The sequence below is a fragment of the Gavia stellata genome, chromosome 21, assembly GCF_030936135.1.
Source record: "Gavia stellata isolate bGavSte3 chromosome 21, bGavSte3.hap2, whole genome shotgun sequence".
In the NCBI taxonomy this organism is placed as follows: Eukaryota; Metazoa; Chordata; class Aves; order Gaviiformes; family Gaviidae; genus Gavia; species Gavia stellata.
This window is the reverse complement of record NC_082614.1, coordinates 3,475,456-3,617,180: the sequence shown is the minus strand read 5'-3', so window position 1 is coordinate 3,617,180 and position 141,725 is coordinate 3,475,456. Positions and strand designations below refer to the sequence as shown.

Sequence of the window (141,725 nt, the reverse complement as noted above, 5' to 3'; positions counted from 1 at the left end):
AGTCTTGAAGGAGAGAACTAATGTGGTCTTGCCAGATAGCTCACACCCAGGTGCTGTGTCTCACTGTGTTTCTCCTGATCACACTTGAACAGCGCACAGACCTTTTCCTTCTCCTGCTCAGCTTCTGATCTAACTTAGTACTGGGAAACACTGATTTGGAGCCAGGACCAAACCCGGGGGAGGTTTGGCTTGCTTGGTTTGGGTTTGCTTTGTGTTATGGCTTTTGTCGTAGCTGTTGTGAGAGCTGCAGTCCTTGGCCACGCTCTGCTGGCCTCTGTCCTGGCAGGACCTCATGCTATGGGCATCCAGACTTTCATCACCCATGCTCGAGCCGCAAGCACGTGGGTACTAAAGGCCACAGCAGGTCCCTGCTGTGCTCCTGGAAAAGGAGACGGGCTCGGGAAAACAATCCTCTCCGTTCGCCTATCTGCATGGGAAGCATCCCCCTGTCACTTAAAACCAGCCCTGGAGCTCAGGCTGTGACATATGCTCCCTTCTCGCCTCCTCTCCCGCCTGCCTTTCATCACAGGTCCTCGCAGGAGGCCCATTAAACACTTAGCTGACCTTGGACCTCTGCCCGCGACAGCTGCCCATGAGCGCGGGCAGGAGCGTGCTTCCACCGCGCCGTGCCCGCCGGAGCTGTCACCGGTGATTTACCACGCTGCAGCCACGATGCCGAGCGCGGGGAGCCGGCACCGCTCAGACGGGGAGGGAGGGAGGGCCAGCCAGGGTGGCACGGCAATGCCACGGGGCAGTGGCAGGCTGCTCTGCGTATCTGCTGGCCAAGCCACCCCTCTTAATGCCCCTCTGGGTTCAACCCTGGGTCTTAATTTTCCAGCTGACTACACTCGTTTCTAGCGGGAGTGAGAGGGGAGATGCAGATTGAAACAGGCACAGCCTCTGGCGCTATGTCTGTGGCTGAAGGACGGATAACAACTGGGGTGGGCTATTCTTCCCCCCTCCTCATGCTGTCCTGATGGCACTAACCCTACCGTGGAGGCACTTCTTCTGGTGAAGGGGTGGCGTGTCCCAGCCACTGGCTTTTGAGTGAGGTGTGTGGACACAGCTGGGCTAGTTTTGCATCAGGAATCAGAGTGGTGCCCCTCAGACCATCGCATACACGCTGCTGGGCAGGACAGCATCCTTCGGGTATGGCGTTAAGCCCTTGCCATTTTGGTTCTTGATTTTACACCCTGGATCTGAGCCATCACCCCCCCCCATATCCTGCTCAGTCTTTCAGATTACTTGGCCTTATCTCTAAAAAACAGATTTTCCACAGCAACTTATAAAAGATCTTCCATGGTCTTTCCAGAGCCTGATGACCCCCTCCCAAGCCCCTCCTGTCCCATCTCTGGGGTTCTCTCCACTGCTGGACCAGAAAGCTCCAGAGCAGGTCCTGTCCCCAAGCTACCTCGAGTATTTCTCAGGGCTGTCCCAGGATGTTCTTTTTATCTCAAGTTTGCAATGTGAAATGCTGAGGTTTAGGCTATTCCTTGGGAGGAGAAGCAAACAAGAGCTGTCTCTGTCAGACTTTGCAGGCAGCTGGAAGAGAAGCCATATGAAAGAAGGTAAGGGTGGAAAGTCCCAAAAGGTGCTTCAGCTGCAGCACCAGCAGAACAAGGCAATGGCAAGCTGCAGAGCTGCATCCCTCTTTTCTCCCAGCTGTATTTGGGGAGAGCCTTAGGGAAAAGGGTACTGAAGCATTCCTAGCTGGACCACCCCATTCATCGCATCCCCAGAGTCAGAAAGAGAAGTCTTCACCACCCGTGCTTCTCTCAGGTCATATTTGAGAGTAATGAGGTTTTTCTGGGAGCATCGTATGATATACAGTGAACTACCAAAAGAAGGAGACATTGCTGCTCTGTGTCCCAGGGGAAATTAGTATGTATGTGGGAAAGGATGGAAAATGTAAATCTCTCTGCCAGGTGCAGGGTGGCTGCTCAGGGAACCTCTTCAAGGGATGGGAACGTTTTCCCTACAGACAAGGTATAGGCACCTGTTAAAAATTAGAGCAACCTCCCCACAGCGAACCTATTTTCCTACCCTGTAACGGTGAGCAAATGCTCTTCTGAAGCTTGGGCATCCCCTGGAACGAGCTTGCACCTTTTTACTCAACCCAGCATGTAACAATGCCCCAGGGAGACTTTTACGACCTTGTCCCCACCCCGAGAGGAGGAGAAGTCCCCAAGACTCCAGTTTCTGTCACCTGCCAGACCTCACCTTCCCCTCGTGCCTGGAGGTCAGGAACGGGTGCGGGGAGGGTGTTTTTGCAGCTGTGGTGGCTGCAGTCTGGGATTTTTTTGCACCCAGAAGATAGCCAAGCTGTGATTTTTCAGAAATAACCTTTGATTTTGAACGCATTTCTGAGCGACGCGAGGCAGTTCAAAGGCAGCTCGGCTGCAGCAGGCAGGCTTGCACCACTCCTACGGTATCTCTGTTGGACACAGCAGAACTTGGGGATGTGAAACTGAGGATCTAAAACTTGGCGTGCCTTTGAAAAATCTTCATTTGGAGACTTTGCTCAACATAGTGAGAAACAAAAAAGGATTTGGGGCTGTGCAGGGGCATGGAAGGAGCAAGATATGAAGGAGAAATGCTACTCCTGATGCTGCCAGCGCTGTCTTGATCCCTTGACTCTGAAATAAATGCCCCGATAGGTGCTGGATCGAGGCCTGCTGGCTTATTTCTCTGCTTAGCCACGGAAGCCCATCACGCTTGGCTTGGCTTGGCTTGGCAAAGAACCACCCTTCAAGGCTTTGGGGTTTTGCCTTCATTCCTACTGATGAATTTCTTGTTGTGGAAAGCTCTTCAGAACCAGATCTGCTTAAGCTGTAGCTGGGAGGTGCAGGTGGAGTGGTGGGACAGGCAGGTACGACCCAGTGTGGGAAACCTCTGCTGCGACCTCACCGTTGTCGTTGCAGAGATGGAGCGTTCTGCTCTTGGTGGCTGGTGCTGGAGAAGCATCGCTGAAGCTGCCCGGAGCCTGGGCATCTCCTGGGGGAGGCGAGGGGAGGATGGAGCCTGTGTGTGAGCAGAGAGGAGCTGGGCTGGTGCTACAGTACCCGCTGTCGGGAGCATCCTGGAGCAGGCTGAGATAACCTTTTTGCACCAGCTCCAGTACGTGGGTGCTGAGCACATCCTATGCTGGTCACCTCCTTGGCCAAGAGAAGAGCTCTCCTGGCTTTGGCTGTGCCTCTGAAGTGTGCTGCCCTGCAGAAAGAGTCCTCCTTCACCCCCCGCTTTGTATTATTATTTCCCCCTGTCTTTAAATTCATCTCCCTCCGCCATCCGGGGCTGTCCCTGCTGGAAAATTACTCTCACAAAAGCTCCCTCAGCAGTAATTACCTAAATGGGGGGAAGGGAGGGGAGATCCATTTAGAATCCACTTCATTGCGGGATTAGCTAATTAATTAACGGTTTCACTGACAACTCGAAGGGGAAGAGTGTGTTAAATAGGAAGGCTTCGGAGCTTGATTTATGTGATCTGACACCCACGGTCTCTCAGCCAACTTGCCATCCTGCCTTCCCCTGGCCGTGGGGTCCTGCTCACCATCTCTCCGGGGATGCCGCAGGGATGGTGCCTGCCCGGGGTTGCCAGAAGGCTGGGGCACGTGTGCCTGTGCGTGGGGAGACAATGCGGAGGTGGATGGGAGCGCGGGGTTATTAGCTGGCAGCTGAAGCTGGGCTTGGAGGGGGCTGTGGCCACTGAGCTGGCAGGGCCACCCATCTGCTGGCTCTGGCACAAAGAGCCGGGAAGAAGGAGGAGGACGGTTGTGCCCTGCGCTCCCCCTCCCTATCCCACCCTCTGTCGCAGGAGGAAGGAGGTCGTGCAAAGTTGGATCTGAGCCACCTCCACTTTGTCGCCCTCCGCCTCCAAGCTCTGCCCATGGCGATTGCAGCGGGTCCTTGGGTGGGTGGGTGGGGATGGGATGGGGTGCAGGGTATGTGGCCCCTGACTGTGAGTGAAGCTGCTGAGAGGCCCGGTAGCCCCAGCCGATGGATTAGTCCTCTCCTCTGCCCCAGGCTCCCTGTGCAGCCCTGGGCACGTCTCTCAGCCCCGCAGTGCCTCCCTTCTCTGCCTGTCACCCAGTGTGGTCCCTTGGCTTTGCGCCTGCAGACCTGCAAGTACCTTGGGAAGTGTCCTGGGCACCAAACCTGATTGCACGTCCCTAAACCTGCTCCTCGCAGAGCTGGCACTGGTGCTGACCCCAACCCAGTCCCCCTTCGGGGACTGATCCTCATCGCCCAGTGTCTGGGGAAGACCCCAAACGGCACCAGGGATGGGGTTGGCCAGGATGGCCGTGCAGAAGAGAGGACCAGCATGGCCCCATCCACACGTGGCCATGCCCAGCCCAATGGGGATAGGGAGCCTGGGGGATACAGGCTGCCCAGGAGAAAGCTGGCAGCGCTGCCTGGCCCAGGATACCCCACGCCACAGCTGGAATGAGTTTGTTTGTTCTCAGATGGGAGTAGCTGCCAAGTGGGCCTCCAGCAACAGGAGATTGGTGACCTCAACTTCCCCCCCTCACACAGCCTTTGCTTTGACTGTGCTCTGTCCACCTTCCCCTCTGTTTTTTTGTGGAGTTGGGGATTCCTGGAGTAGATCAGGGTTCAGGGCTTGCTCTGCCCACCACCCAAATTCAGCCCCCGCTGCCTGGTGCCTCTCACTCTCACTGGCATCTTGAGGGACAGCCAGCTGTGTATTTGGATGGGAAAAAAGAAAACTCGAGAGTTTCCAGCTGGATTTGTTAATTTGAGCCAAAGGTTAAGACGCGTATTGAAAAAACATGCTTTTTCAGGTTAATTTGCATTTGTTTGTTTGTTTGCATTCTGCAAAGACTGTAATTCCCCTTGGAGGGAACAAAACTGCCAAGTTTCACACCTTCGCTGGAGGTGAAAATTTCTCACGTTGGTTGCAAACCCACAGATTGGTTTGGGGAGAGATAGGAGGGGGGAGAGCAGCAGGGCCGGGTTTCCTTCGACTTTCATCTGCTTCTGCAGGGATAAAAGGGAAATCTTGATTAACAGTTGCACTGGAGCTGCCCAACCTTCGTGGAAAACTGGAGGGTGCCGGAGGGATGTGGTAGGGGACGAGGTGGGACATCCAGAGCGATTGCTCCCGAGCTTGGCCACGGGATGGGCATGGGGAACCTCGTGGGCAGATAGCTGGGCGCATCCCATCCTCTCTGCCCCACTGCGGTGCAGGGCTGGAGGGATGCTCCTGCCCACACCCTGCTGGCATGCGGCCCCGACCCCCCAGTGCTGCCCAAAACCTCTCGCCATTGACTTTGACAACTGTTTCAGCCACTTGAGCGCTGGAGGCAGGGAGCGGGTTAAATCTAAATAAATGTTAAATCCCAAATAAATAAATAGAGGTAGTTCTGGGGTGGGGTGCGCCCGTGTCTGGCAGGCCTGCGCTCCCCCTCTGTGTGTGTGTGTGTGTGTGTGTGTCCCCAGCACTTTGATTGCTTTTTTTGATGGCTTCTAAATAGAGGCGCCCGATCGCATCTGGGAGGAAAATGAAACAGATTTCATTTTTCACACGCGGCACAATGGCCGCGCTGACAAAAGAGGAAGGCGGCCCATTGTCCCGCTCTGCATCTTCACATCCTACCTCTGTCCCCCGAATTAACCCCTTTCACCTCCGCCTTTGTGGCGACACCACTTCGGAGCCGCCGAACAAAGGCGGCAGAAAGCCCTCGCCGTGTACTGGGGGGGGCGGGCGGCGGTAGGGGGGCAGCGGGCTGAGGCACGTTGGTGTCCCTCATCTCACTCCCCGGGGCCGGTGGTGGCTGTCCCTGTCCCCTTCCCATCAGTCACTCGCCAAGCAGGACCTTCTCCATCAGGTCCTACCTGCATCCCTGGCTGTGAGGGGTGAGGAGGGGGCATTTCTTGCCTCCACACCTCCTCTTCCACCAGGATGTGGGGTTTGCAGCAGCAGGATCAGACCCAGGGAGCAGCTTCGCCCAAGGAGCCCTGGAGCAGCGGGATGCCTTCAGCAGCGTCGTGGCCCCAGCTGTGTTGCGCAGCTGTATGGCACCCGACTCCCTGCGAGGGTCCCGCAGCACCCTGAGCTCCCCCGCTGCTCCCCAGGGCTGGGACCTGCTAGACCAAGACCCAGAGCTTTGGTGGCCCCGTTAACCACGTCCTCCTTTTGCACATTAAGGGTTCATTGGGCTTTTTTTGTTTCTTCCATAGCTTTTTATTACCAACTCCACGACGATTTGGCTTACCACGCTTAGATCCCAGCCGTGCAAAAATACAAAGCTAAGGGGGAAAAAAGAGAAAAGTGCTTTTGAGTGAAGCTCAGAAGCATTTGGGATTTGCTCAGGCCCCTTTTGATCCGAGCCTCGTGCCTTCATGGAGAGCACAGGAGGAATGGCACGGCTGCTGCAGCCAGGACCGGGTTGCACGCCAGCGTGGGGCTGCAGCATGGCTTGAACAGCGGAGTTTTAAGTCCATGGGAAAGTGATTTCAGAGATTTCAGCATTTCTTGGAGCCAGGGGAAATCTCACGATTTCTCTCCCCGGCATGTTGGTTTATGTCCTCGAGGTCTCATTTCGGGGAGGGTGCTGTATTTTGTTTCGCCTGATCGTTTTGACTCCTGCGCTCACGTCTATCTGACAAGCCATTCTGTTCAAAGATGACACCATTGCGATGAAGCCTGTGATAATTTCCTCCGTCCCTGCAATCAATGCCCTCTCGCGCAAAGGCTGCCTTCAGCTGCAGTGGTATTTTTAGATGAAAAAAAAAAAAAAAGAAATCACACCCGGAGATTTGTTTTTTCTCTTTCCGAGCTCAGTCTTCGCAAAAGGTCCCCGGCGCGCTGCGGTCAGCTGCTCAGCGTGGGGCCCCACAGCTATCTGCTAACTCTTTGGGCTTCCCCAGCTGGGATGTCCACTTGCATTTGAATAGGACAGGGGGGAAGGATCAGGCCAGGCAAATATTTTGGGGGGAATTTTGCTAGCCATGGGATTTCCTTTCCCCAACCAGAAGGTCACCATGTGCATTGCAGAGCGGACAAGGACATGGCCAGCCGATGTCCCCGGTGGTACCCAGGGCTGCGTGGTCCCTCTCTCTCTCTGCGGCTGCCTTGTACAGTTCCCAGCTGCAGCATCCCTTTAAATAGCAAGGGACTGCACTCCCACCCGGGGCCTGCAGAAGGTTAGATAAGAGAATACAAACCACAATGCTTGCCCTTTTTTTTTTTTATCTTTCCTTTTTTATTATCTTCTTATGGCTTTAGAATTATCTTCACAGACACTACATGAATTTAGTCAGGGCAGGTAAGGTCACCCACAGACACAGTTGCTCATATTTATGTATATTCACCAGGCAAAGGAGATAAATGGGAAAACAGGCGCAAAGGGGGACGGGGAGGGGAGGCAGGTGGGGGGGAGGACGGGATGCATTGACCCCAGGGTAGGATGAGGAGGGGCAGCAAGTGGGCATGGGCATCGGGGCCGTGACTAAGCTGGGGTTGAGCAAGGAGGCTGCCCGACATGGCGTGTGATGGAAGGGGAGCTGGGCAACAACTGGGGAGGTGAAGGGCAGCACCTGGGCAATGGCAAGGCTTTTTCTCGTGCTGTGGTGTTAGAGCCTGCGAGGGGAGGGTGGGCAGGATTTCCTGCAAGGCTGGTGGAAAATTACCCTGGAAAGTCTTGGGGTTTTGGTCAAGACCTATCTTCTGCATGTCTGTGACCATAGGAGTCAAGTCAGCAACCTCATGGGTGGGTCATAAAGCAGGTCTCAGCTCGGTCAGACTTTGATAGCTCACTTAAGACACCAAAAAGTTAGGCGAGATGATTCTTACTCCTGGTCCTCGGCACAGAAGGCAGTGCCGTGATGGGTGATGTGTCTGGGCTCCGGCTTCCAGGTCAGATGACATTATGGAGCGGTGGAGATGACCGCATCATGGAGAGATGGGGATAACCATGCCATGGCAAGGCAGGTACCCTGTGACCTCACGCTGGCTGTGGCTGGAAGGTGGGTCATGGCAGAAGGATGTGAGCAGTGGTGAGCTCCAGTGCTTGGTCAAGGTCTGGCTACAGGGAGCACAGAGCTGGAGCTGATGGTTGGAGTGCTGCTCCAGGCTGAATCGTGGTAGAGCCGGGGCATGGGAACCTCGAGCTGGGGTTCTACAGGTGGTGAGATCTAGCTGGGCACCCTCCCCAGGGATGTGGGGATGGTATACTGGGGGCTGCTGCAGCCTGGGAACCAGCTGGGATGGAGCGAGCACAGGGCCAGCTGGAATTTCCTTCCTCCTGAACTGTGCCTTGTGTTTCCCAGGGGCACGGAGCAGCTCCGTCTCCCTGCTGCCCTACACAGGGCAGGTGGGGGACCTCAGAGGTGGCAGAGCTCCTGCAGCAATGGGTCCCCTTCCTTGGGAAGCTCCGTCACTGCTGGGTGTGCAGGAGAGAGCACCTCCAACCCCAGCAGTTGCAACCTCCAGCACCCAGCAATTGCAACCTCGTGTGTGGCAGAAGGGACCTCACGCACATGGGCAGGGTGACAGATGACATTTGCGGCACCTACCCACACGAGCCTTTTAATTGCGAGCCGTGGGCTCACCCACCCCTGGCGTCCATCCCAAGGGCTGAGCATTGCCGGCAAAACTTCCCACGGACTCTAAGGAGGCGTTGGGCCAGTTGTCAAAGAAATGTAGAGATAAAGGTGATTTTGCAAAGGTCTCTTTCCCTTGTAGAGACCTGGGTGGGAGGGGAGGTACAGGGCAGGGACAGAGGGCCGGTGGCCGGGGCTGAGCAGCAAACCGTTAATGGCAGGAGCCTTTCTGGGAAGCTGTGTACTGGAGCAGAGTGTGATGCTATTTCAAGGAAAATATATAATACACCTAAAGAAATTGTACAGAAATTGCAAACAAAGCATGCACAGGGGGATATAAAATACCAAGTACAAGGGCACCCACCGATTATAACTTGATTTAAAACCACTTAATTCACTAAATAATAAATGCAGATTTACCAGAGGTGTCAGGACTAAAAGCATGCCTAACAATGCGTTTATTTAATAACTGTTTGCTCTCAATGTCAGGGCACTGTGTCTAGAAAATACATGCAGCAAATGAAAGGCTGTGATTTTTTTTTTCTTTTTCCCAAGGCCTAGTATATCTAGGGGGAAAAAAAAAATCAAGAAAGAGAAGTCAGAAATGATCCAGCCAAAATGAAACCTGGCTTCTCTTTACCTAGGGAAATAGGAAACCCCGATGGGAAGCGGGAGGCAGAACAAATCCACCAAGCGTGCTAATTCTCTGCTGGTGTATGAAGACGCAAAGGAAGGAGAAAGAGGCGCTGGTTTAACCGAAGCCTTCCTAAGTGAGCATCAGCCAAGGGAAACGGTCGCAGAAACGGCTCCTCGCTTCACAGATGGGAAGATGATTTGTAATATCGGATCAGATGCGTTTTTACCCAGGAAAACTGAAGGAGCAGCACGCTCTGCTGATGACTTGTAGCTGCTGTTGAGGTGGTGTGAAGTTAAACAAGTGCTGGGTTGGACTGGTTCGTGCCCTGCGGTGTTTTGAGGAGTAATTTTTACTGGTCTGGGGGACCACGGGCTTTTATTTGCTCTGCACTGGCAAGATTTGGACTGCCACCTACCAGGATTTGGGGAAACCAGGAGAACTGGGGGGTTGGGGTTGACCTAGCAGAGTGTTTCACCAACGCACCCAAGCTGAAGGAAGGTCTCAGGGACTTTGGGGGCTTCCACGTGGGGAAGACCCACACTATCAGTGATGTCCTAGGCTCTGGGTTTCTAGTCATTAGACAAGAATAGGGATCATTCCACCTATTCCATGATTTTTCACCTCAGTGTGATGGGGTGCTGAGCCCAGGTCCTTGGAGAAATGTACAGACAAGATTCTACCACCTGCCAACCTGTAGTTTAGCCCCTAGAAAATAATAAAAGGCCAAGAAGACCTTGTTCAGGAAGACCTGTCTTCTGCAAAGTTTGCTGAGAGGCATTTGCTTGACCTTCACATCAACGCATCTTAGTAAAATCAAAGTAAACCACCATGACCATCACCGAGAGAAGCTCATTTCAACCATTATTTTCCCTCTAGTTGGAACCAAGCATCCATGAATATTTTGAAGTCTTTGAACCTGACCAGGAGGTGAACCAAAATGTTCAGCCCTGCTGATGGCCCCACATGGGGATATGCTCAGCAAAGGGGTGATTTCCCCCCAGGACCCTCCTCCTGGCCTCTTCCCCCTTGCCTTCTGCTCCATGCCCAGCCCTGCTCAGCAAGGAGTAGGAAATTCAGGCTCATCACCTTCCACATCCTCCTTTTTTGGTCTTTATATATAAACTTGGTTGCTGTCCCCACTGCCACCGTGCTGGTGAACGTGAGCTGCTCCTTGCCCAGGTCATCTTCCCCCAGGTCTAGTGTTGTGTCTCTCCGGGGTTCACACAGGGCAATTTTCAACAGCTCCCCAAGTTTCCCAAGCACTTACTGTGCAAGTTGATGTTGCCAAGGGTGTCAGGCTTCGTAAAAATAGCCCCGTGGTGAAATTAGCAGGTGGTGCCCACTTCTGCAGGCAAAACATGAAGGACCTGGCAGGGCTGTTACGGGACTGGCAAGTGTGAGTCAGGGGGTGACTCTGCTTTGCTGATCTGAAGTGGGCTCAGCATTGAACTAGGCTGTGCCAGGGCAGAATTATTAATGACTATATTAATTATAATAATGAATGCTCCTGTATATTAATGAATTCTCCAGTAGTCTTTGAAAAGTCTAAGGCTGGTTTGTTGTTTACCCCATGAGATATTCCATGTGCAGGGCGTGCGTCTCCAAGGCCATCTTTGCCCCTTGCTTTGGGAAAAACAGCACATGCGAAAGCTTTGTTCCCCATAGCACCTTTCTGCTGAGTGCGGTGTTGACATAAAACTTCAGGGCTGGATGCAACTCTGTTGTGCAAATGCTGAAGCGGGGGGACCGGTCCCTCAAGGCGCAGAGGAGCTGTGAATGAGCCGACCCAGTGGGATGCTTTGCTGTGTGACCCTCCGGCTCTGCCCCGCTCTGTCTCCAGTGATGCTGGCGGGATACGGCATGACAGGATAAGCGGAGACGCCTTGCTTTTAAGTGGCTAAAGCCAAGGAAAATGAATCTCTAAAGTCAAATCTTAACATGGCAGTGCTCCCTGGCCGCACATGGGTTTCTCCAGGCCCACCCTTTTCCTTCCTGCAGAAACGCTGCTCCAACGGAGCTGGCAGCGTTCACTCTGCTCCCAGCACTCCCGAGCGCTGCAGATTTGGCTGGGGGGCACGGGGGTCCAGGACATCCCTTGCCGATGCCCCCCCAGCATGTCCATCACCCCGGGGAGCTGCCCCTTCTCCAATGAGGACAGCCCCTGCCCTCTGTGAGGGCATCAGCCCTCTCCAGCCGCAGCGGTGGGGTTCGGGGAGAGGAAAGAGAAGGCCACGTTTCTTTCCGCTCTTTCTTAGTGATGCACATCCCTGAAAAGCCGGTTATCTTCCCCAAATCCTGCGCCTGTCAGGGCAGCGACGCACAAAGAGCCCCCAACCCCTTCCAGCGCCGCATCCAACCCACGGCGGAGGTCTCTGCTGGGCTCCTCTTCCTTATCCCCCCCCACCTCCCCCACCACTGTCTCCCAGCCTTATCTTCTGTTGTCTTCTTGTGGAAGAAGAGATAAAAGTAATTCTTATGGATGCTCCTCCAGCGAAGGCTTGCCTCCTTCACCCCTCGCCTCCCCCAGCATCTCCCTGCTCCGTCCAGATAAAGGGTGAGGACCAAGCACATGTCATTTTCTTTGTGCAAAATCAATATTCAGCAAAGTTTATCTGTCCGACATAGCAGGAAGCGCTAATTTCATCCGCGTCAATTACTTTGATGAACGCTCATACTGTTCAGGGTGCGAGAACAAGATAAAAGAATTACTGAAATAAAAAGCATACACCCTCAAACGCCCCCTCCCCTCCCCTTTCTGCTCTCCCCCACCCCAAATCGCCCCTCCCGAGGTCTTGTGTTGCAGAGCGGGGTTGGAGGCAGCCGCCAAAGCCATGGAGCAAGAGTCCGGGATGCCAGCGGAGATGCCCGGGCAGCGCATGCAGCCTGCCTCTACAAGAACAAGCCTAGTTTGGGTGAAAAAAGCAATGGTTTGGGTTGGGTGAGAAGTCAGAGCCCCCCCGCTCTGGGTACACGGGTATTGCTCGGCAGCAGGCACAACACGCAGGGGCTTGCGTGTTCGCACGTGGCTTCTTTTGACGTGCAGAGTGGAGGTTATGGGCACGTCCAAGGTTTTCCGACACGCTGCTTTCCCTGGTGACGGTCTCAAGGCAGAGAGCAGCAAGGTGCCCGCAAGCCTCGTCATGCCCGGCTGGACCCGAGCACGGTGACAAAAATGCCAGGGCAAGTGACAAGGCAGATTGGATGGTTGGATGGATGGCAGCCCAAATCAAGGCTTGAAGATCCACCTGGAGAGGGTGAAAGCTGTTGCTCAGATTACCCAGGACAAAAACCGCCTCTGATGCTGCCGCAGATGAGAAATGACCCCCGAGGAGTAAGACGAGTCCCTTCTGCCCAAAGCCACTGGCTCCTCTGGCCACTGCCTCAGCCTCTGCGCATGAAATGGTGCGTAACAATTTTACAGTGCTGCAACCGCAGAACTGAATAAGCAGATCTCAGGGCCCAAGCCTTTAATTAACCAGGCTTGATTTTCCAGCAGGGCTGAACACACACCCACACTGTCAGCATGACAGTGTGGTCCAGAACTCAGAGACATCGGCTCTCGCCCTCCTCTGCCAAACCTGCCTGCTCATGCCTGCAGGTGCCAGCCTGGCCCTGCCACTTGTGTCCCCAAACCCGGGGTGGAAGGAGGGGTTGAGCTCTGGTACCCCTCAGGCTCAGGGCTCAGTCCTTGGAGGATGAGGTGGTTGGTTTTTTCTTAGTTTCTAGAAACTCATCCCATTAGCGCTGGGCGTCGTTGGACCTCCGCAGCAAGCCCCCTTCTCCTTCCATCCCAAGCTCAGTGGGAATGGTTCCCGGTCGAGCAGAGCATGATCCCCCAGCTCCACCTGCTCGGCATCCCTGTCAGGTACATGTACAAATGGCTCTTTCAAATATCCCTGATGCTGTCCATCCCAGGCAATTTGTCAGCCTGGCGCTCCCCTGCCAGCCCTTGGGGGCACGGAGCAGCGTGCGCTCTGCCATGGGGGGCCTGGGAGGGATGGGGGTTTTCCATCTGGATGCCTCAGGTTGCTGTCTCGGGAGACAAAAGCTGGCTCAGCTCTGAGTAAAGTCTCATCCTCAGTTAGAGCTGCCTGGTTTTGGCCTGTTTTCTTTTAGGAGACATCACCCTCCTTGCCCGGAGCAGCCGGCCCAAGCAGGCAGACCTTGCCCCACCGGGCAATCTGGCAGCAAAGCCTCCCCCTGATGAAGTACCCCACAAGCCTAAAGCGAATAAAAGCCAGGATGGCAGGGGGGTTCTGCTCCAAAATCACTGCGCTCTACAAAGCCTTGATATACATTAAGTCATGTGAGGCATAAAGAGATCCTAGAAAATCCCAAGTGCCCGGGGTTGGATGAGGGTGGACCCACGAGGGACAGGCTGGACCCAGCTCCCCATGTGCTGCAAGGGGATGGGCAGGTGCTGGCCGTGGGGGCCCCGTGGGGTGCAGCCAAGTTTGGGAGGTACCCAGAGGCGTAGGGCCATGTCCCCACTGCCAGGCCCCAGCTCCCGAAGGAGGCGGCGTTCGCAGGGGGATTGCTGATCGCCAGCCCCTGCAGGCAGGTGACCCTTTGGGCGCAAGCATTGCAAGCGGCGGAGGAAAGCGTGGCTTAAGCAGAAATACTGCACATGTGCAGGGGGCTGGGAACGTGCACTGGAGCGATTTCCACAGCTCAGCTCGGCAGCGGGAATTTGTTAAGTCACGGCAATTTGCCAGCTTGTGGTGGTGTGATCAAGAGGCTGTCCCCATTTCCTAGCCGGCTGCGCGCGTCCCCGCCATGCCAAGGCTCCCGGAGCATCGCGCTGGCACCTGCAAGTGGCAGGATTGCCCCTCGCCCGCACCGTGGGGCATTTCTAGCCCTGCTCAGTGTTAAAGCAGATCTGTTTGGTCCTATCTGAGGAGCACAGGCATACCCCCAGCTCATGTGCTGGTGTGGCTGTGGTCCCCCCCACTTGCACCCTGTGCCCAGCTGGGCACAGCTCTGCCAGGTACCCACCCCGGGGAGGATGCTCCGTGCTGGGGCAGGTGGGGGAGGCCCCCAAATGAGGCTTTCGGGGAGCGATCTGAACTGGGTGGCGTCTCAGAAGCAGAGGGACGGTACCTGGGCTGGCAAGGGCCGGGGAAGCCCTGGCTCACCTGGCTGGCAGCCGGGCACCCCTCTGCGCGGGGGGGGGACACTGGGGGTGCCTCTCTCTCCACTGGCTACAGGGGGAGCCAAGACATCGAGCTAAGCCGAGATGCGCATTTTATCCATGGATGGAGATAGGCAATGCGTATGGCGAGGATGTGCTCCCACCGGGACCTGCTGACGGGTTTGGGGCCAGCTGGGGCAAAGCTGCCAAATCCACACGATTTTTTTTGCGGGTGAAGCTGGAAGTGCAGCATCTCAGCGTTTCGGGGGGCGTCTCCATCGCGGCAGATGTCTCCATCTCTTCACCCTTGCAGGAGCGGGTAACCCAGCCAGGTGCTCGCCCGTGCTGCCCCAGCCCACCTTTCGCCCCTGTGTCCTGCAGTGAGGAGTTCCCCACCGCCGCAGGAGGATGTCCCTGTCCCCAGCTCTTGCTGCCTGGGCGTATTCAGCACAGGAGCAGGATCGCTGGTGACAGCGAGTGGTCCCAAAGTCACCTGTGGAGTGGCCAGAGGAAATAAGACCCAGATGTGGGGCAGGATCCTGACCTCCTGTCCCCCCCCGACCACCCTCATCATCCCCCAGCCCGACCCAGCGGGTCTCCTTGATGTCGTACCAAGCACCCACGTGTTTTGTGCAGCAAAAAGAGACCCAAAAGGGATGAACTGAACTAAGAACGTGTTGCAAAAATGACAAAGTCCTTACAACCAACACAAATACTGCAGGATGCCGTCCTCGCACGAAAAGCAACCAACAACCAGAGGCAAACAGAGAAGCCGCAGCCTTAAAAAGTGCCCAGTGGAGAATGATTTAATTTTGGAGATCATTTCCAGTCATGTAATTATTTGCTTATTGGGTTTTTTTTTTTGATCTTTCTTAAATTAGACGTTGTTAATGGCACTTCAAGTGTCTTACCACAAGTGCCAAATAAAAAAAGTCTAATTAGTAATACTTTGTTTGGGGAGAACAACCCTTTTCCGTTATTATTTGGAACAAGCAGACTTGGGCTGTGAGTGTATGTGAGTGTGTGTGCGAGAGGGAGAGACCAACCTGCCAGCCGAATTATGTAACTAAATATTTCAAAGCGTCTGTCAGGGCACAAGGCTCTGATTTAAGCCTGTGCATGAGCGTGGGCTTAGCTTTAATCGGGGCTGTCCGGGTGCTGGGACCTGCCCGAGCTCGGTGCCGATGTGTCCCCAAAAACACTTCACCACCCCAACGGGGTGAGGAGGGATGGGGCTGAGCCGGCTTGAGACGAAGCCCCGCCGAGGAGGGAGGCGTCGGGGCAGGATACGTCCCCTCGGCTCCGAGCCTGCCCCATCCCCCGGCCCCCCGCTCCCTCCCTGCTCTCTCCTGGAGAACACAAAGCTGAGACTTGGATTATCTTCATTTCCATATGGAGAGCGATGTAAGCCCGTTCAATGCATGGCCGGTCATTTTGTTCACAACTTTACAGCAAGCGGGAGCAAAACCCACTGGGGAAATCAACTATTCAGCTCCTCTCACCTTGTGTGCACACGCGTGGCTCAGGCAATGCCGGAGCCTGCTTAAAACGGAGCTGCCTCCCTGGGCTGGCTCTGACCACCCTCCAGCTCTTGGTGCTTTTTTTGGGTTGAGCTCCACGCTGGGAAAGCCACCTGGGCCCCGGTGGGGGACAGATACCAGCGCCCGGGGACAGCGTTTCCCAGCGAGGGGTGGCATCACCCCGGGATGCTGCTGCCCTCCGTGCCCCTTGGCCGCATCCTGGCCCAGGGCAGACCCAGGCCCCTGTGTCCCCCTCCATGGCCTGGCAGCTTCTCCTCGCCTGTCCCCACTGGTGTCCCCTGCCATCTCCCTGCGATGTCCCCGCTCCTCCTGACCTGCAGCCCCCTCTGCCGTTCACCGCTCCCGCCTCGCCCCAGCCGCATCCCGCAGGATGCATCCCGCAGGGAGCACGTGCCCCCACCCTGCACCGCACCTCTCCGGCAGCCCTGGGTGCTCCTGGGTGCTGTCGCCGCACTGTCCCCACTTTTTCTTGGGGGATGGAGCGCTGGGACCAGCATCCCTCTCGCAGAGCCGGCGGCATTGGCACACCCGGCACAGAGCTGCTCCTTTCTTGGGCCCATGGTGTGAGGAGGGGAATCAAAAGAGCCAAATTCCAAAGAACTCAACCCAAAACGCCGCTCCCCTCGCCGCCTTGTCCTCTTTGTGGAAAGGAGGCGAGCTCAGGCAGCCGGGACGGGCTGGGCCATTGGGCAGCCCCTGCCCGGCCGCAGGGATGCTGGGGGCACAAATGGGGCGCTGCGGGGAGGCCGTGCCTCCCTGTCCCCCCGTCTCCGGGGCAGACCCCAGTCTGGCTCAGGACATTGTCCCTGGTCCCTGGCATGAAGCCCTCGGGCGTCTTGGCCACAGAGGGTTTGGGGTTCCAGCCCCCGAGGCCAGTCCCTAGGGACACCGGGAGGGGTGTTTGCTGGCTGGGTGAGGAGCCTTGACATTTCCCTGCCACAAAATTTTATTAGGGGCTCATTAATGGCTGGGGGATAATTGTGTGTGCTTCGGGGGCAGGTGGGGACCCCCGCCGCAGTGTGCCCAGCCGTGCTGGGCTATCCCCAGCCCCTCTCTGCTTCCCTCTTGCTGCCCTTGAAACCACGCTCCCCTCCCGGGGTTTTCACTTGTCTTGGTCACCAAGTTTCACCCCAAATTGGAGCGTGAACCCCCTCCAGGCTGATTGCCAAGCCGGCTGTCGGAAGGGGTGAAGCTGGCGATGGGTGCGTCGCCCCTTCCAGCTCTGTTCGCCGTGGAGGCCGTGGGCTCGGAGGCACGAGGCTGCTGCGACGCCAGCGCACGCAGAGAGCTCGCAGGAGCGTGGCGGAACACCATGCCCCCCCCAGCAGCCGAGGGCAGCAGCAGCAGCCCGGGCCCCCCAAAAGCCGGGGCCCCCCCAGCAGGGAGAAAAGCAAACCCCCCCCGGCAGCGCGGCGCAGCCCTTTGCATCTGTCGGTGAGCGGAGCCCCCCGGGCCCGCCCCGCCGGCGGCAGATGGCGGGAGGAGGCGGCGGGAGCCGGGAGCGGCTGGAAGCGCCGCCCGCAGCTGCTCCGCACGGCCCCGCAGCGCCCCGGGCCCGCCCGGCCGGGCCCGACCGCCGCCCCGGGAGCGCTGCCGCCGCCGCCGCCTTTTTCCCCTTCCTTGTTTTTTCCTTCGTCTTTTTCCTGCTCTTCTCCTTCTTCTTTTTCCTTCGTCTTCTTTTTCCTTTTTTCTTCTTTTCCCCCTTCTTTTCCCCTTCTTTTTTCCCTTCTCTTTTCTTCTTTTTTCTGCTTTTCCCTTTTTTCTTCTTCTTTTCCCTCCTTTTTTCCTTCTTTTTTTAAATTCTTTTTCCTTTCTTCGTTTTCCTTCTTCTTTTTCCCTTCTTTTTTCCCTTCTTTTTTCTTCTTTTTTCTTCTTTTTCCCTTTTTTCTTCCTCTTTTCCCTCCTTTTTTCTTTCTTTTTTTAAATTCTTTTTCCTTTCTTCGTTTTCCTTCTTCTTTTTTCCTTCTTTTTTTCCTTCTTCTTTCTCCTTCTCTTTTTGTCTCCTTTTTTCCTTCTTTTCCTGTCTTCTTTTTCCTTCTTCTTTTTCCTTCTTCTTTTTTCCCCTTTCTTCTTCTTTTTTTCTTCTTCTTTCCCCTACTTGTTTCCTTCTTCTTAAAATTATTTTTCCTTCTTCGTTTTCCTTCTTTTTTTTCCATATTTTTTGTTCTTTTTCCTTCTTTTTTGTCTTCTTTTTTCCTTCTTTTCCCATCTTCTTTTTCCTTCTTCTTTTTCCTTCTTCTTTTTCCTTCTTCTTTTTTCCTTCTTTTTTCTTCTTCTTTTTTTCCTTCTTTTTTCTTCTTCTTTTTTCTTCTTTTTCTGTCTTATTTTTCCTTCTTTTTTCCTTCTTTTTTCTTCTTCTTTTTCCTTCTTTTTTCCTTCTTTTTTCTTCTTCTTTTTCCTTCTTTTTCCTTCTTCTTTTTTTCCTTCTTTTTTCTTCTTTTTTCTTCTTTTTCTGTCTTATTTTTCCTTCTTTTTTCCTTCTTTTTTCTTCTTCTTTTTCCTTCTTTTTTCCTTCTTTTTTCTTCTTCTTTTTCCTTCTTTTTCCTTCTTCTTTTTTCCTTCTTTTTTCTTCTTCTTTTTTCTTCTTTTTCTGTCTTATTTTTCTTTCTTGTTTCCTTCTTTTTTCTTCTTCTTTTTCCTTCTTTTTTCTTCTTCTTTTTTCTTCTTCTTTTTCCTTCTTTTTCTGTCTTCTTTTTCCTTCTTCTTTTTTCCTTCTTTTTTCTTCTTTTTCCTTCTTTTTCCATCTTCTTTTTCCTTCTTCTTTTTTCCCTTCTTTTTTCCCTTCTTTTTTCCCCCTTCTTTTCTTATTCTTCTTATTTTTTCCCTCCTCCTTTTTTTTTTTTTTCTTTCCTTTCCCATCCCTTTGCCCACTCCCCCTTCCACGCTGCTCTCCCCTGGTGTCAATGCGGCACGGGTGATAGGACACGGTGATAGATCTGCCTCGGCCACACTCTACAATAGCTCTCAGACAGTCTATTAGTCAGCAATTGTCTGCCAGGCAGCCTGGCCTGGCCCGTGTGCCGCAGCTGATAATGGCAAAGAACAAAGATGGCAGCTGCTTTGTAGAGGAACAGATTTGTGGCAAATCGAGATAAAATAAAGAGGAAGGAGAAAGGAGTGTAAGGAAAAAAACCACCATATAAAAAGGGGAAAAGGAGGGAAGAGGAGAAAGCAGTGGGGGCCGGGGAGGGAGGAGGAAGGATGCTGCGTGCGAGCTGTCAGGCTGCAGGAGCATCGCTGCGCTCTGATCTGGTGCGGTTACGGGGAGGGAGAGAAGGAAAAACACCACGGGAGAAATAGAAAGGCAGGCGTACATGAAAAAAAAAAAAATCATTTTTCAGGCTTCTGGTGTCAGAGGTGGAGATAAGCACAGACACGGAGGCTATCAGGCGGCGGGGCTGGGGGACAATGCCTCCGGCTGTGTATCTGGGGGGGGGGGTGTCCCCACGAGGAGTGGGGCGATGCTCGGGCAGCAAGGATGGCAGCATGTGGGGCACACCGGTGCTGCTTTTGCTTCCCAGTGTCCGTGCCCTGCCAAGGCAGTGGGGGCAGCCCCAGCAGCACTTGGCCCCTTTTGGGTACGGAGAGACGGGGTTTAGCCCAGCTAGGGAGGTCACCGTCCCACCAAGCATCCCTCCTGCGGGGTGGGATGCAGGAGGGTAACCCAGCACTGACGCGGGGGCAAAGGGAGCTGGGGATTCCTAGGGACTGCTTTACAGAGCTCCAGCTGGGGGGAGAACAGAGATGGGGCTGAGAGCGACTCGTATTTGCTTTCCTGGCTCCTGAGGGTTTGCATGCAGGGGTTTGCACGCAGGGCTTTGCATGCAGGAATTGCACGCAAGGGTTTGCACGCAGGAATTGCATGGAAAGGTTTGCGGGCAGGAGTTTGCATGCACAAGTTCACATACATGCAAGGGTTTGCACGCAGAAGTTTGCGTGCAGGAATTTGCACACACCGATTTGCACGTAAAGGTTTACGTGTAGGAGTTTGCACGCCCAAGTTTGCACACACGTGGAGTTTGCACGCCGGCATCTGCCAAGCCAACTTTGCTGAGACACCCTACAGCCGTCGCAACGGCTCTGAGCTCCTCCGGGAGCTGGCAATTGTTCCTCTCCCTCTCAAATTTGGCCCCTGGGTGTGAGACTAAGGGAAACGCAGGGTCCGGTGGAGGTGATGGACGGTGGCTTGAGGCTGTCCTGGCTCTGCCACCAGCGAGGGGTGGCTGACCCCAGGGACCACAGTTGCACCTGCAATGCTCAAGGACTGTTGCTTATCATTCTGAGCAAAGGGGGGATCAAAATCAATTACAAAAAAGGAATTAAAAGGTGGATGTTATAATTAAAATCTGATTTTTTCTGAAGCTGGACTTTTTAAATTTAAATGAATTGCATTTTCCCTTAAAAACTTAATTGAATTAAAATTAAAGTTAACATTATGGTAAACCTATGTTAAAACCTAACTTTAGTCTTATCTATTCACATTTAAATTGAATATATATATACACACAATTTTATATACATATATAAAAAGATAGCTGTACATATTTGCTGTTGAAGTTTTAAAGAAAGTTCCATTACCGAACCACCAAAATTCAGCTGCTAAGTACTTAAACCCCGAACTGCCGGAGTGGTTCTTGCTAATGGCATCCTATGTGCAAAGATAGTTTTTATTGCATTTTGGTTTCCCTAAGTGGCGCAGCCCAAAGACTGGTTTGTCCAAGTTGGGAGAGTAATTAGAAGGTTGAAGGCAGGAAAACGTGGTTTTGTGTTCCCACTTCTGCAGGATAAACCCATGGGAGAGGTGAAGTTTGCGGGGGGGGCAATTGGTTCAGGTCCCTCACTGGAGACAGCACCTCCAGTCTTCCAAGAGCCTATTTAAAACAGAAAACTGACGTTTAGGAAATGCAAGACCTTTTTTCTTATGTATTCAGCTTATTTAAGGTTTTGTTAACATATTAAAAAAAATTGTAAAGTCCTATGTTTGTAGATGTTTAACTGAGTTAAGGTTCCCATCTAACTAGTGCTCGATATGACAGAAAAGTCACTAATCGCCCATGTGATCCCTTCCGCTGTCCTGGTTTGGGGGGGAACCCCGGGGCTCGCCAGGCGCAGCCGTCGCGGTGCCGGTGGGAGCCCAGGGGAGCGATGCCCTGTGTGGGGTGGACCCATCGGGGCGATACGAGGGTGCGCACAGCCAGGTAACTGCATTGACCCATCCCAGTGCCAAGGGATGCTGCATTTCCCCATCCCGCTGGCTTTCCCAGCATCCCAGCCTGGTGACGAAAGCTCCCTCCATGCCTTAGACATCATCCCCGGAGCATCCTGAGGTGCCGTTTCGGATGGAGCCCGGTCATTCCCGCGTTAGCTGGAGGGAGTAGCCGGGTCGCTGCCTCTGGGGCTGCTGATGCGGGGCATGGACCGGGCGATGTGAAAGTCCCTGGCTAAGGGCGGCATCGTGCTTGCCCATCGTCTCCAAGCCCCCGGCTAATGGCAGCATCACTCTCGCCCATCTCCTTCCCTCCCGCCTCGTCCCTGCTTTGTCCCGGGAGCCTCCCCCAGGGCCCGGCTCCGGGGTTAGTTCAAGTCTAGCCTATTTAGATAACCTTCTGGTGGGTCTATAGAGAGCCGAATATCCCCGCTGGAGGATCTCACTACAAATGAGCCAATCCGCCTAATCTCCTTATCGTTGTAGGCCTCAGCCTCAGGGCCCGGTTATCTATATGGATAAAAGAAAAGGGACACTGCACAGCACCTATCCCAGCAGAGACCCCTCCCCTTTAATCCTGCCAGGGTTGTTTCTCCCTTTATCCCCCTATTGCAAATCCCCAGCGAGAAGCCCCCGGCCCCCCCCGCCCCACTCCCCTCCCTTCACGCCTGAGCAGGGAGGCAGAAAGGATGCGAGAGGGCTGAGCAGCACCGGGATGCTCTTATCACCAACACCTGGAGTGGGAAAGCGGGGCTGGGGGACACAAATCCCCCCTGGCCCCGGCCGGGAGGGAGGCTTAGAGGGGCTGGGGGCTGCTCCCGTGCCCCTCCGGAGCTCCCCGCCTGATAAGTACCTTAATCATGCAGGGCCAGGAGTCCCCCGGGGTGCGGGCTAAGCTCTGCGCATTCCTGCCGCACACAATTAGGGCTCTTTCTCCCTCCCTCTTCACATTTTTCCCCTCGCTTTCATTCCTGCCCTCCACCTTTTCACCTTTGCGTTAGCCCCCTCTCCCCCGCTTGGCCCCCAACGCACCCCCCCACCCCATCCCCATTTCGGTCCAAGCCCCCTTTTTCCTCCCCCCTTCTCAGATTTCCCTCTTTATCAATTTTTTTTGTCCCCCTCCACCCTTTCCCCTCTCCTTCCCCCATCCCATCTTCTCCACCCTGTTCACAGCCGTCCAGCCCTCGCTCCGCTTTCCCCTTTTTCCCTCTCCGTTTGCTCTTTGCCAGCCTGTTCTCCATCCCTCAGTCTGCCTCTAATTTCTGATTAATATGTTCTTAGCCAAGGAAAAGGGAGAGCGAGAGAGAGAAAGAGAGCGGGAGAGAAAAGAAGGAATCTTCTAAATAAATCATTTAGTCATGTGAGGAGCTAATCTCCAAGTGACGGCCTGTGTTTATCTAGTTTTTAGCAGTGCATGTTAAATAGTGATATGGGACTAATTTTTTTTTCCGCTGGAGCTGCTGTGAAGGGATTTTTAACTTCATTTCCCAGAAAGAAAAATGGTGAAAGCAGAGATAAGGCCCCCGAGCAGCTCTGCCCCTGAACCGTTAGCCAGCACAATTAAACAAGCCGCTGCAGAAAGGGCAGCAGAGCCCAGGTTGCCAATTACTGACGCCTTCCCCCGCCCCACGCCAGGCACCGGCTTGCTGGGGTAAGCATCCCTGGGACCCCCTGGACCACCTCTCGCCCCTCCAGCATCCCTCTCTTGCAGAGGTCCTGCTGCCCTCTGCCACCTGCCCGCTGCCTGGCCTTGGTCTTGTCACTTAGCACGTGCTTCTGCTCCCCTGGGGCTTCTGCAGGACCTGGTGGCATCTCCAAGAGGGTTTGGGGCCAGCTGGGGTTGGGTTGGGTTGGGTTGGGTTGGGTAAGAGGCCGGTTTGGTGAAGGAAACGTTTTGCAATGAAGCAGGCAAATATTTCCCTTGGAAAATGACCAAACCCAAATATTTTCACTTTTCTGAGGAAAAATATTTCTTTTTCGCTCTGCACTGGACCCTTTGACAAATCTGTCCTGAATTTTGAGCTCTTTCTGGATCCTCCCCCTCCAGACGTGAGCATACATAGTATTTTTTTAACATATATATTATTCCCGGAGTATTTTTTCACCTTTTCTAGTTACTTCACCTCCTGGCTTGCTGAACAGGGTCGCAACATCTTGCTGCAGTCACCTGCAAACCCCTCACCCTTTGGCTCATTTTCCGGAGAGCCAAAATTGGTCTGGTTTGGTCCCACCTCCCTCCTTCCAGCAAGTGGTCCCTCTCCCACCCTCACCCTGACACATGGCAAACCCTTCCCATTTTCCTACACCCTTTTGGAGGAAAAAGTGGACAGGTTGGGGATGCTCGGGTGACTATTTCTCTCTGCTACAGGTAACGGAGGGAGGCGGCAGCGAACCCTCCAGGGCAGGGAGTAGGGGCATGGTTGGGAAGATAAATAGTGGGGAAAGGAGGATGGAAGCCATCGCTGCAGCTCAACTTCTTGAAGAAGACCTCTCCTCTTTGCAAAAGCTTCTCCAGATGTTCTCCAGCTCCTGAAATCCATCCACTGCCCAAGAAGCTGGAGGAAAGTATTAAAAATAAAAAAAAAAAAATCATCATTTTTAATGTTCCAGGCAGCTCCCATCCTAAGGGGTTTTCCCTGGAGCCCAGGAAAACCCCTGGGAGCCGCCCGGACCTTCTCCCTGGACCACGTCGGAGCCTCCCGGGTTGGGTGGATAATGAGTGGGCAGGAGAGGCAGCTAATTTCCGCCGAGAGCTTGGAGGGGGAGCCCGCAAGCGATTGCAATTAAGCCCTGAGCATTAAAAACACGGTAATAAGGGGCTACGTTGAGGGGAGGCAGAGCGGTAATTTAAATGATAGCCAGCTCAAATATGGAACGTCTAAATGTTCTCTCAGAGAGATTTATATGTGCGCGGGCCTACCTCGCTCATTTATTTCGTTAACTAGCTCCTTATTGGTATATCTGCCCGCTCTGGCTGGGGAAAGACGGGCGTGAGGAGGGATTCCCACCCTTTGGGCGGGAAGCATCCCTGTGTGTGCATCCTGCTGAGCCCTGAAAACTCGGTGCACCCCACTAAGGGCTGGGCAATGCTTTCCTTCCACTTCCCACATGGGGAAACTGAGGAAGGGGGACGCTGAGCAATTTGCTCCCCCCACCCCGCCCCGCGATGTGTCTGCAGCTCATTGATGCAACCGGAGCCCAAAATGTTCGAGTGGTGATGGAGGGGTTTGGGTCTGGGAGGGTCCCGGCGCGGAGAGGGTCTGTGGACAGATGTCCGCAGATGTGGCCTCGCCGGTGAGACGGGCTGCCCTGCCTTTGTCTGCAGCCAACAGCTTCCCACCCTGGGAATCAATTAAAAAAAAAAGCCGGATTTGTCCAAGAGGTAAGAAAATAGGAAGGGTTTATGATGCGTCGGGGTGAGGGTGGGAGTGGGACCACTTGCTGGAAGGAGGGACATGGGACCAAACCGGAATAATTTTGCTGCTCCGGAAAATGAGCCAAAGGGTGGAGGGTTTGCAAGTGACTGCAGCAAGATGTTGCAACCCTGGGAAGGTGTAACCGTTCAGCGAGCCAGGAGGTGAAGTAATGAGAACAGGTGAAAATCCTTGGGACAGCAAACCCTCCTCATCCTCCTGCGGCAGGGACAGCGGGCTAGCGGGAAGGATGGTCCCCCAAAACCCTGAAATGGGAATATTTTGCAGGGAAAGAAAAGTGCCGGTGCCAAAATCCTCCCTTGCCTCGCTGGCTCATCCCACCTTCGGGAGGGTGGTGGTGTGGGGACCCCTTCCCTCCCGGCCCCCCACCGCCCCCCGGCTGCTCCCCCTCCGGAGCATCCCTCGGGCAGGCGGCTGGGAACAGCTGTCGGAGAGCTGAGATCTAATGGCTGCCTGGAGAGCAGTTAGTGGATAATTAATATTTGCAGCACAGAGCTGTGATTGCTCTACATCTTCCTCCTGACAGCGGCACGGGGAGGGAGCCCGCGCCGGCCGGGCTGGGAGAGATCGCAAGCCCAGGGCTCAGTGCCCGGCCGGTGAGCAGGGAGCTCGACCGGTCCCGTCACTCAAAATACTTGGCGATCCTTAACCATGCATGGGAGAGGGATCCTAAGAAGTCCCTGGATGCAGAAAAAGGTCATCAAGACATGGGTGAGGCTGCCAGGGCTTGGCCCCTCCATCCCATGGCAGCACCAGTGCCCGAGCAACCCTCAGACGTGCCCTGGAGAACCCCCTCGGTGAGCTCTGTGGGTGTGAAAACACCCCTCCTCTTCGCTCACTTATTTTTTGTCTTTGCAGAAAGGGCAAAAAATGTAAGTAGAAAAGTGCCTCTGAGCTCCCTTGCAAAAAAAATTGCCTAGTTCTCTTCCCTGCCCTGTGGGTGGGCAGGACAGGGATGCTCTGTGCACCCAAAAGCCTTGGAGGGAGGGGGGGGATAGGAGAAACGGGGACCCCCACCGCCACCCACGCCTCTGCACAACGCTCCTCTTGCAACGCCACGCCAGAGCTTGGCTGAGCAGCTGCTAGAGGAGATGAAAAACCCCTCGGAGCAGGCCCTGGGTTTTTATCCAGCCCTAGGCAGGCTGGCGCTGGGCAAGCCCTATCCCCGGGGAGGGGGCAGGACCACTTGCATCTTGGGGAGAGCACCCCAGAAACAGCAAAGCCCATCACCCAGACAAGAAGAGGCCGTCAGTGCCCGGGGCTCTGCTGGGCTCTCCTGCCCGGCACGGGGAAGGGCGATGGGAGACCGAGGTCCACAAAATCAGGAGCGACGCAGGAGGGGGTCCCTGGCCCTGAGCAGGGGGATGAGCAGACGTTGCACGAAGCCATTGGGGCGATGCTCCAAAGCAATGGAGCACATTTGGGAAGGAATACCCTCCCGAGCGCTCGGCCGCGGCCAGCTGAGCTCTGCCTGCCTTCGGGCAGCCCCAGCCAGGCTTTGACCTTGGGCTGAGCTCATGGCGGAGCCCGGAGCGCTCCTGCTTGCCAGCCGGCTGCCACATCCCCTCCCAGGCTCCGAGGAGCAGGGAGGCACCAGCCCGTGGTCCAGCCAAGCCACGGCTCCGGGCAGCCCCATCCCAGCCACCAAACCTCCCCGGGCGGAGCAGCATCCTGACCACAGAGCCCTCAAACCCACCCTGAAAAAAGAGAGGAGAGGGAAAAGAAGGAATAAAAGCCTCCATGCAGCAGGCAGGGACTCTGTTATCCTTCTTTATTAGCATTGTTTTCCTAGGTTTTGTTGGCAAGGAGCAAATCCAGCCGTCTCTGGCTGTGAGTGGGTTTGCTGCAGCTCGCGGCATGCAGTTAATTCCCTGAACTGTTTAATTTAACAGCCTCTGAGCGTGCAGACAGAACACTGTCACTTGGCTCTTCCGAGAGCGGCCTCGGGACCCAGCCAATAAAGGAAAAGCGCAAATACTGTACTTGGGAGAGGCTCAAATCCCGCTCGATCCCCACTCCCTCTGCCGGCAGCGGCTCCCGGGGCTGCAAAACCCCACCCGGGGCGGCCAAGCAAGACGAAGCGTGCGGGGACCAAGCCAGAGCGAGCCCAGTGCTCTTGAGGGGTGCTTGGCGAGGGGCATCCCCCTTGGCTGAGCCCATTGCCGGCTGTTTTCAGGGGCTGGGAGGGGAAAGACGGCCAGCGCAGCGTACACCATCCCCATCCCCATCCCATGCCTTCATCCCTCCCCAAATGCCAGTGGAGGGTTTGTTCTCAGCATTACCATCAGTGGCTTCGCACGGGTGTCTCTGTACCTCAGTTTCCCCATTGGCATGGCACAATAGCATTGCTTCTCGGCCACGCTGTGAGATGGATAAAACTATTAGTATTCAGCTGCTGCAGGGATGAAGGCCAAGAAACGCCCATCACTGAGGTCTCCCCCGGGATATGGGTCGCCTTTTCCATAGGGGCAGTGTTGTTACCAAGGGATTGCCCAAGGAGTGGGCACAGTGGTAATTAACGGTGGCTAATTGCAGACTCATGGGCTCTCTGCAACATCAACAGAGGGAGCAAACCCACCAAGGCGGAAGGTGGAACATGCTGAGGAAGAGGAGCTGAGAAAGAAGAGGAGCCCAGAAAGAGGAGCCTTATTCTTTGCTCTGCCACAGCCTGCCCACATGGCCTTGGCCCTGTCCCTTCATCCAGCCCCTCCCGGTTTCCAGCCCTGACCCCTCGGTACTGGGATGGGCCAGGTTGGGGGTTACAGGCACCGTTCTGCCTATCACTGCCTTTTTGGGGGTTCATATGAAAAATTACCATCTCAAAATAACCGTTTTGTAACTGCCTCTCATCCCCCCCCACGTCAAGATAATAAAACTAAACCATCGGCATTGAACACCCCCCCCCCAACCCCCATATCACCACTTGGGGAAAAAGGGACCATTTTCAAAATGATTACTTCCCAGCAGAAGCCCCAAAGTCTAGAAAATTCCTGCCAACATTTCCTATTGATTAAAAAAAAAAGAGCAGGAATTTGGCTGCCAAGAAAAATCCCCGGATTCAGTGTAAGCACCGAAATGTGCGCCCCCCCCCCCCCCCCCCCCCCACTGGAGCTGGCACAGCCACGCAGGGGCTGTCCCCAGGGCCATGCAGGGGCTGTCCCCAGGGACACACTGCAGCAACCTCAGAGGATGTGCAACGTTGGATTTCTTGGCTGGGGGGGTTTTGCCGGGGGGGGCGGGCAGAGGGATGCTGTTCTCCCTGTGACCCCTCTGCTCACCGGCTTTTGGGGCTGGGAACTGTGGACCTGTCACGAGTTGGGCAGGTCTCAGCATCGCCCAGAAGCTGCTGCACCATTAGGTAGGTGAATGAATTAAAACAAGCGGAGGAGGATGAAGCTGGAGGGGCCGGAGGGGAGAGCACAGCAGCCCCTCAACCGAGCAAACCCCCCCCGCTCCCTTGCACGAGGATTTGGGGGTTGTGTCTCCTCGCTGGCAGCAGGTGACATGGGGCACAAAGAGCCGCATCGGGCTCCAATGCCTGGAAGGATGCAGGAGGATGCGGGAAGTGTTTCAAAACCCAGTCCCAGCCTTGGTTGGGGGGGAAAGGGAGAGCAAACCCTCGCGCTGGGGCTCTGGGATGGGGGGCAGCACCTTGCGTTACACCAACACCCTACTGACGTGTGGGCCACCGGGATGCAGAGGGACAACGTGATGCTTCGGGATAACATCCAACCCGGTCTCACCTCCAGACCCATCCCCTGCCTTTCCTTTCAGGAGACAGGATGGGAGCAGGGGGCTCCGGGTGTCCCCCACCCCAGCCCCACACCCAGGGACCCCCTGACCCTGTGGCTTCCCGTGGCCCACTCTGGGGCCGAACAAGTGGAAAATCAGGCTTCTTGTGCCATCGCTCCCCGGATTAAAAAATCCTATAAATAGCAGAGTGGCTGCGAGCGGCACCACCCCACCCCACCGCCTGCGAGGGGGCTGTTTCGGCTCCGGCTTGATCCCCCCCGCCTCTGGTATTATCCTTCCAATTTCTGCCGCAAACCCCGGAGTGCCTGGGCTTGCACACGCGGGAGTTCACACCTAGAGAACAGAGCCTTATCTCGGCGCTGTGTGCAGGACAAGGCTGTTTTACTCCTCCCTCCATAACCCTCTTAGACTTAATCCCGTCTTTAATGCCGCTTGGAAGGGGGCTTTGAACGGCTGTGCAGCCTAACTGGCTCTGACCTCTCCGGCTGCTCTCTCATGCCCATTTGGAGAACTCCGACTTTCAAAGAGATAACAGAAGCCCGGTAAATCCTCGCTGGGAAGCTAAAGCGATTGTCACACTTAGGGGAAGTTTACTCAGAAAGCAAACTTAGAGCAGCTTCCCGGCCCCGGCGGAGCGGCGGCGGGGGGGTCCCTGCGGTGGGAGGCGCCGAGCGGCTTTTGGTGATGCCGGTCCCTGTTTTAGTTATTTCAATAAGGGCTTGGGACGAAGCGGTTAAAGGATGCTATCCCATGGCCTTCATCCGCCTTGGTGCTCCCAGCTCTCTGAACCCATCTGTGATGCTCTCCCGCCCGCAATGCAGCACCTCGCAGCTTCCCCCCCTCCCCGCCCCCAAAATAATGCGGCTGCGGGCTCTGAAGCACCCCGCTGTCGTCCACCCCGCTAATTGCACCGCTTTCCTCCGTACCGCGATGCAGGAGCAGCCGTCCCGGTGCCCATCCCGGGGCGAACCCCCTCTCCGTGCAGCCCCGCGAGGTCCCCGGCAGCCCCGGGAATCGACACCTTTCTGTTCCGCTTTAAATTAATCAAACCCAGAGTCCCTATATTAATACTGTGGTGGGAATTAAAATCATGCAACGCATTAAAGATGTAATTTAAAATTAATAACTCATAATTATTTATCATGGCGTATCAGCGGGGCTATGAATTTTCTCTTCTCACCCAGCATTCATTTCCTTCCCTTCCCTCCTTCTTGCGCCTCTAATAGCTGCCGGACCATTATGAATATCTGCAAGTGATTTTTTGGAGATGCTGAGCTTAAGATATAACATGCTTAATTTTTTATTCCCCTCCACCCCCAAGTATTTCTCAGGGCGGATGGGAGGAGAAAGGCGTCGCCGTGCTGAGGAGAAGGTGGATGCCGAGCCTGGGGGTGCTGCTAAATGCCTAAATGAGGGTGCAGGTTTTCCCACGTGCTGACGGCTTCAGAAGAGCCAGCCGGTCCCTCCCTTCACACCCAGCCGTGCTCGGCCACCGCGGCTGCGGAAAACCCGGGAAAGGCCTCGGGAACGGCGAGGGGTTTCCATCTCCATCCTGCTTCGGATAAACGTGGGACCACCGGGAGCTTCCCGCTGCCCTTCCCCACCAGTGCTTCAGGAAGAAACATCACCATGAAGGGCAAGATGGATGCATCCCTGATGGCCGTCCTCCAACGTGCTCTTGTTCCCCCAGCAGCCGAGGGGGGCAACTCGGCCATTTTATAAGGAAAACGCGGAGAAACCGGCGGTGAAATCGAGGGGGGAGGAGGAGAGTGAAGCTCAGCATCCCTCCCAACACCACTCAGGTCCTGCACTCCCCCGCCTCCGTCAGCGAGCCGTGCCGATGGAGGGAATCAAATCCCAAACAGCGGCTGGTGAAAGCTGGCAGGAGGGAAAAAAAAAAGAGGCAAGAGCAGCTCTGTCTCTTTAAAAATAAATAAATAGATAAAGACTGAAAAAATGCAATAAGTATATGCAAATGTGTTGAGCCGAACATCGCTGTCTGTGAAACAGATGAGGGAGAAAGTGCTTGAAGCTAGAGAGGAATGAGGCAGCCAGCGCTGACCTCGGGGTTAATAATTTTTACTTCTCCATCTCATTCCCTCCATAAAAAAAAAAATACAAGGGGGGAGGGAGGGGAGAGGCGGCGCGGGAGGGAAGGGCTGGGGAGCCGTGCCGGCAAGGGGAGCCGGAGATGCCCGGAGCCGGTCCCACCCGTGGCAGCACCCATGGGTGGGAGCTGGAGGGGCTGGGGAGGGGGGGCGAGAGGGGCTGATGCGGCGTGGGGCTGAGCGCCGGTGCTGAGCGAGTGGTTTGCAGGAGGCATCTCCCGAGGAGGCGTGAAAAGCATCGGAGATGAAGGCGCAACACCCAGGCTCCAGCTCTCCTCCAGGTGGGAATGAAACATCCCATTAAATACTCCCAATATTGTGACTTCGGCGAAGCCGCCGCGTCCCACGTGGGTTAGTGCAGCCTTGCCAGGACGACGGCAGGGAAACGCCGCAGCATCACCCAACGCAACGCTTTAATGAGCTGGCGAAACCTCTGCTGGGAAATGTCTCTTTTCCCTCAAATCAACGGTTATTGATGGAAAAACCCATCCAATGCCAAATTTCCACCAGCTTCGGCATCCTGCATCCCGTACCCTGCAGTGCCTGCTGGAATCTCGCGTGCTGCACCCAAAGGTGGCCAAAGTGGATGTGCCAAAGTGGATGCACCAAAGCAGAAAAAGCCTTGGCGTATTTATGTGTGAAAATATTTCTTAGCCCCCCCGGTATTCCGAAAACAACTGATCATCCAGTTTGGGTGTTTTCTAAACGAAGCCTTAAATTTTGCTGCCATAAATGAGGAAAGACGAGGCCGTAGCGCAGTGCCCGAGATGGTGCTGCCGCATTTGCTGACCTCCACCGGCTGAGTGCCTTAACCAAAGCAACCTTGCCAGTTTCTTTCCAACCCAGCTTGGTTTTTAGCTACAAAAACCACAGAATTCCTCCCTGGGTGAGGGTGGATTCCCCATGTTATTATCTCTAAGCTCGGTGGGTGTGCAGGGCTGTCCGGTAATCAGCACGTCTCCAGGCATTTGGAAGCACGCACTGATTTTTCTTGCTTTTCCCCTGTTACATACTACCCTGCTCCCCATATAATGAATTAAAGGAAAGGCACTTTCATAACCCAAATAAACCCCAAAACCTCACCTGCTGCTGTAGACAAGGGTGGGAAACCCGTCACCGGAGCAAACCCCATGGCCCTCCACCCGCAGCCCCCCCAAACACATCTCCCCTCCTTGCACTGCAGGGCAGACCCTGCGGGAAGGCTGAGCCCGGCGGGGCTGGGGCATGCCCGGGGTCTTGCTGGCTTTTGTGGGTTCTCCCAAAGCTTGAGCCATCGGGATGGTAAAACCCAAGCCTTCTCCTTCCCTGCAGTGCTCCCCACGTCCTGCATCCCCGTTAATCCCCCTGGGATGGGACAATGGGAGGGAGGGGAGGCCCCATGGCGTGCCAGTGGCAGGGGCAGCCTTTGCCCGCCTTCATCCCCGCGGGAGCTGGCGCTGCCCAGGGAGGATCGCAGGTCTCGGTGGCTGCTGAGGAGCTGCGGAGAGGAACCCAGCTCCGCTCAGCCTTCCTCCGGCCATCCTCGCGGGCAAGCCCCAGGAGCTGCCTTTTATCAAGGGGGCGTCTCGGTGGAAGGATGGAGCCCAAACCCTCCTGAGCCGGGCTGCCTGCGCAGCCAAAATCAGCTGCAGGGCCAGAGCCTTGGCAGGAAAGACGATGCTTGGCTCTCACCTGGCCGTCCCCTGCCTCTGCAGCCCCCCGCCAGCCTTGTCACTCCCAGCCCTCCTCTCCTGTCTGCCAAGGGCAGCATCCTCACTGCAACCTGGCAGCCTGTGCAAGCCTGCATCCCGCCCTGCATCCCGCCCTGCGTCCTTCCCCACATCCCTCCCTGCATCCCCGAGCACCCCCTCCCCAGGCACCCCCACACTCCACCAACTCGCATCCTCCCAAATCTCGCCCTGATCCAGACCAACACCGTCGCAGCCCACTCCCCCCCACCCCACCATTCCCGCCCCGCTCGGCTGAGCCCGTGACCCTGCGACCATCACCGAGGCGTCGCGCCAGCGATGCTCGGGGCCACGCCGAGGAAGCGCCTTCTCCACCCCCGCGCTCGGGCGCTAAATGGAAGCGGCAGATCGATCCTGAGTGTGCCAAACTGACACGGAGGCTCATTAGGGGTTAGTTTTCATCCTCCTGCTCCCTGGCAGCCTTCACATTATCCCATAAAATTTATTTACTATTTCATGAATACATAAGCAGCAGGCAAACGCCGGCTTTTTATATATTTACACTGTATATATTTCACGGGAGAGTTATGTATGTCTCTGAGGCAGAGTGGAGGGAGCGAGAGGGGAGCAGGAGCAGAAGGAGAAAGCAGCTGTGAGGGAAGGAGGAAAGAAAGCCGTGGGGGAGGACGGGGATGGAGCATGCTCAGCCACCGCCAGCGCGGGGTGGGAGAGGTGGCATGAGGCGGGGAGCAGCTCGGAGCATACTTCACCCCGTGTACCCACCTGGAAGCCCCCCTGCAGCTGGGGAGCCCCAGGATTTGGGGATGGCTGCAGGAGTCGGGGTGCAGCGTCCAGGCTGGTGGTGGGGTCCGCGGGGGTTTGGGGAGCGGAGTGTTAGGGAGTGCGAGCTCAGAGCGCGGGGAGGACTTGGACGTTGTGGTTGTGTGATGCCAGGGCACCTTTGGGGACCCCCCGGGCACAAGCCAGGTGCAGCCAGCCCCCCCCTCAGCCCCAAAACCCCATTTACCCCAGCAACGGAGCAGGACTCACACTTGTGTCTACCGTGCAACATCACCCCAGAGCGATTCCCAAGCTGACCCTGAGGCCACGGTGAGGGGCTCATGCCTGCACTGGGATCCATCACACAAAAGCCCTGCAGCTGCCTGAGGGCCAGGCCAGCAGCTGCCACCTCAGGTACTGTCCCCCAGCCCGCTGGCACTGGGGACAGGCACAGCTTCTGCCCCACGCCCCGAGCTGCGGCAAGGCAGCGCTGGACTGATGGGCTGGAGTTGACTTCAACAGCTGGCTCCCCTCTACCGCTCTCACCTTTGCCAAACTTGAGAAAACATGACCTAAACACCCTCCCTATTCAGAAATCACTTAATTTCAAGTGTATTCAAGTCACATGGCTGTGAAGTCGATCACGGTTTGCGTTTTGGGGCAAAGAGGAGAAGGGAGAAACAGCAAACAGGGGACTTAATACATAAAGCTTCAACTTGGCAACACTATATATTTCTTTAAAATCCAGCTGTGATGTTTCTATTAACCCCACAAATTGCAAGAGGATAAACTGCAATCATCTCATTTGTTGTTCCCTCATTTGCTCCACTTTCAGCCTGGCCAGAGGAGGAAGATCCATCACTCTCCCCACATGGTTCGGGGCAGGTTGGCTTGGTGGTGCTCAGCTATCGGGATGCTCAGGTTGCCAGCACCACAGAAAAACAGTTCAGAAAAGGGGAAATAACCAATAACTTTTTTTTTTTTTTAGCCTGAAGTTGGTCGATTTAACCTCTAAGGAATAAACTTGGAGGAGCCCGGCTGCATTAATTGCTATTCCTAAGCCAGCTGTAATGTGTGGGTATGGATTTATATGGTGCAGGGAAAGCTCAAGGCCACAGCAGCATGTGTGTCGGCACCCATCCCACTCCAGGGATGGTTTCCAGCTGCAAACCCCATCCTGTCTCCCCTGAAACACGGCCTGATCACCCCCACAGCCCAGCCGGGAGCCGCAGTTCAGGACTACTCCATGCTCCCAGTAGAGATCTCGCCCCGGTTCCCATCACACACAGGACCAGGAGACCACAGCTCCCCACAGAAGGCAGAGCACTACCTGGCTGCCTCCATCCCAGCAGGATGGGATGCGGGGGATTTAGAGCCAAAGCGAGGAAAGCTCTAAGGGCACAACGCAATAGGTGGGATCCACACAACCGCCTTCCCGGTGGCACAAAATTCACTTTGACGCTCACTGCAAGAGAAGAGCCAGGTCTTCCAGCTGCAGGAGCGGTGGCCACCCATCCCCAGCATCGATGACAGCTCAGCTTATCCTAGTTTTATTTGGTGAAGGCATCAAAGGGTCTTCTCCTTCCACCCACCTGCTTGCCCCCCCAAAGGCACGGGAAGCACCCCATTTTAAGGCCTCTCTACCACATTCAGTGAAGGCAGAAGTTCAGTCAATGGGCTCAGAAGGGGACAGAGGGAAGGGGACAGACCCCATCCCTTGGGAACCCAGCTAGAGAAGAGTAAAGATCCCCATTGCCAGCGTGAATGTAAGGAGGAGGGAAAAAAAAAAAGAAAAAACCTGATGGTGTTCATTTTAACTGTTCAGCCACTTGTAGCCTGATGCCATTAGAGAAAATAAATAGACAAGAGCCACTCGAATGGTACGTGCAAAGAGGAGATGGGAACAGAGACAAAACAAGTGCTGGAAGACAGAAGGAGGCACTATGGCTTTGAAGAGCAGCGAAGAGCCCGAGCGATACTGCTGCCTCCTCAGCTGCCTGCCAGCCCTGAGCCCCCCGCGCCCGCGGGGCTCTGCAAAGTTGGCAGCCGCCGCCTTAAAACAGCCCTTTAAAAGGCTGCGTGGGACGAAGCCGCTCTCCGCGTTGCCTCTGCCCAGCCTCCGTCCATCCGTCCACCTGTGCCCTGCACGGACACGTCACCCTTGTCACCTTCTGGCTGCTATGGCAGGGAGGGAAGGAGGCAGAGCTCAGGGCCGGATCTTGCTGCTACCAAAGCATCCCTGAGCTCTCCCCACTTGCTGGGTGCGTGATGGATGAGGGGGGGCTGACACAGCCAGCACCATCTCTGCAAACGCCGCTCGATACCTCCTAGAGCGCAGCCATTTATACACTGTGATAGATGCGGCTATCAAGGAGGAGCGGCCGTGGCTCCAGCAAGGCTCCTGCCACCCCCTCCCTTCGCTGGGAAGGGGTGTAAATTTGGCAAAACAGCTTCACTAACCTTTAGTTGTTTATTATACCTTCCCGAAGCCTCTGCAACCACGCCGGCGGCTGCAGCCCTGTGCTGGGGACACTGGCCCCAGCATGACCTCAGCCCCCTGAGCACGGGGAAAACCAGTTGCGAGATGCTCAGGGGTATTCCTCAGCTGGAGGAGGGCTAGGAAGCGTAGACCAGTATCAAAGCATGGCTATCCAAACACGCCTTGCCACAAATGGGGGTTTTTTTTTTGGAGGTCTCCTGTGCCCCTGGCACAACCAAGCGGCCAGAACCCGCCCTGTGCCACCCCTCCAGGTCCCCATCACCTATGGCAGAGGGGCAGCAGGATCAGTGCCTGGCAGATAGCAGGGCTCCAAGTGATCTTCCCGCAGATCCGGCTTAAAAAAAAATAAATCAGTGTTTGGTCACAGCTCCTTATGCCACTATGAGATGTGGGACCACACACACCCCCAGCCCCCCAAAACACCCCAATCTTACACCTCCTCGCACACAGCAGTCTCAGCAGGACCTGACAGCTCTGCTGCAGAGGCAGCAGCAACACAGAGCCATCTCCCGGTTTCCCACGGGGAAATGAAGGTATTTCTTCTCTCAAGCTGAGAGACAATTGCATAAATGGGTTTTCTTTGCAAGACACCACTTTCTTCCTCCTCTCCACCCTGTATCACTCTCCGCCCAGCCCACTGCATCCCTAGCTCAATCACTCCAATATTGTGTGATGCTCTTCAAGCACCGACTAGCCCAGACCTCGGCTCCCACACTAAATATTCATGAGTGGGGGAAATGGGGCAAAAAAGCACACAGCTGGACCAGCAAAGAGCCCAACCAGGGCTGCAGCAGTGGGAGAAAGGGAGAAAAGGGAAAAAAAGCAGAGGAATTGCAGCGAGGACACAGTGCTGGAGGGTCAGAGCAAGCAACGTGAGGTGAGGGTGGGGAAAGCCCCATCTGAACTGGCTGAGGCTGCTGCTGGCAAGGGGCGATGGAAGAGAACTGGCCCCATCTGCTCCCCGTGTCACACCGTCCCTCCTCCTGGTGCTCTCTGGCAGGCATGTGCTCCTGACAGGCTGCAGAGGTATCGATGCCATTTGCCTCTGCCCTGGAGGCTTTTTGGTGATGGAAGATGCCTCCATTAATACAAGGGAAAGCAGCAAATGTCTGAGACAAAAAAAAAAATATCAGGATGGTTTGGGAGATTGATGCGAGAGCTCCTGTCGCTTTACTACTGGGGATGTGGAAAGGGTTAACCACAGGTCCACGCAGCGCTTTGGGAAATGGGCATCCGAGGAAAGGAGCAGAAGAGCTTCATGAAACCAGTCCTGCACCTGCCCAGGAGAGCAGCCAGCAAAAGGAGCGATGCTGTGAAGCCCCTTTGCTTGGTTCCCCAATCATCCTGGGCATCCCGGTGTCCAGCACCACCTCCCTCCCTGCCATCAGTCATTTCTGCACCGCTGCTCCCAGAGCCGTGGCGGCGAGGAGCCGAACAAAGGGGGAAGATGGCTGTTCCTCCTCCCAGAGACATCATGGGTGAGAAGGAGCAAAGCCCCGGCAGGAGGACACGGGCTCCGGTGCTTTGCAAGCCCAAGTGGACGTGGTCCAGGGAGATGCAGGCACTGCCAGCCGCCGGCTCCAGCAGCAACACCGGCTCTCCGTGCTTTGATCAAAGCCTTCCTGGAAGCAGAGCTGGGACCTCTCATCTCCTGCACGGGTGGTTTGCAGAGTGGGGGACAGCAGAGCCACTTCCCGCAGGCACTGCCATGCCTGGCTGTGGCAGGAGCGGGTGTTATAATCCAGCAAACCCTCACCCACGATATCCCCATCGGGCTCCAACGCTGCTCCCTCCACAGATGCCCACTCCCCCCTGCAAAGCAAGCCGGGGGCTGCCCCTTCGCTAACCCTCCAGGTCCTCTCCCCAGCACTCGTGCTGGATTCAGCCCCACTGCGTCTAAGCAGAGGGGATTCCCCAAGATACAAACTTCAGAGGAGCCGTGGCACTGGGAAAGCCACACCATCTTAAAGCAGCTACACCAGCGTAACAGCATCACCCCACAGCCGTCTGCGGCAATTGCCACAGACCAGGCTTTCCCAAGGCCAGACCATCCCACCCAGCAGCTCCCCTTCCCAAAGTCAAGAGTTCTGTGTTAAAACCAAGCCGCCGACCTCTCCGGTTATTTTCCCCTTGGGAAAACCCTCTCTGCAGCCAGCCCAGCCTTAGCAGGCACTTCAAACACTAGCTGAGCTGCAAACGCAGCTTTTCCCCCGCCCTGCACCCATGTTACAGGTGAGGAAAGAGGGGAGCGGCTGGTGCCACAGGGCAGAGGGAGGTGGCAAAGGCCACCTCGCCCCGTCCTTGTCCCCAGCCCCAGGTGGTCTTTCCCATGGAGGGAGGCACCACACCTGGGTGGGTGTTTTAAATATCAAACTGAAGACCTAAAAGGAAATTTAAAAAATATTCCCTGGATTGCTGAAGTGGCTCCTGGGACACTCCTGCCAGAACATGAATATTTGCCAAAAATCATTTGTCTTTAATCAGACGCAGCAATATATTTAGTTTTATGTCCGTTCTGTATCTATCTTTATCATCTTGGGCCACTTTAGCTCAGAAACTTGCTCCTCAATGCTCTGCCAGGGACCAGCACCCCAGGAGGATGCAGGAGCTGGTGCAGGTGGTACCCCAGGGAAGCGTCCCCAGGGACCCTGTGCCGCAGGGACAGGGTGACCCCTGAAAGCAAGGTGCTGCAGGAGAAGACAACAGAGAGATTTGTCAAGTGACTCAAAGCTTGGTGGTAGATCCATTGGAGAAGGTGTTTAACTTCTGATCTGAACCAAAACAAGTTACTTTTTCCTCCTGGCCCCATCTAGAAGTAACCGTTTCTGCAAGGGGAGTTCCCAGGGAAAGCTGGAGGCTTGCAAGCCTGGCATCGGGGACCAGAAAGCACATCTTCCCTGGAGGATTTCTTCCCAAATTCCTGTAGGTAGATCGCTGCTTTTTGGGCAATGGCTCACTTGAGGAAAACACAACCGAGAGCTTTAGCTGGCGACCAAAGCCACTTCTGACACATTTGCCATGCCGTCCCTTGGGGACGCGGGTTGAAGTCCTCCCCATCAGCACAGGGACCTGCTCAGCTCCAGGACGCCCGACAGCCGGGGGGGCTGCAAACTCCAGAGGAGAGCCTGGGCTGCACCAGCATGTGGGGGAGCTGGGGAAGCAACACACCTTCCCCTGCTGAGGGGGTCTCGTGTCCTGTGGGGGGAACGAGAAGGGTCTCAGGCCTGCATGAGCTCCTCGCCATCAGGCAGGCTGAGGGATGGGGAGAGCCCCGGGCACAAGGTTTGTGATGTGCCACCGCAGCGCAAGATGAGGCCTCCAAGGGAAATGGGACAGGAGCTAGGCTAGAAACCTGCCATTGCAAATATTTTCATGAAGGAGGGTGAATGCTGCGGGAGGAGCTGTCTAAAGCAGCCTGGAGATGCTCTAGCAGGGCAGAGCATGACATGAGACCATGTGCATGTCGCTGACTCTCTCCTGCCTCTCTGCCCCACCAGGTTTCACAGCCCACTGTGTAGGATGGAGAGCAGGAGATTGCATAAAAGCAGGGAGACACTGCGGCTTGTGTCCCTTGGCTGGGGGCACAGCCCTGCTCCAGCAAACCACCCCGTGGTTCGGTTACACAGGGCAGGTGGGCTTCCGGGAGAATGCAGAAGAGCATCCCTGTGTCACAGAACATCCCTGGCCGGTGCTGGCCACCGCATCCACTGCGGGACCTCTGGCACCAGGGCAGGAGCCTGCCTGTCCCCCAGCAAGGGGCTGTGGCTTGTCCTCCCCAGCCAGCCTGGCTCCAGGGGAAAGGCAGAAAGCAAAATGCCCCCTGTATTATTTGGGGAGGGCTGGGGGGGGCAAAGTAACCTGCACCAGCACTAACAAAAGAGGCAGGAGAAATTACCATAATGAGGAGCTCCAGTGGCATGATTGAAATACTGCCATTAACTGAGTCCCATTCAGCTGCAGGGCAAGCTGCCTGTCATTAACCCTTATTCACCGCCCAGCCAAGGGGTTTGATTTGGAGGGAGGGGAGAGGGGGGATGTTTCCAAACACTGTCGAGGGGAATCTCAAGATTTAAGTGTCAGGCTGCTTCCCCAGGGAGGATTGATGGGTGACTCTTGCCCCCGCGCAGAGGGGGGAGCAGCTCTCCACGCAGCGCATCGGCAGCCGGCTCAGCACGAGCCGGCAGACCTGCGCAGGACACGGTGGCAAGAGGACTTCAGGGTACAGTGCATTTAGGACTGCTGTGCCACTGTGCCAGCTGAGCACTAACAGCTCAGGACATAGGTGAGAGGCAGCAGGGTAAGCGATATCAGTGACAAAAGGGACTTCTTCCCAAAGTGGGGAAGCGGCCTGGGGACTGCAGCCATAGGAGAGCATCGAAAGAGGCTTTGCAATGGGAGCCTGCAGCACTTTGAGTTGGCCCTGCACCCTTCACCAAGCTGCTAGGCTGCTGAGAAGGGTCATCGCCTCTCTTGGGTCCCTCGTGCCTGGTCCCGCTCCCGGTGAGGGCTTGCTTAACCAGCGCTGAGCAGCACGTGGCCGACCACAGCAGGGTGGTGGGGATGCACGAGGCATTTCTGAGACTACAGAGCACCAGGATAGTCCCCAACGGGGGAGCAGGGCCCGAGCATGCTATTCGGCAGCCAGTCCCTATTAAAACACCCCCAGGCCCCACAAGCCTCCCAGGGCTGGACATCAGCAAAGCCCATTCCAGAGCCCTGCACATCTCCACCTGGGCGATCCAAGAGGACAGCCAGCCGGGTGCCCGGTGCCAGTCACAGCTACCCTATTGCAAACCCAATCAATCCAGTGTTAATTTAAAAAGCAACACGTTTGTCCAACCTCCCTCCTCCAGCCGACAGCTTCGGCGTGCTCAGACCAGCCTGCCAAAGCCAGCAAAGCCCCAGCGAGCGAAGGGCAGGCGCTGGGCTCCTGCACACCAGAACATCAGCTTTTCTGCTGACCACCTCCACGACCAGGTTTGGAGACCTGCAGCAGCTCTAACCCAGCGTGCACGGGGTGACACAGGCACAGAGAGCTGCGGGAGACCTTCCCCACACGGCAGGCACGGACCTGCCCATGACAAGCCCGTTCCTGCATCGGGTTTGCACTGTTCGTGTGTGCCAATTAAAGGGGTCTCACTGGCAGCACTCAGCTGGGGCCCAGAGCCGGCCCCGCACGGCATCTCCTGCCTACGTGCCTCCCAGCATCACCCGCTTGCAAAGCCAAACCAGCTCCTCTCCCCGAGGAGGGGGTGCACAAATCCCAGAGGATGGGCTGGAGGAAAACAATCCAGCCCCAACAGCCCCTCGGTGCCAGAGCCCTCCGGACCCCCGCCAGAGCCTCGGCCGGCACCCGGGTGCCTCTGCTGCCATCCCCCCCGCCCCAGGCTTCCTCCCAGAAGATGCTCCGAAGCTGAGCGAAGCACCTATTCATTAAAATAACGCTCCAGCCCAGCGAGGAACAGCACTGCTCTGCCCCTTGGGCACTCAGGGAAGCAAGCAGGGATCTTGCCCAGGGAGTTTCTAGCTTCCAAACCCCATTTCATTTGCAGATGCAGAGCTATGAGAGGGGGAGGACTCCAGCTGACCGGGTTTCTTGTGGTCCTCCTCCAACCCACCTGAACCCACCCAGCTACGCTGGCTCTGCAGCTATATGCAAGCACAGGACCAGTGATTTTGCTGCTGGCAAAGTTCCCAGCTTGCTCCTGTAGTTTGGGGAACAGCCCAAACACCGCACTGCCCGGATGAGAGCCCCGTGGGCACAGACCCCATGACCGCTGTGCTGCTCATCTAAGGAATACCTCAACACTGACTACAGTATTTACCAAATAAGCCTGAGAACCCAACAACACAATGCAATGCCACAGGCTTTGCTGGAGGCACCACAGATGTACACCAGTGATTTTATAATCAGGGTGAGGCCCACCAAAACCACCCAGAGGCATCAAGGAGCATCGCCGAGCCACCAAGCCGAGCCCTGAGCATCCCTCACCCTGGCTCACACCGCCAAGAAACCCACAGATCCGAGACCTGATTCACTCTGTGACATTTCTCTTCCTACCCAGTTCATCCTGCAGACGTTCAGAGAGTCCGTGTGAGATGAGAGAAAGACCATCAGAAGATGGAAAGCCTACACCAAAGCTCAGCGCTTGCGTGCAAGCCCCAGCGCTCCCCTCAGTTGAACTCTTAGCCCAAACTGATGAGCAACTGTAGTTCAATTTACGGGGTGATCACAACCAAGAAACAAAACTTGGAGTTAGAATATTCATGACCAATCCGCACGCTTAAAGCAGGCAGGAAAGGTTTGTTGAATACATTCAGATAATTAATACATATGAGAACATTGCAATTCCCTCTTTGCTGGTCCACAAACAGAAAGAAGCTAAATTCATTAGATTAATATTTGTTGAGACTTATTAGTTTAGCTTTAATTTCATGATCAGATGGCATTTTCAGGAAGTTGAAAGGCAAGCTCTAAAGATTCATTGAACCTAAACCATGGCATTAAAAAGCAAGCAATTTAAAAATTTTCCGAGAAGAAAGCCTGTGCCCAGTTGCTGGTTTGCTTTTAACACCGTTCTCCCACCAACGGGGAAATCAGCCGCTTTCCTTCCTTACCCAATCTCAAGGCTCAGGCTTGTTAATGTTAAAGCAAATAAACGGCTCCTCCAGCTGACTCACAGCGGGATGCTTGGTGGAGGGAGTCAGTGCTGGACCCCTCCCTGAGGTGAGCTGGTGAAGCACCTCAGCCGGGCTAAGGGTGATGGAGCTCCCACGCTCGGCTGATGGAGCATTTCCCAGCCTTGGTCAGTCTACACCACTTGACCTAGCAACTGCCATTCAAGAAGTCCCCACCCAATGCAACCAGACCATCTCCTGCAGGTAGATAACGAGAGCAAGGCAGCACAGGAGCCTTCTCCAGGGAGTCACCCTTCCTGAAATGGGGTTGCCTCCTGGTTTTGATGGTGGCAGAGAAGCACACCACTCACACAACCTCAGAAGAAGGTCCAGACGCTTTTAAGTCATCTTCTAACTGAACTGGATGAGCAAGACTTAGCTGATCTGAGTGGCATCCTCGGTGGCCGAGGACCAGAGTGAACCACAACCCCTTTGCACCAGGAGACAGCAGCGAAGCAAAGACCTTGCACCCAAGTTGAGACTTTCTTGCATTTCATTACCACCACCTGGAGACCTCATTCAATAAATCCAGTAACTGCAGTTTCAGCATGACAGGAATATAAACCATGGCTGCCGACCCCGCCTCAATCTTGGCTGTTCTATTCATGAAGTCTTCCAAGCCCCTGGACCCAGGCAAAACATTTCATCATGAGGAAGACTTTGTACAGCAAAGAGGACTTCACTGCATGCATCAAGGAGCTGGAAAGAGCAAGAAATGCCCAGTGTACAGTTGTCCAGCACGATTCCTGCCCCAAACAGCTCCTCTAAACAGGGCTGGATGGCGGAGACCCTACCTGGGCCACGGTCTGCAGGTGGTGGGGAGAACCTGGACCCATCCCTGAAGGCAACCTGGGCCCATCTCTCCTGGGAAGGGCACTCCACTTGGAGGTAATCCCATTCTTCATTCCTAGCTCCTTAAGGAAACTTTTAGGGAGGCAGAATTGATTCTGAAGTGTTATTATCTTAATTAGAGCACATATTTGCCACCACTGAAAAAGCCAAGGGCCAGGTTCTCAGCTGGTGGAAGCCATGGGAGGATCTCGGTGCCTTCACGCCAGCTGGGAAAAACCCCAAATCTCAGGTGATGCTGTGGCTGTCGAGATGCCAGCTACCTTCCCAGGGCTTGGCTGCAGCATCCTCCTTCCCTACCGCGTTTGCTTTGGCCTCAAGCTCCCGCTTCACCCGGCTGGAAAGGTCAGCACCGGCCCCCGGCAGAGGGGAGGGCAGGAGTAATCCCCCCCCAGGCGACCCCTCGCCCCGGTCCCCGCGCTGCCCGGGGCCGACGCGCGCCCAGCCAGCTGCTGGGTGGCTGACCCCCGCGGGTCCCTGCGCTGACAAAAGGCCTATCTTCTCTCCGCCTAAATGATTTAAATTCTAATCAAACATCATTTATAGCACATCTCGGAGCCGTCTCCCGGGAGCTGGTCCCACGTGAGCCGTTGCCAGGGCAACCGGGGGGTCTCATTTCAGAAATGTCAGATTGCATTATTGTCTTCACACTTCTCTGATAACCCGGTGTCTCTCCCTCTCCCGCCACCCCTCCTCACATGCCAGCCTTCTCCCCCCTCGCCTCCCTGCTCCCCGAAGGAAATCGCCGGCTCCGTTTCATTCCTTGCCCTGCCAGCACCACCCTCCCGACACGGGGTCCCCTTTGGGCGCTGTTGCCTGGGCCGGTGTGATGTTATTTTTGATGGAGAGGAAGAGGAGGGCTTGGTTTGTGTTGACTGTGCTAGTGTGGAGGGATAGATGGCCCCATCGTCCCCCCACACCGCTGCATCCCTTGTCTTGGCATGGTGGTACCTGGCACGCCAGGGTGCCGTGGGGCTGTACAGGGCTATGTGCTGCCTTCCAAAAAATAAGGGGACAAGGCGGACAGAGTTCAGAGGAAGCTTTTGTGTCTGCCCAGGTGAGCCCCACTTTCCCGTAGCCTTCGAAGGGGACCTTCCCTCCTGAAAGCATCTCCCAGCACATCTAAAGCAGGTTGTCCTACAGGGTCCTGCACCGCAGAAGGACACCACAGCTTCTCCTGCCAGGGCTCCACAGCCTGCCCCACGGCAGGGGTGAGCACTGGGGCCCATGGACACCTTCTGGAGCATGGCTGCTCCTCCACCCCACGGTGTTCCCCTTGGAGAGGCTCACCTTGATGGTGGCAGCTCAAAGCCATCGCCCTGTGCTGCAAGAGCTGCCTATGGGTCTGTTGGAGGAAAACAAGCAGCACATGGAGGAAGAGCACCTCTGCACAGAGAAACTTGTGGCGTAAGGTACCTACCAGCTTCCCCCCCAGTTAGGCTGGCCCATGAGAGGGGCTCCTGAGCCAGCTCCAGACCCACAGCTCCACAGCCAGGTTCTCCCAACCAGCCCTACTTCCAGCAAAGCTACAGAGCCCAGGTCAACTCTCTTGCTTCGCTACTGCCTTGTAAAATGGTGTACAAGAACCACTTAATATTAAGATCTACAAGCTGCCCAACCCCCATGCCCCTTGCACAGTACCAAAGGGGAGCAGGTTGAAGCAGTCGGACATCATCAAATCATCAGGCAGCTTTCACTAAGGTCACAACCATGTCAAGCCAGGAACCCATCTGACACAGCCAGGTAAAACAACCACCAAAAGGCAAGGAGAACAGTCACCAGAAAAAGAGCACTGACACCTCACACACAAAGCCTTCAGCCCCATGGGCAGAAAGACCCCACCTCTCTCCAACTCAGCACCTTCTCCTTGACGTGGTGGTCACTCCACTTGCTCTCCTTGCTGCCATCATAGCCAGGACATGTTGCTTCTCCTTGGAGCACCAACAACCCGACTGAGCCCCAGGAGACTATATAAGTTTCAGGTGCTCCTCATTCCTACATCATCTGAGGGCATTACCAACCCATTGCAGCCAGCTGTGCTGCTTTGGCTCTCCTCCAAGCTGTGTCTACCAGCGAGATCCACCTCCACCTCCACCCATGCCCACAGAGGTCCTTCCCACCAGCTCCCAAAGGCCAGGCTGGTCATTGACACCATGGTCGGCTGATGAACCTTTAGGGAGGTCTTGCACACCTCTGAGCTGAGCCGGGTCCAACGCAGCCGTGGTTTTGTCACATGCTAACAAGGATTGCCTGCTGAGCTGCTGGGAATTTGATCCTGGGGGAAAACAGGCCTGTTTCCGCAACCCTGGGAAGGGTTTGGCCAGGACCCAGCGATGGTCCAATGACCCCAGGGCAAAACCGGGGTGTTTTTATGATTATTCTGCCGCAACTTAGGGGCGCTGGGGAGGATAAGCTGTACCCGGCGGTTGGGTTTCAGGCTCCTACAGGAGCCGATGTGACCACACGTGCTGTGCCTGCCCATCTCTCACACCGTCCCAGAAGTCCCAATTCCCCTATTTTTAACCCCGTTTCCCTGCATCCCACTGGAAGGTGACAGGGGACAGCCCCAAAGAGCTGGTGCCATCCCTGCGGTCCCTGGGTGCCGTCGCAAGCCCACGTGCACTGTCCCACATCCCTCCCTCCATCCCTCCCTCTCTCCATCCATCTGCCGGGTGTCTCGGCTGCCTGATAAACCCCTAATGAACCTCCCAACACTGCCTCTTCCCAAAGAATAAACCAGCCCTGGCCCAGGCGGTTAATATTTAACTGAATAAGGGCCATAAATATGGAAAATGGGACTTTTAATTAAATAAGCAGCTTTTAAAAGGGCCCTTGGGCCGAGGAGGCTTTTGTTTAAATATGATTGATTTGACATGTCCTTTCCCTCCCGCTTTCTCTCGCTCTCTCCCTCTCCTGCTCGGTGCAGGGACGGGAAGCAGGCTGGAGCATCGCGGTCCTGCTGCGGGACGTGCCGCCCTGCCTGCACCCAGCCAAGCTGCCTGCTCCCCTGCCTGCTCCCCAAAAACCTGGCTGTGGCATCAAGACGAAGGTTTGGGAGCGTGGGAGCAGCCAGGTGGGTACCCAGACAGGGACAGCCCTGCAGCTCATGGCAGCTCATCACATTTTTGAGATCTGAATTGGAGCAGAAGGTTTCCCCCGGCTGCTGAGCCGTCCGTACCCACCCCAGCCGGTGATACCCTGCCTTGCACCCCCCGGGGCAGAATCTGGCCTCTCCCATCCCCACGACTACCTGGTTTTCCCCATGTAGGGCACAGCGGGTCCCTTACAGAGGGGATGGAGGGGAAACTGAGGCAGGGAGCAGGTCAGCGGCACAGCCAGGGGAAGGGACTTCGCCCAGTGCTTCAGGGCCAGATTCCTCCCCCCCAGATTTCAGCACACACACACAGAGGCTTCAACTACAAACGTGCAGTAAAAACAGGTTTTAATAGCTTTGCTGTTCTTTGACATTTGGGTTTTACTCGCTGTAGCAAGCGGCACTAATTACTTCTTAGTTACCCAGGCGTCGCAGTGCGACCGGAGCAAGGGGTTTATGGAGTGCCACGGGCTGCCGGCGGGCACTGAGACATTTCCAGGCCTGGGAAGACCCTGGGGAGGTGTTGGGGTGCAAGTGGGCCTGCCCCGACTGGCAGCGTCACCCCACGCAGCAGGCAGCTGCCCGGGGCTGAACCGCCGGCGGTGACCCACCATGTCCCCCCCAAACGCTGGGAACGTCTCCGGGCCGCCAGACTTGGCTCTTTAAGAAACAGGAGTGGGGTGAAACAATGGGAGGCTGAAGGTCAGAAATTATTGGGAAAAGACGGGAAGACTGGGAAAAGGACCAAGCAGGATCGTCGCTACACCACGGTATAAACCAGAGCAGCGCCCACATCTGCAAGAGAGGATGCAGCATCTGTCCCCGGCACGACCGGGGCACAGAGAAGCTGGAAAAGGCACCGGGAGCAGAAAGGATGTCCCCAAAAGTGAACGGCCTTGGGGTGAGGGACGATTACAGACTCTCGGCTGGTTTGCTCTGCATATTTTCCACCAGTGGTTCTCTCCCATCCATCCCCCGTTGATGCCGTGGGCCTCAGGCTCCCTTCGCTCAGTGCAGCCGTGGCAGGTTTCAGCCGAGAGAGCACACAGTTAATTATCTCCGCAAACAACTCGGGGGAAGCAAAGTATTCCCTGGGCCTGTTGCTTCCATGGGATTTCACAGGCAAAGATGCGGAGATGGGGGGAAAAAAAAAGAGAGCGCTAACTTGGAAAAGAGCAGGTTAGGCTTCACGTTGCTTCTGGGTGTCCTTGGGCATGACAATGTCCATCCATAAGGTGCCCAGAAGGCCGGTGTCCTCAGTCTGGGGTCAGACTGCGCCGCTGGTGGGACCTTCTCCCCCAGAAACCACAGTGAAAACCCCTCAAATTAGTTGGTGAGATCGCAAACACTTGAGGCAACCACAGCTTCTCCCTGGGTCTAAGCATCCCCAATGGAGACACAACCCATGGATGGTGCCCGGGTCCAAAGTCTGCTCAGTGCTGGGGTCACCAGAGGTCTTTGGGAGCAGGCAGGACTAGTGTCCATCGGCGGTGGCACAGGGAGAGCCGCTCGCCCCGTGGGTCCCTTCCAGGTACCACGGTGTAACTCCGGGTCCTCTGCGACACACAAAACCCGGTGCAAAAAGACGGGCTTCTGGTTTCAGTTTGCTCGTAGATAAACAGAACCTTCTGTCTTAACCTCACGCTTTCAGCAGGTCACACCTCCCCATGGCATCTAGTCTGGGTTCCCCGTCTCAGATATCTGTCATCCCCCCGCCAGCATCCCTCCTGGAGAACAGCCTTCTCCTGAGCTGCCTTCCATCCACAGTGACGTACCCTAATTCTTCATACACATCACTAAACATCTTGTGTTTTCCCTTTAAAGCACGCAGGGCACTACCTAGGTGAGTTAGCGAGGAGCGCACGCTGCACCCCTCCCATGGCACAGTGCAGAACAGCTCCTCTCCTCCAAAGCATCCTCAGGCAGCTCCAGCTTTGGGGCGGCCTCTCTAAGACATTGCAGAGTCCTAATTTTTCTCCCCCTGAAACCCAGGCACGCCTCAGCCCCAGTGCACAGCTTTTGAACAGTGAAACATCAGTGAATCCTGGTGTTCCCTTGATTCTTGGGGCCTAAAATCACCTTCTCCAAGCCCTTCCCCTCTGGGTGTCAGTGCTGCCTTCCTGCTGGGAGGACAAGGGACATTTCTGGAAGGGACAGCTCAGGAGATGGAGCCAGGGGACAGACCCCCTCCTTGGGCAGGGTTTTCCTGGCTCTGCCCCTCTCCTGCTAGAGCCAGCCGAGGATCTTTTCCTTTTAATGCCTGAACAACCTGTTTGAAAAGCAGAGCCCACACCTTTCAGAGCTGGCTCCCAGTTAGAGGAGATGGGAGAGATCTATGGTCCACATTTGGGTCAGAGAGGGGTGTCCTGGATGTCCCCGAGCCACTGAGTCCATCACATGTGGTCCCCTGCTGCAGCTGCCGGCATGAAACTCGGCACTCGGTCCTCAGCAGCACAAGGGCATCGCTCATCCGAGTCCCGCTGATCTCTGCGGATGCTGCGGATGCCGAGGGGTCCCAAGAAATCCCACCCCAAACCGCAGCCGAAACACCAGCCCAGACCAACTGAAGTGCTCAGCCCCGACAGAATTGGCAGCATTTTTTGGATTCAGGCTCAAATTAATGTGAGAATAAAAATCCTGACACACAACCTGGAGAGATGCATCACCCCGGGAGGTCTGATGCCACAAGCGGATCTGACCACAGGGCTGCTCCTGGGGACACGAGGCAAAAGGCAGAGCTCACCACGGTGGTGCAGAGATAGAGATTTTTTTTTTTTAAAGGTATGCGGTTCTCAAAAAGGAAAAAAAAAAGGGAAAAAAAAAGGCCCTGTGTTTGCAGCCAACACGTGTAATCTGTTGCAGCCCTTGTCAGACAAAACAGTTTTGCCGTAAGACAGCGATTCCCAGAGGGGAAAGGGGCGAAGTGAAAATACTTTATCAGCTGCGTACATATGTAAAGCGGTACCCTGGTTGAAAAGCAAAGCCTCTTTCCCTTTGAAAGCCGGGAAGGGAGAGACGGGAGGCGACTGCCTGAGAGCGGGGACAGAAATGACACAGGCACAAAGCCGAGCGCAGCAAACCCCAGGCCTCCCTCCTAAAATAGGCTTATCTCCCTATCAGACCAAAATAACTACCTAGCTGTGGCGGATATGTATTAAAACAAACAAAGCCAAACAAACCTTAGATGTGACTCAGTTTGGAAAAGTCTTCAAATATATGCGTGGTTTTTAATGTACAGAAATTATCATTTAATTCAGACATTAAGAGCAGGTTCTGCCAGAGTCCCTGGGGTCAGCGGGGGAAGTGTCCATCTCCCCAAATTTCTGTGCCACCAGGTTGGGCGGTTTCTGAGACGGGAGTCACGTTCCCGCCTGGATTTAAGAGGAGATCCTTGGCCAGGAGCCGTCGGCAGACAAGGGCTCTTCCTCCTGCTCCGAATTCAAGGTCTGTTTAACAGGCTTGGGAAAGCCAAGACCTGGACGCGTGGCATAAATCAGCCCTCGGGTTCACGGGATGAGTGGACTCCACTGGCAACAAGTGTGCTGGCTGCTGAGTCCCCAGCGGAGGCTTCTCCCTCTCCATCCATCAGCGAGAGACCTGAGAAGATGGAAAAAAATAATTAATGCCACATAGCAGCTCCCTGCCACCGCTGGTGAGACAGCGAGGGGGACTTGAGCACGCTGCTGCCGGGCTCAGGGCGAGGGGGACACGAAGTGACCGGCTCCATCCTGGGCACGGCCGGCTCCTCCAGCGGGATGGAGAGCCCAGGGAGGGGATGAGATGCTGGGGCGCTTCCTGTGAATACGGATGCAGACAGGCAGGAGGAAGGTAAGAAACGGGATGGGGGGAGGAAGCGGAGAAAAGAAAGGCAAGAAAAAGGAGAAGAAAGGGAAGGAGAAGAGGCGGCGGGGGGAGAGGGAAGGAGCACGCGCATGTGCCCATCTGGGCGATGCATCACATTGAAATTGTCCCGCATTAAAAATTCACCAGCCAGTGAATTTTCAAGGGATTTGTAGTAATTAGATGACAAAATGCTGGCAAATCTCAGGCTTGCCAAAGATGTTACTCAGGGGTCAAAGACTCGACACTTTTGGCTGGGTAATTTGTAAGTGTCAATCACACTCAGCCATCAGAGAGAAAGGAGAGATCTAACGGCTGAATCCTAACGAAGTCCAAGGCTCCTGCCTGCCGTCAACCTGCCTGCCGTCACTCCCCTCCCACCTCCCGCAGCCGCGCTCGCTGCCGGGCGCGCGGGGCTCCAGGCACGCCAGCTGAAACACAAGAGTGGGGTGGGTGGGTTTGGGTTGGTTTTTTTTTTTTAAATTTAAAAAAAAACCTTCCCAGTTTGCATTTTTCAGCCCCAGTTTCTGGTGGGAGGAGCGCCTGCTCTGGTTTGCAGCTGCCCAGGGGTGATGTGCCCGTCCCGTTTAACGTGCCGCAGGGGTAGGATGGTGAGCTGTGACCCCTTCCTCTGACACGTGCTTAAAATTGCTCCTGGGACAGTCCATTCTCCTGTTTCCCGGGGCTTTCTTAGCCCAGGCTGGTGCACTGGTCTGGGTTTGGCCAAAAATGAAATTAAAACAGCTCCTGCCTGCAATCTGCCTGTTTCTGCCTCCCCATCAGGTGTTACGGAGCCTTCGGAGCCACCAGCACCACACCTCTGCCTGGCTCGGCTCTGTTGAAATAACCTGGGTTAATTTAGACACGGGTGGGATGCTCCCAGCCCCGGTGGGTGGTGGGGGCAGCTGAGGGGGCAGCCGTGCCACCGGAGCAGCTGGAGGGGGGATCCCACTTCGGGATGAGCCGGCAGCGGCAGCTCATGCCACACACCCGGCTGCAGCCTGGGGGAGAAAAGAAATTAAAAGGTTTTCTACTTACACAGGGTACAGCCCCATGGGGATGGCTGCCTGGAGACTAGTGCATGGCTGGGACAGAGATCCCTCGTGGCGCTTTGGGTGAAGCTTTATTTTGCATTTTGTGGTGTGATTTCCAAGCTGATGAGTAGAAAACCTTTGGACTTTGGTCCAGGGGCAGCACCCAAGCACCTCTCCAGCCCCATCAGCAACGGCTGCTAACACGAGCTACGCTTAACTCCAAAAAGATTTTAGGTCACCAAATGTGGGAGAGGCAGGAGCATGATTTCCTCTCCATCTCTCGTGGCTTATAAAGCTGTCATTACACCTGCTAAATCCCACCTCCAGTTTTGGGCCATAAGAGATGGTTTCAGCTGTAGGGAAGGGATGGAGGGATGCGTGGGGGGTCCCCGGCCACCAGCTCTGCGGTGCTGCGGCTGCTGGGGCATCGAGAGCATCCGTCATACCCAAGGGAAAAACACTCTGCACACCCCAAACCCACTTTCCAACGCGCTTAAATAAGTCAAGACACAGGGGTAAAAAAAAAAAAAAGAGGTTGGTTTGGTCCATGCCACCCAGCGTGCTAAATTTTCTGAGCGTCCTCAATCCAGCGGCACAGGGAGGGGAGAGGTGGGGGGGGGGAGCGGAAGGGCAGGAGGAAAATCGCCTTTGGCCAGAGTTGCTACAGTTTATTTCGAATCCATTGCGATTCCTTGCTGTAGGACGGCGGGACTGTAATATCTGGTATCTCAGCCAAGCGGCAGCGTGGTGCTCTCCAGCCATTGCGCTGCCCTATATAAGGGAGCTAAGGGGACTGTAAAAGTGGCTGTAGGTTTCTCCGCAATTTAAAAAGTCATTTAGCAGCTGCAAAACACCGCCTGGCAACAGCCGGCCCTCGGAGGGGCATCCTGCCTTCAGCGACTCATCAGCTGCATTTTAAGCTTCTATTCTACGTATTTAAATAGCCTGAATCACAGACCGAGATCTGCAGAGGTGCTTTTCCATTTCTTACTTTATCTTAACTTTATCTAACACCATCTTAAGATACTGCTAGAGGAACATTTGTTGGGAAGCAGCAGCTGATGTGCGGCAGGGAAGGACTCTGTGACCTCCCGAGCGCCCGTTGCTGCTGCTCCGGCCGGTGTCCGGCACTTGGGAGCCGTTCCCCGTGAGCAGGGGTGCCCGTGGGGCAGCACCTCCTCTGTCAGAGCCTGCTGCCGGCAGATGAAGACCGACAGCCCACCTCGCTGCGCCTGAACGCAGCTCCCACCGCTGCCTCGCTCGCTCTCACAGGAGAAAATTAACCAGCAGACAACGCAAAATCTGACTTTTAGTTGAGTGAACACAAAGAAAACCCTTTTTCCCCCCAGATCACCTCTTCTGACACAGGCCACAGACCTCCCTCTTACTTTCCTACTCTTATTCCCCTTGACAGGTAGCACCGTGTGCAATCACTCTCCCAGCAGCTTTGCTAAGTCCCGAGCTGGGGATGTCACACGTGGGGACATGATGACACCGGATCGTACCCTCCGATCCACGTGGGCTGCGGGGCAGGAGCGCTGGCAGGACGCACGGGCCAGGCATGCTAATGCCCATCAGCCCAGCGCCGTCCCGGGGCCGGAAGAGAGAGCCGAGTCTGGTTACGTGGCACTAATTACGGACTGTGGAACGTAGGGATCCGTGCTCCTGCAAGTCCAAACCTGGCCGCCGCCGCCCCGCGGCAGGGGAGGTCGGACGCCGTCCCTTCTCCGCGATCGTCCCCCATCGCTGCTCTCCAGTCTCCCCGCTCTCGCGCTGGCATCGCTTTCCGTATTTCACCAATTCAGGTCACACCGTGCACACACCCGCCTCAGCCAACGTCTGTTGATATTCTCTCTGCCTCTCTTCCTAGCTCCAGTTTGGGGTGAAAGCCTCCCTTATTAGCCAATTTGGATACCTATTTACTGTGAATTACTGAGCCTGATTATTATTCATGAATGGCTAAGTCTGAAATCTCAAGCCCTGCCATGCGATTTCTCTCCCTCTCCAATGCATATATTTAGGGAAAACAGGAGGCAGCGTGTCTCAGTCACACGCAGCCGCGCTCCGGGGAAAGGAAAACTGCACACTGCCTCCTCGCCCTCCTGTTTTATTTCCCGGCGAGGAAGGTGGTGGTGGAAGCTGGGAGGTGGTGGTGCCGAACTCTGGTTACAGTACGGCCTGGGGTAAGATTCAGACATGCTGTAATATTAAGGAGAAGCTCGTGCTCCCCAAACCTCAAGCAAATCTTCAGCCAGCATCCCAGTCAACCACCCCCACGGGCAGCTGCAGCCGGGGTGACGCCAGTTTGCTGCTGCCCCTCCATGATGGGGTCCAGCTACCAGGAGTCACCTTGGCTGGGGCTGAGCCCGGCTGATCCGTGCCAATCGGTTACCCAGCAGCGACTCATCCGATCCCTTAGACACAGTTAGAATATTTTAATGCTGGCTGCAGGGAAAGTAAAGGAGGTTTCCACGTGAGGTGGGGAAACGATGGGGCAGCAGCAGCGGCATCCCTTGGCTAATCCTACGGCAGGGGAGAAGCAAACGGGGTTTGCAGTCGCGAGGGGCTGGTGGAAGGAGGAAAGGAGACAATTAGGAGCTGAAGAAAAGCAAGCCCCGACTGCCGGTTAAAACAGGAGTCTGCAGCACACCTGCACGCTCGGCAGGGAGCCGGGCTGCTCCCGGCAGGGATGCGGGAATGGGCACGGCGCACAGCTGCTTCCACCTGTAGGTCTGCACTGTGCTTTGCAAATGGGGAAACCGAGGCAGGGAGGGAAGGTCTCCGCGGGAGAGCATCGCTGCCAGCAGCACGCCTGCCTCGGCGCTGCTTCTTCCATCTCAAGGGAGCAGCAACGGATGCACTGGTTTTTTAAAAGCCCAAACCTCTCCTGCCACATCTTGCCCAGGAAGACAACTTCGAGCACATACAGCCTTAGTGCCTCTGCGAGCAGACAAGCAAAGCTGCTAGAGTTGCCGGGGAGAAGGGGATGGCTGCCAATGCCAACAGGCAGAAAGAAATGTTTGAGATCCCAGAACTCCTGCCCGGAGCTGGCAGTTGCCTGCAGCGCAGGGGCTGCAAAGCAGCAAGCATGACACCAGGGGATGCGAGCTCTTCCTCCAGCCCTGGCAAAGGGCTGGTGAATGGCATCTCTGGTGCCTGCTGCGAAGAGACAGGCTTGCTTGGCCCTTCAGCGCTTCCCAGAGCCCCGCTCCGTGGGGCACACCTGGGAGGAAGACTTTGGAAAGGCAGGACGGGACTAAAGAGCTAAGAAGAGCAGAGCAGGATGCTACCTGCCTGTCCATGCCTGCACCGCGTTCCCTGCCTCCTCCCGTGGGACAGTGAGGAAAACAACACAGATCGTGGTCAAGAGTTTTCCACTTTGAGCAATCAAAGAGGGAACTGGCACACAGCCCAGCTCTGAGAGCAGCGGGAATCATCGCTCAGCGGAGACACCCAGCCCTGGAAGCGGAGGGACTCACGGCACCCAGCAAAACCGGGGCCCGTTGGATATTCTCTCTGCCTTGACTTGCTTGCTGTCCCCTTAAATAGATAACAGCCCACACAGGCCTCTGGCAACAGGCAGCAATAAAGTAAAGCTAGTTTTACATTAAAACCCGTTAACCCTCTAATTCAGTAAAAAGGCTGCATTTGAATAATATCCTAATCCAATTCCAGAGCCGCCCCAGGGAAGGGGATATGGCAGGTGCCCAGGGAACAGCCGCAGCCGTCACGGCTCCCGCTGCTCTCCAGCTCTCCAGGGTCTCACCCCGGCCAAAACCATCACAACCCGGCCGAAACGGGCTTCAACCTGGGGGCCGCAGACGCCCCTGGGGACCCTGCACCGTAGCCCAGGGATTGCAGAAGACAGGACTGAGCGTAAACTACTGGTTTCAGTTCTCCGATGGGGAGAGCCCCTGCCTTGCACGAGTCCAGAGAGACTCCCCAGAGCTTATCTGCCAGAGCCCAAAATAAGCCGTGCAGCCCCCAGGACGGTTGTTATCTCCAGCTCTTGCCCGCAGAGCGATGGGTGATGACTCGGCCAGGGGCAGAAGCTTGGAGCGGGCTGCTCATCCTCTCTGCCATCAGCACAGTCTGGATACAACGCACCCACCCCAAAAAGGACACCCAGAGCAAATGAGCATCGCACCCTAAAAGGGCCTACATCTCCCCAGGGAGCACAGGGCAGCCAAGGGGTGACCGGCGCACACGGTGACACCAGCCCTGCGGTGTCAAGAGAAAGCAAAAAGAGGGGGCCAGGGCTACAGCTCATCATAGCCTAATTACAACAATTAGCGTGTGATCATTTGTTATAGATACCACCTTTCTGAATAATAGTTACCGCTAAAAGAAACGATTCTCACTCCTGAACAAAATAAGCGTATTGCGATGGTGTTCAGCTGCAGAAGTACCGCTGGGGTTAAGCACCGGTGGGAGACTATTTCCCAGGTTTAACTATGCGGACAGTTAAGAGAGTTTGCATTATTTTATCATTAGGATTGTTTCAGATCGGGGGAAAAAAAAAAAGGCAGTGGGGAGCGATGAATTTCCTGCAGACCTACTTAGGCATTCCTTTTAATTCAGGGTAATTAGCAGGTATGTGCTCGTTTTCAGAAAATTCCTGTTAAACCCGTTGTAATTTTAGGGGTGCAATGTGTGGGATTCTCAACATGTAACAAAGAAGTCGAGTATTTGCTTGCGGAGTAGGAATTAACTCAAACGGTTCTCCAGAGCTGCGATCAGCACTTTCATAATTAATGTACGGGCATATATATCTGTATACACATACACAGCCCCCCCCGCACACATCAAACAGATTTCCTTGATACCAAATTGCCTGAAAAATTAACCAAAGTCAAACTGCTCAGCAAGATAAGTATCATTAAGGGAAAAAGAAAATCTTCATTATGTTTGAAGGTGCGGGGGAAAAAAAAAAACCCTCATGAATGTTTTCTAGCCTGTTTCCAGACCGGGAAATAACATGTTTTAAAACATATCAAAGGGTTAAATTAATTTTCATTAAAATTTAAATTTGAGAAGGCTCCCTCTCTTCTTTCCTCCCTCCTCCCCCTTTGAACGTTTGACTGGCAACCATTTCATATTTCAATCTCGGCAGAACAAATTGAATTAGATGTTGAAACCAAACTCTGCTCTGTTCTCTAAAGCCTACATGCTCTGCTTGCGCTAATCCTTTTCGTCGCTGCTGCAGACCTCAGAGACGCTCAGCAAGAAACCTGCCCCGCTACAAAAGACAATGAAGGGAGAGGGGGAAAAAAAAAACAACCAGGAAAAAAACCCCAGGAAAAACCAACCCCAACCTGCAACCCTGCAAAGCTTCGCTTAAATCATCAGCTGGGTGACACATGTGCCTGGAAGGGACCCTGCCTGGCTCCTCCGTCCTCTGTGCTGGCCATCGGCCGCGTTGAGTGCTGCCAGTTGGTCCTTCACCCCTGGGATGCTAAAGCCCCGTTTCTCCCTGGTGACCCCTGCGCTGAGCCACAGCAGCACCACCGAGGGGTCCTGCTGCTGGCACCTCCCGTGCCAGCACAGACGGCAAAGGCAGTGGGGAGCAGTGGAGGGAGTGGGGATGGGAGTGCCGCTGAGCAATGCCGAGCTAAAAAAGGAAAAAAGAAGATATTTCCAGCCTCCCTGGTGAGCTCGTCACCATTTTGGCTGACCCTCTTTGACAGCGCTGCTCCGACACCCGTGCCTCAGTTTACCCACCCATTCACCGACGGGGGACCGGCACAGCGTATTACAGTTCTGGGCGCTGAGCAGTAACACTCAGCTTCCTCCCCAGGGACTGCACGAAGAGCCAGGGACCTGGGGAGCCTCAAGCCTGCCGTGTCGAGCCCCAGACCCTGTGGGAGGACTGATTTTGGGAGGAGGTTTGCAGAAGAGCTGGGACGGGCTTGCACAGGGCTTGCTTGGGCTCTGAACAACACTGCACGTCCTGTCCCTCCTGCACTGCTCCATCCCTCCCCACCTCCACCCCTCCCCAGCTCCATCCTCGGGCTGGCTGCTGGAGAAGGTGTTAACAGCACGTACGTCTGGAGGCATCCTTAAATCAGAGCTGCTCCAAGGGAACAAATGTTATCTCGAGGCCTCCGCACTTACTGCAGACAACACTGCATGAAGCAGTCAGTTATTTAACCCAACTCGGATTATTCCTGCGGTCACGTAAGCACCTTCCCTTTCATCAGCAGGGCCCCGGCACTGTGCTCGTGCCCGGCGCTTGCAGCGGCCCGGGAAGGCAGACGTATTAGCAGGGTTATTGGTCGACTCCAGGCCCAGATGTGCTCACTATCCAGGCGGCCGGCGGTGTGGTGGGCTGAACAAAAGTCTGGTAATAAGTAAGGTTATGAGCATCCCACTGCTAGGTGTATTGGGTACCGCCTCGCAGCAACAGGCAGATATCGCCGAGAGGAAAACAGCCTCTCCGGCAGTAATGTGCATCACGCACACAAACACACTCCAGTGAGTGCGGGGCAGCTTCCCGGCGCTGGTACACGGAGGACAGCCCTGGCTTCCCCCCGGCGCGGTGGGCTCAGCGCCTCTTTGGATGCAACTATCGCACAGCCCTAGCAGCACCCTAAAAACCAGGGGCCCCTTAGGCCACTTGGGTGAGGTTTAGGAACCGGTGTCATTTCTGTGGCTGTAAAAATGGGAACCAGACCATGTCAAAATCATTCCCTTGGCGGTGTTGAGCAAACACAGCCTTACTGGAGAAAGCGCCGCAGGGACTTTCTCCCCAGCACGAAGGATCCGTCAACCCAGCGCCCCTAGCCACCTCCCCGCGGGCAGCACACCGGAGCGACGCGCTTGTCTCTCTCGGCCCTGTGTGAGTTTCTCAGCACAGGACAGGGTTTCATCACTGTGGAGGTGTGCGGCGAGTCCCTCCGTGGATGGAAAAGGGGGGCAGAGTGCAGTTCAAAGGGACCTAGAAGCCTCCCTGGTGTTTTTATCGCACTTCTCTGGATGCTGTGGCTGGTAAACAGGTTTCCTACCAGCAATCCAGGGTTTTCACTGCGGCCACAAACACACGCAAAGGAGATTCATGAGCCTGTCTCACCTCTCTTGAACCCACGCAGGGTTTGCTAGGTGGTCTCAAAAGGAGGTGGGGGGCTGGCTGAACTGCATGGTGTTTGACCACAGGGAACTATTTATTCCTGGCTCCCTCCTGCCAACCTCTGCCACCCTGTGCTCTCCAGCCTCGAGAGGTGCTACTCCAAGAAGACACACGCCAAGGAGGAGGGATGCCAGCCAGCACTCGAGATGCCACGAACTAGACCTTGGGGTGTATGGTGGCTGGGGAGGGAGCGAAGCTGTAGAGGCCACGGGTGCTGGCTGGGAAAAAGCGTTTCCTAACTATCTGTTTCACAGTGGCAGCTGAAGGTTGGTCTCCAAACAGGCACTTTTTTTTTTGGCAGCCCATCTGTTCTCCCCCAACCAGAGCGAGGGCCAATTCGCGACTCGACAGCGATTTCTGCTGCAACAGCAGAAAGCAGACACACTGGGGAGCACACAGAAACACAAGCAGTGCATGCTCTTGGTTCAACAGGGAGCCTAAACTGAGCCCAAATCTGCGCTGTACCCCCTGAGACCACAGCTAAGAGCCTGCGGGATGACAGGGAGGACAGGCAGCGGGTAGGACCCCAGCTCGGGGGCTGCTGAGCCTTTGCAAGGCCACCTTCTCCTCCTCCTGGCACTGCCGACCCTGCGGCAGCCCAAGGCACTTTGACCTTTAGGGCCGGCTGTGCCCTGCCATGGCCCCACTGCCCCGGTACCCACCTTTCTGATGCCAGGCAGCTGCTAGATGGCCTCGTCTTTGTTGCTCTCCTCCTCTTCCAGATGCTCCAGGATTTCATTCAAAATCTCCGATCGTTTTCTCTTCTTTGGGGAGTCTGTCCAGGTCCGGGTGGTAGCGAAGGGTTGTGAGAGAAGAAGAGAAGCAAAGATTACAACCTGGGCCCAGGCACAACTGCCTCCAGCTTATCTCCTGCTACTTCCAGCCCCCCTCACCCCCTTCCCGGGTAAAGCCCCTCAACTATCATTTACTTCTCCTCACCAGCCAGGCCCTGGCAGGGCACCGTGGCTGGAGGTCTGACTCCATACCTACCACCCGTGCTTTACTTCACAGGCTTTGCTGGAAGCAAACGGCCCCAGCGTCCAAACAGGCTCATTGGTGATGCAGACCCTTCCCGTTGACCCCAATTCACCCATCTGCTGTCCAAGAGTGGCCGCAACACCAACCAAGACACCGGCCTTGGTTCAACAGGCTCTTGGCAGGACACAGACCGACCAACATCCTTGCTGAGACATAAGATCGCTGCCTGGCCCCGCAGCCCAGCCGGCATCTCCCACCTCAGCTGGCAATGGGTGAAGGCGAGAGGCTGGCCCTCCCCTGATAGCTGGGCAGGGATGTCCCTGCTTCGCTCCCCTTGTCCTGCACCAACAGCACTGTCCTGTGACCCCCCCGGCATCGTCACGCTCCCAAAACTACCGTGGGGCGCAGCCCCATGCACGCATCCCTCCCCATGGATGCTACAGCCTGCGGGAGGGTGAGAAACCCCCGGGGGCTGCCAGCACCTGAGCAAGCATCCCAACCCCGCACCAGCGCCCAGTGCCGGGGGGGGGCAAAGCCATTTGGTCCCTGTGCTGAGGTCAACGTCGGTGCTGCCTCCTCTCCACCGGGCAAGAAGTGCCCTCTCGGCAGGAGCCGCGGCGCAGCCCCCTCTCCCCCGCTCGCTCCCCAGCCAGCGGCTCTCGCTTGCGAGCAGCACATGGAGAACAGCTGTTTAAATCCTGCTTTCAGACATCAAAAGCCTCGCTGGGTTTCTCAAACAAACAAACATACCATAGGACTAAAGAAAAGGTGTAAAATAAATAAATGGAACAAGCTGTGCATTTTCTTTTAGTATTACAGCTGCTGCGGGAGATAAACAACAAGTAAATGTCACAAAACATCAATACAGAAGAAATTAACCTGACAAAAGCTCACATCCCCCCCTCCGCCTCCCCCCCAACTCCCAACAATTTTGCATTTCTGGAGTTCCCATCTAATGATTTTATTTTTCAATTAATTCCTTGACAGAGCGCCAGAACCCGCCTCCCTCCCCGCCGGGGGCTGCGGGGACAGGCAGGGCGACGGGGGTGCCGGCGGCACCCACTCCCCTCCTGGCACCCACCCTGCCGAGTTCAGGGGAGCCGAGGGAGGCCTCAGGGTGCCACCCCGGGACCCTCCAGAGGCTCTTCCCAGTTCAGTCGTTGAAAGGCATAAGGGACTACCCACCCTGAAGGAAGGTACCAGCTCAGCGGTTATCCCTGCCCTCCCAGCTCCCGCTTCCCCGGCCAGCCTCCCGCTTGGGGCTTGGAAACAGCATCCAACATAGTCTCAGCTCCCAAATCCGTAGCAGGGAAGTGTGCGTTCCCCACCTGCCACCCCTTCCCCACCAGAGCCCAACATCCCCCATGCGAGAGCCCGCACGAAGGCGACAGTGGGGGTTGCACGGCGGAGGGGATGCTGGATGTGGGATGCTGGATGTGGGATGCTGGACGCGGGGTGCTGGGTGCTAAGGGAGCATCCCTAAGCAGCGCGGTGCACCCGGGGGACCTGCCGTGGCGTGGGCAGGGGGCTGGCAGGGCAAACAGCCTCCACCGCGTGCTCCAGATTCACCGGCTCAGCCACGGAGCTGCCGGGGAGCACTGGGAGCAGCCCCCCCCATCCGCCTAACAAGGAGGAAAAAGGGGGAAAAAAAACCCCAGGAGGGTGGGGAAGCGAATTGGTTCGACTTCCGTTCTGCTGCTCCAAGCTGGTTAAGGTTTGCCTGCTAACGATCCCATTTGCTTCCTTTAAACAATAGCCAAAGCCGGCAGGGGTGGGCCGAGAGGGGGATTACCACGGGATTAGAACGTGGCAGGGTTGCGGATGCCACGCTAATCCTGCAGGGTTTTACTCTCCGGCTACGGCATGTGTTTGCATTAGTTACAGATGCTCTCTAAAAAAAAAATAAAAAAATTAAAAAAAAAAAAAAAAAGAAAGAGAAGAAAGGAGAAAAAAGGGACCCCAAAAGGCTGGGGGGTGAGGGTGAGTGTGGCGGGTCTGTAATACAGCCAAGGGGTAAAAGAAGCAACTTGGGGGTCTGTGGCCAACGGAGGAGCAACCTGGGAAAGGTGATAGGGACGGGAAAGACCCTTCCCACCCTGCCAGGGAGGGCACGAGGATCAGGTCCGGAGCGGAGCATGCCTTCCCCAGTGAACCCTGTGCTTCCTGCAAACAACTGTAAATAAGCAGGGGCGAGCCGCAGCGGGGCTCCGCCGCCTTCCACCCACCCACAGCCCCCTGCAGAGAGCGGGGGTCTTGCTGGAAACACTCTCACAACTGAAATACAAGCCAGACCCCCTCCTCACGCACCTCTCTTTCATTCGCCCGCCCCGCAAACCTCCGCATCCCCTCTTTCCGCCCCATCTTTCCTATAAAAATAACCCCCGCAAGTCATTCCTTCCCCTTCCTCCGTCTCGCACAAAATTCCCCATCTGTCAATTTAATTCTTTGATCGATGGGAAAGAGCAGGAAAAAACGGCCCAGCACAGCTGGCTTCCCAAGTTAGCCCTGGCAGGATACCGCCAGCCCCGCTGGTGACGGCTGAGTGCAATGTTTGTGAAGCGCAGAGAACACAAGTCAATAGTAATTTAGCTGGATCGGGAGCAAGTACCTTCCCCGCACGGACTGCGAGCTCCCGGGAGAGAGGGAGCGCACGCACGCTGAGGGTATCGCCGCCTTGCTCGCAAATCTTCCCCCAGCGAGGCTTGCCAGGGTGGAGCTGCACCAGCAACCGTCGCCCCGTGCCGAGCAAGCGAGGGAAGAAATGGGGGATTGGGGTATTCACAGACCTTTTGTGGGCTGCAGTTACATGAATGCGGGGACGCAGGAGACATGCAGGTCTGCACCAGGGCTCTGGATGCGACCCCGAACGCTTCCCTCCTGCGCAGGGCACAGATCCAGATCTGTCCCTCGCCCCAGGGCTGGCAAATTCAGCTGCAGGGCATGGGGATCCCTTAGTCACTGTTTTGGCGGAGCCAAAATATTCTCCCTGACGGTTTCAAAGACGTCAGTGATTCTTGATCGTCAGCATCTTGATCCAGATGCTGCTGGTGGCAGGGTTTGTGCACCCCTCGCTGCCCTGATGTAGCGTTTGCCATGACCCTGCTCCACGTTATGGGCCGGATTAGAGGCCTCAAGGCCAACCGCTGGCCAATCTTTCTGTGGCTTCTCCTTACCATCTCACAGGAGATAAGTCTTTTTATCCACAGCAGCATCAAATCCTCCCCTGTAGCTGGCCAAGCTCTCGGGCTCTCCAGCCACCTTGCAGCATCAGGCCCCACAGATTAATAACACATCGTGGGGTGCAATTAGAACTCAAAGAAAGTGGGTTTTTTTTCCTAATATAAGACCATCCTGCCTCAGGACGAAGAGAAGGTACCCTCAGAAATGAGCAAAAAGACTTAAACATCTTACAGACTGTGCTCGGAGGCAGGAGAGCAAGCGTGGGGTATCATTCCTAACAGCATTACTGAAACCATCTCTGGCAGCCGGTGACCACTTCTGGGGTCCTCCCTTTCCCCTGGAACATCACAAAGACTCAGAACAAGCCATAAAGCATGACCTGAAAACTACACGAAATGGGAAGGAAGCCTATTCCATTTTATTGCATCTATTAGACCTATTGAAAAGATGGCTCAGAAGTGGCTTGATTGCCCTGACAAACGCCTGCACGGAGAAAAGATTTAGGAGACCAGACCTCTCTTTAACCTAACAAATAACAGCAGAGTGAGACCTGGGAACTGGAAGCCAAATGTCTATAAATGGTGTCTAGAAATAAGGTGCATAATTGTAGCAGAGAGAAGTCAGCGGTAGGACATGTCTCTCACAGCCCAGGTCTAGACTTTATTTCCTTGCTAAGACAAAAAATGACAGGGCTGACACCGGAGCTGCTGGGTGAGGGGTTTTGGCCGCAGCCTGAAAGATCAAAATGGCTCTTTCAAAGCTGGAGATGCAGAAATCTGCTGCTATGGCAGTGAGACGGCACAGGATGAGCTCATTGCTCAAGTCAAACTCACCCTCAAACCCAGGGGAGTGCAGGTCACCATGCTGTCCCACTGGACCTGGGTGATAATAACCCCCCCAGGCCTTACGGCAATCTTCTCACCCTCTGTTAGCACTCTGCAGCCTCTCCTACACACAGATCCACTGCGTGCAAACTGTGGAAACACCTGTGCATCACTGTTGTGCCCACAGCAAACCAAAAACTGCATAGAAAAGAGGAAATGGAAGAAGAAAAAGAAGGAGCTTTTTCAAAATACGAAAATTCCAGTTGCATAAAACTTGGGAGAAATGTGCCTGAAAGCCCCTTGAGATGGGCAGTCTCAGTCCTTTGTCCTGTTTTAACACTCTCACCTCTTCTGGCATGTGCAAAGTCCTTGGTACGCTCCCTGGTTGCTTTTATTTCTGGGGAATAACCAGGAAAAGGGCCAGGAGCAGCAGAGGCCACACGTCAGCCTGTACCGATGGCACAGCACTGCCAACACAGCTTGATACAAACATGCGACGCAGCTACAGCAAGACCAGCCCCTCCAAAGAGCATGGGTGGCTTGTGGTGTTGGAGGTCTCCGGGTCCAAAAGGATCACAGAAGGCTTTCAGAGAAAGAAAAAAAGAGGACGACTCTCCCATGGGATGACAATGCTCATCCCTGCAAAGAAATTTAGGGCAGGAAACAAGGAATAAGCTGAGTTGGATGGTGGGATAAGACCCACCCCATCCACTGCATTCTGTCTTTTGAAGGCATCTGCCTCCACGTCCTGCTTCTCAGATGCTGCTCGCTGGGTTTGGCTTGGGGAGCCATGGGAGGACAGCAGCAGCAGTGGCTTCTGGTGGCAAAGAGCAGCTGAAAACACCCAGGACCTCGGTCTTGACTCTGTTTCCTGAGCCCTGAAGACTCAAAATTATCTTTTTTCTCCCATTCCCAGCTCGGTCCCTTCCTACCTGGAGACAAGGGACCAGAGGGGCCTGACCACTGCAGCCTGCAAAGCTATGGGAAGATCCTCACAAGTCACCCAGGCTGAGGTGGGAAAGGAAAACTCACGGGGACACCCATGAACAGCGCAGGGATGTCCGAGCTGCTCCTGTGCCTTGTGGGGAAAGGAGGAGGGAGGGGCGGAACAGATATCAGTAGGAAAAAGCAAGCTTGGTTTCTGGTCGACAGAATCCAGTCTGCATCACCAGTGAAACGAGATGCGCGGTCTCAGCTGGCTGTTCGGCAGACTGAAGGGGCGGGGAGGATTCAAGGCAGGGTGGCAATGCTGTGCGTGCTCTGTAGCCTCTCCACCCTGGCTCAATGGGGGAAAATCAGGCTCCAGCTACTCCAGGGAGGAAACGTGAAGGAGCATCCCCACGGGGGCTGAAGGCAGAGTGGTAGCTGCAGTTTCTCCCTCTTCATGGATATCACTATCGCTTTCTGCACATCCACAGCAAAAGGGACAGGGCGCAGCTCCCTCCCTTCGTCGTGGCCACCGGGTATCACTGCCAGAAACCCCGTGGTAAGCCTGCCTCGAAATCAGGAGAGGGCACTTCCCAAAGAAATATAATCCCACCCGTGAAACTCCAGCCTGCCAGTGTGGTGAGGAGAGGCTGAGACCTGGTCCCAGGCGCCAGCCAGCTCCTGGTGCCCACTACTGTGCCCCAGATGGGCTTTGTTACGGAGATCCGCTTCTGGCAGATCCCGCTCTGCCGCAGGATTAGCTCCCAGCAGTTTTGCAGTGGAGGACGTGCGTGTGCACCAGACAGGACTAAAGTCATTGGATGTTATTTCTCTCCCCTCAAGATGGGCTGGAGCGCAGTGATGACTGCCGCCTTCGATCTCATTTTCAGTCCCTAAAGATGGGGAGTGATAACCTTGCTCCTGTTTTTCAGCTAAGCCCCTGGAGCCACTGCAGCTCCAAGGCTGCATGCCTCCTGGGATGTGAAAACGCTCTTCTGCTGCTCTCCCAGAGTCCCCACCTCAGTGAGGAAGACTCCAGACAAGGGGGCTGGAGCAAATGCAGACAGAAATCAGGAAGCAAGCCGAGCCTGGGGGAAACAGGGAAGCGAGAGCTCACAGGCTCGCAGCCAGCATCTGCTGCAAGTCTGCATCCCCTCTGCTCCACACCTCTCCGGTTACATCCACCCTCAGCCGTTCTACCACCAAACTGCAGCTTCCCCAGCCTGCAATAATCAGCACTGCGCACACTGTTTCACGAACACAAGGCCAGGTCCCGCTGGAGTCAGGCTGGCTAAATAAGCGAGGCTTGCTGCTCTTCCGTCGCCTGGGATTGCAACGTGCAGCCCCAGAACTGCTTATGCCAACGCCCTGGGCGATGGGCGTGTGTGTGATGGAAAGGGGAGGCTGGGAGGGGATGCAGGAGGAAAAGCATTGATCTCCAGCTTAGCCCTCCAGCCCAGGGGAGGCCTTCCTACATAAATATTTGCCAAGCAATGCATTTGTGCCTGTCGATGGCTGTCAATAGGAGCCCTGCAGTGCTGTTATCTGCGGAGCCGTCATTCTCAGGAACCTGATCCAAACAGCCCTCTCCGCATCATAACCGATGGCCAAATTACTTGTCCTTTTTAATCTGTGCGCTGCATGCACAGAGCCTGTCCCCAGCTACGGGGAACCCTGGGGTGCAGGTGGACAGAGCAAAAGCATTGCAGCTGGCACGTGGCATCGAAGGTGCCTCAGCAATGTCAGCACATGGAGAGTTAAAACCGGCTCACATGCACACAGAGAGCTGTCAGACAAAGCCTGGCCTGGATGCCTCCTGCTTCCCCCTGCGCTTGCATCGTCAGGCTCCAGCATTTACCTGCCAGCTCTGGCAAGCCGGCAGCGGCGGGGAAAGGGCTGGTGTGGAGCGGCAGCGTGTGCCAGATGGGATGGTGCCAGCCGGGGCTGTATTGACAAGCCAGAAGGATGCTGCTACGTTACCGTGGAAATGGTCTGCCGTTTTCCGTCTCAGGGCCTCCACCGTCTCTTCCGTGTCTGCCCACTCCAAGACCAGCCTCCGGCCATACAAATGCGTGCTGTGGCACAGGGCGTTGAATGCTTTCTGCAGAATTAAGAGAAAAAAAAAATAATAAGGGAGAAAATAAAAACAGGCTCACACGAGGAAAAGCAAGGATGTCCATCCCTCTGCCCTGAATCTAAAAGGCCACCAGAGAACATCCTACTTTGAGCACTTTGCTCTGATGGGGCAGGATTCATCTCCATCAGCGGCTTTGACTCGATCATTTATCTTCTGCATACTTGCAGCAGAGCAAATAACCATCGCCATTCCTGCAGGCTGCTGCTGCTCGCTAGGGAGCAGGCTGGAATCCAGCATAGCAAGCAGCTCAAGGTTGGCTGCAGCCTTGCATCACCCTGGGACCGCACCTGAGCCGGGAAAGCTGCAGCCTGGAAAGGCTGTCGAGACTTGGGGCAGCACTAGGCGGGTTGACTGCAAACCAGGGGCCTCACGGGCAGCACAGCAGCACTGGGTCAGCACAGGCAGAGCAACTTCGTGATGTCCACCCACCCTGTTCTCTGCTGGCACGCAGTAAAGCACAGCTCAAATGTAAGTAGAGAGGTTGCTTTCTGCTCAGGGGCAACAATTCTGAAGAAACACAAGCTCGCCGAGGAAAGCTGCCTTCCTCTCGCCAACCACGAGCGGCCACGGTGGCAGCAAATGTGGCAGAGCCAGAAGCCCATGCAGAAGTGGTCTTCTCTTTTTGCCCATGGTGGTTTGCTGTGTTATTGAAATCCAGAGGTTTCCTTATTGTTACATTCTGCTTAATAACATCTGTAAAGCTATAATCTCTTGCTGACATTGAATACAAGCACGCCAGCCAGCACAGTAGCTCAGATGGCTTTCTGTATCTGTAGGCAACCAGCCAAGGCATTCAGGAAACACTGACTCCAACCAGGGAAGGCTGACTCTGTCCTCGTTTCCCACAGATTTTCAAGGAATTCAGGACAGAGGAGGATTGGGCCCAAAATGCAAATACACAAACACGCCGGTCAAATATTTTCATCCCCAGAGGCACACAAAGTGCTCCGCAGCAATGGGACACATGGCTGGGCACAGGGGTAGAGCAAAGGAGCCCAAAATGCTCTTTCGAAAACCCCAGCTAAGGCTGGGATTAAGTAGGGTTATAAGCTCTCAAACTCACAACCTGGAACAAATACGGCAGCTATAGGACCAGAGAAACACATCCCGCTGTCCAACAGGGATGTGTCCTCCCACCTGGAGGCCCCCAAAGCAGCCCTGAAGCTGTCCTGGAGAAGCCCAGACCTCCCCCCACCGAGCCCCTTGCCAAATGGCAATTCTGATCCATCGTGGTTGTCCCCAAATGTCACGTCTCTGGGCAGAGGGGTTCTTCCTACAAGGGGCTTTCGCTGCCCACGACCGCTCCTCGGCAGCCAGCACCCTGCCTGAGCCGCCGGGTTCCAAAACTCAAAAACCCCCCATTTCCAGTGCCCAGTACTCGGTAGCCAGCCTTTCCCCCTCCTTCTGACTCCCTGTCACTCACACAATTCTCATCCAACATTAAAAAGAGAAACGCAGAGCACCAGCTCCACCTGCTCCGTAGCATCGCTGAGATTCCCCACCTTCGCCAGCTCCCCGGGGCTGACCCCGGCAGGGTGGTGTGACTCCTTTTTGGGGGTGCATTCCCCTGGGAAGGGTTGCAAGCCTGGCTGGTGCTTTTGCAGCTACAGCTGTTTTATTTGCCGCTGTTGTTGTTTTAAAGGCCTGTTTTCACTTGGAACGGTAGCCAATTAGCAGAGCAATGTGTTGGCTTAAATAAACACTCGGGGGGAGGCGGCAGTAGGGAGTTGTGATGGCTGTTTACGTTGGCACAAAGAGCCATTTCCAAAGCCTAGCAAACAACTGCAGCTCTAATCGTCGGGTCTCATTTGTTAATTTATACTTTTTAATTTCTCACTTCCTGCAGCACAAGGAAGAGGAAGGTTGGAAGACGGGATACGGCCCCAGCAACCTCGCTGCGCTCCACGGCAGGTCATGGCGGAGGGCAGACTATGCCAAATGTGCCCATGATCATGGTGCAAAGTGCAGCACTTGGTGGGCTCTCATCCTTAAATCAGCTTGCTCTGCCACGTCTTCCTCGTTGCAGGATTGCTTCCACGCCCTGCGGGGCACACACAGCCGCTCCGCCCAGTCCGGAATGTGGCATCCTCTAGATTTGCGGGGTGCACTGGGAAAGATCACGGAGCAAAAGGAAAGGCAGATGCTGCCATCAAGTTGCATTGCATGAAAGAAACCCACTGGGAGAGACGCATCTGCCAGCAGCCTGGGAATACTGACTCTTCCCAGCCAAACGCGCTCCCAAAATGAGCTGCTTTGCACTGAGGATGAAACAAAGCTCAGGATGCCGGGGCACGATCACAGGGACCCTTCAGCCCACCGCTGCTCCAGCCCATGCTGGAAAGGGCGTGCTGGCACCCATAGTCCCCACGGCCCCATCTTCCCGATGGGCTCCCGGAGCTGGGGCTGCAGAAGAGAAGCTGCGCGTTTCAGGTGAAAAACACGTCAATGTCACTTCCTTTGGAAACGAGCTAAAAAATAAAACCTAGCTCTTCATTGCTCTGAGAGAAATTAAGACTTTTTCAGGGGAAACAAAGAGAAACCACCGATGATTTAAAAGACAAAGGGATGAAGGGGAGAAATGCCATCCCCATACATCCACATTGCTGGAAATCTTCCAGCGAGATGAGGAAATTTGCCACTGCTGCTATTCCAAATGAAAAGATAGGTAGGGAAAAAATGTATTTTAATTACTTGAGAAATATGAAATGCAGACAAGCAGGCTGGCTTTCAAAGAAAGTGCAGCTGGAGGCAGGATCTATTTTCGGGGTGCGGCTCCTCCACCCGAGTGTCTGCTTTCCCAGAACACCTCTTCGAAGACCAAAGCATTGAATGGCCAGAGGTTTGTTTACCTGCATCCAGACTAGGGGTAAAGAGAGGTGTGGTGTCCGTTCATCCAAGAGAGAAACCCACCGGAAAAGACCTCTAATTACGATGGCTTCGTATCATCCTACGGCTTTAAGAAAAGGGGAGCCTCCACCACACAAGGCTCGCTAGCCTTAAATGCCGAAAAAGGATTTCATTAAAGCTGCTGCATTTGGTAATACACCCACTGCCGGGTTACACCGAAAGCTGAAGAGCCCTGGCAAACCTCCTCGCAGGTCTCTTTTGCTTTCCAAATGCTTTAGGCGATGCATAAGAACCCTATGGCCTTCTCCCCCTAGAAAATAGGATGCGAGTATGCTTAAAAATGTCATTTCTGAACCCTCCTGAGTAAGATTTTGCAGAGTTTGGTTCGAGCTTAATGTCACGGCTCAGCGCGGCAGGATTTTGTCGCTAGCTCTGAGTACGCTGGGGCAGGGCTAAAGCCCAGGTGGCGGATGGAGAGGCGAACAGAGCAGGGAAAAGCAGAGAGAGGAAGGGGAGAGACCCCAAAAGCAGCATCAAAAACATTTCGGGGTTTCAGAAATGGCAATTTCAAAAATTAAGGGGTGGCTGATAAACCTACCCAAAGCTCAGGCTGCTGGGACAAGACAGACAATGCTTTGGAGCAGAGCCTGCTGCGCCAGGGTGTTGGAAAGGCAGAGATCAAGAGATCGGACCATTGCGTCCATTACCCCTGAGTGCTATGGCTCCATCCCTAAATGCTGTACTAATTTGGAGGATAGTGCTGCTGCCTATAGATTCCCCCTTGCCCTATTAAATACTCAAGCCAAAGAGCCTCCAGGCTGGAGTCATTAGAGGGACAAAGGGTCAACAACATTAGGAGATTGATAAATTTCCCTTCCTCGCAAGAACCAGTCCCAACTGAGGATGCTGTCTGCAATGCCAGCTGCACACAAGGATTTTTCCTTCTGTGTGCGTGCATTTTCAAAGGGTTGACTGTCTTTCCCGAATGGGCAATTTCTATTTGGAGACCAGATGTATTTTTATATCAACAGGGTAGAAAAGTGGAAACTTGGCTTCCAGTTAATAGTTCAAAAATAAAAACAATCCTACAATAATTCTGCACGGGGAACATCAAGAAACATGTCAAATGGTTAATGCTTCCTTAACTGGAGTTAATTTGTTATTGCCAGCGGATCAAAGTTCCCCTTCTCATCCCCTAAATTCCATGCACTCCCAGCTAGTGGTCAGCTGGCACTGGAGATGTAAAACCAAAGGCTTGCCCAGGGGGTATGCAAACTCTCTACGTGACTATTACTTTGTCCCTCTCGTTGCTGTCTTTGACATGGGTTCCTCCCCGTTCCCTGGCTTCGCACTCGTGCGCGCTGTGATCTGTTAAATGCTCGCGACATAGAAGAGAGAGGGCTGCTAATTTCATCTGATGGCGGTGTAACACTCCCAGTCGAGGTCCATCCATCACCCTGGGAGCCGTCGAACGACCCAAGAGACAGCCCCAGCTGCAGACGTCACCGTGGGAAAGCCAGGCGTGAGACTGGAGCTCTGAAGGACGAGCATCTCCATCGCTGAAGGAGAAGATTCTACCACCAGCAGCATCCCATGCCCTGCCTGGATGTCACCTCCCCTGCAGGCAAGGCTGCCTGATGATCACGGCTCGGGCGCTCGCCCCTCCCACGACAGCACCTTTTGGCAGGGCTGGCTCTCCTCAAGCGGGTGGCGGAGCATCAGGGGAGGCTGAGGGGATGAAACCCAGCCTGACGGGACAGGTCTGCCAGACACAGCACCGGGGAGTCTGGAGGGGGAGCCCCACATCTGTCCTGGCTTTGGAAAATCTCCATACGCACTCCCAGAGCAGCTGTGATTGCTCACAGAAAAAGACAAACACGGGAGGTCACAGGCTTTAAATGCCCAACAAAGCCAGCCTAACTATTCTATTACAAAAACATCATGTTTTATAAGATGCTTATAAGCGATTTCCAGATTACTACTCTGAGCAAAAACGTCATTGATAGTCACAGCTATTCAGCTCAGAGGTCTCCAGGCCCAGTCCCCTCCTCTCTCATTTCACTTAGCAATAAACTCTAAGCCAATTATGTCCGTGTTTACAATATTCAGGATCCTATTCATCAATACACAGCACATCCTTTTCCAGACGGCCAATGGAGTGTACTTGATGTGCCACTTGTGAGACAATTAAATCCCTCAAAGAGACCAGGGCGGAAAAAAAAACAGAAGAAGGAAGAAGAGTTGCTTTGCTGGAAAAGAAGAAAACCACCCTGAGCGATCTTCCGCAGGGTGGCTCGCTCCCCGCACGCTTGCCTCCCGCGGCCTCTGCGAGCTTTGGGAGCGGTGCCCGAGCAAGCGCCCTGCCCGGCTCTCTCCCCTCCCGCTGGCTGCCGACGCTCACCAGCGATAGATGGGTTTCCTACCGTTGAGATCTCTATTTGTCCAGTGCAGCTGGAATCAGCCACCGGGTCCCCAAGGGGCTGAAGAGAGATGGGATGCAGATCCTGAGCCTGTACCCTGTTTCCTCCAGAAACCAAGCAGACAAGCGGGTGCTGTCTCATTCACCCCCAAACTGAGCAGCAGTAAAGAACCAGCCAGGTCCCTGTATGCACCCTTCCATCAAACACTTAAGGTTTCCTTAGGAAAACATTAACTCAAAAACCAGGAACAAAGCCTGAACCACTCTGGTGTGAAGCAGAGGTTAAAGCAAAGCTGCCCAGAGCCGGGGTTTGAGCAGAGCCGCAGGCACAGCTCACCACGCAGGGAGGGGAACCATGCTCCTGGGGGGCTCGCTGCGCCCCATGCTGCCCAGTGAGCCAGACCCAAGGTGAGGACGAATGCTGAGCAGAAGGAAGTTTGAATTAGGATCAATACAGGACTAACAAAGAAACTCTATGTACTGTGTTATATGGGAGGTCAGACTGGAACAGATGATCTAATAGTCCCTTGTGATCCCAGATCAATGAATCCTGTCTAAAAACATAAACACAGGCTACGCTTGCTCCCCCCTCCTCTCTCCTTCATCTCTGCTCACAGTCTTGAAAATTTGGAGTCTCGGGGAGTCAGTGGAGCCACGTGGTCCCTTCTCTTCAGCAATAACATCCCTTGGCTTGAGCCCACAACCGTTTCTCTTCCAGATACTGTGCAAATCGCCAGGAGCCAGCAGCGGGGACGAAACCCATGCTGCTTCGCTGCTGGGAGTGCCCACGCAGCTTATTACAGCAGGGCCGAGGACCTTCTTCTGCCTACTGCATGAGAAACCATGCCTGGTCCAGCCTGCTCCTGAACCTCTGGCAAAGGGTAAGAGCAGAATACTATCAGACTACGGAACTCAAACATATAGGAAAACTTTTAAAAAAATAAGAGACTAGAGCATTTTGAACAGCAATCTATCCCGGCTTAAAATGCTATGGAATATTTTGCAGCATAAAGTGCGTACAGATTGCAAAAATGTCAAGATATTGGAACGATGGGTTTTGCATTTTTTTGATTAAAGCAAAATGTACTGTCCACTTGCAGGCTTCAGGAGCTCAGTTCTTGGTGCTGAGAAAGGCGTTTCCCAGGCACAGCTACCTGCTGCTGACATTTTCCATGTTGCTGTCAAATAGCCAGCACAAACGACTCTGAGAAAGCATCCTTGGCCAACCCAGCACAGCGAGATCCCCTCTTCGGACCAAGACAATGACTGTATTACAGAACTTGATCTTTGTTCTTGTGTTCAGCAAGGCAAAGCAGACACAGACCTTTCTCTCTGCTCGCCCATCCTTTTGACCAAGTCACAACTACTGCTCTTCTGTTACCCTCACTGTCTGAAAAACACCAGGGTAAGGCTGCTCACAGGGGATCTCAAAACACAAAGAGGAACTGACGAACACAGGCCTTGCGCAGTTTACAGATCAGTAAACAGCCACAATATCCAAAACTCCCCTAAAACCAAGGCAGTGGTGGTGGTGGGACATGGACTCAGGTCTCCTGATGTGTTATGTTGGGTAAAAACCATCCCTTCTCACCTTGCTTCTGGCAAACCTGAAAAATAAGCCCCTGTCCTTCTACTTTACAAGAATTTTTAGTCATTTTATCAGTTGCACCAAACTTATGCCCGTTACAGCTTAGGTTGTGGTTTCTGTCGTGTAACCTCCAGTGGTTGTGCACATGGGGGTTTTAGTCTCGGTGCAGCTTTGCTGGTGAATGGTAACAGCCTGCCCCAAATCTGGGCTACACCTCAGCGGGACAGAGCCTCCAGGCTCCCTTCCTCACCTTCTGGTCTGAGACCAGGCTGGGAGAGTGCCAGAGGGGCAGGAGAACGTGGCAGGTCTACATCTCACCTTGGCATCCTGCTTGGTGAGGAAATCCACAAACCCAAAGCCCCGGTGGGATCCCGTTCCTGCCATTTTCTTGGGCAGCCGGACAGTCTTCAGCTCTCCAAAGGTGCTGTGAATTAGAGAGGGAAAAGCAAGGACACTGTGAGATCAAGGGAAGAATCATCATTTTATCACAAACCATGGCACTACCTGTTGCAGACCCACGTTACAGGCTTGTCAGTGCTGAGGACTTGGGCGAGTGGTGTCCTGCAGCCACTCTGCTTCCCTGTAAGCTCCATATCCAAAGCACCTAGTAACAGCTAAAAACTCAGCTTGGATTTCCAGAGTCATCCATTCCGGTCACAAACCTTAACAAAGCAAAAAACTTCTTTAATAGAACTGCTATGCTTCTCCTCCCTTTAGGAGATTTGCAGAAACCAAGGACATAGCCTGTATGCCATGCCCTGTTCAGGGTGGGCAAAGAGCATCTCCACATTACCAGGAGGCAGGGCTGCTCCTGACCACCATCGAAACAGATTTATCTGCACCTTTGAAGAGGGTCTGGAACGCACAGGACACGGGCACAAGCCAGAGCACAGCCCCACAGGGACCTATTCTCTTTCCAGCATAGCTCCTCCATCCCCAGAGCCTGTTGTAGGCGCTGTGTTCGCAATGGTGTCATCCCTTTGCTCTGCGGATGCTGGGCATCATTTTTAAGACTGGATTTCCTCACTTTAACACTTCTCTTGGGTACCTGCATTTCCCATTCTGCAGCCAGCCACCCAACCTCTTTCATGAGCTAGAATAAACTGCTTTTATTTAAGCTTGCTGAATGTTTAAGGGGAAAAACAGATGGATTCAGCAGACCCAAGTCCTACACAACCACCCCCAGATCCAGCCACTGTTTCAGACAAGTTTCTGAGTGCCAACGAGACAGAAAGTCAGGAACACGGGAGAAAAAGGGGGTTCACATTTAGCTGGAGGGTGTGGGATAGGGCTGACAGCATCCACGCTCAGATACGACCCAGCAGAAACCTTGTCACAGCACGCCTGTCCCCGGAGAAGGAACTTGTCACTTGAGCACCAAAGCATGCAGCCGTCCCACCAGCCTGGACCTTGTCCAAAAAGCCTGAAAACAGACCCAAAGGCAGCGCTTGCCGGACACCCCAGAGTGCAGTACCGTCCACCGGAGAAATTCCAAGACAAAGCTGATGCTTTCTCCGCATCTGAGCTCCCGCTTCCCCTTCTCCTCCCCTCGCCTTACGCCCATTTATCAAACACATATGCACAAACTGCAGGCAATAAATATTTAATGTGGACCGGGTCTGAATAGATGTGTTATTTTATTCGAAAATCTACACAGACGTGCGCATACACAAAAGGAGCCTGGGATGCAGCAGTGCCAAAGAGCACCTGGGAATAAACACAGTAAAGGCCATAAACGCTCTCGTGAAATGATATAAGCTAAATCCTGGGAGTTAACCTGGTGCACTGGCAGCATGACCAGGCATTCATCTACCCAATTTCCTTAGGCAACGTGGTGTGTAAATGTACCATTATGAAGCCTCAAAATGAATCCGCACGTCTCCTCCTCGGCGCTTCCCTCTCTCTCTCTCTCCCTCCTGCCCCCTTCGAGCTGGTGCTACGCAAACAAACAAACAAACCCGAGCGGAGGCGAGGGAGCAGCCTCGGCCGGCGGGGATGCTCGGCTCCGGGAGCGGCAGGAGCTCCACGTGGTTTCCAGTGGCAGAAGGGTCCTCCTGCAAGGGGGTGCGGGTGACAGGGGCCCTGGGAGCTCTGCAGGTGGCCCCTCTCGCTTGCAGCATCCCTGTAGGATCTCGAATGCCCCAGTTGGGGTAAGGGAGAGGTAACTAGAGAGCTCCTGGCCCAAGGAGATGACCGTCTAGCTAGGAAAGCCAGGCAGTGGGTGGCACGGGCAGGGGAGAGCTTGCGCCAGCCTATCACTCCGTGGAAAACGTCATGGGCATTGCCTGGGGGGAGCAGAATATTTGCTACGGGAATATGAGCAGAATATTTGCTGAAAGGGAGGAGGTCTCAAACAACACTCGCTCTGTGCACTAAAACACCGAGCATCTCCCTTTGACACCGAGACCCAACACGCAGGATGGGCAAGGAGGTCCCCAGCAGGAGCAGGATGGCTATGGACCCCAGGGTCGGGGTACCAGGGGGAGGCTGTGGTGACCCACATCAGCCTGGACAGAGACAAGAGAAGCTGGCTATTCCCTCCTCCTGAGCTCAGAGCAGCTTGAGCCACCCACGCTCGGAGACACGTGGAGGCAGTGGGGACCCAATCCGGAGCGGGGCTGGCCACGGGCATCTCCCTCGGGAGAGGGCTGGGGGGAGGAAGGACAGCAGTACCCACCAGTGGCTCTCAGCGAGACAGGTCCGTCGGTGGAAGCTGCAGCGCAGGTCCCAACGGGGAGCAGGCAAAGCGAGGGGGCGAGGAAAGCCGAGGGGCTGACCCCACCGGGGCTGCGGAGTAAAACACCCTCCCCCCCACTGCGGCGCTAATGAGAAACCACAACACAGCAATTACCATCCCGGGAGCTGCGAATGAAGTGGAGAGCTCGGGCCTTTAATGTTCTCCTCTCCAGCGCCAGGCAGAGACTCACACCTCTCTTTTCCAATTATTTCCTCCAGATTTGGGGGGAAGAGAGGCAGAAGCGGAGAGAACGCAATTACCCCCTGCAGTGCCAGGCTCCCGCTACCTGGGGAAGCCAGGTGCCGCCGTGTTTGCTCCCACACCGGCTACATTGATGCTGCAGCCTCTCAGCTCCGGGACGGTTGCGCACGGATCACACCACGGCTGCCACGGGCAAAGCCGCAGGAGCGGGGACGGCAGAAGGGAAAGGGATGCAGCTCATCACCCAGGCAAAATCTGAGCAAGATGACATGGGAGGGAAGAAAGCAGCTTTTATACAGGCTGTTAAACTGCAGCTTGCCCGTAAGATCCCACCGAGCTGCTTCACAACACGTGCTTCCCCTGGGGTGGGGATGGCTGCGGAGGCGGGTGGTCTCACAGCAACTCAGACCCACTGTCGCTGCCACCTCCTTCCCCTTCCAGCACACAGCTCCGATGGGTGCAAATGGCGTGAAAAGGCAGCACGCGCCCCAGGGGTGGGGGTTCCTCTTGGAGCCATCTCCCTCCTCTCTCCGTGGTAAGCTGGACGGAGATCAGAAAGCGCTGGCACCAAACGGCGCTGCTGGCACAGAGCACAGCACCGTGCCAGGCTCCTCGCCCCAGGCACGACGGTTTACAGGGAATTCCCTGGAGTTAGCATGTGAAACCTAAGCAGTTTCTGGATTCGTACCCACCGGCATCCACATCTTTTCCATGCGCTCCCAAGCCCCTGCACCAGCTCTCAGCCACAGCACAAGCACTGAAGGACTTGGCAATTGTGGGAGCAAAACCTGGTCCTTCTTGAGACACTGACTTGTTTGCAGTCAGCCCAGCTTAACTTTGCAGAAGACTGTAACCTCCTTTCTGGCAAGTCCTGGCCCCGCCAGACCCACGTGCCCAGCCTGCAGCTGGATTGCTGGCAGGGCACCCCTGCAGCTCTTTGTGGCGCTGCACTGGACTGAGATTTCATCTGTAACATGTGCAGCCAAGGTGTGCAACAAAGAAAATGTCTTATATAAATGACCTCCCCGTGGAGCTTCTCAAAATTAATATAGGCAGTTTGGGGGAAGGGGAAAAAGCAAAGAGCAAGAACTTTGCCACGGAGGCGGTGGGTTTGCAAAGCCCCCAGCAACCTGCCCTGCACGCGGCTGCTCCGTCGCCTCTTGGTTTCCCTTCCCGCATATTCAAGAAATGCGGTGTCTAAAAGGCCGCTCTCTGAAATCCCAAGCGGGAGTCAGGGGAGGGCAGAGCCCAAGCAGAAGCATGGGTGGGTCTGGAGGGCTCAGCTCTCCCTGCCTCCCTCTGCCTGCGCTCCCCACGTGCCGCAGGCAGCTCGCCAGCCAGGCTGGCAAAATCTGTCCTCACGCCTGTGCTCGCTCTCCCAGGCTTGGCACGTTTTCACGCCGCTGGCTGGAAGGGATGACAGCCCTGAACAAACGCTGCAACTAAGATATTTCCTAAACGAGAACCTTTGTTTTGTGCCGATCCAGTACAAAGGCAGAGGGGAAACCAGTAAAAGCCCGTATTGGCGCTGGCCGAGCAACGATCCACTCGGCTGCAGAATAAAGGCAGCCACAACCCTTCCCTCAACAAGTCACCAGTCCCAAGCTCAGCAGAAACACACGACGTTCCCAGAGATGCCAGAAGAGACATTCCCTCCCTCCCACCCACAAGGGATCCAGCACTTCTACATCGCATTGCCAGGTATCAGCCGCTCTCCGGATGCTTTGGCAGCTCTTCCAGTGGTGCTGCAGCCATCCCCTCGCTTCCCTGGCTGAAGAGAGGGAAAAGAACTAGATTTCTCCTCCACGCTGTTAAGACGTACGCTGCAAGCTGGCTGCAGGTCAGAAGAACATCACTCCTTGGGACTGTAATTATATCCTTCTGGCACAGGCCAGCTGGGAGGCAAGTCCTTTGCCTGCTAATTATAGGACATTATATTGCTATTAAACAGGGCACACTCCAGCGCGGTAGACAACATACCGCTCGCTTGGCTTTGCCTGTTTACTAGAAGGTGCTTGCACACCCTTCATCAACATGGCCAAGCAGCCAGAGGACAGAGGAGGACAGGGATACAGGTGGACTCCAGAAACCCTCTTCCCTCCTCTGCCAGCACGACACGCAAATTCCCACCCTGCAGCTCCCTTCCCTTCCATCACCGCTCCCCTGCTATGGGCATAGCCCCAAATCCTCTGCACTTTCACCCCAGAATCGCCAGGCACAAGAGTGCCAGCACCATCTTCTGCTGCTGACTCCACCACCTCTTTTCACAGCTCCTCTTTTCCCATTGGGTTTTGTCGGAATTTCTGCCCCCTGCTTCCAAGTCTCTCCCCACCCTCACTCAGCCCCACCATGTCTAGGTCTGGCCCCACCACTGCCCCAGGCAGCTGTGAAAGCCGTTCCCACACGCTCATTCATGGGACAGGTACCTACAGAGCAGGGTAAACATTACTCCAGCTGGGAAGTGTCCCCTCCATCTCATCCCATTTCCTGTCTGAAATAGGAGCATTTAAACTGCCAGCTCCTCGGGACAGCCCTGGTCGTTATTTTCAAGTCCTAAACACAAAGATGTGCTCATCGTCCTTGATCTTGGGGAGCCCTCAGCTATGAGCTGATCAAGGACTCTTGGGTTGCCAAGCTCTATAGGGGAAAGCACAACTGCCACTGCGAATCCATGCGATGGTTGGAAAGACCAACTGCTGTCCACTGCCAGAAGAGCAGACCTTCTTGAAAAACAAACAAAAAAATCACCCTTAGGTCTCTCCAGACATGTACAGATGTCCCACTGCAGGGGACAGTCCTAAACCCTTGTCTCTAGTTCACCTCCTTTCAAGAAAAACAAACCAGCCATCACTACATTGGAAAGCTGGTCATGAAAACCTCTAGCAAGGCTGCCAACCTTCCCGTGGGTTGCCATCTACTGCCACCACCTCCTCCTCTCTCCCCTCCTTTCCTCTTGCTGCCTTCTCATCCCCAAGCCCTGATGCTGCTTAAATCCCTGCTTGTGACTGCTGGCAGCCCTAGGATGGAGCTCAAACGAATGAGCCAGGCAGTGTAACTGCTCATCAGAAATGGCTCCAGGCAGGGACAACGAGTCCAAAAGAGACAGAAGTCCTTCCCTTCCCTTGCTGCACAACCTCTTCGCCAGCAGCAGGCTACAGTCACACGTCAGCCCAGCAGATTTCACTCAATTGCTTTGCAATGGTCATCTTCATTTTATTATTTTTCTCCCCCTCACCCCCAAATAGGACCTTCCCTCCCCAATAAATTACCTCCCTGCCAGTCTCTGCTTCTGCGCCGATTTGCTGATTATAGTGGTGGGGGGGAAATAATAATGGTCCTTTTTCTTTCTTCCTCCTTTAGGAACGCAGGACCCTGGCAAATGGTTTTGCCCCTGGGCTGAGCCGTGGCCAGTTCCACCCCCTGCATGAGAGAGTTAATGAAATACGCAGCGGAAGGTCCCTCCCGCCTCCCGCTCCAGGACTTCAGCTGACTCCAGTACGGCTAATCCCATTACAAGAAAATAACGTGGATAATTCAAGCTAATGAAATCGTTACAAGAATGTGGACAGCCAGGGGTGGACATTCAGAGCCAATTTAACACTCCTTGGTGTTGTTATCCCCAGCACAGGAAATATCTGAAAGGAGGAAGGGAAAGGAGAGAGGGAGGAAAAAAGCCCTCCTCTCTTCTTAGCTTAAATCCTGTTAGAGAGTTCAGGAATTAATCTGCCACCTATCTCCCCTATTACCATTATCATCATCATCATCAATAACGTCGCCTCGGTAACCTCTGAAAATTAGCAAACGAATGCGCAGGAGGGCAAGGCAGAAGTGAAGCCTCCTGACACACCAAACCAAGTGTGAACTGCCGCTGCCTCCATCTCCATCTCCGGCGGCACCACGGGAGCAGGAGACGACGGGTGGAGGGACTTTGCAGCAGACCAGGTGTCCCGGTGGACCCCCAGCCCGCGGCTGCAGGGATGAAGCGATGCGGAAAAGCGGGTCCTTGCCTGCCCTGGCCCCGCTGCAAAGCTGATCCTTCATTCCTGCAGCAGCTCCTCACCTGCACCGCACAGTCTTGGTGGATAATCGAATCACCTTCAAAACCCCTATGAAAAGCCAGCGGTACACAGGAGGAGGACAGCCACGTCTGTGCCTTGTTCTTTACTACATGGATCATCAGTTTTTTCCAGCTTCCTCTCCTCTTTGCCCAGGAGCATCGTCTGTGTTTGGAGGCCTCTTGATCTGCTGCCGCAGCAAAACTAGGTTTCACTTTATGCGATTCCTGTTCTTCGGTGCCAGCCTCGTGCTGCCGGGAGAAGTGCTGCCGTCTTCTCCGAGCTCAGCTGCTTCCAAGCGACGGACCCCTTCCTGAGGCCGGTTTTCTGAGGGAGACCTGGCCACGCCGCACACGGCCTCCCAGGGCAGGTCTAAAGCCAGGCTCCCCTCTTGGCCACCCACACCGAGGGAAGCCCGGCACCAACGGCACGTGTCCGAGCTCAGCCACAGCATTTCACCACAAATTGTTCTTTTTGGCACTGAGCATTCCCAGGCAGGAGCTGCCGGTCATGCTGCGCTCATGGATGCGGTGGGGTACCTCCTCCACACCACCTAAACGAAGCACAGCTCTGTCTGCTTAGGGTCGGAGTTGTGGGAAGCCTCACCGTGACAAGATTTCAGAACTATTCAAGCCTGTATCCTCAGCTCACGTGGGATCATGAGTGTCCAAACACCTCCTGCATTTTCAGCTGGATACGGGAGGTTCCCACTTGTCCCTCTCCTGCACTGCTGGGTGACAGCACGACAGGGTCATGCAGCCCCCCCAGAGGCAGATGCCTTCCCAGGGCGCTGCGATCTCATCCCAGACAGTTTACAGCTTTGTACTCCCCGCAAAACACCTGCAATTCCTTCCCTGGAAGCTCTAACGAACTGCTTGACAGGGCAGTGAAACACCACAGTGAAGTGAAGGGGAGAGACTCCCAAGTCTCAGGGAAACTCCAAGTCTCCGCAGGAGACAGGGGCCTCTCTGAAGCAAAGCTTCTGAAATGGGAGCGCCGTTTCATGCAGTCCTGTGCAAAAGGCCCACAAAAATCAGGGATAGCATTATCAAACCAGGAGGTTCCCCGGGATGGGTGATGACCATCAGGTCCTGATGAGGCAGGAGCGAGCACTAAGAGACGCTACAGCCCTTGAGCTACTGCTAAGGAGCTCGGCAGCGATGCCGGGGAACGAAGTGGGGACCCCAGGCTCCTTGTCAGCCTCCTCTCCCCCACACAGGTGACCTTGCGATGCCGCACCTCTCCCATTTTTCCAGCTCACCGGCTGCTGTCTACCAACCTCACGCAGACATACAACGCTTCGGTCAATCCATGAAGGCAGCAGAGGGACTCATGATGTAAAAAACCCAAAACCTGCAACATGAATGTGAGCGTCTTCAGCACAAGAGAGAAAGAGAAAGCCCCACAGCAAAAGCAGCTGCAAAACTGGAAGTCCTGCAAAAGGGTGACCTGGCCTCGCAAGAAAGAGAAGTCACCTAGGGATTTCTCTTTGAGCGGAGAATCGGGGCCAGAGAAAGGTGCACGAGAAGCACGGTGCTCTGAGGGCTGTGGTGATGGGACACGTGGTGTCCAGCCTGGGTGGCCATCCCCTCCCTGCCCCACGTGGAGAGCCTCCGGTGTGTCATAGAGAGGAATTTTCCACCTTTCTGCCACTGCAGCACAAATAACACCTCTCCCCTTCTCTCAGGCTTCATTTCCAGCAGACTTGTAGGAAATCTACACCAGCCCGATTCCCACCTCACGTCCCCTGAATTCGGCTGGAAGCGACCAACGCTTTCCGAAAGCAGCCCTGCCCGTGGCAGGGGAGGGGGGAGTGGGACAAGCCCCCTGGGATGCGCCCGGCATGAACAGCACCGTTCGATGTCTCGGGGATGCTCTCTCGCAAACACGTCTAATTACATCCAGACGGCGCTTTCGGCACACCTGCCACAGCAACTGTTTATCTTGCCGACGACTTAAAGAGCATCATTTGCAAAGTTTGCTAGGAAGGAAAGCCAATTAGCATGTCGCCGGCTAGGCACAAAGATCCTCTTGCTTTATCTCCGCCGTGGCTGCTTGGCAGAGGACCCTTCGGTGCTAATTCCCTCCCGATGCTCCCCCCCACATCTCTTCGGCTCCTCCAGTTGGAAATACGCGGCCGGGCTTCCTCCCAGAAAAGACTCAAAAGCAAAGTGGGGGGGGACTGTGAAGAGAGGGGGCAGTGGTGGCGAGCCAGCCCAAGCTGCCAAACCTGCCTGTACCAGGAGATGTCGAGCGGCAGCAGGGCAGAGCCCGAGGTCCAGGGGTGAGGGGGACTGTTGCGATAAGTGTGGCAGAGCGTCTTGCAAACGAAATATGTGTTTTATTTCTTTTTTTTAAAACTGTGAATCTGGAAAGAGGCAGGCATTGTGCCTGTGGCAGGATAACGTGATGCTTTGCCACGAATACATGCCAAAAAAAAAAAAATCATCCTGGTAGACACAGCGACGTGGTCTGGGAGTGGAGGGAAGCCTGCAAGGCTCCCGCATCCCCGTCCCTGCGCCATCCTCTCAGATTCCTCTCTCCAGCCGCTGCGCTGGCCTGGCCCATCTGCCCCAGCCTGGCCTTGTGGGTCCGTTCCCCCCACCGCACCCCCTGCCCAGTCTTCGCAGCGCCTGCACCAGGCAGTCCTCACCCACCTCTCCTCCTTCATCCCCATCATCCTGCTGGTGCGGGGTTCCTCTGTCCCAGCTAAAGGCTGTGCCGGGACTCTCCTCTCTTCTACCTGCAAGTCTTCGCATCTCCTACCCCTCCTTGTCAGCTCAGTGCCCATCTCTCGCCGGGGACCACCAGCTGACTCATTTATCCATGCTGCTCACTTAAGCTCCACTGCAGTGTCTCCCTGACATGCCCCCCACGCTCCCCGGATTAAAGGCAGCGCTGGTCCCAGCTCCGGCACGTGGAGGAAGCACATGAGGTCCACCTAGAAACCAGCCCTGGAGAAGCTAGTCCGGCTTTTGGATTGCCCTTGCTCCCCATCTTTTCCACGTGCGGAAAACTAAGCAAAGTTTAGCTCTTTTTTGGGTTTATCAAATTTTGGCCCAGATCTTCAAAAGCTATTTGGATGCTCAGTATCACAAACACCTCCAGTGCCAGAGACTATACGAGCGCTTCTTCCAAGGAACTATGAATTAACCCACAAGACTCCTGCTAATATTAAACTAATATTGTGGACGGCTCACTCAGCAGCAGCCTCCCTTGGAGCTCGCAGTGAAGCAGGATGAGAAATGCGACAGCTTTGGCCCCAGACCAACATGCAGCCACAGGACCTTCCCTTTCCTCAAGACGCAAGACCAGAAGGCAGTGGCTGTTTCCCATCGCTTAAACGGCTTGTTTAAAAACGTAGCAAAACATTTTACCCCTTTTCGATTTATTTTCCTTAACAGTTGCTTATGAGGGACCTTATCAAAAGCTTTCTGAAATTCCAAGTAAATTAGTCATTAGGCAGGTTTTCAGAACAGTAATTAGGCCACTCCATGCCCCTGATGTATTATTTACCTGAGAAGATATACATAATTAGGGCTCTTCTTTATAACTGGTATTACACGCACTAAATTCTACTCCAGTCTATCGTGTAATTACGCAATTAGGCTGCATGCTAAACAGAAAAAAAACAAGCAAAAAGAAAAGAAAAAAAACCCCAGTAATTATTATTTTTTAAATCCTCCATCACCAGCACAGCAGCAGGTCTTAAAATTTTAATATCCCTCCACTTAAGTAATTTTTAAACAGGTGCTGCAACCAGGTTTGGTTTCTTAATTTTGCCGCATTTAATCCTACTTTGTGAGGTTTAACGTCGTGCGAGAGATTCGGTTCCTTAAAGAGATTTGCTTTAAAGGCTAATGTTAAAAGGGGCCTTTCCCTTCCCCGGTTGGCACAGATTTGCCGTGCCGGGGGAAGCGGCATCGCATTGTCTTGCGGCCTCCCTTCGCCGCTCCTCGGCCCCCCGCTCCTCCCAAACGATGATTATTTTTCAACAGTTTCCCGGCTTGCAGCTGGCGGCTGGCAGAGGCAGACAGGTACAGTTGCTATGGTATGACCGTCACAGTAATTTAGCCCTACAGAGCTGGCTCCCGCGCTTGAATTTAATGGGGCAGCGGGGCAAAAAAAAGGTGGGGAGCGCCGAGGGGGATGAGCACCAGCCGTCAGGTGCCTGTGGCAGGAGATGCTAATGTGCAGAAAGCCACCCAGCAGCCTCCGCGTGCCTTTCAGACAGAGGGATGGACCCAGCCGTATCCTGATTTGTTGCTGCCATCACCCTGGTCTGACTGCAAAGCGAGATCTCGGCTCTTCTGCAGGTCCCTTCCTACCTGTGCCTGCCCGTGGGGCGCTGCACAAGCAGAGTCAAGTCTGTCCTGCCTCTGTTTCCTGGTCCGTGCCGATGGAGGAGCGTGTGCCACTGGGTCTAACATAGGGCGGGGAGGTTTTTTTAATCTACCTTTTGTTACATACACCTATGTTAGAGTTGGTGAGATCAAAGAAAAACACCCAGGACTCACTGAGCATGCTGACACCTCCCGGAGAAGACACCTATGTATTATCTGCGCTTATTTCATGCTTTAAAAACACCGATGATTCCCTATTTAGTTAAAGCATGAACAGATTTGCTTCTGAAACCTGACATCTCAATGCTGAAAATTTCTAAGCCAGTTCCCAAGGGACTGGGGAAGGTGCAGAGCTGGCGCGGGGAACGCCGTAAGCTTTTGGAAGCCCCAGGTTTGAACAGCGCTGTTGCACTTGCATTGAACGCTGCAGGAGAGCTGGGGGTTCAAAGTCATCTGCTGGTCCCAAAGAGCGTGAGCTGGTGACTCAGAGGACTTAAAAATAACTGCTGTTGGACATATGTGACTGAAGAGGTCATTCAAAACCAGCAGAGAGGTTGAAAATCCCACTCTAATATTATTTAGGTTTTGCTGCTACTTCTCTTTTGCCGTCTTACAGAGGGGACCTGCACTCCCAGCCCCGGTCACCGCAGGGCTCTTGCCCCTCTGCTGCCGCGTGCCAGCCCTGCCGAGGCTCCGCCTGGGCTCTGGCGGCTCTCAGATTCTGTGATTTCACCTAACCAGTGGCTGCTTTCTTGATGTTACTGTAATTTTTTAACTATTTTTTCTAGGGGAGAGAAAAGACATTCAAGTATAGTGGAGAAAAGACCAGCTCTACCAGGACAACTGAAAGAGGACTTCTCTTGAGCCTTCCCCAGCCACCCATCACACCCACCTCCAACCCACGCCAGGACCAAACTACAGCTTCCGCTACCCCCTCCCACGGTGGCTCTCACCGGAGATGTACGAAACCACCACAGTCGTGACCCTTATATCCCAAACCCCGTGAAATCTCAACCCTTGCACAGACTTCAATGAGAGCCTCCAACGCTTTCAAAGCCTTTCGCAGAGCTTGCGCTCATAAGCCACAATTCTCCCCGCACGCAGCACCTTGCAGGACCAGGGCTTAGGAGCCACCGAGTCACCGCAGTAATCACCAGCGGGTCAGGATTTCAAAGGAACCCGCAGCTCCAACAGCACTAAGATTTGGGGATTTATCTCTCCTGGGCTCTTTTGAAAATCCTGATCAGAGTGCAGCTCTGGTCAAAAATAAGTTATGCTAAAAGTAGTGGTCACAGGAGGGCCCGCTACAAATCTCTGCTGCTCCAGGATTCTTACGAGTCAGCTCGTTTCAAAGACAAGAGGAAATTTGTACAACTAGCAAAGCAGTAAACAGAGAAGGGAGATTTAGCCATGCCTTGTGGGCCCCCAAAGGGGTACCTAAGGCATCCTTCGGAGAAAGTAACCTTGCTGTTAAGATACTGGCTGCACCAACAGTCAAAAATAAAAATAAAAATCTCAGATTCAACTGTAGAACCTCCTGCACTGAGCTGGAGAAGAATAAATATAGAAGCAATGAGATATTTATAGGCGGACAGCTATTTTAACACAGCTCTGCTTTAAAGAGAATCCTTATTTAAGTCTTGTCCCTGTAAAGCTGCAGGATGACTTAGAAAAATAACCAGATTAATTATTTTCATCAAGAGAACAGAGAAACACGTAGGGAAGATCAAATGCATGCAAATGCACTAAGAATGTGGGAGCTTGAGTGAAGTGCTTCTGTTCTGGTGACTTGAATACAATAGGGATGGTGAGATCTCCTAAGCGCAGGCTAGTCTCCAAAGGGCCCAGCCCGACCACATCTGAAGTCTGCCAGGGATCAGAACAAGGCAAAGCATTAAAAACAGGCACACATCAGCTCGTTGGCGAGGCAGGCAGGGAGCCAGCACGCCATCGTGCTCCCCTGACCAGCACCGTCCTCTCCGGAGACACGACCAACAGCAAAACATTAGGTTTTCTCATTATACTGTAAAAGCAATGTGAGCAGAGGAGTATTTCTGCACGGACTGTATTTACTCCGATAACGGTCTGATATGCCCACCCTGTTCCCAAAATTGGAGGCACGGCTGTTACCCAGGCTACGATGGTTGCTCTCTTCTTGCTCCCATCGTGCCCTGTCCTTTGGTCACCCTTTCCCCAACCTGCAACAACTACAATGCCTGCTGAAGCTCAGAGGCTACTTTATGCAGCGTGACACGTCTTTACAGGTCACTTGGAAAACTCTCAGAAGACCGGACAGGGAGCGATTGCACGGTGCAAGCATTATCTGAGCCATCATAGGATTCAATAACGACGTTTCTACTCTATCGCTGCAGAAAGCTCATCCCCCTCCACCCACTGATCTCAGAAAGCGCTTGCAAAGACTGGATGAAGAGGAGAGAGATTTGTACCACTGCAACCAGCAAAGGGCGGCAGAGCCCAGGATGGAAGTTGACGACTCCGGCTGATACACCCGCAGGACTTTCTGGGCAAAGAAAACTGCAGTGGAAGTAACTGCTTGTGGGGTTTGAGGTTTTCTAAATTTGTTCCTTATTTATGTCTTAGCATGGAAATGCATTATACATATATTATGTCTTAGCATGGAAGAGCATATTGCACCGCAGTGACAGCGCAATTGAGTTGAACGAGCAGGAGTGCGCGTGTCCACGCGCAGGGAAGCTGAAGTCCACGCTCACCAGCGCTGCCCCGGGGCCAGGCGCACGCATCCCACCGCTGCAGCAGAGGCAAATCCTCCCCGTGGGGTTGGACCTTTTCAAGGCACTGAGTGAGCCACCACCGGGCACTCACCGCCTCCTCAAGACAGGGAGATGTCCCAGAGGTGGGGACATGCCTCCCCGCACCATCCTCGCCCAGCATCTCGCTCTATCAGTATGCAAACACCAGCAGCCATAAGCCCTGCCAGTGCAACCTTGCTAATTTAATAAATGGACTTTGACGAGGCTAAGTGTCTGCTTCAGCGCTCCCCATCCCCCTGCCCCAGCCCTGCCCACCCCCTCCCAACTCAAAGCCACTTCAATAAAATAAATTAAACCGCTCAACAAAAAACACACAGCCTGAGCATTTTACAGCTCTGCTCTCCGGCAGGAGCCTGAAGAATGCAAAAGAGGGCAGAGCTGGGCAGGACAGCTCAAAGACAGCGCCGAATTCTGAGTGGGGCATCTGTGCAGCAGGATGCAAGCTCTCCCTGTCATCCCTCTTCTGCTGTCCCCCCCCCGCCCCCCGCCAAACCTTCAGAAAGGCTCATCACAACGCTCTGGGTGTTCACAATCGATTGCAGGCAAGGGCAGATGCTTGCACCTTGCTGACAGATGCCGTCAACACAGCGCGGCAGCCGCGGGCTTGCCAAGAAGGTGAATGCGAGGTAGAAATGAGGGGCTACAGAAGAGGTAGAGAAACCATGTTCTTCTCCATCTGCCAGTGATGCCTGCACTAGCCGACCTGAACGAGCTGTAATGCACGCATGGATGCTGGGAGGGGAAAAAAAAAAAAGAACAGAGGCAACGACACGTCTAAAAATAACCTGCCAGGGCCGACTGGGATCAGAAGGGCTGGAGTTTGCCCTCCCCGGAGGGGGCATTTCCAACAGCTTTTGACCGCTGGCTGCCTAGGCAGGGACACCCAGCTTGCAGGGAGCTGGAGGCAGAGCACGAACCTCATTTCTCCATGCTGCGAGGCTTCCAGGCCAGGGGCGTTGAACATAAGATCCTAATTTTTAGAGGCAAACCAGATAGGTACAGCTCTCTGAGCCGGTGCACAAGCTGCTGTGCCCATGCTGCAGTTGAGGGAGTACATGAGATGGGAGTGGGTAACGACTCCCCAAGAAGAGATGCTCTTCTTGAATCGATGCACTTGCCAAGTTACGAGCTTTCCTCTGACTCTTGCACTGATACCAAGCAACAGGGCTTGGGAAACCACCTCCTGCCATGGCTTGTCCACCTCTGAATGGCCGCAGCGTCCCACGTACCTCCTAGAAGCAACACCTCTGCAGTTTCTTTCTGCTCTAAACCCATGCTCCCATGTCAGCTACAGACTGCGACACACTTAAAGCGTTCATCCTTTCAGCCGATGATGTCCCCAAATCACCTTAGATGCTAAATCTAGTAACTTAATACTGAAGACTTCTTCCTGCTGCCAGGCAGACAATACCAACAGCACGATCACAGATCTCTCTTCTTCAAGAAGAGTGAAAACGATCTGAAAATGTAATCTTGAACGTTTTGCCTAACACCACCAGAGTATTTAACATTTCTGATGTACTCCTCTATGCACACAAGTCCAAGAGGTAAACATCCAGAGAAAATCCTACCCCCCAGAGAAAAAGCCAGGCTCAGCTTCATGATGCCTTTTCCCAGCAGCCAGTGAGATGGAAACAGGCTGGCACCTTCCAGCAAAGTGCTGGAAAAAGCCATTTCCCTAACAGATGCCTGATGTTTGCAGGAGAACTGAAGACACAGCCTTGCCACCTCTCAAACCACAGGACACGCAACAAGCAGCAGCACAGAGAGACGAATCCCATGCAGTCGCTTTAGGTGGAAGATCCCCGACACGGGAAAGAGTAAGAGCTGACGCTAAGCAGCATCACTGCGGGCTGGTCACACGCAAGACGCCAGACGACAGCCAGCTGCTAGGTGTGGTGCTTTAGCCCTGTGCAAGGAGGTTCAGAGAGCTTTCCTGCCAGCACTTGCTGCTCGTAAGGTCAATGCACCACGGAGATGCCAATGTCCCCGAGAGATGTGTCTATGTAGGAGGAGCCCGCTTTCGGTTCACACATCAGAGGGTGGCCTTTTCGAGGAAGAATGGACTTCAGAAACAAATCAGAGCCAAGAAAACACAGGCAGAGTTGATTAAAGAAATGGAGTAATGCCTAGATTCATCGATTCTCTAATGTTTAATAAGCATTAGAAAGCATCGGTAACACCCAGCACTCAGCTGTGGGTACCAGAGGCTGGCGCTGCTGCTGGCACAGGATTTGCAGCTCTCATCCTCTGCTCCTGAGGGTCCAGGGCTCTGTGGGCATGACAGCCACGGGTCTCCTCTTCCCACACAGGCAGGTAACTCCCCTCCCAAGGTCTATCGCAAAGCTTTTTAGTCTCAAATATCATGGGCCATCAGCTCTCTGCTGTGGGGAGAGAGCTGTGCTGTTTCTTTCTCAGCTCTGCAAATACAGGGAGACCAGAGCTGCTGCTGCATTTTGCCAAGTGCTGCAAGATGTGCGGCCATAGGGTATGTGATGAGAGAAAAGGGGAGGTGATCCTTTCAGCCCCAGCCCACAAATAAATACAAGGGCACACGTGGAAAAAAGCTGAGACACCTTCTAGGGATAAGAATAACAAAAATCGCTGGGGACAGAGCAGAATCCCTGCCGCCAGAGAACCTTACAGAGGGAGCGAGCTGCCAGCCGGGACGGGCTCAGGAGCACTGAGCTTGTGTGGGAGCTGTCAGAGTCCCAGCCCTACCTCGTGTGACGGTGAGAAGTCCCTGCAGAGGTGACAGCTCTGGCAGACTCAGTGAGCAAACAGCTGAAAAGGGGGAGAAACGAGAGAGGAGGCAATGGCAGCCAGGGAAGCAATCTTTGCAGGCAGAGCCAGGCTGCGCTGGTTTGCATTAAAAATAAGAAAGGGAAGTAACCGGTTAAAGACCAACTTTTAAGCAGCATCCTCGCTGCCCACAGGTAGGGCAGGGCAGGTTGGCAGCTTCGCTCCCCTCCCTCCTTCCCTCCCCAAGACTTCCCCGCTGCAGCAGACCTAATTTCATGGGGTTTTTGCACAAGCAGCGGGGTGGAAAATGATCATCAGGAGCCAGCGCATGGTGAAGCACCCCCCGTTCCCCAGATCCCCCTGCAAAGCGAGCAGCCCCAGCCTGGTCCTGCTGGGTCGGTACAGCGGCGAGGAAAGAGGCTACCAATGAGCTTTCCAAATCGCAGCCATGGTGCGGAGGGGGGGACCTGCGCTCCCCCCATCCCCGTCACCCTCCTGGATGCTGACGAGAGCGACAGCGCACTCCTGCGTGACAGCGTGAAATTAATATGACTTTGGGGGAAGTTGGCAGTGAGTAATGAGCATCTGAAATACCTTGTCTCCACCCTCTCGCCCCCCAAACTCTTTTAACCCTTCGGCAGCTAGCACAGCAGCAGGATCAAAGGGTGGGAAGAATAAGACCCGGGTTAAAGAAAAACAAAGAGGGGTCACGCAGCCCACCTGGCAACTGAATTTGCAGAGCAAGTTCTGGCACAAATCCTGACGGTGCTGGAGCATCCTGACGGTGCTCCAGGCCCAGCCCATGGAGGTGCCCAGATCAGCGCTCAGGGGTGTGGAAAAGTCATCGTTGCTGCCTTTCCAAGCGAGGCTCCACGAGGAGATGTCAAAAAAACCTGGAGGGCTGGAAGCAGACCAAGCCCGTCCTTCAAACCTCCCTGGGCAAGTCCCAGAAGACCATCCACGACGGAGACAGCCCAACGTGCCCAGACTACTGACTCGCAGCCCTTCCACTAACAAGCGGGTCTGTGAGAAGCAGAACAGAGGAGATGGCTTTCCCAGAGTCGGTTTCCCCGGTATCTATCAGAAAAAAGGTCCCATCTTCAAGGGCCTCTTACGTGAAGTCCTGAATGTCTAATAAGGGTCAATCCTGTAACACCACCTTCCTGGGAACATAAGCCTCAGGAGGTTCCTCTTATACTTACTCGCACCAAGTTCTCAAATTTAAGGTCTCCTGTCCTCTGCCAGATATCTGGAAGTGGTCAGGACACTGCTGGGGGAGGAGGAAAGGGAGGCGAAAAGACAGATGGTCAGCCCAATCCGCCTTAGCTTGGTTTCTTTGGGAAAAGCAAGGCGCGAGCAGGAGCACAGACAGAAATGCTCACGGTGCCACCGGCTGCAGAAGCCAACACGGTTCAAACACCTTTGGTGGGGGGTCTGCCCCAGGGGAGGTAAGAGGCTGTGCAACGAAAGGTCCTTAATTGTAACAATATCCCAAGGCTTAAAAATCCACTGGATTGGAAGAGGTAGAAACGCTGTAGAGGCTTGAGGTTTAAAAAAATAATAATGCAAACAGAGATGCAAATAAAGGACACAATGTCATCCTGAGGAGAAAACTGTGATTCATTAGAGGCTTGTTCAGGACCTTCTCGTGAAGCAAGACTGAAAAATACCCACACGTACATGCTAGCAAAAGACAGGAAGGTGGATGGGTCAATGTCACCGTGCAAGAACTCTAGTTAAGAAATGCAACAGAGAGAAGAATTTTAAGATCAAGAAAATAATCCTCTTGATCGCTCCTTGACTTAAAGGCTAAGACACAAGCTCAAAAATTAGTCCAGTGTCATTTCAACATTGTAGATTCTGCAACCCCCCCGGCTGCCAGCCCCCGAAGTAGCCTCAGTGGCCAAGGGACAATTTTGAAAATGAACAAGAACCTTATAATACTAATAGCCCTGAGTGGGTTATTTACAGGAGACAGCAGCTCCCATAGGCTTTGTTTCTTGCTTCCTATCGAGGGGAAAAAGCCCACACGTACACATGCACATCTGCCAGTCCCACTCAGCACAGAAAAATGGCAAAAACCCCAAAGCAAAATCCCAGAGTTGCATTTGAGTAAGACATTTCGAAAGCAGCCCCTTCCCCATCTCTCTCCGCCTCCCCAAGCCCCTCCACGCTGATGAGTCTGTGCATAAAACTAATTAAGTTCCATCGGGAGGTTCGGCTTGGTGCCCCGGTGAGAGATGCTTCGGCAGGAGTCAGAAGGAAGCAGCCTAGAAACTCCCTTCATTTGCATTGGACAACTGGACTGCGCAAAAGCAGGCAGCCGAAAACTCCTTGGCAGAGGTTTCGGGCGAGCAGAAAAGGGGACCTGTGGGTATGGAGTACGTGGAGTGCAGAAGAGGGGAAAAAAAAAATAAAAATCAAGTATTGCAATGAATATTCAAGACAGGGAAAGAGATGTTCTGAAAATTCTTCCTTCTGCTCTTGGGAAGATCCACCTTTTAAAGCAACCCTGTCAAGATAACACAGAGTTAAACGTTTCCTTATCTATGTTAAACACCTTTATGATTCAAACTGAAAAACAGTGCTGAAAACCTATTTCACTCTCCCCCGCCCCATGGCTCATTTTGGATAGTCAAATTAAAGTGGCCAGTTGCATTTCTGGTCTCTGAATATCAACCCAACATTGCTGTGTTTGGGTTTCCAGCACATAAGGAAAAGGCTTGAAGAAGGACCAAAAAAAAAAGAAAAAGTTTAATTTATGCTTTTTGAGATAGTAAGAGAAATAAACCAGCCCAGCAGATGCCTGTATTGTCATCTAGAGGTCTCAGCTCACAAGGCCGGTGCAGATACCTGCAAGATGCTGCCCAGAAAAGCACCTGCACCCTGCATTTCACTGTGCACCGCTCCCGGGCACCTGCAGTTTGGACATGGGAGCACATAAGGATTAGTAAATCCCCTGCGCTAAGCCGGGCTGTAAGGATGAACCTGGGGCAGGCTGTGCAGGAGAGCAAGGTTGCGCACTATCCAAAGGGGTTAGAAGAGTGGATGGCACGGGGTGGTCCAGGGGTCCAGCCTAAGGGGCAAGACTTAAATCTTCCAACAGCGCCCAGCAAAGCGGGAAAATGGGGTGATAATAGAGACCAAGGGCAGGAGGAGAGCCAGGTTATGTGGTGGGATCACAGGGGAGACCACAGCAGCCCAACACAACTGCACCAGCTCCTGGCTGCAGTGCTAACACCAGCTCTGAGCCTGCTGGAAGGCTGCAGGGAGGAGACACTGCCGGGGAGTCTGGAGGGCAGGGGAAATGCAATAGCAGAGAAACTCCATCCTCCCCTTGCAAATCAAAAAAAAACCACTGAAAGGCACCAGTGGGGCAGAGCTCCTCAGCCAGGAAATGGGGAGCAATCAACCAGCTTCCTAACCACGCCAAAGAAAACAAGTCCCACAAAGACATTTTTTGCAAGCGCCTTCGAATGACGTGGGCAGAGGGGGCTGACACAGCAGGCGGGCAAGAGGGGCAGAGCTGCACTGGGAGCACCAGGGTGGAAAGCTTCAATCCAGAGCAGCATCCTGCAAGCCCCCCATGCCAGACACGCTCCTCCTCAGCCGCTCAGCAGCCCGAGGCACAGACCTCGCATCCTAATTAGGAAGCTGAAATCCAGCATTAACGCAAAGCGCCACATCATCTGCTGGCATCATCGGAAGCCACTTGCATTTACATCTCCTGAGGATGTGGCCTTGAACCGGCTCACTGATGCTCCTTCCAATGCATGCAGCCCTGCAGTGCGCCAGGCGTGGGTTTGCACCATGGTTTTGGGAAGCCACCTTTAAAATGGGAACCAGACATTATTACCCCGAGGGACAGACCAAAACAGGGCAAAAGCACTGTTAGCATGGGAATCCAGCCGTGTGCTGAAGACACCAGAGAACACACATGCACCTACGCATGCGCTCGGATGCAAACCACCACCACCGGGGAAGCTGCCCAGGCTCTGCCTGTAACTCTCGGTCACTTCATGGCCTGGAGCAGGAGCTCAGCTGCTTGCCTGCAGTGGCCCGGGCTGCCCTGCTCATTTACCCATGGCCTTGTCATCTCATCCGAGTTCCACGTGCAATTAGGAAGACGTACCACATGAAGCAAGGGCTTGATACAGCCACAGCCACCAGAGACCACGCAGGTGAACTCATGTTCCCAGCTAATCACCATCACTTCCCACCCAACAGCTAGAAACCAGGCAGAGCATGTACTTTCAGCGCAGGAGAACCACGCTGCCAACCTGAAAGCATCAGCCAGCTCAAACCAGGCTTTCCCGGCCAGGCGTTCAGCCTGGAGATGACTTTGGAGATCACAAAGAAGGGCTGGTCACATTTTTAAACCACCTGTTTGTTTCCTTGAGAACACAATACAGCGATCCCACTCACCACCAAAGCAAACTCAGAGGCATCATTACTGCTGTCAGCGCTCAAATGTGTAATGAGACATGTTCCAGTTCTTGCTCCTAAAACTGTTTTTGACAGGTTTCCACCTGAACGCGTGCCTCTCAGCAAGATACATGTTCTACAGTCCTTCCGTGTGCTGGCACCAACGTCCCAATTCACAGGGGAAGCCAGAAAGCTGGGATCCAACACTAACCCTACGGACGGGTGCAGAGCGCTCACCAATGCCAGCTGCTTCCCTGGGATCTTACTGCTTGCGCAGACTCATTTTTGTGCATTCCCTTCGAGCGCAGGCTTGCAAGCACGGTACCCTGGGACAAGCAAAGGTGTGAGTATTGCCGAGGAGCTGGCAGCTCAGTTCTGCACAAATACCTTCTGGCAGGGCACAGCCCCATTACTGCCACATCTGAGCGTTTGTTTTAATACGCTTATTCTCCCAATCCTTCTCAGGAGTTGTGTACGTTCTTCGAGGCACCTAAGCCGCAATCCGTAAAGGTTGTTAAATGAGCGATCAATACTGACCTGAGTAACACGAGCAAAGAATTCAGGAAGGTATCCAGACTGGATCCCACCTCTCATCTGCAGATTGCTCCAGTACAGGATTTTGTTCATCTGACTCCACACTAAGCAACGAAGGAGGTTGCTGGGCCACAGGCACCAGACCAAGAGGCTCTTCCCTCGGCAGAAGGAGCCTCCTGGGGAGAAGGGGTGGCATGCTGCTCTGGGGAACATCTCTGTATTCACCGATAAGGGAGCAGAAACTATTTAAACCAGTAACTACACACAGGCAGGACAAGAGACATTTAGGTGGTGCTCATCACCCAAACAGCTACCACCCCCTTTTCCGAGTCCCTCAGACTGGATCTAGCTGCAGACTGACAGTTAGGCCATCTTGATAAAATGACTCAGAAATGCAGCTTGATCTGTTCATGGATATAACCCAGATGAACAGGGAATAAACCCAACAGTGGTTTCTACCGCAAGAAAGGGTCAATGATCTGCTCCTTCCACCAGCACTGTAGCCCAGCATGCCCAACGCCTGCGCATCGAGCAACTCTGCCCTGTCCCCCCTGCCCCTCAAATAATAGTCTCAATATTTTATCTTGTCAATTTAATTTTGTTTTGATTGTAAAGGGCTAAGAGCATAACAAATAGGAAGTTTTATAGTCCTATGAATCACAGTCACATTTGCAATGCACATGCCCTTAACCTAGACTCTGTAGGGTGCTGGGGGGAGTTTCCAGCTGTTGAACACCGGAGGAAGATCTGCACTTTGGCTTTTCAGAGGAGGGCACAGCACACGCTGGGGGACATCGCTCCCAGCAGACAGTAAGGAGCTAAGCAGGCGATCTGGGCAGAAGGAGACGTCTCACCTAGGACAGATCTGCTGATGTGGTCGGATGGCAGAAGGAACCAGTGCACCCATGGTTACTGGGAATCACTGAGCCTCTTCACCGTCTCCAGACTGGCCCTCCAGCATGGGCTCAGCACCTCCTGGGGCTTCTCCCCAACATCCCACCCACCAGCTTCATCTCCCCTGGCTGCAGCTGCGCAGCACGAGGAGGAGCTCACTGTGACCTCTGCAGCCCCCCCGACATTCATGGACCACCCAACTGCAGCAGGACAGGACGGAGAGAAAAATTTTAAGCAGCTAAGAGGAAGCAGCAATGGATGTCGAAACATTTCTAGCACAACATCTAGGGTTTTAAAAGCAAAAGCATCACTTGCAGAGTAACCTGACCTTAGGCTGTTCAGCAAGCTATGCTTGGGCTGTCTGCACTGAATATTCTAATTAATATTGCCCAGCACTTGCTTAACAAACTCACATGTTTATGAAGGAACTAATTTTTTCCTCCTCTGCCTTTCGGTAGCAAAGATTTCCATGGCTTCCACAGGGCAACATTACTTTGGGAAGGAGAAATTGTCTCCAGTCATGTAGACTCCATTACTGGGAGAAAGGTGTGAACAGCAAGCATGTCTGACAGACGGATTCATTATACCACCGTGTCCTTCATAATGGGAAATGAAAAGCCCATTCTGATAACTACACTTTATTATAATAGGTCAGAAGAAGTGAAAGGCATCATCTTATAAAATTAACTTCATAAAGACTGCCTTTAAAAAAAAATATCTCTGCCAGTTTATTCACCGTATCTTTCTTCAGAGATTTTTCTTCTTCTAGAAGAGACATGACTCCAAAGTCTTGTCCCACTGGCTGTCTTCACATTTACCCTCTATCAGAGGGAATAGATCTGTTTTCTCCTAATCAGTCCCAGGCACTTGTTTTGCCAGATGCAATAAATGCCATGTCTTTGTCAAGACAGAGAAAGTAGTCAGCAAAGTAGTTAAAATTAAAAGAGACACCCACCCCTGAAGGTCTTCCTAAGCAGCAGCATTACTTTATAGAAAAGTCAGAATATGGAGATAAATACACCCGATAACCCGTTCTGTGCTCTGGCATACCTTTCAATTGCTTTTTCTGCTAGCTGCTTCTTTAGTCAAACTAAAGTCCAGGGTCTCAGCTGATAATAATTTTATGATTTTATGACTTTACACAATGCGTTTGAAATCAGTTCCTACAGCTGAAAGGCAAGGGATGGCCAGACGGACATTAAAACACCTTCCACACTGACAGTGCTGACATCCCATCTCGCTCCCAATTTTGAGGGTTAGGGTCTACCGCAACTAATTGGCGGAGGAGGGCAGGAAGCGATGCTCATTGCAATTTTAGGAGAATTTAGAGATACAGACCCACCGATAAGTTCTCAGATATATTTTGCAAAGAAAAGAGGAAACAACGCCAGCCCCAAAACACGCTACTTGAGGTGCAACTCTAATAACTGCTCCTTTCAGTAGTATAAGCATCAGGTATGTCAAAGTCTAGGCAGACTTTCTACAGTATCTGTCCCTCAGGTTGCATTTAATTGGGTGGAAATCTTTTAGAAGTCTTTTTCTAAATCTAATCATTCCTCCTTTGGGGAAAATAAAACATACCTCTCCTTGAAATGTTATATGCCAACTGCAAAACAGCCTTATTTTTAATATTCATGGAAGTTGGTGCAGAAAGGGGGGCGAAGGATGGAAGGGGATGCTATGAAACAAATAGTTAATTGGAACTTCCAATGAAGGCTGCACAGATCTAATGTGATAGATTTTAAAGGAGCCTCATTTTCAGAAATTGCCAGAGCTCCAATCTGTGAAAATGTGGCTTTTCACAGATCTCCAATTCGGCTTGCCACATCTAGAGTTCCTTTTGAAAAAAAAAATCTTGCCATAAAAGCCCCCCAATTTGGTAGCAAAAATTAGCAGCCTTCATGGGATATCAATCCCTTTGTCTCTCCTCCCCTAACCGTGGCTCTTTGGAAAGAACTAAGGACCATTTGTCTTTTGTTATTTTTCCAGGTAGTAAAGATAAGAGTAGAATCTAATAAAGAACAAAAATGGGGGGAAAAAACCACACGCACAAAAGCTAAATCTTCACACCTAGCCCAAAAACAGCCCCTATAATTGAGAAGCATATCTCCCTCTGAAGAAAATAACACCTATCGGGTCTCAAAAAAAAAAAAAAGAAATAAAAAAACCCCTCCCCTGAAGGTGTGAGAGAGGCTAACACCTCCAGGAGAAGATGGCGAGACACGCTCTGAACCAGCACCGCACACCCCAGCAAAGCCATCGGGTGCGTGGTGGGAGGCGGGCAGCACCTAAGGCTCATGGAGCCCTGCACCAAGACGTTAATTTTGCAGGGGGAGGACTTCAGCTGTTAACCAGAGCAGTCGTGACTCCCATACAGAGAAAATTAAGTGCCACCTTTCTCCAGCCCAAGAATTAGAACTCGATATCCCCAAACTCCAAAATTAAAAGAAACACATTTGCTTTGAATCGCCTGCAAACTATGAACTTGGGGAAAAAAAAAAAAATCAAGTTGAATTTTACACCCACTCACAGACCTTTCCCAAGGGACTGGCTGGCCTCCCTCCTCCCAGGGGTCCACCTCACCGCCGGGAACGGGCAGGAGGAAACTCCTGGGGAACGCGGCTTCCCAAACCTGCCGGTGCTCATGACGCAGAGGACACGTGCGGTCGTGCGATGGAAGCACGCGTGTCACCAAACACTTCCAAACCACAGCGAGGTCCAGCCCGGAGGACGGCACAGAGCCTTTCCCCGTGGTTTGCAGAGATGGCTTGAAGCAGCCAGGGAAGGGCAACAGCAAGGGAAGGCACAGGCAAGACAGCCACGGTCTACCTTCAACTGCTGTAAGAACACGAACGATGGCGCAGGGCAAGTCTAAGCATTTAAGCGATGGATCCATAAACAAAGATCTTAAAAAGCATAGAGACAACCAGGGCAGGATTTCCTGAACTGCCATTACTCAGCAGCACAGGTACAGCAGCTTCCAAAATTCACTATTCAAAACACTCAACTCCCCCGTTTTGCTGTTCCAGTGTCATCAACACCTACTGCGGGTCCATTTAGAAAGGAGGATGCAGCTCCCTGACAAAGCTCAAAACATGGGAACATTTGTTTGGAGTAATATTTTTGTTATATTTGTATGTATATTTGTGTATATATTTGTATATATATTCGTTATATTTGTTATTTTGTAATATATTTGTTTGGGGTAATATATAGCCAATAAATATATTTGGAAATATTTATTTGGATAACATATATATTTGTCTGGGGTAATACATACAAACACATACATAGTGTGTGTGTATATATGGATATTTATTTATTATTTTTTCTCCTGCCCAGGCAATTGCGAAAAGAAAAAAAGCAAGCACAGAAGGAAGCAGGTTGGGAGACAACATCAGCTGCAGGGCTGGAAAGTGGCTTTTGAGCATGTGAAACAATAGAGGAGATGCTCGCCCTGCAAAGCCTCCCACCTCCGCGGGCCCGGGGCTGCTGCCCTGCGTGGCGAAGCCCGGCGGCATGGCCCGGTGGTCCCCAGGCTGGCGGTCCCTTGCTGTCCCCAGGCTGGTGGTCCCCAGCCAGCCTTTCCTGGGCAGGCTAAGAGTGCCCCCTGCAGCCATGCCGTCCGTGCCGCCTCTGCTGCCAAGCAATTGTTCGCAATTTCAAATAAATAAATAACGAAATACAAATAAGACAGGCTCCTAAATGCAGAAAGAGCTAAAAGCTCCAGAGCAAAGGCATCTGATTTAAAAGCACAAAAAAGCAATCTAGGAGGATGAAGTGTTTAGTAGCGCTCCGTCATGCCTGGTTTTAGCAGCTCTGAAGGGAAGGAGGGATGGCAGGGGTGGAGGAAGGATTGTGGGTCCCCCCCAAGCCGTTGGCTTTTGTTTTGAGGATAAAAAAACCCCACATCTCTGAATATCCTAGGTAAATGAAACCTATGTTCACGCATCGCTCCGAGAGCGCTGTCAACGGCGCACGCGGCTAGAAGCTGCATGTTCCTTGCAATATTAATCAGACTGCTCCTCTACCCCTCCTCTCCACAGCACTAAGGTGCTAGACAAGACAGGAGGAAAAAAAACCTATCAAAAGCCCCACAGTCTCTGCTGGGCTTGTCTATCCTTGTGATATACATAAGCCTCCCACCTCCTTGAACTTAACCCAGGGCCCTAGACGGCAGATCGATCTTTCTGGTTTTGTTTGCTCCAGCTTTACGAAGGTCACGTCTGTAGCCACACAGTGTTGGGTTTTAAATTAGCAGTGCCCCACGTGCTAAGAAAACTCAGCACAGTGACTTCGAAGTCCAGGTTTTTTTGCCCTGTTTCAGTAGGGCCTCTCAGGGCAGTGTTGAAGCTAAAGCGTCCAAGCCACACAGCGCAAGCAAGAAAAACCTTTTTTTGCTCTTCCATAGGGATCTTTACGTTGTGCCTACCATCACCCTTCCAGCAACGTGTGTCCAAGAGCCAAGTCACGGTCTGCGTTCAGTTAAATCCCCAGAGCTCACCCCAAAACAGTGTTGTGCAACACACAGCCTTCCTCGCCACCTTCCCCCTTGTGAGGAAACAGCCTACCAGCCATGCGGCAACCACTGTCCTTACCTGTGGTCAAGCCAGGAGAACATCACACGCTAACGAAGTAGGTAGAATCCACTGTACATAGGGAAATGCGTAGTTCCCCCCCAACAAGGAACAAATCACTGCCCCGCAGCTCCTCGCAAGGCAGTTTTCACTGCATGGTCTGGGGAGGTTTCAAAGGGTTAAGTGATTCCTCAGCTCAGTCCCTTTGGAAGGAAGCGCCACAGCCCTGACCAGAGGAAAGCGCCTGCCTTCTGCTTAGACAACCCACACGGAAAAGCCACCTCCTAACACAGTACTTCACCGCGCCCTGCAGATGTGAGCTGTCACCCTTATTGTGCAGATGGGGAAAACTGATGGGCAGAGCTGGACACCCATTCCCCCAAATTCTTTCTGCAAGCCAGCAGCGGAGCAGGGACCATGGCCTGTGTCAACGAGCAAAAGACTTTCACCCTGGGAGCAGAAAAGATGCTCTATTTTACAAAGTTTCACCTCTTTTCCAGGATGCATTACAAGGCTTAATGAGTCACGGCACAAAAGGCTGAGGATACAGAGAAAACAGACATCAGCCAGCGCACAGAAGAATGTAGGCTGGGATCCTAAAATCCCTATTCAACACTCAACACTATCCCAGGCAAGTATCACGGCTGACAAGGTATTTCTTGCCAGAGAGGGTATTACAGGCAGAATAGTCCCACATCCTTACAGACACAGGGCTGCCAACCACAGGGCAACACCCCACCGGCTATGCGAGGCACACGCAGTGAAATACTCGTGGAAAGGAAAACAAGATGTAAGCGCTCCCTCCATGATGGGAAAGAGCTACACCATCACGTGGGCAAGACAGATGGAGGAGGGATCCAGCCCAGCTAAAACCTTTCACAGCAGCTGTCTGCAGCAGCTCTGGGTGCTCCTCCCCAGGCAGGTGTGCTGAGCATCAGGAAAGCTGCTGCACGCCTTTCAGCGTTGGATATTTTTTTTCCTCTTGCCTATGTCATTTACTCGACGGGCGGGGAGATCTCCAGGCTCCACGGTGATGGGCCACCGGGTCTGACAGCTCACAGTGGCGCCAGCCAAAATGCTGGCTTGTGTGATCTGTCTCACCAGCAGAATTTCTATACTGGTATAACCTGCCAAGCCATTTATATTTACATTCAGTAAAAGGCTTGTTTACATCCACAAAGAAAACAAAACTCATAATATTAAAAATCCAATAGCAAGACCCCGTACGAAAATCACACCGGCTCCAGCCTGGAGCACACCGCAGACCCGACGGAAAGCGCTTTCCTACCTGAAGAGTTCCCTGATTTCCCTGACGGTGGCCTGGAACGGGATGTTTCGGACCAAGATCTTGGAAGTCTTCTGCTTCTTGACGGTTTGTTTCTTTCGAGACGATTTCACAGCGGGCCTATGAAGTCAACAGAAAGGGCAGGTAAGGACCACCGTGCAGCAAAACACCCATCGCATTCTGGCTCCTTCCAAATTAGGAAAGCAGAAAAATTAGCCAGCTAGCTCACATCGACATCCTCGCTGGCATCTTACTGGTGACAATGGAAGTTTCATACAGTACACCAAGAAGGAATGAATTTCAGTGATTTAAATCCTACAGCTGAAAAATCAAGCTCCCAGCTTGCTGACTGCAACCTCAGTTGAGGTCAGGCAGTGGGCCGGGACTCACATTTGCCACCAACTTCTGTTTTAACATCAAACCTTGTCCATTCGATTGTCAGGAGAACATACAAATTGATATATTAAAAAAAGTAGCTTAATGTAAGCTAATTTTGATTCTTTTTCTTACCGGCTTAGAAAATAGCAAATGACGTTTTTGAATAATTATTAATTTTTATATATTTTTTTTTTACTTCAGAATTGTACTGCATTTGAACAAGATAAGAATTTCCCTAACACAAAACACAGCAGCTTATTTCATAAAGCAAAGCATGCCGCATTGTAGGCTGGATACCTGCTGAAGGGATTTTAAAAATTGAACTGGATGAAAATGGTTTATTAAAAGAATTGAAATACAAAGTGCAGACAGGGAGCTGTCAGATTGCTTCTGGTCCCCAGGGACCAGGTTTTCAAACAGACGTTGACATTTCAGAGATACCTCCTCCAGCAGGGTTTCCAAAGTGTCTAAAGGACAGTTTTTAGGTGCCAACATTCACCTTCAAACATCTGGATTAAGTTTCAGCTTTGCACTAAAAAAGATTCTGTACTGAATAAACACCAGGAAGGAAACCCTAAAAAGTACGACTCTAACTCCAAGTAAATTCATCCACAAGTAACCATCTCCTCTGCACCCGACAGCCCAAACAAAAGAAGTTAAATCCAAATTTTTTTCAAGCAGTAAACTCCCCCCTGCATTTCTCTTGATTCGATCAGAATTGGCAGCAGAACATTATTCTTAAGCTGCTGTTCTCCCTGATGAACTAGGGCAAAACATTTCATGACCCAGAGAGTATTTGTCTTCAAGAACTCTCTAAACCCACTGGAACTTGGGCTATCAGTTGATTTGGCAATGTTGACCGACCTGTCAAAGCAGAGGTTTTAGAGGAGCCTTTTCCTTGAATGTGGAAGAAACCTCAAGTGCCTGGTTCTCACTTTGGACTCATTTTTGGGGTCCCACCACACTGCATGCTGCTTAGGGATTTTAACTGGAAAAATGTCATTTAGTGAGCGAACACCTTCGCATCAGCTATTCGTCCTTTCTTTTTTCTTTTCAAGTAAGACTGACTGAAGTGGCTCTGAGTAAAGCAAAAAGGCTGATGTGTTCAACAGTCAGAGCACTACCGATCACATCCCTCATGATGCAGGGATGCTAGGTAAGAAATTAAGACCCTACCAAGCATTACTGCAGCTTAAATGTAACCATATTACAGAGGTGAGACATAAGCTTTACCTGACAGCTCTCTCTGAGATTTTCACTTCCAGCTTATGGCCGTCTACAGAGCAGCCCTAGAAGTTAAAACAAAGAAGCAACAACAACAACAAAATAAGAAATCAAAGTCACAACACCTTCCAAGCTTCCAGGATACAAGCACAGCATTTCACATCTTGCTCTATCCCATATATTCTTCCCCTTCTCCCTGCCAAAGTTTTTCTCTGTTGAACACCACTCATGCACAGCAAGGCTTCTGATATGAGGTGGAAGACAGCGTGACTGACTGAAGCAGTAGCCAACATCCCTGATCTAGCTGTCCAACAACCCCAGCTCTGCCACTAAACTGGCAAAGATAAGTCACTTCACCGCCCTGGGCTACAGTTTCCTTTCCCTCTAGACTGCAAACTCTTCAAGGCAGTGACCGTCTTGCTATTTGTTCTGGAATGAGGCAAGGATGTCTCACTGGCCATCAGTAGCCAATACAGCAAGAATCTCTTGCTTCCTGCACCTCAAATAATTTCCTGCAGTTCAGCACTGAAAACAAGCAGCCTCTTGACAGGGCACATGACATGCAAAGGCACTATTACACTGGGATCCTGGAGCTCTGCTGCCCACTCCCTCCACAAAATACCCATTTTCCTGCTTTCTCTCTTCCCCAGGATTCCGCCTTTCAAAAGGATGGAGAATGCACATCTACCCCAAGACCACCTAGGCTGTGGAATGTGAAACAACCACCTATTGAAGGTGTAATTCATGGATTGTGGTCACTGAACGTGCACAGATTACACAGAGTAATTCCTTGACATCTGCCTAGAAAGGGATTGCTCACTGTTCTAGCAGCAGAGGGAATGATTTATTCCTTCAGAGTGCAGCCAAACCCTGTGGCATGTGTCCTGGGGAAGGCGGGAGGCTAGAAGACCCTGAAGCAATGGCAGATTCGCAGAGGGTAGAGCTGAACTCTGCAGCACTAAATACTAAGCAATATTTATTCTCATTGTGAGTAGGAGCCTGGGTCTTAGTCACCTCTGCAAAGGGATCCTTGCAGAATAAACTCATTAAATTTCAATCATAGCACATTTTCTGCCACCTCTGTATTGGATCAGCACTAGGAAACACTCTTCTGTATGAGGTCTTGTCCCTTTACACACCCTCTTTCCTCACAAACCCGGCCCATTTTAGAGGCTTCTCCATCTGCACAGTGTAACTCATAGCACTGACATCCTCAGCTACATTTTGAACCTTACAGTGCATCCAAGCCTTTGCCCACTACCTCTGGAAAGAAATCTGGACTGACAATGCTTGAGCTTACCTGGAGCCGGCGCAGGGCTTTCTGGGCGCTCTCTGGCTTCTTGTACTCTACAAATCCAAAGCCCATTGAAAGCAAAGTGCCTGTCAGAAGAGAAAGGGGACTCATTAAGCTAGCAGGAAACAGTGACAATGTTAAGATTCAGAAACAAATCAGAAGCAAGCGCTGATTGCCAAAAACTAATACCCCAGGCAAAGGGCCAGCCTGCCCGTGCCCTGACTCTGACGCTCCTCACGAGCACCCCTTACTGACTTGTTCTGAGCAAGACTCTGCTCTAGAACAGCTTGTTTTGGTGCCAATGTCAAAGAGGAGATAACCAATGCTGCATGCAAAACAGATTTTTTTGCTTTGCATAATTTCAGTGCAACCTCCTTAGATAAAACACTAAGTCCTACAAAACAGCCACTGGTCATAGTCAGGGTAAGCGATCCCTTTATGGATACAGAAACATTTGTTTATACACAGGACCACTTCCTCACGAGTGAAATGAGACCTTCATCTGGAAAATTCGCCAGCTACCCAGAAATGAGTGTGACTTTTGTTGCAGCAATATGCAGGTTGCAGTTTGGTCCCCAGAGGAGACACTTCTAACCTGCAACCCCTTCAGAAATTAATTTTGGCCAACACTTGACAAGCAGTCAGTTACTGACCACCGCTGGCAGCTGAGCATTTGAGATCTGTTTCAGTTTTGACTGCCACGTGCTGTATTCCCCCTCATCACCAAGTGCATGCCCTGTGTTTCGTCTGAGAGACAAAATGCCTTGGAGGTCTGCAAGGCGGAAAAGGAGCAACCGCTTCTATAAACCTGGGTGGGCAGCTGCCAGTTCCACACCACAGGAGACATCTATTCCACCACCCCGCACAGCATAGGTTTGCAGTACCCATGGTCACACCGTGCTTCTGAGGGACACATCGACCAGTACAAGAGCCATAGTTAAGGCTGGGTGAGGAAAGGAAAAATCCACAAGCAAAAACGTAACACCCAGTTTCCACCTTCAAAACCTCAGTGGTAGCACACTGTAGAGATCACCCCACAGTGACAGAAGGGGATCGCTTCAGTAGGCGGTATGAGATCAGCCCAGGCTCAAATGTTGTTTTCTGGTCATGAGCACAGCTGCAGCCAGACACGTGAGCAGTACTGAAGAGTTCACTTTATTTCTTTTTCTTTCAGTGGATCTGAGTTTTCAAGCATCCCATGCAAGAGGAACCCTGTTAAGGCAAAATCCCGTGAAGCTGTGCAACTCCCTAACCTAAAATCCAGAAAGAAGACAGGGCCCATCTACCCAGTGCTTGCCTTAAGCAAACTCTTCCCTATCCAACCACCCAGAAAGCAAGAGCAGTCAACACAACAGGCACAACCACTCGTCACTGCAGCCTGCTGGGTTCGAAACTGGCAGGCAGAAGGCAAACGAAGCCCACTCAGCACAGTACTCAGCCAGGCATCCTTGAAGATCCCGGCCATTATTGCGGATAAAGCATGTCGCGCGCAGGTTTAATCATCGTGGGGCACCGGTTCCTTTCAACTTGCATCCCGCTCTCTTCTGTGATCCTGGAGGAGTTGGCTCCTCTATCCTGATCTCAAGAGAAGGCCACGTCTCCACAAATCCCACAATTGAGCTTAACCTTCTAGATCAAACCCCAGGGTATTTTTGGTTGCTGCTTTCAGCCATTTCAACAGGCACACTTCTAGAAATATTAAGGATTTTGCCAACGAGAACACAAATGCTCAGCCAGATGAATGCTAAAGCAATGCTACACCTGAGCCCTCAGCAACCAGCTGAGGGAAGGAATTGAACAGCAATATCTAGAGTACCTGCTTTGTCTTTCTTCTTGGATATTGTGCAGCTCTTCACAGCTCCCACTTTGGAGAATGTCTGCAAGGAATTTGGACACGTGATTCAGTTCCCTTTGTCACAGGCTTGCAACTCAACTCGAGTGACAATGTGGCCCTCTTCCAGAGCCAGGAGCACACGCTCGCAGGCCCACCTCCCCCCAGCGCACACCTGACAAGCAGTCAGTGCAGCTGTGTCTTTTCTTATAAAACTATTTCTGTACAAATATACACCCACACAGCCTTTTAAAGAAGTCTATATGCACATTCCCAGAAATCCTCCACCACCCCTCAGAAACTGCGCAGAGACCTGGGATGGCTTTGGAGGAACACTATGGATTACAAGATGCCCTCACACCCAGGTGGGGACCTTGGGGCAGTTGACTCCTGTGATGCCCCTTGAATATGGCTCCTTCCAAAGCCATGCAGGAGGGGCTGTCCTACAGTGGCCAACCATCTGTTCAACTCCTTCATAAAACTGCAGCCAGAAGGCAGAAAAAGAAGAGGGGACAGGTCCCAGTCCTCCTCTGAACGTGTACATTTGCCCCCAGACCCAACCGGACCAGGTCCACATTAGTACCGCAGTCCCAAGAACATGGGTCCAAGATCGACTGACATTGTGCCAGCATTCTTGGGCCATGAAATGTGGCTTTGCACATGGCTACAAAAAGGGGCAGAGACGGGAGCTCCCAGTTGCTTTTCCCTATTTTGCTATTAACATCCCACACGGCTTTAGAAATACTACGATCTCTCCCAAGTGCTTTGCTGAGGTAAAGCAGCACAGACAGCTCAACATTGGTAGAAGCTTACATGAAAAGCACATCTCAGCGAAACCGTCATTTACTTATTTATTGCCTTAACACACAAAGCAGTATCACAGCTGCACAAGTGCTTGTCCCAAGGAGAAGCATTATGAGGAGTCTTAAAAGATTTCCTACTGCCTCCACCTGTCCCGAGGTGGAATTAAAGCCCATCAAAACTGTTTCAGATACACTTGTCTTAATTGACTCCTGAAACCCCAAAGCAGACATTCCCAGTCGCAGTACAATCCAGTGCTCCCTCGTCTCCCATTAGGTCATACTGGCTGCAATTTAACTCCTTTAAACATTTTATCCTCAGCACAAAAGAGGTGGAGAACAGCTTGCCCCTTGCATTCTGCAGCAGACTAGAGCCCTTTCTTCTAGCCCGTGCTGGGAGTGGGAGCTTTACTCCATCAAGCGTCTCAGTTTGGCCCTCAAACACACGCTCAAGCCCACCCTGCTTCACCTGAGCAGACTGTGCCAAGCAAAACCCAGTCCCGCCCCTCGCTTATGGCTCACCTCCTTCAGTGTGTCTTCTGTGGTGGCAAAGTTCAGGTTTTTGATGAACAAGGTACACCCAGGAATGCTTTCTTCTTCCTCCTCCTCTTCTTCCTCCTCTTCTTCCTGTGCCGCTGTTTCCTCTGAGACCTTTATAGCTGTGTCAGTGTCATCACCTGAAACAAAAAGAATAAGCCCAACTTTGTAAGATGTAACAAAGCAAAATTTGGGAGGAGTTTGCCCACTACCCGAGCTAATAGTTACTACTCCAGCAGGAACAGGCCACCTCTCTATTGGCTCTTTGTGGGCAGACATAGACTGAAACAAGCTCAACACACAGTATATGAACGTGTCCCCATGAAAACTAAAATATTGCCTATTCTTTGAGTGTAGAAACACCACAAACCTGCTTCCCCAGCACTCAGACACCTTCACATCAAACCTAGCCAGACACCTGCTGAACTAAGCAAGGGGCCCCAAACTTGCTTGAACATCTTTCCGCACTGCTCTGAAACCTGAAATCTCTTGCCAATACCTATCTGCAGAATGTGAAATAACATCCTCATCGGCATGTGAAGGAATATGGTTTGTTAAGCCCAAACACATACTGAAGGGCAATGAAGAACTGCACCCAGCACAGAGGCCATGATCTGAAAGGACTTCACTATAGCATTAACACTTCCAGAGCCATGGATTTATACTCCATGACCTGCAAACCTCACTCAGGTCAACAGCAACACACACTATTTTGTACAAATCTTGCTTTGGGATTCTGCAAAGACAAATCTATAAAAAGAAAACCAAGTAATCAAGCTGCAATTCAGCAGTCAGCGCAACAGCTTCCTCTGGGGCAAACAAGCCCCACAATGGAGCTGTGAGCGCCTGTCCACAGCTGGGAAGTTAAGAGAAACCTGGGTACCGTACAGCTGATCAATGGGCAAGTCTGCTGGTATTCGGCTGGTCTTAGCAAGGAGGGAGGCTTTGGCAACTGCACTTGGACTCTCTCCATCCATCCATTTTCCTCTCTTCCCAACTTCTAAAATGGCTTAATAATTTCTACTGTACTTAATGCAATGAAGAGGCCTCAAAGCTACTGGGCACATGCGACAGGAGAGAGGAGAGACCTGTCAGAGCCTGCGCTGAAGCGGAGACTGCAGTAGGACTAGGCCCTTAATAGACATCAGAGAATACACGCGAGCTCTTGCTCGCTCTCTCTCATCCACTAACTTACCAACGCCTTTCCTCGCTAGACCACTTGTCTTTTAGAGCAGCTTCAACCCCTACAGCACAGCTGATGCCATGCTCAGAAGGGACAAATTACACATCTCCCTTTGGCATTAACAACCCCCTCGGCAATTTTTCCAGGCTTATTCCTCCCTCATTCCTCCCCTCATACGAGGGGAACCTGCACTGGCCCAGCAGTGTGCAGAGACCCCCAGCTCTATCCCTAGAGCCAGCCGTCTTTCTCTACCTGGCTCCATCTGGCTGCCCTCCTTGCTCCCAGCACCACACAAGCCCAAGCCTTTTTGGTCAGATGGTCCGACCCTCCTTGCTCCAGCCGGCGGGGTATTTGCCAACAAAGCACAGAAAAAAACCCATCACCTTTGAAGGAGGCTTGTTTGAGGAAAGGGGAGGGAAGAGACTCAGTGAGACGGGGGCAGGATGAAGAGGTGCTTCCATCTGTGGCCGGCACAATACAACATGGCCACGTGTTGCCACCTGAAGCCCTTTTGAGAGCAAGGAGTTCACTGCACATCCCCTCCCTTTCCTCTCCCAGATCCAGATGCTGGCAGCAAAGACCATTATCAGCCCCGAGCAGCCTTCCAGGTGCTCCTGTGCTTAAAGCCCTTTATCTCCAGGTGAGGGTCTTGGTTACTGGGAGATTAAGTGCCCCCCCCCCCCCCCCACCTCCCTCTGGCTCCAGACTTCCCTGTGACCCAGGCGCAGAATGGCAGCCCGGGAAAAGGCTTTTCATCAGCTTTTCTCCCCCCTCCCAAAAGCTCAGAGTACTGAAATACCTTCTAGCAAAACAAACCTACAAAAAGCCACACTTCCTTGGCCTCCTCCTTTCCTGAAAGGTTTTAAATATAGAGGCAAGATTTAATTTTTAGAGCCCCTGGCATGGGAAACAAGAGGTTATACTCAGGGAGGGAAGGTCATGTCCTTGCAATGGGAAATCACCCAGACAAAGCATACAGTGGGGCTTGACACAAAAGCACAGAAGAAATGTGCACAGGGACCCACAACCTGTCACCAGCAAGTGAGGCACTCCATCCACTGCTGCCCAGTACTCCCGTTGTTGTGGCATGCCGGGCTGCCCAGGGGCAGGGATGGTGTTCTTGCACAATGCACAACCGCACACACGCTCCGGGGGTCAGGTCCAGCTTACAGAGAACAGCTACTGCCCTCCCGACAGCTGCTGCCGAGTCCAAAAATCTCTTCCCAGAGCTCATGTTAGCCCAGCCCAAACTGGACCTGTGTGCTGCGAGCAGCACTGCACTAACCACATCTCATCCTGGAGGCGAGGAGGGCAGGAACAGGAACGAGCACAATGCTCATGTGCTATGATCAACTAACGTACCGCAGAGCGGGTGACCCTAAGGGCTGTGCAGACGACTTCGTGAGGCTGGTTTCATCCCCGAAGGGTCAGGAATATCAGCCTTGCTGCTTTACACATAAAGGAGTGGTGAAACAACCAGAGATACCTCTGTCCCAAAGTCAAAGTTCTTACCAGGTACCAGCCTTGCTTTGCCCTCCTCTTCTGAAGCCTGAAGGGTTGTTTTTTTCTGGGGGGCCGGGCTGAAGAAGACACCCATTGGAGCCCATTCCAGATACAATGGCACAGAATGAAACTGTAAAGAGAACGCAGAAGAGATGTGAAGAGTGGAGGGCAAGGCCTGAAAAAAGAGCTCTGTTCTCAGCTTTACTTTCCTCTCACTCTGTAATGGAAAACAGCAGTGGAAAAGCAACTTCTTCAGCTGGCTAAACTCTCTTTCACCAAAGAAGACTCTGTATCCAGCCTCACGCAGGACCACAGGCTACCACGTACCGCACTCCTTGCGAAAGGTAAAAGAAACCCTCCCCGGGCCACCGAGGCTTTTCTAGATGTGTCACAGGCCCCTCCGCCAGCTTCTGCAGCTTGAGAGCCCTACTCAGCCACTGCTGCAAAAGGATGCAATGGGCACCTCCCTAAATCCAAGGGATAGAAAGCAACAGCAGTGGCTCTAGGATAACGCACTTCCCTCAAAAGTCCTCTGCATCTCACATTTGTAGCAAGCACTTTCTGCAGCTTCACAACTAGCCAAAATCCACACTCTCCAGACAGCTGCCTGCCCCTCACCACGCTCACCTTGGAGTAGGCCAGCTTGGTGAACGCCTGCTTGGCTTCAGTTGGCTCCAGGAACTCCACGATGGCCGTGATGCCTCCTTCTGGCAGCAGCACCCGGCCCAGGCTGCCGTATTTGCTGAAGACATCCTCCAGCTCTGCTACGCTCGTGCTGGCAGGGAGGTTCTTTACCAGGATCACCGTTTTACTCCGCTCACCAGCGGCCTGCCACATTCGGCGTGGGAAGAAAGGGGAGATTTGATTTAAAAAAGCAAAACCCAGTATCTTACTAACTGAAGATTTCGGATCCAACATGCCATGGTCTCACTCCATATCACACCTTTCCAGAATCCGAGAGGGCCAAGAGCCATTTAGAAAACACGTCCTATAAGATCCACATCCCAGTACAACCTCCTTGTTCCACAAATGCTCATGTATGGAGGTTTCAGCTCCAGATCCACCCTGGTATAGACACAGGACGACTCCCCTGCCTACAGCAAGCTGACCATCATACTGTAAGCCATCATACTATGTATTTCAACCATCCTGAGGGCAGTTGCATTTTCAAATGGACAGAACATTTCCTAACCCACATAAAGGTTCAATCTTGCAAGACGCTGAAGACTTAATTACTAATTTCAAAGAGAGCTGAGGATGTTAGGACTAGGCCGTCATACAGAAGAGGTAGGCCGACATTGCCGTCCCCAGCTGGGCATCTCACCTGACTGAAGGAATCCAAGCTGACTCCGTTTTCAATGAGGAACCGGCGAATTTCCTGGACCAGCTCAGTTTCTCCCAGAGCAACCCTCACTGCCACGCTGTCTTTACTTTCCTGCAAGGCAAGAACATCAGTTGACAATGTGACAAAGCTCAAAGGAGGGAAGCAAAGAGCCTGATCCAGGAAGATGCTGGACACCTGTTGTTCCTGCTGCTCTCATAAGCAGATGCAAAGGGAATTTGGCAGAGAGCTTGAAGGTAAAATGCTCCAGCTCCTCTGAAGCTGCTGCGAGTTTTGCTGTTGGAGTCAGAATGCTTCCCAAGGGAAAAATGAAGTTTCCAGGAAGGATCTGAGCTTTAGGGTGCAAATTCCCAACAACTAGTTATGCAGAAATGCAAAATTCAGTCACAGAAAAGCAGAGTGGGTGGGGGAGCTGGGAATGTGACTTTGTCTTCCAGTGACAAAGGGATTCTTAGGCTCAGACCCACCGGACTGGCTACAGCACCACCGATCTCTCAGCCTGTGTGGTATTTGTGGATACACAGAGGCTTTTGTTGCACAAAAAGACCAGGCAGGCCCTGGGCACGAGAAAACAGATAGGAAAATGATCTCCCATCCCAGCTGATCAATAACCCAACTCACATGATCCAGCACTTGGCTTTTGGAAGCGTTGTACTTCTGGGCAATAGCATCAGCCACGGCATTTGTCCCCACAAACAACGTGTTCCAGTTGTGAGAGCTGGAAAGAGAAAAAAGCCAGATCACACAGTCCCTTCTTCCACTGGTGTCTCTCTATCCAATGGTCCTGGGAAAAAACAGCTTTGAATGCCACCATTAGCAGCCAGGATGAAAAGTGAAAGAAGGGCAGAAGATCCTTAGAGATGGGTCAGGATGAGGGAGGCATGACTGGAGAGGCAACAGAAAGGCAGCAGCGCAGGCAGCTTTGCTCTTCTTCCCTAGACGAAGCTGGCCACAGCTCTGCAGTTACAGCTAGAAGTCCAGATGTTGGCTCAGAGGAACACATGGTTTTTTCAACTAGTTTCCTAAACGCACAAAGCCCGTGCGAGTAAGGCTGCATTCCTCTCCTTTCAAATTTGAAAGTATCGGCCACTTTCAAACTAATTTGTCACACAAAGATAGAGTTCCTACAAGTTTATAAAAACAGGTGGCCAAGTAAAGGAGAAAGACTTAATCGATCTGAAACCACTACCCTAAAGAATTACAGCATCAGACCAACTTTTATTAGACATCAGAGAAAAAAAACTCATACACAAGCCATTGAAAACCGTGTTTCTCTCAACTTCTGCTGCTCACTGAACTACTAGAGCTACTTGGACAGAGGAATCAAGTAGGTAAGAGATAAAGGAAACGGAGAGCTGCACAGCAAATGCTTTATTGACTTTGGTAATCTATATAGCTGCTGCAAAGACCCCACATGCACTCCTGCCACTTGGGAATTTGGCAGGTTGCGTTGTCTTGCCCTGCTACAAGACACCTCTGTACCTGGCACTGTTGGCTTTGTCCTTGGCCTCTTTCTGCTTTTTGTAGGAGGAAGACTCTTCTGCATCGGCATCTTCGATTTTTTCCTTTTTGATTGTGGATGGTAAAAGATGCATCATTCTACCCTAGAAAAAAGGAAGAAGAGGTCCAGCAGCTCTGAAATAACCCACAGAAGTTCATGAACTAAGCAGAGTGGAGGACATTTTCTAGCACCTTTCCTAGTCAAGCAGCCTAAGTGGAAGGAGGGAACCTTCCTTCCCAAAGGAGACATTACTGCAAGTCAGAGTAGCCACACAATGTGAGAGACACGGACTCAGATCTCCTTCTCCATCTCTAGCTCAGATTTTGGTACCGGCAAGGCTGTTCAAAGCAGGCTACTCTACCAAAAGCAACTGTGTTCCCATACAGCAAGGCAGAAGAGACTCAATCTTTTCAGCAAAGCACAGAAGCAAACACTTGGCCACATTACTAACAAACATTCCCACCAGCTGCAGTCCAACAGCACAGGAAAACCATCAGTCACCGTACCTGGAACACTTGCCCGTCCATTTCTGCGTAGGCCTTCACCGCATGCTCAGGGATCATATAGGTGATGAAAGCAAATCCTTTGGATTTCTTGGTCAGTCTGTCTATAGGGAAATGGATATCCGAGAGGGGTCCTGCAAAAGGCAAGGCCTTTCCGTGACAGATGTCCTCACATGGCCATCACACACTCTGAACTGGCACCTCCTGGCCAAAGCCAGGGAGAAGAGGAGCCAGGGAGCAGCTCCGAATATTGCAGAGGGTATGCAGCAAGCCACCAGCCTGCGCGAGGAGCTGCTGGCTGCAGACTGACAAGGCAGGCCCAGCAAAAGCACCCCAAGTCCAGCTGTGCACCATGTGGCAGCTCACAGGGCTTTGATATGCAACACAAATGAGGCAAGCTCTGAGCAGCTGCATTTACCTTCAGTCAGGAATAAAGATTTCGACAACCTAACCCTCTCTGCCCCCCCAGGGCAGAGACCCTAATGCCAAGACAACCTTAAATTTGTTTAATTTTGAGCTAGAAAAGGGAAGCTTCAAGCTTCCACCTGACATGCCAAACGTGAATTTGGGGTGTATCTCAGAGATTCACCTCTTATCCACAGTATCTAGAAACCTGCGTGATCAGTATTTCATGCAGCAGGTGCTTTTGGTTACCTTCTCCTCCTCCCCATCCCACTAGGACTCAGAGCCTACACTGACAGGCAGAAGCTTTTACCGTTGCATCAGAGATGTGATGAGAGGGGTGAGGGCAGATGCACACAGCAGTAAATGCTTCAAGCAAAGCAGCACGGAGCCAGCACCAGTTTCAAAGCCAAGCAGCCACACACAACCACACCGGGCAATAAAGATCATGGGAGTCGGTCCATATTCAAGAGGTGTGGGGCACAGAGCTTTGTCCGTTCACACCCAGCAAGAAAGCCTCTGTGCGTACGGAGGAAAGACGTAGCCCTGTAAGTCCCAGTCCTACAGCAAATACTTACCGTACTTGGAGAAGATCTTCTCCAAGTCCTCCTCGGTGCTCGTAAAGGGAAGATTCCTGACAAAGAGTCTCCCTGATTCAGACAAGTCCTCTTCTTCCTCATCGTCCCTCTTCCTTCTTTGCCATGGCTGGTTATCAGGTTTTGCCGTAACAGTTTCTTTTGGCGTATTCCCGCATCGGAATACTTCAATGCATCGTCCACCTAATCCACAAACACACACAGAAGCACATTAGTTGCTTCCCAAGGCCATGGGCAATCAATATCAACGCACAAAGAGCCTGGGCTTACAGCAGTGACACAAGCAACTACAATTCCACAAGCTTTGAGCAGAACTCTGCCCGATTTACAAAAAGGGAAGGTGGGGGTTGCGAGAGATCAGTCTTCATAAAAACCAGGATAACATTTGCTAGACAACTCCACAGTCTCCCTTCCTTTCAGAGAGCTCCAGCCTTTCTGCCTGTGACAAACTAATCCACAGGCTTCCAAGTAGGTATTCCCATTCTGCGTAAGATTTTTGCAAATATAATTCTAGTAGTTCCACTAAGGACTAGGCCGAGAACAGGTTTCAAACACAGGCTTACAGAATCTTTTGTACAAATCCCCTGCCCTACCCCAACCAGAGTTAAACAGTAACATTTTTATACCAAGAGCAAGACACACTTCAAGCACGTGACAAAAAACAAGGGCCAAAGAGCAACATGCACAGCTCAGTCACTTGCCAATTCTATGCTGCTCCTGACACGGCCCCTGGTTTATCCCGCGTCAGCTGAGGAAAGGAAACCACCCCCAGCATCTGCCTGGGAAAAACTAAAACAACGGGAGATACGTCCGCAGTGAACACTTAAGCAGCTGAGCACCCTGCCATCGACATCAGCCAGAACAAGAAGGAACAAACAGCCCTTACCTATGTATTCTTTCTTTCGCTTCAAGGCCCTTTGCACTTCTGCTTCACTCTTCAGGTCAACAAAGATATAACCTTGGAGGAAGGAAAGGTTCAACTGAGCATCATGTGGGGAACACACAACCACTAATTGGCTAATTAAGGGTGAATTGGGCTTTCTTTAATACGGATTCCTATAGATAAAGCATTCAGCTCCCATTGAAGTTTCAATCCAGCCTGAAAATGGCCACGTTAGACTGGACGGCTGCCTTTTAAAAGCTTATTCTCTACATGCAAACCAAAGAAGCCTGACTTAATAGCTGAAGCAGGCTTTCACAGGTGTCTCCAAGAGCAAAGAAAAAGGTGCATCCGCTGTTAGGCTATGAAAGGAAAACAGTGTATAGCAAAGTTGCCTGCCAGCTCTGAGGACCTGCTCCACACTCTTTTCTGATAGCTACAGCCTGCCAAGGAGACCCACCGCAGCTAAAGACTGCTCTGCAGCCGATATGCGCAGGTCAGCAAAGTCCCTGGGTGCTGCTGCAGCTATCCCAGAGGAAGAAACCTTTCCTTGGCATGGTTTGGGACATTTAGGAAAGTTCCAGACGCAGATCAAAGAAAAGGCTCCTGCTGCTACCCCTAAGGGAACACAGCCAACATTACTCTGCCCACGGCATCCTATGGACAGCAACTAGGGCAGGTGAGCTGCAAAGTCACAGAAAGGTCTGTAAGAATCGGGACACGAGCCAGCCATTTGGAACTGCAGATGAAAAGAGCAGAGGTGTGATTGAGAGGTCCTCTAACTCACACATCCAACTCCCCTTCCACATACACACATTACCTGTATTTTTCCCCTGGGTGCTTTTTCCTATCCGGATTGCCACTGGTTTCAGAGGCAAGAAGAATTCACGAATCTTTTGCTGCAGGAAGAATTGTAATTGTTTAAGTAAGTTCTCAGATACAGGAAGCAGCAGGTTTCAGACTTCAGGGGTTTTTAAATACACTGTAAAAACACCACGTGCAACATACATCATCTCCGCACAAAGCCAGTTCAAAAGTTTCCCCGACCACCCACACAACCCTCAAAACAACTCTGCAAGTGAAGACAGAAGCCTCTGCAAAGATCCCGCCGACTTACACGCTGAAAACACTCTTAGGCCTCCATTCTCAGCTTGGCAACAAAACTTACCTCGGTGATGTTGAAGGGGGCACCACGAAGTTTCACCGTGTATGGTGTGCCGGCTTCCGCCGAGCCGCATTGGTTCTGAACAGAAGGATGGGAGGGGAAAAAAAAAAAAAAAAAAAAATAGAAGAAGATGAGTGAAAAACAGCAGAAGTCACAGCACAACAAGCTGGTCTTGTCCAACAAGCAGAAGGCTGAAGAGTGGGAGAGAATATCAAGAGATTCTCGCAACAGCATCAGCCTGGGCAGGAGGTGCCAAATGAGGGTGCAAGGTTTGGCTGGGATAGTCAAACCCAGTCACTGAAAAATGAGTTCTGCAGCATTTCTGGCAGACAGAGATGGACACAGGAAAAACAGAAAAGCCTCTGAAAAGGGCACTAGCAGCACTTGTTTGGAAGCCTTGTCTTGGCAGAGGGTGGGGAGGAATTCAATCAGCACTAAGAAGAGATCCACCAAACTTTTTTCATCACTTTCATCCAGTGAGCCAAGAAAGCTGGCACCCAGGGTTCCCGCAGACTTCAAGCTTTCAGCTCATCCCTGCAGTGACTGACAGACACATACTATCCCATAAAGCCCCTGCTTTAGATATGACAAAAGTCGAATTCAGCTGTACCTCTGGTGTGGATCCTTTTCTCCTCTTCTCCACTGCTGACTCTTGCTGTGTCTGTTGGGCTTTTGGCTTTCCCCTTTTATCTGTGTGGCTGCCAGTGGTTTCTGCAATGCCTGAATCCTCCTCACTCTCACTTTCCTCTTCCACCTCCTCACTATCTGTTTCCTCCTCTGTACTGGATGAGGAAGAAGAATCCTTCACCACTTTAGATTTCAGGTAATCCATATCCGAGAGGTCTTTGCTGGTAGCTGCCTTCTTCCCTCCTTTCTTTGCTGTCAGAGAGGAGAGACCAGAAAAGTTTTGCACACAGATGCTGCTACTCTCTCCCCAGCCAGGTAAAAGCTGAGAACAGACACAATCACAAAAACAACCTTCCTCTCCGCTACCCTTTCCACAGGGAGGAAAGGCTTGAGAATAGCAGAGCAATTTTATCTCAGCAATTCCAGACTGACATGCCTGGATGACTATGTTTCAAAGCAACAGTTCATGTATAAAACAAATCAGAAAGAAGCTTGAGGAACTCCATTGTAGAGCATTTTTTCCTCGATTTTAACGACATGCTTCAGACAGACTCCAGAGAAGGTTTTCAATTGTTCTATTTAGTTTTGCAGGGTAAAGGACAGACAAAGCGGTTTCTTCAAAACACTCCTCCACGCCAAAGATCAGCTGATCATTTTAGTTACCCAAAGAGCGGTGAGAAGCAGCAGGGAAATGCCATTCACTCCAGAAGACCAGCATAAGGAAATACCACACAAGGACGGAGAAAGGCTCCAAAACCACGTTCATCGCTGGTGCAGGGACAGCGGAGACTAAAGACGCCAGACTGCAGCCCAGGTTTCTCAGACTTCTAAGTTATCCCACTACTCCACTAGATACAGTTTTCCCTTCAGCAGCCAAAGATACTGAACTCTGTCCGTTCCCATCAATTCTGACAGGGCCCAAGGACACACCAATGTTTCCAGAAACATCCATCAAAGGCAGACCAGTCAAGTTCACAGACATCAGCTACAGGTTACTAAATAAACAGAAACCACATCCAGCTCTGGAAATCCTGGCGATGAAAGCGGCTGCTGGCTAGGAGAGCATTTAAGAGACAGACACAGATGTTTGCCCTGTTACTTTTTCCTGGGCATTGATTTAAGGGCCCATGGAAAGCACAAATGGCATCCCCTTAATACCAGAAGCTGCATTTCCCACATTTCCCTAAATTTGTGAAAGCGTCCATACATCCACAGTGCACAAAATGAGTCTCATGCTTGAGAGACCACCTTCCTGATTAGACTGGCTCAATCTGGAGGCAGGACTGCGAGTTAGGTGCTATCAGCACACTTGCTCTCACATTCACTGAGACAAAAGACAAGCAAAGGGTGATCGTTCCTTTCGGTACCTTTAGTTTCATCCTCATCTTCAGAGGGTTCCTTCCCATCCTCCTCCTCCTCACTCAGCTCCTCAGACTCATCTGAATCAAAGTTGAGATAATCAGCCGCTGGCTTTGATTTTCCCTTCTTGGGCTCCTCTGCCAATGTGTCGTTAGCCCAAGTGGCCACCTGAGACCGTTTCTGGTGAACCACCAAGAACTCCTGGAATGTCTTATCTTCTTCCAGCTGTTGAAAAAGAAACCAAGCAGACAAGCTGTGAAGACAGACACAGAAGAGCTAGTAGTAAAGTTCTAATTCAAAGATATCATCTCATTTCCAGCAACTTAAAAAAAAAATTCCTAAGAGGGGAGTCCACTTTACACTCACAAGGTGAGCACTTCAAGTGACTAGTCTTCTCAAGATCTCTCAGTCCTACTCTTTCTTTTTTGTAATTGATGTTTAGAAAGCACTTTAAAGAAGAAAACAAAACATTAAAAAGAGAAAAAAAATGTACAAGCTAGATGTGACAAAACTCGCACATGGTTAAAAACCAGAATTGTTGAAACAGGGTTGTCCTGGATGCAGTGCTCACATGGGAGTAACTGACAATTAAAAAATTGGTCCCAGTGTTGAGATTGTTAAAATCATGGTTTGTTACAGTAAAATTGGACTGTCACAGAGCTGGTTAAATCATATGCCTTGCCTGAATTAACAGCACTGGAAGCAGTACAGAAAAGTTATTCAGCTCTTGCCCTTAATACAAGCTAGCAAGAACACAGGGATTGCAATTCAACTTCAACTCACCTCCTTTAAGTTTTCCGTTGGATCTTTCTTCTTTTTATCCTAGGAAAAGAAATTATTTTTAGAAATGCTTGGTAGAAGCACAGCCAAGATCATTTCTCAGGTAACCTAATGGTACAGGGAACATAGATCCAAAGGCAGAAAATCCCAGAACCGGGACTCCGACATCTACCGTCCCAGCTACTCTGTCCCCTTCTCCACGCACCAGGCTACCCTTCTCTCTGCCAAGCCACCAACATACGTCAGAGCCTCAAGGAACCAAGCAAGACTCACCTTCTTTGCGCTTGCAGGAGCTGCGCTTGTCGCAGGTTTCTCTGTCTGTTTTTCTGAGGCAGGGGCCTTCTGAGAGTGCTTACTCCATGCTTTGGGTTTTGAAGGGTCACCAAAAGACTTGCATAACTCAACCTGAAAAGAGTCAGATCTTTAATTAAACATATGTTCAACAGTCTGGTTCTGTAACTGCTGGATAAGCCTCACTCAGGAACTCTTCTTATAACCCTTACGGGATGGAGGGTGTGCGTGCAGGAGAAGAACAGGCAACTTCACACAGAGGTTTGTTTTAAAAGCATAGGGCTACACGTTCACTCAACGTGGGGAACGGTTTGTTGCACTCATTTAACTACAATCAAGTAAGTTGTTCTGTTTATCATGAATCACCCTCTGTCCAGAACAGCAAGATAAATGACTTCAAATGAAAAATGACCTCAAGCGCAAAAGTTCAAATATGACAGCTCAAAACCTGACACTGTTGTTCCAACCACCACTGAAATCACTGCTAGTGCACGAACACACCTGAATCAAGCACCTGCTTGAGATTCCAGCAATGAGGCCTGGCATCAGGCTTTGCTGTTTTGCTGCAGAGGCTTTAATCTCTAGGCTTGCTCAGCCCCTGGCTGCTCTCCCCTAAGACTACCAAAATCTCCAATGACAAACTTTCTTAAGAATCAAAACGAAGGTATTTTTAAAGATCAACTCACTGTGACTCTAGAGGTGTCTATGAAACTTCTGTTGAAATGCTTCAGTGCCGTTTGAGCTTCATCTTCAGACTTGTAGCCAATGAAGCCAAATTTCCGGAACTTGCCATCCTTGGTGAACTTCAAGCAACAATCGGTCAGCGTGCCAAAGGCGGCAAACAGCTTCCGAAAGCGATCTTCCTTCATCTGGGAAACGAGGAAGGGTAACAGCAAGGCAAATCAGCAATGCAATGAGAGACGTTTTGCAAAACATTTGCTATCAGAGGGCTTCCGAAGTGCTGTAGGAACCACACCGTACTGCGGGAACACCGATCAAAACCCCCACACATCAACTACCAAACTGCTTCAACTCTGCCGTGAATCCACTACACATACAGCTCTCTATCTGCAATGCCCCCACAGCTGAAGGGTGCACCTGGCTGTCAGGGAGCCCAGGGCCCCACAGCACTGACCTGCCACAATCAAACCCCAGTTCAACCACAAGCACGGTGGGACCTCGTGGGGGGACCCAGACGGCAGCGGAGCGGCACAGCGCGCACCTATGCCCAGCTCCTGGAAAAGGAGGGGAGGACAGTGGCCACAACAAGCTCCCCTCCCCTGGGGCACCCCCCCAGCTCATGCCCCGCAGTCTGCCTCCTCCCCCCAGGGCATCTCCCCGACCTCTCCTGGGGCACTCCCTGGCCAAGGTCCCCCCCCCCCGGGGTGACTCCCTGCTCTCCCACAAGGACAGCCCCCCCAGCACACCTCCACGGCCCCTTTATTCCCTTAGAACCCCTTCCCCCAGGGCATCTCCCTGCTCCCCCCACCAAGACATCTTCCTCCCCCGACCCGAGGCCCCTCTCTCCCAGATAATCTCCCCGCTCACCCCCTTCCCTCCCAGGGCCTCTCCCTACCCAGGAGCCGGCGTCCCCCCCGGGGTGTCCCCTCAGACCCATCGCTAGGCCCGGAAGGCCCCCTCCACCCCGCAGACACCGCAACCGTGCGGCGGGCTCACCCCATTGGGGAGGTTCTTCACGATAAGCCGCGACATGGCGGCGACAGAAACCGGCGACAGAAACCAGCCACCACAGCGCAAAGCCCCACCGCGCTCAGGGCCGCACACGCCGACCTGCGGGCGCCGCCATCTTGCCGCCGAGTCACGTGGGCGAAGGGAGGCAGCGCGCAGGCGCCAGAAGCGGAGCCCGGATGCTGGCAACGGCCCCCTAGCAACGGGCCCCTAGCAACGGGGCGGTTTGGCTGGAGCGGGGGACCCCGGGGGGACAACAGGGCCCATCGATGGAGCAGCAAGGGGCAGGGACCGGCGGGGCGGGGGGGGACGCGGAGGGGACTAGGGGCCCGGCCGCAGGCGGGGAGAAGCGGGGGGTCACCCCCTGTCCCCCGCCAGCCCCTGTTAGAACGCCCTCGGCGATGCTGTCCCCCCCCACGGGAGGGGACCCCGCTGCCCACCTCCGGGTTTCTCCGGGCCGTGCGGCTGCAGCCCCCCCCGGCCCGGCCCGGCCGCGCTGCTCCGCGGGGCCGGAGGAGGGAGCTCGGCGCCCGCCGCTGCCCGCTCCGCGCTGGGCAGCCCCGAGCCGGGCCCGGCCGCGCCCACGGGAACGACACCCGCGCGGGGGGTGTGGAGGAGCGGGGTTTAACGCGGGGGGAAGGCGCAGGGTGCTCTGCTGCTCTCCCACCTCAACCCCAGGCAGCAGGAGCAAGGAGGGAGGGGTAACGGCAGCGAGCAAAAGCGACTTCTCCCCAAGGAACAGCCAAGCACCCACCCAGGCTGTGGTTGCAGAAGCTCCCACGGGCGAACCAGGCCAGAAATCACGGAAGAAATATCCCTTGAGGGTCACTAACCACGGAGGGTCCTCCGCTGCCCTGAACACCCACTGCTGGAGGGAGAGTGCGGTCGGGGAAGCAGCACTATTCTCCTTCAGACATCCCCTCTCGCTCACAACCCTTCAGTCCGGCTCTGCCTGGCATACCTGAGGGGCAGCGGCCTGGGCCCCAACTCTGCCTTTACAGGGGAAGATGCTCGGGACAGCTCTCGGCTTCAGCGCAGCCCGCACTAGCCTTTCACCCAAGCTTGGCTCCACTCCTCATTTACCCCAGGGACAGCGGCTGTCTCTGCCCAGCCCGAGCCACCCTGGCACAGAGGTCTTCTACCCACAAACAGCGTTGGCATGGGCGCCATCTCCTCATGCCCCTTCAAGGTGGATCCAGCTGGCCCTGCCCAGCCCGAAGGCTCAAAGCAGCAGGGAGCACGTGGCAGCAAGCTAGTTGTCCTTAACCCAACCTCACCACTGCTACAGCCCAGTGTCCTGGTGGGATTGGGATGTAGGCTGATTAACTGGAGAGCCCAGCTAGAGCCCACACTCTACCCCAGGTGAGCAGCAAGAAAAAACACTTGCATTTTCCAGGAAAGGAGAACTGGGGCAACAGCCAGGCTCAGTGCACAGGAGAGGGTGGGATGCTGCCAGGACTGCTGTCTGGTGCCCCGCTCAAAGGGAAAAGGCACAGCACAAACCCCTCTCACCCCACAGCCCCGACTGGGGGTACCCAGGAGGAGATGCTCCTGCTCCCCTTCACCTTGCCCTTCAAAGGGGTCTCCAGGAGGTGTCACGGTACCAGGGACCCAGCTCCCTCCCCCCCTTGCCCTCTGCTCCTGCCTCATCCTTGGCCGGGCTGTCAGGCCTGTCACTTGGGATGAAGGCTGGCACTGACAGGGCCACACTCACACCATCACTCACACTAACACTTCCAGACCTTGCCCTTGTCACTCCCGTCCTCTCCAAGACACTTGCCCCCCTCCCTCCCTCCCCATCTCCTCCTCACCTGCTGCTCACAGCCAGCAGCAGTGCCGGGCTCCTGCCCACACTGGCCAGACAGCACTGTCCTTGCCTGTTCCTGCCTCCTAACCAGGGACAGAGATGTACCTGCGCCATAGCCAGCCATTCTGCTCTCACTGGATCCTCACCTCCAGCCGTGACTTCACCTGGGGCTGCGCTATCCCTCCTATCCTTAATAGCCTCTCCTGCAACTGGGGTTGATTTTCCCCAGGTGAGAGCTTGGCCCCAGCACTCAGCTGGGGAGGCTGCATCCTCTGAGGGTGCCTGGGACTAGAAAGAGCCAGTTCTCCGCTGAAGCTTGGGAGAGAGGTGCTTACCTGAGCCAGGCTCTGGGCCAAATATTCAAGCTGACTCTTGATCCCAGCAAAGAAGCCTCAGTGTCCATGCAGGGACGCGGGTTTTGCTAAGTCCATGGAGATGCTCAGCTTTGCTAATCTCACTTCTTTGAAAACATATTTTAGCCCTCCCCAGGTGCAAAGATTCAATACAGAAGCACAAGCTTTACAAATACTGACTTCAGATTTGATTTCCTTTGTGGTTTCTGCTCCCCCGGGTGGGTCAAGTTTAGAAGTTTACAAACATGAGAGTTGGAACAACATCCTTTTTCCAGACAAATGGAGATTTTGGGGTCATCAGAGAGATAAGAGAGTTGCTCCTTCAGTGGGTGGTTCTGCTCCACCGTGGAAGGTCCTTCCCCAAGGCAGGCTCGTTTCTGATCAGAGATCCCAGTCCTGAGCAGACAAGAGGGAAACCAAGGGCCTGTCTTGAGGGGACTCAAAGGAGGTTTTGGAAAGCAGCTCCCAGTGCTTGAATATCTGTCCTGAAGGTCATCCTTAACCCTTCTGCTGCTGGCACGCAGCACGGGTAGGGGATAAACTGGGTATTGTACAGCCAGCTTGGACAGCTCACTGGGTGCAGGTCAAACAGCCGTGTTCCAAAGCGAAGACTGGGGAAGAGACATAATAAATTGGGTTTTGTTTTTTTCCCCATGGAAACTATTGTCTTTGACGATGCCAGTGTGAGATACTCCTGTCCTCATGCCGCCGCCTGTTCCCGAAGCAGTGCCGGACCTGCTCCCGGCAAGGAGTCCCCAGCAGCCGATGGGATGGATGCGGGCAACCATGCTGGGAGCTGGCTGGGGGAATGAAAGAAAAAGCAACTCTACCCAAGTTTTCTTTCTTGCACTAGCTTATAGCAGCAAGAGGCAGAGGGTGACTGGGAGGTGATGTGCCTGGCAAAGGTGACACATCAACCCACACCCAGGGTGCCATCCAGAGAGAGCACCAGGTTTGCCCTCCTCTCCTCCCAGTTAGCTCCGTGTTGGGGTGTCCGATGGGCTGGTGGCAGGGTCTGGGCGATGACCGTCCCTTCACCCTCACTCCTCCAAATCCCCCCCCTCCATGCTTGGCAGAGAGGGGGACCCAACGCTCTGTCAACCCCACCACCGAGAGGAGGGGGAAGACGCGGTCCCTCCGCGACCTCCATCCAGTCGACCTGTCACAATGCGTTAGGTGGCTGGCTCATTGGCTGGCCAGACAGGGGGTTGCACAGCGCCAAAGAGCAGGGGTCACCTTGCTGTAAAATGGTATTATGGGCTGCCTGCAGCTAAGCAGCTGAACTTTGGAAAGCAGGGTTAGGGCAAGGGACCACAGTGTCAGGGGCATCTCTCAGTGGGGAGAGGCAGGTGTGGGCAGAGGGGCAAAGGGTCCCCGACATTGTGCTCCGGGAGGTGAATGTACCCCGGGTAAAGTGCTGTCAAGAAGGAGAGAAAGAAAGAAGCTGTTGCAGATCCCATCTGTCCCTAGGTATGATAAGAGAGAGGTCAGATGCAAAGTCTACTGTGGTCTTTGGAGAGATGTTTCTCTTGGTCTATAGCCCCCGTGGTGTCCAAAGGATTACCAGAGGTTTCTCCCTAATTTTCCCAGCTGCCGCAGCACAGCCTGTCACTCCTGCCATCCTGGGTAGGCAGAGCTGTGACCCCAAGCCAGGATGGCTGCTGTGATGACAAGCCAGCCCGCCCTCGACTGCCCCGGGCTGGAGGCAGGCGCTGCCAGCCCTGCCCGAGAAGGACAAGCGCAGCCCCAAGGAGCCCTTCATGCCTGTCTGATCGGGAGCACCTCGGCCACCGCTGGACGCTGGTGAAGGTGAACAGGGAAGGTAACATCCATTTGAGCCAGGGTCACCCTTGCTGGGACAGCATCCCCCTGCAGCCTTGCCAGGCAGCCGTTTAGTGCTTGCGGGGTGCTGCTGAGCAGGTTTGGGGATTGTAGGGGGGTTCTGCACATACCCACGCCCCTCAAGGTGCTTAGTTTCCTTGACACTCAGACCTTTAGTACCTCCCTTTTCTTTTTGATGTGGATAAGGAGCAAAATTCAGCCTCGGGGGATTACTGCAGAGGGCTGTAACCTGGCTGAGGACCTTCTTCAGCTGATTAAATTAACCTACAGATACCAGCAAGGACAGGGATGGACGTGACCCAGCAACACTCACCGCCTGGTTTTGGTGTGCTGGCACCTCACCGAGACACTCTACTTACGTGGGTAATGTTATATTAACAGCACCATTGGAAACGCTGCCTGAACCTCCTCAGTTTTGCTGTTGGAGATGTTAGCTTTTGGGAGCAGAGATAGCTGGACCCTCCTCGTACGAGCAAATTGTCCTGCCCAGTCCTGGAGAAAGGAAATAAAAGGCTGCCTTTAATGACATAGCTGGTGCTTGAAAATGCAGTGCCCGATACACCTGCCTCACCATGTGCTGCACAACAAGATGGGGCCAAGGGAGGAGCAGGAGGACAAAGCACCCTTCTGAAGGGCTTCATCCCTGGGCAGCTGGGACTCTGCCCAGCCCGGTCTGCCCAACCCTCTGCTAGAGGGAGAGGATGCTTTCGTCCTTGCCTGGGGGATGTGATTGCTGCAGTGGCACTGCAGGCAGCAGAATTTGGCTTTCAACCAGATAAACCCTCACCTGAACCTGCCGCCTCAGCTAAGGAAACGGTCTGCAAGTGTGTCCCGTGGTCCTGCTCTCTGCCCTCTTTGTGTCTGCAGTTTTGCGGTGGAGATTGTGTCTTTTCAAAGCCTTAAAGCTAAACTGTAATGTTGAGTAACAAGCAGATGGGTGTGAGGATGAGGAAGGGCAGGAGAGATTTTTCCCCTTCACGCCTCTGAGCACAAACGAGCTGCTGATGCCAGCTAGGCTTGCTGTGGAGAAGGCTTCAGAAAGGACTTGGAAAGTCCAAGTCATTTGCATTACAGGAGCTGGGGAGCAGAGGTAAATCACATGCACAAACAATAAAACATCTGCCAAAACACAATTAATGAGACCACACTTGCCCTGGAGAGGAGCCACCACCAGAGCAGGTCTCAGACCTCCTTCCTCTCCCTCTGAAGCAGCTGATGCTGGTGGCTGGCAGAGCCGGAGGTGATGGTCCTTGAGATCAAACCCCTCATGGCATTGCTCTGCCCACAGGCTGGTGAGGAACATCACCACTGGCCCGCAGGTCTCCACCATCGTGTGTCCCTGGCAGAGCCATCCACGGTCCTGCAGACCTCAGCATTGAGCACACACAAACTGCTGGGATTGGAGAGGGCTTAAAAGAAAGGTTCATCCAGTCTCCATCTTGATGCCACCTAAAGCCACAGGAGATGTTGGCTGTGCTCTGCCACAGCTGCATCTGGCCCAGGCAATTGCTGTCACCCACCAATGACACCATTTCCTCCAAATGACAGATAAGGGCCAACTCCTTCCCAGGGTGCCCCCAGCCAGCCTTCAGCATCTTTAGACCCAAGACAGACTCCCCACCAGCCTTCCTGATGGCTGTGGGTGGGACCCTCCGCGAGGAGACCGCGGAGAGGGATTTTGCCTGATGCTGCCCCTTGCCCAGTCTCTCCTCCATCCATCACCCCTTCCACCTCCTTCAGTTTCCTTTGTATTTCTGTATTTTTGGGGGTGGGTGGGTGTGTAAATGGACTCAGGGGAGGGTCCAGGCAACAGCTGCCTTTGATCAGCGCAACATGTGGGAGATGGAGCACTTCAGGAATGCCGACTCCTGATCAAAGGTGGGAACACAGTGACAGCCGGGACTTGGCAAAAACCCATCCCTGCTAATCCCTGCCAGGGAGCTGGGGGGTCGGATCAGCGACCCACACAGGCAGGCCAGCCCTCGGCCCATCGAAGGGAGCGATCCATGCCCCGACACAGGGTGAGGGGAGGAGGGTTGCTTCCGCCTGCCTCACAGGGCTCTGTCCTGAGCAAGGCATTATCCTCTCTGCAACAAGGCAAGCAATGGGATTTCCACCTCTTCTTTGGCCCTCCATGGCTTCATCCCCACTCCAGCATGCTGAGTGACGCTGACGGCTCGCTGCTGTCCTGCCTGCCCCTGCCAGCAGCTCTGCCAGCTCAGCACACGCCAAATCCCGTGGCACCCACACCTGCCCCGGGAGGGGATGCGAAAGAGAAAGCAGGTCAGTGATGCCCTAACACTTTTATTGCCTCTGTAGAGGTGAGGGTTGAAAGGTTGCTTGCTATAAAAACAGCTGGGAGAAAAGGGGATACAAATTACCCCCTCCTGATAGACACTCGGGGTCTGGGGACAGCAAGGATGTGGCTCACAGCCTCCCCTCCACCCCAGGCATGCGGGACAGCCCGATTTGTGGGCTCGATCCCAACGCTGAGCCTGTCTGATGTCACCTTCCCCCACAGACGCTCTTATCTCCCAGCAGGCTTTCTCCCGATAACCCCACTGGGAAGTCCATCCGCACGGAGCAGGTGGACTCAGGCAAGGCGTTGGGTGAGGGCGAGCTCAGCCCCCCCCAGATGCAACCAGCCCTGCTACACCACGATGCTTGGCTCTTCCTGGGAACCAGGTCGATGTTTGCACCCAGGCAGAGGCTCTTCCCAACCTCAGCAAACACCCTCGCACTCTGCCAGCAGAAATAATCCCACCCCGCGTGCCCGATGCTTCCTGCACCCCCTCATCCTCACCCCACACACACCTTCCTCCACCCCATCGCTATTTAGGTGTTGCTTGGCTGGGCCGAGGCTCCTCTGTCATGTTAAAAAGGGAAGCTTTTAAAAAGGGCCGATAAGGGTTACTCCTGCGGGGTCACCCCATCTCCCCAGGCAGGGTCACAGGTCGCTTCCTCGCCGTGCATTGCCTGATAATGAGTCAATCAAGGCTGGGGTTATGGAGACAGGATTTATCAGCAAACCCTGGGAAAATAAAGACGTGAAAATGTCTGCTTACGCACCAGGCTGGGGGACGAGCCTTTTTTTGTGTGGATGGAGGGCTTTGGGCTTAAGAGCTGATGGGGCTGGCACAGGGAAAGGGTGTGAGGGGATTTGGGAGGCAAAGACCAGTGGGAACAGACCAGCAGCTCAAGGGTTAGGCTCCCAGCTTACTCCAGAGTGGCGATGCTCTGTGCTGTGATGCTGCTGACCATCTCCACAGCGAGCCGAAGGCATGTGGAAGGGCTGCCATGTCAAGCAGGGATGGCTGTGATGTCCCACTCCAGACCAGGACAGGCGACAGCCAGGGAGAGGGGAAGCCCAGCCCCAGCTCTGCACCGAGGGGACAAGGTGGTGCAGCGTCCCCTGCAATACCCCGTGCCAGACCCACTTTATTCTCCCTCCTGGTGCTAGCATGAGGCAGGGCTGGGGGGTGCTGGGTCTCCCCAGGGAGCGAGTGAAGCTGAAGACCCCTGCGAAAGATGTGTGGGAAAAATGAGATCCCAGTAAAGGGAAGTGTGGCAGCGGGGATGGCCTGATCAGCACTGCCACATCTCCACGGACATAGTCATACAAATCCCAGCCCAAAGGCTTTGCCTGCCAAAACATCCCACAGACCACAAAGTGTTTTTCTCCCACCTGGTAACAAACCAGAGACCCGCAGCCTCCGTCTACAGCCACGCCTGCACAAGGTCCTGCATCTCAGCACTCAGAAGCTGAGTGTGAAAACTGAAGAGCAGAAAAGGAAACTGAGGCACGGGGAAGGGAAAGCCTGGTGACACAGCCAGGGATGCAACTGCAGCCTCCCCTTGCCGTACCCGGCCTATTTTTGCTCCAGCACTAGGAGCAACCCTAGGACCATACCAAGATGCTCGCTTTTGTGTAGGTTATGGAGGTGACCCGAGGCTTCCCGAGCGGCAGAAACAGCCCTCGGCACAGGGATGCAGCTGCCCCATCCCATCCCAAATGGGCAAACCAGAGCCAGTGCCTGGGCACAGATAGAGGGAGGATTTAGGAGAGCAGAGAGGCAGCAGCAAGGGGCAGGGGGCTACGGGAAGGGAAGGGAAAGCATTGGGTACCGCTCAAGCTGCTCTCAGGCAGCACAGGGTGACAGGCCACCGCTGACACCTCGGGAGAGCCACACACAGCAAACACATCGACAGGCAGCACGGGAAGGGCAAGACACAGCGAGGGACGTCTGCCATGGGCATGAGGCCATGGGGCAGCCCAGACCAAGGGCTTGCTACCTACCCAGGCTGAACTCCCCCCTCGGCCTCTCCTCCACCATATGCATCTTGCAAACACTTTTCCCTATCAGAGAGGCTTAGCAGGGTGAATATTGAAAGCACCTGCCTCCCTTGGCCAGGAATCAAAGGCCCCAGTGCTGGGATCCTGCCGCTTGCACAGCGCAATTATCCCCAACCAAATGCCGCGTGCAAGAATGTAGGGCACCCTCTCTCCTTGCCAACCCTCCACCAGAGCACAATGCAATTAAAATAAGCAATGCCAGATGGTTTATTAGCGACTACAGAGCTGGGAGCCGACACTTGTTTTCTTGTTCCAGCGCAAAGGCATCAGAAGCAGGTCTATCACAGACGTGTTTCCCCCACCAGCACACACACCCCCCTGCAACGGGGCAGGAGAGGTTGGATTTATTTGGGAGTGCGGCACTCTGATACCACAGTAGTGAGTTCAGCAAGTGGAGAGATGGGATTAGATTAGGTTGCGGCATTGAGGAGGCAGATAAGGGACAAATGGAAACTGTCGCCTGGGTTAATAGCCGTTTGTTTGCAGCGTTAAAGGCCAAACAAGGTGCTGTGCCGCAAGCTGCCCCGGCCCCACCGCTCACCCTCCTCACCAAGTAGGGCATCAGAGCTTGATGCAAAGACCACAAGTGATGTCAGCCCCACCGCACCCCAGGGTCATTTCTTCCTCCCACCCCATCCGAAGCGCACGTCCCTGCCCTAGGGAGTCATCCTCGCTCTAGCAGCCCGGGCGAGACGCAAACCGCTGGCTTCTCCATAGGCTTGTGGCAGAGTCAGACGTCCTCACAAAACCCAAAGCACGTTCAATGCCCTCACGCTTTTTTTGTTTTTCCTAAGTAAATTCTGTAATTGCAGCAGCGGGTGGGCTCTGCCCAACCAGCGTGGTTGGGCACCACATTGCATCTCGCTTGGCAGGAGCAAATAGGACTTCAACAGCGGGTACCCCCGTGGAGGAGGAGCCTTTGTTAGTGCAACCCAGCCCGGCCTGGCAACATGCAAACCTGAAGCATTCAATAAAATAGAAACATGGGAATCCTATGAGAAGATTTTCACAATAAGTATAAAAACATTTAGGGCGCATTGCATGCTTAAGGCCATTAGTTTGTCTCCCCACACCAGCTTCAGACCTGTTGGGCTTTGCAGAGGTGGAAAACCTCATATTTTTGCCAGGGATTTCACCTCCCATGTATACCTTTTGTACAGCCCCAACCGCTCGTGTCATGTGCATCTCAACCATTCCTTACAAACAGAAAAGTTACTTCCAACCCTTTGATGCCAAGAAAGCCAGAAAACCCGGCTTTCATGCCATCTACAGGCTGATGAACTAGCCCAATTCCCGAGAGGGGTCCACCAGGCCCCCAGATCTGGCAGCAGATTTGAATTCTCCGCATTTCTTTGCCTGTTGCCATCACATCATTGGGGACAGTGCCCCCAGCACTGGGACATGACCTTGGACTTGACTGGGATTCTGTGGTCCCACAGAGGTTCACCCTGAGCAGCCCCACCAAGCTGGAGAGTGCAGCAAGGCACAGCCCTGCCCGCAGAGGACCCACAATCTTCAGCTCATCTCCTGCCAACACACATCTGAGGCCATAACTATTCTTAGGAGAGCATGCTGCATCTCCCGGGTATGGCAACACGCAGAAGCCATTGCGGGAGCAGCCATCCAACACTTCCATCTGTGAGGTCCCTTCCTCTGCTTCACCAAGCACACCTGCAGGGATATTTTGGTTGGAAGGAGCAGTTTCATCCTGCCTGGGAGGTGTTAATACCCTCTGGGCAGAGCAAACCACCACTTTGCTCCCTCCTTTCCCTGCAGCTTGGTCTTCAGCATCACCACCACCGTGCCAGAGTTGCCCATCCGAGCTGCTGCAGCCCCAGGGCCGCCCTCCACAGCGCTTCGTCCTCCCTGGTGTTTACAGCCCTGTAAGCCACCACATGAACTGCTCACCGGACACCTCCAGCAGTTTATATACCGTGCTGGGCTTCCCCGCTGCCGGGAAGGGGAATTTTAGTGCCCTTTTAAGTCGGGTGAAGCGCTGCAGCAGAGCAAACCGGCGAGAGGACGGGAACAAGCTGTTCTAATGCAGGAGAGCGCTGCAGCCCTCCTCTGGCACACAGGCTTGGCTTCCCTGCGGAGCCCCGCTCCATCCCCAGATGCTGACAAGAGATACCGAACTTCCCACCGAGCACGGCAGCCAGGTGGGCTGCGGAGGAGAGCGCAGGCTCCCCAAACCCCACGCTACCCTGGGCAGAATGGAGATCATCTATTTGGTGGGGGTTGGGTGCAAGTGGTCTGATCCGAGCTGGAACGGGTGCTCCACACAGGTGTATCAGCCCATGGGTCCCAGCGCGCAGGGAGAGGCAGCAGGCTCCCGTGCTCCCCAACCTCCTGCTTAGAGGGCGTTAGGGGTCCCCCAAAGCAAATCCGCATCCTGGCTGCGGGAAAGCACAGTGCATTCAGTGCCCTCAGGCTTTTTTTTTTCCCCTAAGCAATTTCTGTAACCTCAGCAGTGGGTGTGCTCTGCCCAACCACTGTGGTCAGGCACCACATTGCATCTCACTTCGCATCGACTTGGCAGGAGCAAATAGGACTTCTTTGACACCAGGTGCCCCAGTGGAGGAGGAGCCTTTGTTAGTGCAACAGACCCTGGCCTGGAAACATGCAGAGATGCTAAATCTCACTTTTTTTTTTTTTTGCAGGCTGCTGCTGCAACTGCAACTTTGTCTCCTGCAAAGACATCTCATACAGTTTATTTTTCTGCTGGCAAGGCTGGATGTTAGAAGTTGCCAGGCAAGGGGCTCTCCAAGCAAGGAACTACAAAGAGGGCTGACACCTCTAATGAATTACAGTAATACCAGCTCAGGGTGAACTCTAAAGTGCCTGTTTACACAATCACTGACCTCCCTTCACCCGCTCTCTGGTGCGAGTTCCCCCCCACCTTGATGGATCACAGCTGAATGGAGGCAGACCCCAGTGTTTATCATCTCCCAGCTTCGGGAAGGGAAGAAATAACAGTATTTCCCAGCACACCGGCCACCACTGGTGATAAAACATCCACCCAACACTTGCTCCGGGAAATACCCTCGGCATCTTCTTCTGTAAATCCCTTTGTATTGGGGAGGGCCCCATGCACAGGAGGTGGCTTTTGCAGCATCAGGTGCTGGGACTCACAGGCAAGCCCCTTGCAGGGAGCAGGGATGGGTGCCAGGGTGGGGAGCCAGGACAGCGCCTGTGCTCATCTTGCCCTGGGCAGTGAAGCCACAGTGCCCTGCGGGGATGCCGCAGGATGGCCTGCTCTGGGCCAGGAGACACACTTTGGGGTGTTAGTCTGATTTTTCCCACTTTGGTACAGGATTTCCCTGTGTCCTGGTGCTTGAGGGCTGTGCCAGCTCCTGGGTCTCAACGGCTCGGGGATTGCCGGCACAGCCGCTCCCTCTGACCAGCTCAGCGCCAAACTGGAGGGAACAGCTCCTTCAAGAAACCCGAAGCTCAGTGTAAGGGTGGGACACTGGTGTTTAGATGAAGTCGGGGGGGAAGCCAGCAGAGCAGCAAGTTCCTCCTTCCACCACCTGTAACACTTCCAGCCAGAGCTCCCCCACAGCCCCAGCACCTCGCTCTGTCTGAATCAAATCCTGCTCTGCAAAGGGGAGCTGGAGGTGGGTTCCCAGCTAAAGGGATGTCAGATGTCCTCATGCCTCTGCCTGAGTTCATGTACAGCAGATCCCAATCCTTCCTCACTCCCTGCTGATCTCCCCTCTGGTCCAGCCTCCAGGTGATCCCACCCTGTCCCATCTTCACCTCCGAGGCCAGACAGCCCCGTGCCCGGGCACAGACAGCACACACATGGTTAAGGGACCAGTGGAGCAGAGGAGCCCCTTGGTCTCCCTCCTGTCCTGTGCCACCCCTGCCAGAGCCCTGGGGGGGGTCCTGGGGTTGGGCAGCAGCCACAGCATCACCCTGCGAAAGCTGGAGACCCGGGCAATGAGAGCTCCCCCAGCAAAGACCCAGCCAACACCACGATGCCGCCGCTGCCCTGTTTGGCCATGCCATGGCCTGCCACATCCCAGCTCTGACAGCACGGAGGAGAGAAATTCAGTTAGAGGATGGGCTGGAGGAGGCTTGACTACAAAGAGCCGGTGGAGAGGAAGGGCAGTAAGATGCTCTGTGCCATGGTCACCCGGCTGCTCTCACACGTGCCTGCGCTCACCGTGCCACGACTTGTTTTAGCCCTGGCAGTGGGGAACGGTCTTTAATATAGCTGAGCTTTCCTTCCTCGGGTACTCAGAGGATGAAAACTTCAGTGCTGGCCCCTGGGGAAGGTACTTCTTCCTTTCCCTGCTCACCCTCCGACCTCTTCGTTTTGTTCCAGAGTTATTTTTGGAAGTAAAAGCTTTTTTCTTTGCCCTTCCCCCAGCCCCCATCTTTCTGCCAGCTAAAGTGGCATTTTAAGCCTCCTGCCCACCCAACCAGAAAAACGGTGGCTGAGGCAGGGTAGAGTTAAACCTTTCCATCCACTGAGGAAGCAGGCAGCCCTCTCGACTCATTAACCCTCTGCCAACTCAGCTGCCTAAAGAGGGGCTCTCAAAAGTCGCTATGGGACATACCTGCCCCCCATGTAGGTCTGGGGAGGGCCAGGGGGGAGGAGAGCCACAACCCCCAGAATAGGGGCTCACCCCATGTCTCCTTCCCTACAGCACTACAAAATCCACCTGATTAATTACAGCATTGAAGTACCTGCAGCCCCCCCCCATCATATACAAAATCCCACCTGCACCCCAAGTCCTGCTTGCACTCAGAGCTGTGTGAACCCAGAAGCTCCGACCCCAAAAAGCCACAGGGACTCAAACCAAGGGACCTTGTACCACCAAAAACACACACACAGGGCAGGAGACGGACCCTGCTTCATGCTGCTAACAATCAGGGAAGGGATGTCCGAGCCAAAGAGTGGGTACCCAGTGACCTACAGGTACCAAACCCCCCCAGGGTCACTTTATTCCTTGCTTGCTGCTGGTGCTGGGTGCCTGAGGCACAGACACACCAGGGACACGCTGGGCATCGCCGGCTGCAAAGGTCGAGGCTGCTCCCATGGCAGCTCAGAGAAGGCAGGTCCCTGTCACTCATGGGGACCAGGACTGTGGCAGGAGGGTGCTGGGAGCCAGGGGACAAGTGATGCTCAAGGGGAAAGAGAAAAATCCCTGAGCTGCTCAGCAGTAGCACAGTCCCAGCCATCACCCCTGCCTGGGGATTAACCTTTTCCTCCACAGAATAAGCAGCAAGAGTAAAGCCCTAAAGAGCCAGACACTTTTAAACCCACCCCATCTCTCAGGAATGTAGGGTGCTAGTCCCTCCTCTGCGTGCCAGAGCACAAGGACAGGCACTGGCTGCAGTTTGGGGTGTGACGAATTTTCGGAGCTCTGCCCTGATGTTTTGTCTCAGCATCTGGGACTGGAAAAGATTCACAAAAGACACAAAGTCCATAAAATACAGCAACAAGGGCCCAATCCAGACCCCTGGCTGGCTCAGCATCCTCCTTCTCGCACCAGCCAGCGTTCAGGCACTCAGGCAAGGAAGCAACATATGCATGGAGTTATTCCTGCCTCGGCTGCTGGTGGTCAGTGGCCTAGGGACACCCCAAGTTATCCCCAAACCATGGTGTCTAACATCCCCTGATAGACAGCCCTCTTCTTTCTGAAGGTTTCCAGCCCCTTTTTGAGCCCACTGATATTTTTGGTTTCTGTGGCACCTCACAGCAGTGAGTCACATTTGATTACAGACCCTCCACTGGGTTTTAGCTGACAGGGTGGAACAAGGTCTCACTGCAGAGCATCAGGATGGACTAAACCCCATGTCCCCATCAAGGCACAAACCTGGGAAAGCCTGGCCACATCTGTGCTTATTAGGACGGCTGAAATTTTCACTTGCTGGCACAGATGCTGATTGGCAAAAGGAAAAAAAAGGATTTTAGCCTTCAGTGGGGCACTGGGGCTGCTTCGCCATCAGCTTCATCCTCACGCCCTGGCCAAGCCCAAGCTTGTGTGTGTGTGCGGGCGCTTCGGAAAGGAGCCAGCAGCCAAGCCCCAGGGCAAGGCCACAGCCCTAGGGACCGGAGGGACTCTCCCCATCCCAGGCTCCAGGATTTGAGCCGGAATGGCCGAGCAGCCTCTGCTGTTGCGGCCGCATCACTGCACAGCCCCGGCCAGGAGCCGTCGCCGCAAGATGTCACCCGCTCCCTTCGCCCGAAGCCCCCCAAAAGCCCCCCGAGGGCTGCCTTCCTGAGTGGGGCCAGGGACAGCCCGCCCCAGCAGGTCCCCCTGGTCTCTTTGGGGTGCTCCGGCCATACCACCTCATCCTCTGCAACATCAGTAGGGACCAAACTGCATCTCAGACTCAGCATCTTCCCGTTTCCATGGAAACCCCTGGCTGCAGCATCCCCGCAGTGACCAGCGCTGGACCGCAGGATGCTGCGGATGCTCAGCACAGTACAACAGGGCCAGCCCTCGCAGTCCCAATCCTGAACCCCTTCGTGGGCTGGAATCGTTTGTCCTTAAAGTTTCATCCACCCAGAGACCTGCACCCCGGACTTTTTAGATCAAAAGTGAAGGCAATAAATTGCTTTCAAACTAATAGTTATAAACTTTCTGGCTCCGGAGTGCAATAGTAGGTATCAGTGCAAGAAAATGTTCAGCTGAATTAGCACAGAGAGTTTTTGAGTACTATTATCCCAATTCAGAACACAATACCCTGGTTTTGCAAGTAAGTAAATTGGAAATTTCTTTAAAGCATGGACTCAAGATACTTTGCTCCAAAGTAATTCATTCAATTTGAAGAATAATCTCAAAAATCAAGATTAAAAAAATTAAAAGGAAAGATTGCTCCAAACCAGACAAATGGCAGGACTATTCTACAAATACAAAGAGGTGAGCAGTTCTGACTCAAGGGGAAATGCAGTTTTCTAAAGCAGTGTCCCAGAGAGCCTGGTATACCCACAATGTTCCCAAATAGTCAGGTCTGTATTTTTTTTTCCCCCAACTAAAAACATTGTTGAAAAGTGCAACCGGTGCCAACCTCAGTGTCAGCACACAGACCTGCAGCAAGTCTCGAGCATTTACTAGTGACCCCTTTTCCTCTCCCAGCCCTGGTTGGCAGGTCTTTCACTCCCTACAGGTAAAAGCCTCAAGCTCAAAGTGAAATACTGAAAGCACTGAGGGAAGAACGAGCGTGCACAGGTCTGTTCTCGCTGCCTACAGCCTCCTCGACTGGCACAAAGCTGCTTGGCTCTGCTCAGACCACAGGATTTCCACCCCGCTGCCTGAGAGGGGATGGGCTGAAGGGGAGGGAAGAATTTAAGTGCTTTAGATGGCTTTTTCTTGAGAAAACACCAACGGATTCAGAAAGGGAATAAGGCAGCGAGTGCCTGTGCCCTTTGCACGCAGCCAGAGCAGCTGGGGACCACGCTCGCGGGGACTTTGCCCGTCAACAGCTTCTCCTGGCTGCTGTGAAGAGCAGGAGCTTAATCCCCTCTTCTCCCCTTTGTCCATAGCCAAAACAGATGGGCAGGGGAAAGCAGATGGGGCAGGGATGCTGGATGGCTGTTTCCCACCTCACGATCGCTGAGCCCAGTTTTACAGCTCAGCATTAAAATGGGGAGCCTGACCCCTCCTCGGGTCCCCAGCTTTCAGGGTGTCACATTTTTCACCCAGAGCTGCTCCTGCTGTTAATCCACCTCCAGCAGCCCCACATCCAGCAATGGCATGGGCAGCCAGATTCTGGGCAAGAAAAGGACCTCGAGGTGCTCATCAGGCGGCAGATTTTAAACAGGAGAGAGATATTTTTTTTTCCCCTCCTTTAAACCCGTAATCCAGCTGGATAACACCCTGCCACAAGCCATGGAGACCAACCAAGAGCTCACAAAGATTCGAGAAGTTCAAAGAAGGGCTGGCTGCCCTCTCCAGCTCGGGACATCACTCAGCTGATGTTCCCAGGCAAGTGCCATCAGGGTCTGCGGAGAGCGGCCGCAGAGCTCTCCCGTGTGGTCCCTGCCCAGACAGCGTGCACAGCCCCTTTTCTGTGAACACCCCAGGAAGGTGGGCCCCCTGCTCCTCTCTGAACCCCTCCAGAACACACCTCCCCCAGTGCCCCACGGAGCTGCAGCCTTCTCATGGCAGCCGCTGCCCTTCCAAAGAGTCACAGGCTTTGCCTTGCGGCCAAAGCCCACCCGGGCAGAAGTGGGAGCTCAGGTGGGGACTGTACCAGGAGCAACAGGAACACCCAAGAGCAATGGGATTTCAGAGGGGCTTGAGCCAGGGAACAGGACCCGCACAACCCCTGGCAGGGCTGCACTCAGGACCAGCGCTGCCCGCTGCATCGGGGGCTTGCAGGCAGCGAGGGGGAGAGGAGGCTGAGCTCAGCAACATGCTCAGTAGTGCCAATTACAAACAACACATGACACACCATCACTGTCTCCTTCCCCTTCTGCTCAGGAGCCACTGACTGCTACAAGACACACTGACAGCAGCAAGCTTTGGGGTTTCTCAGTTTCCTTGGTCCAAACAAGACCATGGAGACTTTTGGCTTGGATATTTTAGACTGCCTTCTCAGAACTGAATTTTTCACCCAAACCATATGGTATCATTGTGCTAGCCCCTGCTCTCACCCGTGCTGTTTGAGTGGGCATCCAGAAATCCCCCCTGTGCCAGCAGAGATCCTGACAATTGCTGCCCCTAACCCTGCATTGCTGCCAGAGCCCCTGGGCCACCACGCTCTCACTGCGTGCGAACAGCGCAGAGGAGTGCGAGTCCTGCACTTGATGCTGGAAGGCAACAGGTCCTTCCCTCTCTTGCAGTCCAAGAAAGAGAAAATTTATCATCAAAATTCACACTGGCTCTGTTTGAACCAGTTTCCAGGATACACCCCTGTCTCTGTATGGTAGCTGAAGAAATTGTAACGCAACTACACGGAGTGCCCAGAGCCACCACATCCACACGGTGCCCAGCGGGAGATGGGAACACGAAGCTACAATGAGCAGCCCATGGACTCCTAGCAGGTTGCCCAGCACTCGGCCACTTCTCCTGCGCTGCAGACCAATGTCATACCCACAAGATCGCACCGACCCTTATCGAGAGAAACCTTCTCAACAAGGAGCCAAAAATCCCAAACCCAGGGCTTGAAGCACCACCAGCAATAAAACCACACGGACCAGCAGCATGTTGGCCAACCAATCCTGTAGCAACGTCCAAACCCTCTGGAAAAATCCCAGCCTGGGCCTTTTCACACTTGACCTTCTCTGCAGCAATACATTAGCCTCTCTGTACAGGCTCTTTGCTGCTTGAGCCCTAAGTGGGATGCTGCTGAGTTTATTACAGAAGCAGAGGGGTCGGCTCGGCAAGGTCCCCGGAGGCTCTGTCCCCCACCGCTGTTTAGCTCAGGTTGCGGCATTTAATGGACTGGTTTACAAAAAGCACGTCTGTTGTAAGCCCCCACAGTGTCTTATAAAAGTCAGCACCAACAATAAGCCGCAAGCTTGGCTGTGTGGCTTCGCTGCTCTGCTTCGCAAACAGGTTATTGCTTGTAAAAGTCCCTCGCTGGAAGGAGCAGCGTTCTATGAGGGCGAGTCAATGATGCCTTTTGATACATTAAATAAAGAGACCCCCACACTTGATTTCTTTCCCAAGGAATATTTGATACGTGTTGCTCTGGGGTGTCCAGAAAAGAAGAAAATTACTGGTCCATTAACAACTGCCCCTTGGCCTGTTTTTCCGGATTTAAAACAATGTACTCAAAATTGGCAGTCAAGTCAGCCTTAAACATTTGTTTTGCCTCAGATTATTTGCAACACCCTGTAAAGTTGGTGGCTTTTCACTCCCTTGCTAAGGGGATTTCTCCTATGCATTTTTCCATGTGTCTCCAACATATGGAGCAATAAAAAAATCTAGCTCATAGCTGGTGTCACGAAATATTGGTGTGGGGGGGTGTGCCTTGGAGAGGAGGTGTGGGACTCAGATCAGTATGACCTGGCGGAGACCCGGGCCTGAAGGAAGCTCATATTTTTATGAGCCAGGAAATTGCAGGCTCAGCTTGGGCCGTGCCAGTTGTCCGTACAGGTCCAAGTTTCACATCATAACTTGGGTCTCGGTGGAGTCGTGGAGGCGGAGGGAGACACATACAGGGACAGATGGCAGCTGCATGGGAGGGTCACCCCCATGGAGAGGTGGGTACCAAGAGATGGCTCAGAGGGATGGCCAGGAAGAGACAAGTCGGTGGTTGAAGAAAACATCCAAGAGCCAGTCAAGGGAGAAATAGGACAATTGACTCTTCCCCCCACCCCAACCGCCAAAAAGCTGGTGAGTTGGGAACAAGTTGCGAGACCCCCCATTTCCTAGGAGCATGAATGAGCCTGGAGCACTTCCCTGTGCCATTTAGCAGCAGAGACAACCATCCTCCTGCAAGGTACCAGCTCTCCATGAAGCTGCTCTACCCAGGTCTTCCCTGTCCAACAGGATTTACTTTAAGGGTAGGGAGAAAGGGCTGGCAGAGGAGATAGTGTGCAGAAGCACACAGCAAGGTGGGACCGAATGACGGAGAACCACAAAGTTAAGGAAGAAGAGAAAACCAACACACAGAAACCTGTAGAGCAGAGATAGCAGCCAAGGCAAGACCTAAGGATCACTTGGAGCATTTTCCCCTGTACATCAATGGCAGATGGAGTTCAGCTGTGCCCAAGTTTCCCCAAACCTGTTTTCTCTGCCTGAAAATTTTACACCAGGGTCAGGGATTTCTGGATGCCTCGCTGGCTGCCCTAAGGTCTCAAATGCGCCTGCCCACCTGGGCACTGCATGTGAACCGTGGCATCACTGGCAGCAGTCATCCAAAAACACTGATGTGTGCAATATGGATCAGACTGAAGCACATCAGGCACAGGCAGCGAAGCTGGTATTTCCCAGAGCACAGCATTCAACACATGCTCACCATGCTGCCCGCACGCTGCTCTCTAGGAAATCCCGCTGAGGAATACGGGAAACTTGGGCGAGACACTCAACAACTTGAATCCCTTTGCTTCACTGAACCACAGAAGACAGTGAAGACCCCGATGAGCACAGCTGGTGCCCAGCCTTCCCAGGTGCTCCCTCTGCTCCTACCCACAGGATTATCCCCATTAAATCACAGGGCTGAGATTTAAGTTTGCCAGCCCACTGCTATTTCAGCAGCGGGTGGGCATCCAAAAGCGCAGGCAGGCAGCCACCCTATCTCAGCTGCTCCCCCCACCTCCTCGCATAGGTGCTGCAAAGAGCCCACACACACTAAGCACAACACACCTGCATCGCCTGCACACACACCACTCAAGCACCATCGGGAACTCCTCAACAGGGCACCCCAGTCCAAGGAAATGGGTGCGTTTAGTCTCCTACTTAATTAAAAGGGAGAAAATTAATCAAGCAACCCAAATTCTATATTTCTCAGCTTTCTTGATTTGTCACTTCAATAATGCTGTTTCAATGCAGGTTTTAGGGGTGGCTTGTACAGCCCAGTAATGCTCCAGCAACAGCCCAAGGGCTCTTGCCTGGGCTTAGCAGAGCAAGGCGTGAATTCCCTTTGACCGCCTCCGCTCAGCTGCGTGGTCACCAGGAGCCTCAGCCCTGTCTCCTCTTCAGCTGTCTCGGCTCTTCAGCGCAGCGCCTAGAGCAACCCCATCAAGCTGGACGAGTCCCTTTGGGCACCAGAGTGAGGTCTCTCCAGGGCAAAAGACACACCTAAGGACAGCTTTTGAGACAAGCACTGGCACAGTCAAAGAGTCCAGGAGCCTCAGCCAGAAGTCTTCAGCCAAAACTTTCCTGCACAGTGAGAAGACACTGGTTTCTCTGCCCAGCTTCGCTCCTTGCACTGGGCAGACATTAGAGGGTGACAAAACCCCACCGTCCTTTTTGGAAAATGCCCATCTACCTGCTCTCTGCCTTCGGCTGCCCTGTTTGGTGATGCTCGGTGCACCGAGCTGCTGGTGGGGTCCGGGCACATGTCCCAGAGGGGAGCAGCCCACACCCAAGGTCCCAACAGGCTTCAGCCCATGGCTGCAGGCTCAGAGAGGGCACTACATACAAACGCCT

At 53.5% G+C, this 141,725-nt stretch overlaps 1 protein-coding gene across 1 annotated transcript; it reads right to left on the bottom strand.

The window, feature by feature from the left end:
• Positions 1 to 58,608: 58,608 nt before the first annotated feature.
• RBM19 (RNA binding motif protein 19) lies at positions 58,609 to 121,334 on the bottom strand. The gene is made up of 26 exons (XM_059827684.1): positions 121,299 to 121,334; positions 120,308 to 120,490; positions 119,604 to 119,735; positions 119,334 to 119,372; positions 118,571 to 118,775; positions 117,740 to 117,753; positions 117,175 to 117,426; positions 116,568 to 116,642; positions 116,220 to 116,298; positions 115,406 to 115,477; positions 114,502 to 114,702; positions 113,525 to 113,655; positions 113,000 to 113,121; positions 112,139 to 112,235; positions 111,500 to 111,610; positions 110,803 to 111,003; positions 110,185 to 110,305; positions 108,448 to 108,474; positions 107,475 to 107,629; positions 106,138 to 106,198; positions 104,328 to 104,407; positions 103,037 to 103,092; positions 101,429 to 101,545; positions 73,159 to 73,264; positions 65,830 to 65,950; positions 58,609 to 58,715 (listed from the first exon to the last, which is right to left on the bottom strand). The coding sequence occupies exons 1-26, from the start codon at positions 121,332 to 121,334 to the stop codon at positions 58,624 to 58,626; spliced, it is 2,886 nt and encodes a 961-aa protein (XP_059683667.1). The 3' UTR covers positions 58,609 to 58,623.
• Positions 121,335 to 141,725: the final 20,391 nt, after the last annotated feature.

What these genes read in the sequence shown, in the direction of transcription:
- RBM19 (XM_059827684.1), bottom strand. Translation starts at nt 121,334, where the DNA reads ATGTCGCGGCTTATCGTGAAGAACCTCCCCAATGGG. An exon ending in CAACGGAAAACTTAAAGGAG is followed by an intron (nt 118,776 to 119,333) that starts GTGAGTTGAAGT and finishes CTTTTTCAACAG; the next exon opens with CTGGAAGAAGATAAGACATT. An exon ending in CAGAAGACACACTGAAGGAG is followed by an intron (nt 106,199 to 107,474) that starts GTGAGCCATAAG and finishes AATTCCTTGCAG; the next exon opens with ACATTCTCCAAAGTGGGAGC.